Below are 142,337 nucleotides of genomic sequence, written 5' to 3' on the forward strand. Positions count from 1 at the left end.
AAGCTGGAAGGACAAGGAGGACTTCCATGCTTTTACTCCTATGATTAGTTCTGGGGACTGGCTCGAGCTGTTGCTAGGTGACGTTGAGGATACTGATATGGTGGTCACTGGTTGCTTAGAAACACCCCCAATCCACTGCAATGGTGATGTCACCAGATGCCACAGTTGCGTAAGCAGGCTGTTTCAGCCTCAGGAATGGGGTGTATAAGATATTATGGCATACACACACACACACACACACACACACACACTAACAATTCCCTTTAGGGTTCTAGATCTGACTCAGGCCTGACCCAGGATGCCTGGGTTCCAGAGGTTGTTAAAACTGAAAGGGACCTTTGAGGTTCATCCAATCACCTCATTTTACAGAAAGAAACACTGAAGATCAGAGAGGTGGTGTCATTTACCCAGGATCACAGAGCTAGTGAGTGACAGAGCTGATCCTTGAACCCAGGTCTTCAGATATCCTGTCTGATTTGTTTTTCCCATTAGATACCCTTCAGGGCTTTCCCTGAGACTTCTGGCCTTTTCTGGGGATTAAGACCCAAAGGATTCTCTACCATGTCCACCTTGTCCTAGACTTCCTAGGCAGAGGATATCTTCCAAGGACCAGGCTGAATCAAAGATGTTCCCCAGGAAACATGTGGTAGTAGTGGAAGGGTAGGGTGGACACTGCCATGAACATAGGACCATGCAGAAGAGATGTAAATCAATAAGCAGACTCATTTAGAAAAAAACAAAAACATGTTTTTAATTTTCAACATGATTTACAGGAGCTCAACATAAGACACTCCAACCCAGGGGCCTGGGCCCCCATCCAAAACCCTTGCCATTTGGCCCAGCTTTGCCTGACAGAGAAACTTCCCAGCAGGTCCTTACCCCCTCAAGGCCAAGGGCACCCCTGCTCCCAGGGAGTGAAGTGGAAACATGGCAAGAGGGTAAAGAACCCCATCGATTGAAAACCTTCCAACTTAGGGACCCAGGCGTCTACAGATTGGCAACAAAGCTTCCTCAGGGTTCCAAGGAAGCGTCTCAGGAGCCAGTGGGCTGCCAGAAAGTAGGGAGGACATGGGGAAGGGTAGCACAGTGTCAGACTCAATAAATAAATGCAGGTGGACCTTGCTTTATGCAACAACTGTGCTTTTATAGAGAGCATGTAAAAGAGCTTTGCAAATAGAATCGCATCCGGAAGACCTCTATTTCAGAGACCTCAGCAGTGAGCTGAACCAGTGAAGACTTCTTCACCTGAGAGGCAGAATGATTCCTTAATTTGTCAGGGGACCTGGGTTTGAGTCCCAGCTCTGCCATGAACTTGAAGGACTATGGGTAAGTCAGCATGACTTATCCTTCTCTGGCCCTTGGTTTCCTCAGCTGTAAGAAAATGGATTTGATGAAAATCTTGAAATCAAGAGATAATTCATTTTTCATCCATTCAGATTATTCATAAGCCTAGATGTTTGTTTAAAGTGAGGGACCTTCTAAGCAGTGCTATGATGGGGAACTCTATAGAATCAAATTGAGCTGAATGGAACCTTTGAAGCCATCTAATCCAACCCATTTTTACAGATGAGAAAACTGAGGCTCAAAGTTGTTAAGTAACTTGATCATGAAGGTCATGAAGGTTAAGAGGCAGAACGGAAAGCAAAATCAGGTGCTGTAGCACTGCACTCTTGATGATCCCGTTGATTCAGGGTTCATTCATTCAGATGCCCACCTCTTTCAGCTCACTTTGAAACATCCTGCTGGCCTTAACCTGCCTGGCTTGGAGAGCCCCCTCCTACCTGAGGGGTCAGCTCCACAGGGCAGGAAGGGTGATCTGGCCCCAGCCCCATGTGGTGAGTGAACCACATCTGATCCCTCAGATGGGGTGAACAGAGCTTCAGTGGGAGCCAGCTAAACCTGGCCCAGCAAGGGGATGATGGAGCCTCCCCATGAGATGCTTCTGGGAAGACACAAGCCTTTTGATCTGGGCTACTTACCCATATGTGTGTGTGCCCCACTCAGGGTGAGTTAGTCTCATCCCACCCAACACCTATTGGTGTTGACTGGATTTTTTTCCACCCTTATTAACTAAAAGACTTCTATTACTATGGGGCCTGTGGGGGCAAAAGGAGCCAGCCAAGCAACTACCCAGCGGCCTTCCAGCCTGGGCGAAATGAAAATGGTCAACATGCCCAAATGCTGGCACCCCCAGGGGATATAAGTGGTGCTGCCACCAGTCCAAAGGACCTGGATGCGATTTCACAGAGCCCTGCACAGTCTTGACTTGGGGAATCATGGGATTTGGAGCTTGAGTCCAACCTGCTAATTTTACAGATGGGGAAACTGAGACCCAAAGAGGTTAAAGCGATTGCTCAAGGTGATATAGGTAATAAGTAACACAGTTGTTGTTCAAACCCAAGTCACACAAGGCCATGAACCTGGAGCTAGGAAGGGTCCTTAGAGGACCTGTAGGTTTTCTGACTAAATCCAAATCACAACAATGAATTGTAACAGCATGGCTTGGTGGGTAGCTGCTTTGACCTGGCCTTTACTACTCAGAAATTCTTATTGCCTATGCTTGGATGCTTCCCCCAGGTTTCCACTCACCAGAGCATCTGCTCAGCATAAGATCGAGTCCATGTCCTGGTGCTGACACTGACTGGCTTATATAACATTGATTTGCTTTAATCTCTCTGGGACTCAGTTTCCCTCTTTGTAAAAATGGAGATAGTTCCTAACATATGGTTAAGGATCACACAAGAATAAATGGGAATCTGCTTTGAAAAGTTTAAAGTGCTGTACAAATGTGAGGAAAGATGAGCATTTCCAGAACCAGCTGAAGGTACCTTCTCCTGTTCTCTGCAGGCTCAGTTAGAGGTAACTCCTGGGCAAGAGAGCTCTCTCCAAAGCTAATTGGTGTTCTCTCTGTAGCCTGAGAAGATTCTCATACCTGATTCCTTCTGGCCAGAGATCCCAGTCTCCACCTGGGGAGAACCCAGCAGCACCCCTAGGAGACAGGATGGAGCAGAAGTAACTCTTGGTCTGGCTTTGTGGGGGCCCCAGCAGATCTACAAATGAAGGAGGGGCAGACCTGGGGCCGTCATCATCCGACCAAGACCATGAGGACTTGGCCTCCTTGCTAAGTTCAGAAGACCGAGGTGTCAGCTCTGCTTTACCGCTTAGTACTGGGTGAACTGGTTTGTCCTGTTATCTCTCTGAGCCACAGTTTCCTCATCTGTAGAACTGGGATCACATGACTTGCACCCTCTACCTCACAGGGTTATATAGATCAGATGAGATAATGGATGTAAAGCGCTTCGTAAATTAGAAAGTGCTATAGAAATGTCAACTCTTATTATTAATGATTATTGTTACTAGTATTATTCTCTTTAATGTAGAGAAGCCACATTCGATTTACTCCCCACTTGGGCCTGGCCCAGACAACGGGGAGAAGTCTGCCTAGCCCTGAGGGGACAGAGTTCATCCCACCCTAGGGGACCAGTCTCTTCTTACTGCCAAGTGTCAGAAGGATAGACAGACAGGACATGACAGGCAGGTGGCAGCCAGAACCTCCTTGGGTTCCAAGGAGGAGCCAAGTTCATACTGAGTCTCTCCCAAAGCTACAGTTTAACAAAAAGTTTACTACCCCACCCCACCCCCACATACACCCCAGCACAGAACACACTCAGGACACACTGACAGGAATGGGGGGGAGGGGACAGGAGATAAGGATACAACTCAAGACCCCACCAGGAGGCCACTTATTTCACAGAAGGAACAAGAAAAGCAGCGGGGGGAGGGGGTCCTGAGGCCATGGCCCCCACCCCACCTCTGGATGGATTATTGCTTCGTACCCAGTCTCTTTCACAAAATAGGCCTTTGTAGGAGACAGGAGGGAGGAGAAATTGGCCAAATCCTCTTCACCAACACCAAGGTCTGGAGGGGAAAATGATGAGACTCTTTACTACCCCCCAGAAATCCCCTCCACATAGGTCTCCTCTGCCCCCTTCTCAGCCTGGGGGTGGGAGGACATCTGGGACTCTAGGGAAGGACTTGGCCCAGGCAGCCTCAGCTCCTACTGGCAGCCCCAAGAGGCTCTTCTCTTCCTTAGAAAAAATGGCCACAGTCTATACATGGAGCACATGGTTCCAGGAGAAATCTCCTGGTTCCACTAGTTGCTATTTCAATGCCTCAGGGGTCCATGCTTATTCTGCTTGCACCAGGAATTCTGGCATACAGCCTCCCTTTACGGCTGTGTCTGAGAATTGCTGTTGTCTGAAACTTTTCCCTATGGCTAGGCCAGGCCTGAGACCACGGATCCATTCTGTTCCCAGATCTTTGATTTGGCCTTAAAGCCCTCCTTGCTAGGGCCAATCACCAGCAAAGCCTTCAAGATCCCAGGGCCACCTCCAGCCCAGGATGAGGGGACATCAGCTATTGACAGTGAGTAATAAACAAATGAGAAAGAAATCTTTTTTCATAAAAATCTCAGATTCCTACTGTACCCAGTCCTCTCCTGACCTTGTCCCCCTCTCCTATGAAATCATCTGCAATGAAACCCCCATCTCAGAAGCTATCCCAGGGGATGTGCTGAAGGCTCCTTCCCCAAGGCCCGAGGCTAGACAGCCCCCTTCAGTCTCTGCCCCCAAAGGCCCAGGACTGGAAAATTTTCTTACTTCTCCCTCCTACCCTATCTGTCTAGAGGGCTGAACAAGGAGAAGCTAGAAACCCTTAGAGCCCTGGGTTTGGAAAGCCCAGATCCACTGACTTTGGTATTAAGAGAATGGGGCTTTAGATTCAAACCTCAGGCTTCATAGCCTAGGTCTGGCTTTCCCTTCCTACTCAGGTGCAGGACTACCCTCAAACCTGACAGACCAGGGAGAGTGCTAGGATCTGAGATTTGGTGGGAGGGAACTTAGAGACCATCTAGCCCAACTCCTGCATTTTACAGAAGAAGAAACTGAGGCTCCATAGGATGTGTTGTCTCCATTGCTTCCCTCTAGTCCAATTTAAAGGATTCCTTGAGTTTTCTATCCAATCCCAAAAAAAACTTGGTTTGGAACCCATGTTCCAATGCTCTGGTCTGTCCTTGGCCAGGCCCCAAGGCCCAAACGCAGCCCAGTGGCCCATAAATGTGTAATCATAAGAAGAATATTAACATGAATAAATAACACTATGTAATTCTGTGCCTCCAGCCAAAGCCTCTTTGGGCTGGGTGGGAGAGAGGGAAGAAGCCAGAAGGGCAAACCCCAACCCCCCAAAAACCCCAAGGGACCAGCCCCAGCAGCTACACCCAGGGCCCATGGGACTAGTTGAATTTTCTCAGCAGCTCCCCAGACCCCTTTCACTCCTCAAAGTTCTGGAGGAAAAGACAGGCCGGCTGCCTCTGGGGCCCTCAGGGAGAAAAGAAGTCAGACCCATTTGGCCCATCATTCCCCACTCTCCAAGAATACACATACCTGGGATAGATTTTATATTTCCTCTCCTTGGACTTTATAAATATGAGAGGTTTAGGAAAAGTCCTGCTCTAGACTACTCTCTCCATGCCAGAGATGGGAGAGGTGAAGAGGGACCAGCCTCAGCACTGAGGTGGTGCTGGGAAGAAAAGGGAAGAGGAGGGGTCCCTCCCTGCAGAAGGAGGCAGGAATGTGCTTCATTAAAGAGAGTTCCTACCCAGCATGTAACAGTTTGCCTGAAATTACCCCATGACTAGGGTCAGGGATCAGGCCAGTGGGCCAGACCTGGAGCTGGGAGCCCCAGGGCACAGAGCCAAACCAACATGCAGCTGGAGATAGGGGGAAGAAGGGAACAGGGAAAGGGAGAGAGAGAAGGAAAACACTCACTAGTCTCACCTTTTCTCTTCTTCTCCCATCCATTCTATTTGCTTACCTAGAGTCCACATAAAATGACTATTTTGCATTCAGTTCACCTATTTCAAGATGTTGCTTTGTGTTTTTTAAAAAGTAAAATCGAGGTTCTCTGGCCCTAGAGACCCCGAAGAAGAGGGTAGATTACTATCTGCCCAGAGGCAACAGGCTGGACTAGATGACCCATGGAGTCCAAAGGTTCTCCTAAGACTATCCCAGGTCCCTGACTGGCATGGAATGCCCTGGCCACACTTCAACTCCTCACTTCTCCCAATCCTGCCTTCCTTGACATCCTGGCTTAGCCCACTCAGGTCCACCTGGGAACTGACAAAGCTGAGAGACCTTAGGAGATCTAGCAAGTTCAGCCCAGCTCTACCTGTCCCCTGCCAGGGGCAGGGTGAGGAGATAGAAGTCCCTTAGAGTCTCAGTTGCTTCCAATTGCCTCTGAGCTGCTGAGACACGCATCTCCAGGATGTGGGGGTGAGGGGCCAGGCAGCAGCAGCCCCTTTTGGGCACTAAATAAAGGCATCCTCAATTCCTACAAATGGAATGTCTTGAGATCATCTAGTCTAAACCCCTCATTTTTAAAGTAGGAGACAGATCCAAAGAAGGGAGGTGATTTGTTAGGGTCACACAGAGCTAACGAGTGACTAAGTCAGGACTGAGACCCTTGCCTCCTAGTTCCCAGGTGAGAGATCTTTTCCTTGTGGAAAGGAGGCACCATCTGCATCCTGAGTCATCATGGGTCAGGTCTGACATCCAAAGAGCTGTGCAAATAACCTGTGGTGGCCGAGAAGGACACATGCCTAGAAGGAGGTACTTAGTCGAGAGGAGGTGAAGCCCCTGATGACGGATGGGCAGACTCTCCAGGCTGCCTTGATGTTCTGGGGCCTCTCCTGGGTGCAGATGGCCTTGACTAATGGCTGGCTCCACCATCCTCCTTGGAAACTCCCCAGGCTCCTCTCAAACTGGCTGCAGGCAGAGTATACAGCCACTGGAGCCAAGTGCCACAAGAAAGACACTTGCTGGTAGGTTGGCACTATAGGGAAGGCAGGCCCCTGGCCTAGGATAGTGGAGACAGCTCCAAGCAACCAGCTCCCAGGAGGGCACAAAAAGGGGAGAGGTTGAACAGTAGGCCCACTCCCAAATCTGGGGGGCCCAGAAGTGACCGAGTCAAAGGTAAAACCAATTGCTCTAGGAGAGGGAAGGCCTCAGGGTGGGGAAGGGGGCCGAACAAGGGATGGGGAGGAGCCCACAGAGTAGGTCTCCCCTCCTTGGGAGGGAGCCCTGTCTGCTTCCATCTGAAGTGCCAGGAGTTTCAGATCCAGGCATTGTCCCTGGGCAACCCCTCCCCAAGTTCAGCCACTATGAGCGCTCCCCACAGGGCCCCACGGTGCTCTCCAGAGACAGCTGAGAGGACTGGCGGAGGAGCGGGCCAGTGGCAGGGTCCACCATGGATGATGTGGGGAAGAGCTTGTACCAACCCACGGCCAGGGTGGTCAAGTCCAGCTCCTCCAGAAGCACCCTTGCCACGCCCATGAAATGCTTGCGTTCCATCCTCCCGTAGTTGCCCCACACGATCACCTGCAGAACAGATACACAGCAGGGTTGAGCATGGATTCCCCTCTTCCCCCATACCCTCAGAGTGATCACTCTCTGCATCCCCCTATCTTAAAAAATAAGCCCCAGGTACAACCCTTCCAGACATTCCTGGTTTACTCCACCAGAGATCTGCCACATAAGCCAGACTGAACCTGAAAGACCATCCAACCCCTTCATTTGATAGAGGGGGAAATGAGGTGAAGTGATTTGTCTAAGGTCACACAGCTAATACGTGGCAGAGCTAAGACTCCAACTCACATCTTCTGACTCCAAGTCCAATGAGGACTAAACTGAGACCTGGAGAAAGTCAGTGACTTGACCAAGGTCAAACAGGGAGATAAGTAGAACAGAGCTAGAATCTGAGTCCAGGTAATCTGAGTAACTTCTCTGACCTTCAGTTTCCTTCTCTGTAAAATGGGCCTAATATTTGAATTACCTCTCTCTTAAGATTTTTATGAAGGAAGTGCTTTATAAACTATAAGCTGTCTCCTAGTCCTGACATTATAGATTCTGGGATTCTAGATCTGGATATAGAAAGGTGAGTTGTTTTAATTATTTCTGGGCTGGGAGTTGGAAGATGGGTTCCGACTGAGACCTGGCTCAGCCACAAATGTGTACATGACAGTGGGCAGGTTGCTTCTTCTCCCTCAGCCTCAACTTTTTTAACTGTAAAAGGAGAAAAAGAGTCACTAAATATCTCCAAGCCTGGGTTTCCTTATATTTAAAATGCAGATAAAATTCTTGTCCTGCTAAGCTCAAAGGGCTCTTGTGCAGCTTAGCTTGTGTTCTGTAGCATTTTCAGATCTTCAAAATGCTTTACTCAAAACCAGTATTATCACAGAGGAGAAGTAGAGCAGTGTGGTCCAGTAGGAAGGGCCAGATTCAGAGTCAAGGGATCTGAGTTCAAACCTAATTATGACCAGCTTTACTACTTATGTGACCTGAAGCCAGGCACCTTCTCTGGGCCTCAGTTTCCTCATCTGTAAAGTGAGAGGGTTGGTGAGATGACCTGTAAGGTTCCCAGCTCTAGATCTATAATCCACTTTTTTTCTGAAGGGGGAAGAAAGACCAGATCAATGATTTCATTAAGGAAATTCCCTCTACCAATATGAATCTGCAGCTATGTGATTTATAGTCTTAGAGAACTGTCTAAAGCACTGAGACTTCAAGTGATCCATTTTTACAGATGAGAAAACTGAGGTCCAGACAAGAGAAGAGTTTCTCAAGGTCACAGAGCTAGTAAGAACAGGATCCAGATCTGTCCTTTATTTCACCTGACTGCTCCACTCTTCAGTCCTGTTCTTCTTTCTAATATATTTATTTCCTTTCATATTTCAAGATGAAATTCATGCCTCTGAGGCCTATTGAGCACAAAGGAGCATCCCCTCTGCCCAAGGTCACCAATGGCCTTTCCCTGAGAGGCAGTTCATTCTTCAACAGAAAGCCCCAAGAGTCTCAGAACCTGCGTCATCCTGCCACAAGAGGGCGCAGAGCTCATGTAGTCCAATGGACAGAGTATGGGTCAAGGCATCTGGGAGTCCCAGCTCTAGAATCAGAGATTAGAGAATTCTCAGAGGTGGATAGAAGGGACCGTCAAAGCTAGAAAACAGCTTAGAAGAGCAAGGAACCTTAGAGATCATCGGATTCAGCCCTTTCATTTTACCAATGAGGATATTGAGTCTCTAGACTGGGGATGTGGCTTTGCCAAAGTAACCCAGTAGATTAGTTTTGGAATTGAGATTAGAACTTTATTCTTCTATGAGTTCACTGCTCTTTCCAATATAAGGAAACTCAAACTTTACTGTGTGGCATTGAATAAATTATTCAGTCTCTTAGGGGGAGGTCTCAGTTTCTTAACCTATAAAATGAGGGTAATTACATTTTTTTTTTTTACCAATACTACAGGTTTTTGTGAGTGTAGAATAAAATTTAAAAGGCAAACAGAAATTAAGTAACTTGTCCAGGGTCATATAGCAAGTAAGTGTCTGAGGCTGGATTTGAGTTCATGTCTTCCAGACTCCAGGTCCAGCTCTCTATCTTCTGTGGCACCTAGTTGCCCCTAAAATGTCATTCACACATGTAAAAGCAGAGATAGGGACTGGACCTGTGATTTCGTTGGCATAGGGCACTCTGGTAGTAAGGAAATTGTGATTATTTATGTAAGTCAGCACTTTTTCTGCCATTGACAACCTTAAAGAATTACCTAGGCAGAGCCAAGATGGTGGAGTAGAAAGAGGCACATACGCTAGTTCTTCCCCCACAGCCCATAAAATACCTATAAAGAAAGACTCTCAACAAATTCTAAAGCAGCAGAAGCCACAGAACAACAGAGTGAAGGAGATTTCCAGCCCTGGGTGACTTGAAAGGTCAACAGGAAAGGTCTGTCACACTGGAAGTGGAGCAGAGCCCTGCCCAGCCCAACCCAGGCTTGGCCTTGAGGCTCAAGCCAAGGAGGACTTGAGTAGGCCTGGGGGGGCAGGGATCCCCAGCAGCAGTAGCAGAGGTTTGCAGATCCCTCAACCCACAGGGACCAAAAGTCAGTATGAGGATTTTTTCAGCTGGCTGAGAAGGGAGCAATGTCTTCCCATAGCTCTGGCCTCAGCCAGCAGTGACAGAGGCCACATTGGTTGGCAGCAACTCTCATAGCAGCACAGCCCGCATCTATTGTTGGATCTTAAAATCTCTGGAGGCACTGAGCAGCTGATCCTTACCTCAGCCCTGTGTTGTGGCTCTGCTCCCACCTGATGCTCCTGGAGGAATTGAGCAGCTGATCTTTATCTCACACTGAATGGCAGCCCTGCCCCCACCTAAAGCCCCTGGGGCAATTGAGTAGCTTGTCTGAATCTCAGGCCTCAGTGCAGGCTTGGTGGAACTGGAGGTCAGGTGGTTGTGGAGAGGAAACTAATACTCACAGATTCTGGGCACAAAAGTTTCTTGTTGCTCCCAGACAAGTATACACGCTTGATTGTGCCACCTTGGAAGAACTGAGATCTTACAGATCCCCAGAGTATACCCTACTCTTGACAAAGGACCCAAAAGTCAAGTAACTGGTTGGGAAAATGCCCAAAAAAGGGAAAAAAATAAGACTATAAGAGGTTACTTTCTTGGTGAACAGATATCTTCTCCCATCCTTTCAGATGAGGAAGAACAATGTTTACTATCAGGGAAAGACATAAAAGTCAAGGCTTCTGTATCCCAAATATCTAAAATAAATATTCCATGGTCTCAGGCCATGGAAGAGCTCAAAAAGGATTTTGAAAATCAAATAAGAGAGGTGGAGGAAAAATTGGGAAGAGAAATGAGAGAGATGCAAGAAAAGCATGAAAAGCAAGTCAACAACTTGCTAAAGGAGAACCAAAAAAATGCTGAAGAAAATAACACCTTTAAAAATAGGTTAACTCAATTGGCAAAAGAGGTTCAAAAAGCCAATGAGGAGAAGAATGCTTTAAAAAACAGAATTAGTCAAATGGAAAAGGAGGTTCAAAAGCTCACTGAAGAAAATAGTTCTTTCAAAATTAGAATGGAACAGATAGAGGATAATGACTTTATGAGAAACCAAGAAATCACAAAACAAAACCAAAAGAATGAAAAAATGGAAGATAATGTGAAATATCTCATTGGAAAAACAACTGGTCTGGAAAATAGGTCTAGGAGAAACAATTTAAAAATTATGGGACTACCTGAAAGCCATGATCAAAAAAAGAGCCTAGACATCATCTTCCAAGAAATTATCAAGGAAAACTGCCCTGATATTTTAGAACCAGAGGGCAAAATAAATATTGAAAGAATCCACTGATCACCTCCTGAAAGAGATCCAAAAAGAGAAATTCCTAGGAACATTGTAGCTAAATTCCAGAGTTTCCAGGTCAAGGAGAAAATATTGCAAGCAGCTAGAAAGAAACAATTTGAGTACTGTGAAAATACAATCAGGATAACACAAAATCTAGCAGATTCTACATTTAGGGATTGAAGGAGGAACTAGGGCTAAAACCAAGAATCACCTAGCCAGCAAAACTGAGTATAATACTTCAGGGGAAAAAATGGTCTTTCAATGAAATAGACGACTTTCAAGCATTCTTGATGAAAAGAACAGAGCTGAAAATAAAATCTGACTTTCAAACACAAGAATCAACAGAAGCATGGAAAGGTAAACAGGAAAGAGAAATCATAAGGGATTTACTAAAGTTGAACTGTTTACATTCCTACATGGAAAGACAATATTTGTAACTCTTGAAACTTTTTTCAGTATCTGGGTAGTTGGTGGAATTATACACACACATACACACACACACACACAAACACACACACATACATAGGGAGAGAGAGAGAAAGACAGAGAGCACAGGGCAAGCTGAATAGGAAGGGATCCTATCTAAAAAAAATAAATTAAGGGGTGAGAGAAGAATATATTGGAAGGAGAAAGGGAGAAATTGAATGGGGCAAATTATCTCTCATAAAAGAGTCAAGAAAAAGACTTTTCAATGGATGGAAAAGGTGGGGAGATAAGAGGGAAAATGTGAAGCTTACTCTCATCACATTTGACTCAAAGAAGGAATAAAATGCACATTCATTTTGGTATGAAAACCTATCTTATAATACAGGAAAGTGGGGGAGAGGGGGATAAGCAGGATGGGGGGATGATGGAAGGGAGGGCAGTGGGAGAAGGGAGCAATTAGAAGTCAACATTCTTGGGGAGGGACAAGGTCAAAAGAGAGAATAGAAGAAATGGGGGGCAGGATAGGATGGAGGGAAATACAATTAGTCTTACACAACATGACTATTATGGAAGTCATTTGCAAAACCACACATATATAGCCTATATTGAATTGCTTGCATTCCCAATGGGGATGGGTGGGGAGGGAGGAAGGAAGAGAAGTTGGAACTCAAAGTTTTAGGAACAACTGTTGAGTATTGTTCTTACATACAACTGGGAAATAAGAAATACAGGTAATGGGATATAGAAATTTATCTTGTCCTACAGGACAAAAGAGAAGATGGGGATAAGGGAAGGGAGGGATGTTAGAAGGGAGGGCAGATTGGTGATAGGGGTAATTAGAATGCTGGGCTTTTTGGGGTGGGGGAAGGGGAGAGATGGGGAGAAAATTTGGAACTCAAAATTTTGTGGAAATGAATGTTGAAAACTTAAATAAATAGAAGAAAAAAAAGAATTACCTAGAACACTAATGAGAGGTTCGATGACTTGCTGGTGGGTCACATAGCCCATATGTGTGAGGGGCAAGACTTGCACCCAGATTTTCCTGGTTTCAAGACTAACTCTCTATCCACTGCCCCACACTGTTCTTGACTTCTTAACCAATGTTACTTCCTAAGCAGATGAAAGCTAGTCTGAGAAATATGGAAATGGCTGAGGGGGTGGGGTGGAGACTTGGTCCTGAAGCTAGACATTAGGTTTAGCTGCTGACCTTGAATGCTCACTCAAAATACTTTGGGGACAAATTTCCTGCAATATCCTGGGAGTTCCATGACAGGCTATTGGGAAAATAAAAATTAGCCTAACAATCTACGGGAGATGCCCCAAAAGGGCTGGGGCATTCTTAACAACAGAATTTACAAGACATACACACAAAGAAAAACAATTCTAATGAGGATTTTTAAAGTGGGGAGAGAAGTTACCTAAAGAGACCCATTTAAATGTATAGATCAGCAACAGACTTAGATTTTTAAAGAGCATTAAGAGAAGGTGGAAGCAAGGGTAGGTAAATAGAGGGCAAATGCAAAAGTGTGAAGTTCTGTAAAAATAATGCCTAATCTAAAGCACAGAATTAACTGAAGCAGCTTTAAAAAGAGAGAGGATTTCTTTAATATGATTCTATAAAAAATCACAGGATCACTGAACAGGGAGGATGAAATGTTGATTATGGATAATTGAGAAAATGCTGGGCTAGCTTCTTTTAATTTGCTTCTGGTTTCTCTGCTAAAGACAGGGATCTTTAGACAGGAAAGGACAGGAAAAAATGTGACTAATGGGGAGATAATACCTCAAATAAGTCAGGAGATAGCAAAGAGAGCACCTTGCTTCTCCTGACAAGTTCAAGTCATCTGACCAGACTAAGTATTAAGACCAGAGTCAATTGCTGAGTCACTCAGTGAACTGAAAGTTTATGGAGAACTGAAGAGACACTTGAGGATTGGAAAAGGGCAAATATCCTCAAAATTTCCCCCCAAATGGCAAAATGTAGGAACTGCAAACTATAGATTAATGACTTCAACTTTATTTAATTAGATTAATGACAAAATTTTAGAAGATGTGATTAGTAAACATAGAAAAGGAAGCCATGATCACAAAAAGCTAGCACAACTTCAAGAATAGGTCACATCAAACTAACCTCATTTTTTTTTAACAGTTTACTCCACTGTTGGAGTGAGGGAATGCTGTAGACATAGTTGGCCTAGATTTTAGTAAAAACTTGTACTTTTCTTGCAGACAAGATGTGGTCTAGTTCATTAGATTCAGAACTGACTGAATGGCAGGAGTCAAACAGTAGTCATTAATGGTTCAATGACAACTTGGGAAGGTGATTTCTAGATAAGTGCTATAGGGGCCTATACTTGCTGCTTAATATTTTTATTAATAAAAAAGTTACAGATGCAAGGGTATGCTGGTAAACGTTTGACAGCTAGCTCTCCAGATGGGGGAAATAAATGTAGTACACACTTTAAAGTTTAATTTGCATTATTCATGTTTTTCCCATCACTTACTTAAGTCTAAACAGTCAGCAAAACAATAAATCAAACTCTGATTTGCCAATTTCTGGGGTATAAATGTTCACAATGAAAATTTAACAATCAGCTCTCAACAGTCAGCTAAAGCATTTTGTAGATGATTTATAGCTAGGAGGAAGAGCTAATAAATTCGGTGACATAGTTCCCCCCCAAAATGTCTATGGAGATTTGAACAATAGATGAAAGTTAATAAGATGAAATGTAACAGAGATGAATACAGTATTACATTTGAGTTTAAAATGTGAGATAGTTGGGTGGTGTAGTAAATAGAACACTGGACCTGGAGTTAGGAAAATCTGAGTTCAAATTCTACCTGAGACATTTACCAGCTGTGTTACCCTGGGCAGGTTGCTTAATCTCTGCCTGCCTCAGTTTACTCTTCTGTAAAATGGGAATAATAACAGCACCCATCTCCCGGGGTATTTTTTTTTTGAGGATAAAATCAGTTAAGATTTATAAAGTGTTTTTCAAGCCTTGAAGTGCTATATAAATGTTAGCTATTATTATTGTTATTAAAAAATCAATGTCATAAGTACAACTTTGAGGAGGTACAGCTAGAAAATAGTTTTTCTATAAAAGATTTGATGGTCTCAGTGGACTGCAAGCTTAAGATGAGTCAATAGGGTGTTATGGTGACCAAGAGTTAATTTGTTCTTAGTTGTCATTAAAAAAAGTATAGTGACCAGGATAAGGGAGGTCATTGCTGTGTTCTGGCCTGGTGAACTCCCACCTAGAGTATTGTTCATCCATTCTGGGTACTCCATTTTAGGATAGACTTTGATTAGTTGAAGAGTAGCCAGAGGAACAAAATGGTAGATGGCCTTGAGTTAATGCCTTTGAGGATGTGTTGAAGGAATTAGGGAGTTTAGTATGGAAAAGAGACTTCAGGAGCTAACAAGTTATGTGGAGGACTGTCACATAGAGGGGCCTGAGATTGTCCTACTGGGACAGAACGAGGTGCAATGGGAAACAGCAAAGAGGAGGACTTCTGTGTGATGTAGGTTAGAGCTTCCTAACAATCAGATCCATCTCAAAGTTGTCCTGGCTCTCCCTCACTTACCAAACATGTCGATTAGGGCATTTTTGGTTGTGTGTGAGGTGGACTAGAGGGCCTCTGACCATCTGAGATTTCCAAGGACTGGCTTTGAAGAACCATGGTCCATGGGCCAAATAAAATTTGCTTCCAATTTTTGTAGAATGGTTTTTACATGTTGAGATTGGTCCTTAGGTCCTTAGTTTGCCAAATCTTGGTCTAGATAGTGGGTAGAACAAGCCCTTCCCAGAAGCCTGAGCAGCCTGGGGAGACCTTTTCCTTTCTGTCATGGACTCCCTTTGAAGGCAAATGCCCATTCTGAGCATTTCTAGTATTCTCAGTCAACTGCACTGGGTCAAATTTAGACTCTTCTGTATGGCATTCAAGGCCTTCCTAGCACTACCCTACTATACCTGAAGTTGTCTTCTTCCATGTAACTCGAGATTCCTGCCAACTTTAGCCCAGGACTTGGAACAACATGGAAAATTCACCACAAATCTAAACTTTTCTTTCCCCTGGGTAAACTTGAGGGCAAGGACTATCTAACATATAAACTAAGTATTTCTTCTAGTGCTAAGCATAGGACTTGACACACAGTAGTCATTTAGTAAATGTTTGTTACTGTTGGCCACTACAAGTTATCCTTGTTAACAATCATAAGCAGTGGTGCAGTGAAAAGACCTGGAGTCAGGATGGAAGCTGGAATGAAATCTCTACCCTGTGTTGCTGTATGATCCCAGGTTGGTCTTATTTAACTCTCAGAGCCTTGTTTTCCTCATCATTAAAATGGGACCAATAGTATTTCTGGTACCTGTGCGTTCGTCCTTCGCTGCCAAAGAAGACCATGCCATCAGAGAAATAATGACATGACTTGCACTTGACTTTGTTTTGAGTGAGGGAGGACTGTGCAGGTCACCAGCCTCACTTCTCCTCCAGAGCCATCTGAATCCAGTGACCAGATATTCATCAGGATGACTGGAGATGACCCAGGATGAGGCCATTGAGGTTAAGTGACTTGCCCAAGGTCATATAGCTAGTGAGTGTCAAGTGTCTGAGGTGAGATTTGAACTCAGGTCCTCCTGACTCCTGCACTGGTGCTCTATCTACTGCACCACCTAGCTGCTCTGTCTCTGGTACCTACCCTCCCCCAACCCCCAGCTATGGTGGAGATCAAAGGTCATTCATATAAAGCACTCTGTAACCCTCAAAAGTGGCCCAGAAATGTCGGTTGCTTTTTTAGTATAAGCAATGGCCTCAGGCTAGGGATGATGTCAGAGTGGGAGGAAAATGGTCACCTTACCAACAGAAGTGTTGTGTAATGGGGGCCAGGGAGACTGGAGACTGGTATTCCTCTACAAGGGTGAGATTTCACCTCCTCTGTGAAACTTTCCTCTATTATTCCCACCCAGATCCAGGGATTTCACCTTTCCTAGATTCAGAAATTAAGTGTTTTGTTAAGGCCCTTTCAACCCTGTTACCTCAAAGACCAGAGCCTCAGTTCTTCCAGCTGGGTCATCTTCCCATCCCTCCAAAGACCAGAGTCCAATCTTCCCCAAAGTTCAGATTCTCAGGTTACCAAAGGCCCAGTACTCACATTCCAAAGACCAGGCCTCCAATTCTTCCACAGTTCCCTTTCATTCAAAGACCAGGTATTCACTTCTCCCATAGTCCAGGTTATCATCTTGCCCCAAAATCCAGGCCCCCAGGCCTGTTTATAGGCCAGATGCCCCTTCCCCAAAGGCTGTGACTCAATGCTCCCCAAGCCCAGATTCTCCATCCCTCCCCTACCCAAGCCCAGGTCCTTACACTCCAGAAGCTGAGTCCCCAGCCTTGAGCTGTTCTCACCTGCAACACTTTGCCCTGAGGACTCTCAGGGAACAGGAGCACCTGGTTGTACAAGGGATCCAGAGACTTTCGCGCCACTTTGGTCTTCTTCTTGGCAATGCACACACCATTTTCCAGCAGGTACGCTTTGATGTAGGCCGCTGGAGAAGAGCAGAAGAGCAGGAGGTATTGTTGGGTGCTTCCTGCTCCCTGGCTCTCCCTGGTTGGGCAAAGGCCCTGACAGAACAGGATGCCAAGGCCTCCTTGTATATCTCAATGCTCTGTCTGGATGGAGGAGGTGGACACCAGGGATGGATTCTAAAGTGGGATAAGGGCTAAGCTCCCTACTTCTTACTCATATAACCTTGAGAAAGTCCTTTTATACCCCTTGGCCTCAGTTTTCTCCTCTGTAAAATGGCAGTAAGGGAGGGGTATTGACAAATGAGTCTCTAAGGTCTTTTGTAGCTCTAACATGCTATGTCCTAAGGTACTTTTGAGCTCTAAATCCTATGATCCTGGGTGTGAGTGTCTCTAAAGATGAGTAGTAAGAAGACAGAGAAAATAACCTTGGGTAGACCCATCTGGGCAGGGTAAGAGAGCAGCTACCCGGTACACTTCATTACTATTCTCTGTACTACTCTTCTTCTTTGTTCCCAGTATTTCCCATCATTCCTCACTCTCACTAGCCCAGTATATGTCAAGCATGGTTTAAGTGATACTGGGGAAAATAAGAGGAATGAGCTGGGAGGGAGGGGGGACCCTGATGGAGTTGTCCCTAGGAAGAAGATGCTGACAAGAAGCTTTGGCTTTGTCTAGGATAGTCCTATGTCCAAGGAGAGACCAGTCCTTCCAGTCCTCCTCTCTTCCTCAGGATTTTCCAGGCTCCACCCTCCTCCCATTTAGTCCTCAGAGTCTAGAGTGGTAGAGGGTTAGGGGCTGTGAATGTGGTCAGATTTTTTGGAGAAGACCAACGAAGGAATTGTCTTATTTTTCTTTTTTATTCAATGGGGGAGAAGAGGAAGAAAAATATTTGGTAACTGAAAAAATGTTTTTAAAAAAAAAGTAAAATGGTCAGGTCAGGGGGCCTGATCACCTGGGGAAGGGCATGATCAGAGCAGCAATGAGTCCAGGATTGGAACCAAGGCTGTTTCAGGTGTGATTTGTAGGTGGTAGAATTGGAAAGGTCATACAGTCCAACCCTTTCATGAGAAAACAGAGGCCTAGAGAGTTTAATTAACCAAGGTCACTGGGGTAGTTACAGAGTTGAGAGTCAAACCCTGGTTTTCTAACTCTACATCAAGTGTTTTTCCCATTTATATAGCAGCTCCCTTCTTTTATGGTCTGAATTGGCTTTGGTTGAGGTCAGGGTTATGGGCTGAGGTCAGGCCTGGATGAGATCAAGGTTTAGGTTCAGGTCAGTGTTGAAAGGTATCCTAGGGGCAGGGGGGAGGGTGCTATGGTCTAGTGTTCTAGGTTAATTCACTGGGCTGGAGACTGTTAAAGTTTAAGGACTTAATTATGGTACAGAACAGTACTGGTAGGAGCTATACTTCAGGCACGTGATCAAGGTGGGAGAGATGTAGTCAGAACTAGGGGTATTAACTAGGGAGCTGGAATTAGTAATGACTAAGTTCACCATCAGGTTGATGACATGGCTGGGGCTAAGGACTTAGCCCAGGCTGAGGGCATGGCCAGGGTCAGATGTTAGAGGCAGGCCTAGGGTTGAGGTATGAGAGTTTCTTAAAGGCTAGAGGCATGACTCAGGATAGGAAATGATCAGGGTTGTGGTCAAGATTCAAAGGTAAGTCTGGACTAGAGGTTGAGTTGGAAGGGTACAGCAAACACTTGAGTCCAGCTTGGATACAAGAATTAGAAATATGGTTAAGGTAGGGCTAAGGTCAAGGTCAGGCCTACAGTTTGGGCTGCAGATGTGACACAGGGAGATGATAAGGACCTAACAGGGGTTGGGAACTTGTGGCCTCAAGGCCACATGTGGTCCTCTAGGTCTTCAAATGCAGCTCTTTGAATCTAAACTTAAACCATTCAGTCATTTGAGAGCCATACTTGAGGACCTAGAGGACTACATGTGGCCTCAAAGCCTCAGGTTCCCCACCCCTGACCAGTATCTTAACTGGGTGTTGGTTAGAATCCAAAAAGATGAGGATAAGGCTACACCAAGTCCTAGTGGGTCCTAAGTGAGAGGTTCAGTAATTCTCGTGAACTCCCTGGTTACCTGGTAAGGTCTTGGAGCCTGGCTTGGCTGTTAGACCTCGAGCTTGGATGATGTCCACTTCAAGTTGTCCATTCCTCTCCTGCAATCCAATCTCCACATCTCCTACAAGGCCCCCAAAGCAGAGAAAACAGATAGGTTTAGGAGCTCCCTTGGCCAAGGACAGGCTTCACTGTTCAGGCAGGTATCCTTGAAGACAATGCCATCACTGTCCTAGACTTAGACCAAGGTCCTGCAGAGGGTAAGACAGGTATGTACTCTATCTTAGTTCAGAACTTCTAGTGGGAGTACTTTAGGCAAGACAAAGTAACTGCTTCCAGTGGTGTTAAGGGAAGGTTGAGAGGGCTAAATAATCCAGTTTCAGGCCACAGGAGCTGCTACATCTGAACTCGGGGCTGGAAGAGGGAGATCAGGGTACTGGCTAGCCTAGTCTGGCAAATTAGTCAGAGGATTCTCTTATTTCCTGGGGTCTGAAGGTCACTCACCCATTGATGTGGTGGCTAAGGTCTGTCGTCCCACAAACTGCGCAGGCCCCATACTGCCCAGGAAGTCACTGAACTGAGCATCAGATGCGAGACACACACCTCCATACGTAAGACTGGAAGAGGAAAGAGCAAGGTTGAGAAGGGTCCCTAAGGCAACCAAAGAGGCCTGCTATCCCCAAGAACTACACCCAGGTGTTTCAGAACCTGTTTCTGTCTGCATTTTTATTAGTCCTTGCTGCCTCTCTAATTAGATTTTGCTTTCCTAATAATCTGTTTCTGCCTCTTTATTCCTCCTCATGCCTGTCTGTGTATCTATTACTGTCTGTCTGTCTATTGCTGTTGTTCTATTGCGGCTTCTGCCTCCCTGCTGGTCTCAGCCTATTTTTCTCTTTCTATCAGCCTCTGATGGTCTCTGTCTCTCAGCTTTTCTTTTCATCAGTGTCCGTCTCTCTGCCATCTTCCTCTGTCCATCCACTTCAGTTCATTTCTACAAATACTTACCAGCTCTCCACTATGCACAAGGCATTAAGGTACTTGGCTAGGGGCTGAGGATACTGGGAAAAAAATGAAACACAGGATCTGCCTCCCACCTCAGTTCTACTAGGGGTGGGTATATATGATATACACATATAAGTAAATATAAGATAAACTGAGGAGGGGAAAGAAAATGTTAACCAGAGGAATCCAGAAAGATATCTCGGAGGTGACACATGAGCCAAGCCTTGAAGAAAGTGAAGGAGTCTAAGGGGCAGAGCTGAGGAGGGAGGCATGAGAGAAAGGTGAACTTGGACACTAGATGACAAGTTTGGGAAATAGCTAGCAGTTCAGTCTAATTGAAACATAGGGTCAATGAAGGGGAATAGGATGAAATATGGCTGGAGATGTGAATGGCAGCCAGGTCATGGAGAGCCTTCAATGCCAAGCTGAGCATGTATTTTAGCCTCTATGCAATAGGGATCCACTGAAAGATTTTGAGGAGAGTGCAAAGGTCCACCATGCTTTGGGAATATTATTTTGACAGCTGTATGGAGCTAATCCACAAACTCATTGGGGGCAGGGACTACATTATCTTTTGCCTTCTTTTTTATCCCTAGCACTTAGCATAGTGCCTGGCACTTAGTAGGTGAATACTAAATGTTTATTGACTGTATAACGAGTATAGATTGGAGGGAAGAGCTTGGAGGCAGGGAAACCATTAGGAGGATGCTACAATAGTCTAGACAAGGGCTGATAGGTGTCTGAACTAGGGTAGTGACCATGTAAGTGGCAAAAAGACAAATTCAACCGATGTGGTGAAGGCAGAATCAATCAGCAAGTCTTGGCAACTGATTGACTATTTGGGGGAAAGGGAGAGGGAAGAGTTAGGAATGACGCAGAGTTTTCGAACCTGGGTGACTGGAAGGATGATGGAGCCCTCTCCAGAAATAGGAATGTTTGGAGGAAGGGTTGGTTTAGGGAGGGAGATCATTAGTTCTGGTTCTGGACATACTGCATTTGAGATTCTGATGGGATGTACAGATAGGATTGTCCATCAGGCAGTTGACAATGTTGGCCTTGAGTTCAGGAAAGTGATTAGGGCTGCATATATAGATTTGTGCATCTATATATAGATTATAATTGAATCAAGCCTATGTCTCTGCCTGTCTCTCCACCAGCCCCTTTTCTGCCCATTTGTCATTCTCTCCACCAACCTCTATTCCTATCTCCATAGGAACCATTAAGGTCTCTTTCAATTGGCTTCTTTTAAGACTCTGGACAGTCCTAAAATCTTGGCACTCTCTCCTTTAAGAGACTTGTATAACTTTGAGAGACTTGTATACCTGTTACCCCGTCCCATCCTCAGACACCAGGAGTTCCTGCAGGGGGATAGAAATTGAGAGTCCCACTGAGTCCTTATACCACTCAAAAGGGACAGCCCTAACCACAGGGTTCCAGTCTCCTTACTACTACCTTATTGCAATTCTGTACAAGTCCCCAAAAGGGAAAAAAGCAGGATTGGAACTCAGTTCTGGGGTTGTGGGTTACTCTCTGAGCACACCATTTCTGAGTCCTAGAATATCAGACCTGGAAGGGTCTTCATTGATCAGAGAGTCTGACCCCATCATATGATTAAGATCTCACATGCTTTGGTGGCAGAGTCCAAACTAGAACCCAGGTTTCCTGACTCATAGATTACCACTTTTTCTTCAAAAGACAGCAAAAAAAGTGATATAGTTTTTTCTTAAAGTAAAGAAAGAAATCTAGATTAGAAGCCAAAAGACTTGAGTCTAAATCCTGGTTCTGCTATTAATTCCCTTTGTGACAAGTTATTTCCCTTCTCTGAGCCTTCATGAGTTTCTTCATCTGTAAAATGAGGATTTTGGACTACATGAACTTTAAGATCACTTCCAACTCTAAATTTAAAGTTCTATGATTTGGGGGGAAAAAATTGTAAATAAAATAATAATTTGGTATTAGAAGAGGTGAGAGGATGGAGGGATCTTTAGGGACTCTTCTGGTTAAAGAAGCCTTCCTGAAGAAGGAAGGAAATGGTACCAAACACTGTGCTAAGCACTTCATAAATCTCATCTCATCTAATCCACATCACAACCCTGGAAGTTAGGTGCTACTATGATCTCTACTTTGTAGTTGAATAAACTGAGGAAGAAGAAGTTAAGTGACTTGCACAGGGTCACACAGCTAGCATGTGTCTGAAATTGGATCTGAATTCGGGTCTCCTAGCTGTCTTCTAGGTGAGATGGGACTTGTGCTAGTTATGTGTTGAAAGTAGTGTGGTATACTTCTAAGTCTATATCCCAAAGAGATCATAAAAATGGGGACAGGGCCTATGCATACAAACGTATTTATAGCAGCTCTTTTCATGGTGGCCAAGAACCAGAAATTGAGGAGATGCTCTCAATTGGGGAATGGCTGAACAAGTTGTTATAAATGAATGAAATGGAATACTATTGTTCTATAAGAAATGATGAACAGGAAGACTCCAGAAAAACCTGGAAAGATTTATATGAACTGATGCTGAGTGGAGTGAGCAGAGCCAGGAGAACATTATACCCAGTAACAGCCACAGTGTACGATGACTGACTTTGATAGACTTAGCCCTTCTCAGCAATGCAAGGACCTAAAGCAGTTCCAAAGGACTCATGATGGAAAATGCTGTCCACATCCAGAGAAAGAGCTATGGAGTCTGAATACAGAGCGAAACAGACTATTTTCTTTTTTGTTTGTTTTGTTTTTTCTTTCTATGGTTCCTCCCATTCATTCAAATTCTTCTATACAACATGACAAATGTGAAAATATGTTTAATAGGAATGCATATAGAGAGCCTATATCGGATTGCATGCTGTCTTGGGGAGGGAGGAGGGAGGAGGGAAGCAGGGGGAGAAAATTTAAAATTCACACAAATGAATGTTGAAAAATAAATCAATTAACTTTTTAAAAAAGTAGTATGGTATTAGATTAGTAGCATTAGATTTGGAGTTAGAGGCACTGAATTTGAATCTCAGTTCTGCTATTTATTTCTTCTGTGACATTTGGCAAGTCCCTTCCCCTCCAGGACCTGTTTCCTTATTTGTAAAACCTGGAAGGTTGAACTAGATACTTTCTAAGATCTCTTCCAGCCCCAGATACTATGACTATACACTGCCCAGCTTATTGCCACTGAAGTGGCTCCACATGGAATTCCATCTGTTCCTCTCCCCTTGCTGGGAGTTTGCCTATTGCTAAGCAGTAGCCACCGGATGGCCCAGGGATGCAACCAGAGTCCCAGAGATGTCCATTACTTGACATTCCTGGCTGCATAGATAATCATTATCATCAGAATAGCTAACAGTTATGTAGCTCCTTAAGTTTTGCAAAGCACTTTACTTATTTCAGCGCATTTGATCCTCACAACAGCCCTGTGTGGTAATTTTCAAAATCTCCATTTTACCAATGTGGAAACTGAGGTTAAGAAATTAAGGTGACTTGCCCAGGGTTACACAGCTAGTGTCTTGGGTAGAACTGGGACTCAGGTCTTCCTGACTCCAATCTTAGCATCTTATCCATTATGAAACTTTACTGCCGCATAATCATCTTCTCTCATTCACCCATCCAGGGACACATTATAGCCAGCTTGAATGGGTTTATGAGAGACAAGTGTTAAATTTTCACCGTGAGCATTTACACTTAGAAAATTGACAAACTCTACAAATCAGGGCTTGATTTCTTGTTTTGCTGATTGTCTAGACTTAAGAAAGTGATGAGGAAAATGTTAATAATGCAGATTACACTTTAAAATGTGTCATCCATACATTTTTGTAGAGTTAGTTGTTAAACATTTACCAACACACCCCTGCATACATCTATCCATCTGTTCATCCATCCATCCATTCAACAACTTTTATTAACAAATGCTCGTTGAATGAATGAAGCCCTTAGTTGGCTCAGGTTGATGTTTGATTGCCTTTTCTATGCTTCTAAATCCAGGAACCATAAAAAATTCACTTCATAACTTGGATATTTACACCTGAGATTTGAATGTACAGGAGATATGGTTATCTGTTCCTTCTACCCTACTACAGCATAGAGCTTCCCTCCATCAGGACACTATGGACTTAAAAAAAAATTTTGGTCAGCTACTAGAAAAGGGCATGTCAGGGCAGCTGAGTGGTGCAGTGGATAGGGCACCAGCCTTGGAGCTAGGAGGACCTGAATTCAAATCTGGTCTCAGAAACTTACTAGCTATGTGACCTTGGGCAAGTCACTTAATCCCAGTTACCTCAAGGAAAAAGAAAAGGTCATGTCTATTATTAAGAAGAGGAGAGCAGGCAGTGGTCTCCAAAGGTTATCATTCCCCTACCTTTTGGAAGAACAGCTCATCTTTCAAGGTACAACTCAAATGCTCCTTCCTCCAGGAAACTTTCTTCCACTAGAAATGATTTGTCTTTCCTCAGATCTCACTCAGTACTTTGTACCTCTCTTAAGCACAAAATCATTCCATTTTATTTCATAGTTAACTGCACCCATATCATGTATCCTGGATGAGGGCTTTTAAAAAAATCTTTATATCTCTAGTGCCAAGGAATATGGGTAGATGCTTAGAAATCATCTTCTGGATTGAATTAGATTGAACAGTCTCCAAAGAAGGCGAGTTTGATTTGTTGGGGTCTAGAAGTCCTTCCTAATGCCCAAGCCAAATATTTTCTGCTATACAATTTAAATTCCTACTTCAATTTCACTAAATTAGTGTCTACTGAGCACTAAGTTTTTTGTGCAACTCTATGCTAAGGGCTCGTGAGGAGGGACTTGAGGCAGGCCCCTCCCTTCTTTCTGGACCTCAGAATCAGAATCAGAAAAATGAGAAGGTTGGACCAGGTGATCCAAAAGCACCCTTCTTGTATCAACCTTCTATGAATTTGTGCCACAACACAGCTCAGTAACCCAAACCCATGCCCGCCCTTCTTGGGGACCCAAGAGAGGCTTTCAACATCCTGAAATTAAAAGTTTCCTCCAACATCCCTATTGTCTTTTTGCCAGCTCCCTACAGGATCCTGAGGAGACAATAGTGAGACTGACAGTGAGGTAATTATCTGTAATTGTTTGTGATGCCTAGGCTGCTGCCTTATTTCCTATCGTACAGCTGGCTCTTGGGGCCTTTCCTGCTGAGAAGGTCTCCTGGGTTGCAGCTCCAGAAAGTCATGTACTAAGGGACCTCAGGGCAGAGAACAGAGAATGTTATATCTTAAAGAAACCTGCCTCCAGAAGTCATAGTTTCCTTTCATTGAAGGTCTTCAAGCAGGATGCTGATTACCACTGGTCAGCTATGTGGCAGTCTATTAGTCAATAAGGTATGTACCCCACGCTGTGCTAAAGCATGAGAGACAAAGAGGCCAAAATTCCCTGTTTGGGACTTGAAGGAGCTCCTCCTCTAATGGGGGAGACATATAACTGAGAACATCAAGGTAATTTGAAAGAAGAAGGCATTAGCAGATGGAAACAAGGATGGGGAACCTTTGGCCTCTAGGCCACATGTGGCCCTCTAGGTCCTTGGGTGTGACCTTTTGACTGAGTTCAAGTTTTACAGCACAAATCCTTTTATTAAGGAGAATTTGTTCTGTGAAGATTGGATTCAGTCAAAGGGATGCACTTGAGGACCTAGAAGTCCACATGTGGCCTTGAAACTGCAGGTTCCCCACCCCTGTACTAGCAATATCTTTTGTGGAGGATAGGACTTGAGCTGAGGCTTGAAATAAGCCAGAGAAATTAAGAGGCTGACATGAGAGGAAGTCTTTTCAAGGTAGTGGTTGGATTAGATGGCATGGATTAATTCTAGAACTGAATCTAGCTATAATAAATAACATTAGAGTTGGGAAGGAGCTTAGAACACAGAACATAGAATCTCAGAGCTAGAAGAAACCTTAGGACATATATCAAAGAATGCCAGTCTTGGAAAGAACCTTAGAAAATAAGAAGCAAAACTTGAAAGGAACTTTAGACAAGAGAACACAAAGTGCTAGACCTGAAAAGCACCTTAAAACATAGAATATAAGATTAAGAAGTGATCTTAGAAGCCATTTAATCTAATCCTCTCAAAGTACAATTAGGGAAACTGAGAACCAGAGAGAGGAAGTATCTTGCCTGTGGTCACCCAGGGGGTTAATGACACTGCTATATTTGTTCCCTCCTAATAAAGAAATAGAGCACGTGTAGTTGGTTGCTTCCTGCACCAAATATGAATCTGAGATGGAGGTAGAAGTCGAGGCTTGGACACAAATCCTTGTTTTCTTCTAAAAAGCAACTGTAAAATAAAATTTCCTGCATTTCAAATCTTATGAATTCTGCTCGTTCATTTGAAACTCCCGGATGTTTTATTGATTAGCTTTTGGGATTGGGCTACCTCTTGGATACACAGTGTCCTTAATCATTAAAACTTCCATTCTATTTCCAAAATGTATTAACTTCCTCAGTTTTATCCAGAACCTGGAAAACAATGTAGTGTAGTGAGAATACTGGCTTGTGAGGCAGAAGACCTGGAAGCTAGTCCTAGCTTTGCCACTGGCTAGTAACCTTCTGCAAGTTACCTTTTCCCCTTTGTGTCTACTTTCTCAGCCTCTGTTTTCTCCTCTCCAGAATGAAGGAGAGGACCTGGACAACTTGGTCCTACAAGTCAATTCCAGTTTCAGATCCTATAATTCTAATATGCTCGAAAGAGCCCTGGTCTTAATAGTAACCAATTCTAGTTCTGACAAACTTTGATTTGAACATCAGTCAGCCAATCAGTAAACAATTATTATGTGCAAAGATGTATTGTAAATCAAAACCCCAAGCAGTTTTGACCCCTTGATGTCCACACAGGCACACAGCCATGTATGCATTCATACATACATGAGGCAGAGGCAGTACATGTGAGGTTAAGGGGAAAGAAAATAGTCACACTCATTTGAAGTAATAGAATATAGAATGGCAGAGCTATAATGGAGTCTACAACATAGTATATGAGAGCTGAAGGGGCCTTAGAATGTAGAAAGTCAGAGCTGGAAGGGACTGTAACAATGATCAGGTCTAATTTGTTTGTTTTCACGTATAAGGAAATTGAGGAGGAGGAAAAGAAAACGGAACTGACTCACTGAGTATATATGTACACCAAGTTAGCCACTGAGCTGGGGCTTAAACCTGCATTTCCGTGCTCTCACACCAGCGATCTCCCCTTTTTGCTTTGTTGCCCCCTGAGTCTGCCCAGAGGGGGCCCCAAGGCACAGAACTCCTTGCCACACTTGCTCTTCCAGACCTATTCCTGCCTTTCCAGTATGTCTGTTTCCCCAGACAGCAGATGGTCTTGGAGAGGAGGGGGCCAGCCTGACACCTGCAGTCCTCAAGAGCTTAGTAGCCAGGCAGCAGGCTGTGCCAAGAAAGCCTGGTCCTGGCCAGTCTGGGACCAAGATGGTTGTTTGCTGCCAGTTCAGACCCTGCTGTTTTCCAAGGTAGAGAACACAAGAACTCAGATGCCCAAGGCTGAGAAAGGAGTAGAATGAAGTAGGAAAGGGAGGAAGGAACCAGAGCTTGGTTCTTTCACCTCTAGAGTGATGGCACTATTGGCCATGGACTTTGAGTCAAGGAAGAGACTTTGGGGAGAGAAGAGTGAAAGAATGTTTGAGCCAGACCTCAGATCACACACCAGTGTGCAGAGTGTCAGCACTGGGCTAGCCAGGGACAACAGGCCACTGCAGAGAAGGGAGTCTCTTTTTTCAAGGGACAGAAGTGACTGTCTGAACATCCTCTGTATCAAAGCCATGTGCCCTGATACTCTGCTGAATGGAAAGCAGGGAGGAACATACCGCATCCTGTATACAGGTATCCTATATACACATACTGCTAGGTGGTGCCGTAAATAAAATGCTAGGAATGGAATCAGGAAGACCTGAGTTCCAATCTAGCCTCAGAAACTTGCTGGCAAGTGACCTTGGGCAAGTCACTTAACCACTGTTTGCCTCAGTTTCCTATATGTAAAATTGCGATAATAATTATACCTACCTCTTAGGTTGTTGTAAAAATAAATGAGACAAGATATGTAAAGTGCTTTGCAAACATTAGAGTTACATGGAAACGTTAACTCTAGCTATTATCAGGTATGTATCCAATTCCACAGGTCAAGTGTAAACATATACAAACATATGCACAAATATGGCACTCACTCATTAGCACACAATTAATTCACATACAATTAATCAATCTACCAATCTATCAATGGTTACTATGTGCCCAACACAACACAAAGTGCTGGCAATACAAAGGTAATGAATGCAGAAAAATTTCCTATTCTTAAGGAGTTTACATTCTCAGAATATTAACTCCCCTTCCACCCAACCACCTCTGCCCCCTCCCTGCCCTATGTTGCCAGTTAAATAATGCATATTCACAATAGAGATTCACATGTGTAGAGATATACACATATTGCTACACTCATACACACACACAGACACACAGAAATAAATCTATGTGGAGACATGTATATGTTAGAAGATGGATGATACCAACTGCACTTCAGGTTGCTGAAGAAAGAACAAGACCATAGGAAGAAGCCAGGATGAGAAGAGTCTGACAGTCCTCAATATGTCCCTATCCCTAGCTTGCTACCTTAGACACTTTAGCTGAGTTCTGGGACTGTCTTAGTTGAGTTGTTACCTCCTCCCACTGGAAGAGCTCCTTCACTCTGTATTGTCTGTTATATGTTCTCCTATGTAGACTTTCTCTGATTGCTTTTTGCTATAAGTTTGGATAAAATGTTTCTTGGCTAAGGGTTATATGTGTTCATTGTGGAACTGGTATTTGGTAAGAAGGAAGTCAAGCTTTGAAAACTTGAGGTGTTCCTTTCCCCATTAATGAACAGAGATCAGAAGTTTTTAGATTGAATCTGAAAACTATATCCTCTGGATTAATAATATTATAGGAAGACAAACAGACATCATTCTAGCCCAGCACTCTCTCTCTCTAAGGAGAGCAGAGTGACCAAGATCCTGGCCCTAAGCTCCTTCTTCCCTCCTACCAGGAAATCATCTCCTTTGGGGAAGGATGGGGGTGGGGGAAGCAGAGGCTAGAGATGGCTATTCTGCCTCCCTTTGAGCCACACAGCAATACCCCCATGCTATATGGAGGAAGAGCCACAAGAGACCTCAAGACACTGAAAAGACTCTCCTTTTTCTTCTCTCCAATTCCTCCCTGGCCCTCATCTAGGCTTGGGGTATTGATCTCCACCAATGAAGAGAGAGTCCTCTGAACTTTGGGGCCCAGGGTAGATTTAGACATATACATACATGTGTGTATATGTACACATAACCCACATGTGTGTACATACATATGTGTGTATTTGTGTGTATAGGCATGAGTATATGAATGAGTATAAATATATCACATATATACATACATACATATGTAGGTGTATATATATATACATATAGGTATATGTATGTGCATATGCACATACTCAATCACATACTTAGGCCTGTACAGACATACATGTTCATACTTATGAAGATGTATACACACTGGTAATGCACTCACACAGGCAAACACATATGTGCACACACAGATGCACATAAACACATATTTACCTGCATACTCACTCAGGTAACATGTACACTCATACATACATGTAAATGAGCACACACACATGCTCTCACTAGAAATAATTCGGTCAGGTGCCCCTCTGACATATGGGCTATCTAATGGGAAGGCTGGCACAGCTGTCTTCTGGGGCTGTTGGCTGCCCTGGGAAGTTCTGGCCCTCAGCCCAGGGGAGGGGCCTGGATGGTTCATTTCCGTCCTTCCCATCCCACAGAACCACATGGGCCTCTGTGGGTCTATTTTTAAGCCAAAGCTGAGCAATTTTCAGCCTGGTGCCATAGCTCCTAGAGCTTGGAGAGGAGGTGGGAGAGAAGGGAGGAGCGGCTCCTTCCTCTCTGGGAGCTCTGACATCAGTCTGGGATCTGCAGGAGGTCAGCCCTCCACCAGAATACCTGCTAATAACAAGGAGGAGGTGACCAGTAAAAGCGGCAGCCTGTTAACACATCCTCGCACCACACCTGCATCTACCTCCCCCAGTTACGGGAGTAAGTCTGTCTCTTCGATCCACACTGATCATAGGCTCCTAGCTGTAGAGCTGGAGGTGGAGCTGGACATTTTCCAGTCCAACAACCCCATTTTTACCTAGTGACCTTGAAGGTTCTATTCTATTCCAAGTCTATGATCCTGAGGAAATGTGAGTTTCTAACACTCCACTTCACAGATGACGAAGCTGAGGCCAAAGAAGGACAATGACTTGTCCAAGACCATACAGGTAGAAAGTCACAGAACTGGGATTGAAACCTGGGATTTCTAATTGTAGATTCATTATTCTTTCCACTGTGATATACTGTTCTGTTCAGTATCTCTAGAAGTTCTTAACCTGGTACTCCCAGACCCTCAAAGGAACCAGGGATAGATCTCAGGGAATCCATAAACATGGATGAGGGGAACCCACATCTTTATTTCTCCTAACCTCTAACCTAAATTTAGCCTTTTCTTTGCTTGAGAGTTTTGTTTTTCTAAACTAGGAGTGAGGAAGAGGAAAGGAGAAAAAATAAATGCTTGTTAATAGAAAATGGAAAAAAAAGTCTTCAGAGGGATAAAAAACATGCCAGGAATCCTCAGGAAGAAGGTAGATTCATTTCAAACATTCCTTGGAGTCTGGTAAAATAGGAAACAATATTGGATTTGAAGACAGAGTGTTTGGTTTCAGTCCTAGACTATTACAGGTCATCGAATGTAAGCCCCTCCCTTTGTAGGTAAGGAAACTGAGTCTCCAGAGATGTTAAGGGACTTGCCTGAGGCCATAGAAGTAGGGTCTAGCAGAGTCAGCATGATGCCTTAAGTAAATGGTAGAGCTGGGAATGAACCCAGGTTCTCTGGCTCCCAGTCCAGTGTTCTCTCATTCCGAAATCATTCCAAGCCCCATGAGGCCAGCTTTCACAGGGATGGTGAGTGAAATTCAATTAAACAATTTTTAAAAAGTTTCAATCAGAAAAATAAGTGTTTATTAAGCACTTTCTTTAGGCACTGAGCCAAGTGCTAGGAAGAAAAGACAACAATCAAACAATTCTTGCCCTCAGTGACTTATAGTCTACTAAGATGAAACTATGTGCATGGATAAGTAAATGCTAAACATATACAAAGCAAATTTTAGGAGGGGACACCCAAATAAGTGGGGGTTCAGGAAAAGCCTCTTCTAGGGGTGGTGCTTGAACTGAACTTGAAAGTGATATTGAGATTCCAAGAGGAAGAGGAGGGAAAGGGTGCATTACAGGAGTAGTACAAAGGCACAAACGTGGGAGATGTACACACAACGCAGGCAGACCAATTGGGTTGAAGTGCACAATGCTTGATGTGAAAACAGTGTGGTAAGATAGGTCAGAGGCAGAGTGTGAAGGACTTTAATTGAAAATGATTTGTATTTTACTGTAGAGGAAAGAGGGAAGCCCTGAATCGACATGGTCAGACCTGGGCTTTGGTAGCTGTGGGGAAAATGTATTGGAGAAGAAAGGGACTGGAGGCAGAGAGAGCCAATTAGAAAGCTACCCCGGTAAGCTAGATGAGAGGTTCTGAGTTAGGCTAGCAGTAGAACAACTAGCAAGAAGTGGATGGGTGTGAGAGATGTTGAGACAAAACAAGGATGTTCAGAAAAAGGGTGAGTTTGGGGGCAAAGATAATAAGTTTTGTGTTGGATTAACTGACTGAGATGCCTATGGAAACTCTAAGAGGAGGGATCCAACAGATGATGTGAGACTAGAGTTCAGGATAAAGATATGAACTATCTATGTAGATTTGGGGGCCATCTGCATAGACATGATATTTTAACCCAAAGGAGCTGGTGAAATGGGGATGAGAAATAGAATGGAGGGAGGGGGAAGAGAAGAGAAGAAAGAGAAAGGAGAGAGAAAGAGAGAGAAAGAGGGGAGGAGGGAAGAGGGATGAGAAGAGAGGAAAGAAGAGGAAAAGAGAGAAGAGGAGAGGAGAGAAAAGGAGAGAAGAGAGAAGAAGAGAGGAGAAAGTAGGAGAGGAGAGAAGAGGAGAGATAATCTACAGAAAGAAAAGACAAGAGCCTGGAAAGAACTTTTCTGAGGTGACCAATTCCTTGAAGACCGGGCCTCTGGTCTTTCAGACTCCCTGTCACTTACTTGCCCTCAGAACCATAACTGTTCATGCTGTCCTCAATGGATTCATGGCTGGCTTGGCGCAAGGTTCGGCTGGGCATCTCCACAGCCAGCCCTGTCTCTGTGCTTCGTTGAATGGCTCCTTTTAGTCTCCGACCATCTCCATCTAAGAAAGCAAATGAAAGATAGAAAAAAAAAAGGTAGAGAGACATAAATACAAATACGGAGAAGAAAACTATGGGAAGTTCTCATTATTCTCTCACCCACACATTGTAAAGGACCCTAAGACTATACCTTCATGGAATATTGAGCAAGAAGGGATTTTAGAGACCCACTAGCCTGATTCTTTCATGGGGTGAGCCAGACAGCTTAGAGTGTAAAGTACTGAACTTGGAGTCAGAAAGACCCGAGTTCAAATCCTGCCACAGACACTATCAATGTGACCCTGGGCAAATCGCTTAACCTCTCTGTGACTCAGTTTTCAAATGTGTAAAATGAGGATAATATTAGCACCTACCTCATGGAGTTGTTGTGAGGGTCAAAATAACATATGTATGCCTCTTTGCCCACTTAACGTTCTGTAGAAATTCCAACTTTCAAGAAGCAGCTAGGTGTGCTTCAGATAGAGCATTAGACTCAAGTCAGGAAGACCTAAGTTCAAGTCCTGTCTCAGGCACTTACAAGCTATGTCACTTATCCTCTATCAGTATCAGTTTCCCCATCTGTAAAACGGGGATAATATTACTTATCTCATAGTGTTGTAAGAATCAACTGAGATATGTATGTGCATATTTTACAAATATGTAAAGCACTTTGCAAACCTAAGTGTTATATAAATTTTGGCTATTATCATTTTATGAAGGAAAAACCCAAGGCCCAAAGAGGTTAAACTTGCTCCAGAGCACAGAAAGAATAAGCAGAAAAAGTGGGATTTGAACTCAAGTCATCTGACTCACTCTGCCAGACTTTACTGTCCTTAAGAATCCACCTGGATTGAGTCTTCCACTCATCACTTACTAGCCATGGGACACTGACCAAATCATGGATCTTCCTTGTCCTCAGTTTCCTTCTGCATCAAGTGGTATGATAATACTTGTACTATCCAACTCAAAGCATTGGGTGAAGCAAGTTAGATCATATCACCCTCAAGTGGGTGACACTTCATCAATTCCACTGACTCCTTCTGGTCTAGAATCAGATATAAAATCATCTATGTGATTTTTAAAGCTTTCCATAAAAGATTTACATGAACTGATGCAAAGTGAAATGAACAAAACCAGGAGAATATTGTGCACAGTAACAGCAACATTGTGTGATAATCAACTGTGAATGACTTAGCTCTTCTCAGCAATGCAAAGATTCCAGATAATCCTGAAGGACACATGATGGAAAATACTATCCACCTCCAGGGAAAGAACTGAGGGAGTCTGAATGCAAATAGAATCATACTTTTTCTTTACTTTAAAATTTTTTTCTCAAGTTTTTTTGTCTGTGTTTTCTTTTACAACATGACTAACAAGGAAATAGGTTTTGCATAACTGTACATGTATAGCCTATGTCAAATTGTTTGCCTCCTCAATGGGGGGGGGGGGTGGAGGAGGGAGGGGGAGAATTTGGAATTCAAGATTTAAAAAAAATCAAATGTTAAAAATTGTTTTCATAAGTAATTGGGGGAAAATATTAAATATAAAGCTTTCCATATCTTAGCCCCTTCTTCTTATCTTTACAGTCTTCTTATTCCTTACACCCCACTCCATCCCTCACATACTGTGTGCAATCCAATGACAGAGGCTTCCTGGATGGTCCTTAGGGAACACTCCATTTCCGCTGAGTGTCTCCTCTGCCTGGAATCCGTTCTCTCCTTGTCTCCTTGTCTGCTTGGATTCCCTGGCCTCCTTCAAGTCCCAGCTACAATCCTACCTTCTCCAGGAAGCCTTTCCACATTCCCCCTTAATTCTAGTTGCTCTAGTTCATTGTCTCCATTTGATCTGGTAAGCATCTCGTTTGTATGTTGTCTTGTTCATTAGACCATGAATTCTTTGAGAACAGAGACTGTTTTTTTTTTACCTTTGTGTCTCCAATGTTTAGCACAGTCCCGGCACATAGTAGGTGCTTAATAAGTGTTTGTTGACTGAAACTATAAAATAGCACATAAATCTAAGCAGTTTATTGCCCCATTTGAAGCAGACCCTGCATTGACATCCTGGAGAAAGACAGGTAGACTTTTTTTTTCTGGTATTTCCCTACCCTTTACCAATTCTTCCTTTCCCCAGGTCCTTATAGTACCTCATTCTTCAGATAGCTCCCCTTCAAATAAAAAGGTTAGTGTCTTGTCTCTTAAGGACCCTATCTCCTAGGTAAGCACTAACTAATCAAAGAGACTAGCAGAGACTAGTTGGTCCAGGAGATACATCATGGTCTTCAGGTAATGGAAGAGCTATCACATCTGTCCTGTGATAGAACAGAAGGAACAGACTTCTTCTGACTGGTTGCCACAGGTAGAATTAGGAACAAAGGAGAAAAGTTACCAGAAGGTGAGTTTTGGTCCACCATAAAGGAAAACTTTCTAACAATTGGAGCTGTCCAACAATGTCAGGGAGTGTCAGGCAGCGAGTGTCTAGAAGTTCAGCACACACAGGCACATTCACAGACTTACTCTCACACAAAGACACATAACTCACACACACACACACACACACAGAAAGAGGGAGGAGGGAGAGAGAGAGAGAGAGAGAGAGAGAGAGAGAGAGAGAGAGAGAGAGAGAGAGAGAGAGAGAGAGAGATACATACACCTAGAAATAGACAAGTGGCAAAAAGACAAACCCAGGCACATAAAGATGCACAGATAAACACACAGACAGAAAAATCATTGTTACAAAGATGCAAGTACACAGATATATTATCACAGAGACAGATAAACACAAACTGACAGGCACACAAAAGTATACATAGGTGGAAAGACATATAGATAGATAGATAGATAGATAGATAGATAGATAGATAGATAGATAGATAGATAGATATATTTATACATATATATACACACAGAGACAGATGTACCCATGTGTGGATAGACAGTCACACACAGGCAGACAGAAAAATAGACACACAGATATACATAGACATACATAAAGTCAGAGACATATAAAGGGGGAGCTAGGTGGCACAGTGATAGTGTGCCAGGCCTGGAGTCAGGAAGACCTAAACTCAAATCTGGCCTTAAACACTTACAATCAGTGGCAAATGACTTAACTGTATTTGCCTCAATTTTCTCAACTGTAAAATGAGCTGGGGAAGGAAATGGCCAACCATTCCAGTATCTTTTCTAAAAAAACCTCAAATGCAGTCATGAAGAGTCAGACACAACTGAAAAATGACTGAACAATGACAGCAAAAAAAAAAACATACTAGATAAAATGATACAGAGATAGTCCTGACCACGTATACAGATATACACTGATGGACAGGTGCCCAGAGACAAAGGCACACAGAGGCACACACAATTACTGACCTAAACAAAGAAAAATAGACAAAAACAATTATAGAGACAGACAAACAGACAGGAAGACCTCCTCCCTGTCTCCCCCCCCCCCCCCCCACCGAAGCACAATAGAAAGCTATACACAGACTCAGACAGAGACAGATGTCCACGGGAATAGAATCACACACAAAAAAAGAGACCCACATAAGCACATATAGAAATGACACAGAAAAATGAACAGAAATAGATCCAGAGACCCATATAATAGACACAAACACAGAGATGCAGTAACACAAAGGTAGCTCCATGCAGATGTGCAACCAGGAAGATGTACACAAAAAGATACCTGCACACACACAGAACTACAGATGCCACCACAGCCACTGAGATAACAACAAAAATAGACATTTATGTAATGCCTACTACGTGCCAGATTCTTTACAATTATTTCTCCTTTCGTCCTCCCAACAACCCTGGGGAGTAGGTACTACTATTATCTCCATTTTGCCGATAAGAGAACCGAGGCAAACAGAGGTTAAGTGACTTGTTCAGGCTCACACACCTAGCCAGTGTCTGAAGCTGGATTTCAACTCAGATCTTCCTGATTCTGGTGCCAGTACTATATTCACTGCATCACCTAGCTATACCTTATAGATACAAACAACCAGAAGCAAACACAAAAATACACATGGAGGCAGATACAATGGCTATATCAGACAGTCCCAAACCCCACCCCCTCTCTCTGTCTCCCTCTCTCTCTGTCTCTGTCTATCTGTCTTTCTGTCTCTCTCCCTCCTCCCCCTCTACTGGTTTTCATGAGGGGCAAACACTTGCTTTGAAAACTCACCTCCCTCCACTCCCTCCCACCCCACCATTTTGCAGAGCTAAGCAAAATTTCTTTCTCTCTCTTTCTTCCTGCCAGGGCCTGACACATTTTTCCAGGAAGAAGAAAACTGGAATAATGACAAATAACTCTTGAAGCTGGAGCTGAGAAGGCACTTCTGTAGCTGCCCTGGGTTGGGGTGGAGGGTAGGCCTCTTGTATTTGATGGTATGAGCCAGGGAATTGACTCCCCATGAAGACAAGATCCAGAAGGAGCCTCAGAGATGGCTAGAATTGAAAGGGACTTCAGAATTTAATCATCTAGTACAATCTCATCATTTTACAGAAGAGGAAACTGAGATAAACAGGCAGTGAGTGGCAGAGTCACTTCTGACCCCAAGTCCAGTGCCTACATTCACTGTCCCTCACCACCTGGCCACCATACGCTACAGAGACTTAGAATAAACTAAAATTCTTTCTTCTCCCCTAACAACGTCTGTACCATGCTGTGGCAAACAAAAGGGACAATAGGTGAGGAACCAGGCACAGGTTCCTCTAGAGGATGGAGTAGAATTGACTTATGGGAGCAGCCGAATCAAGCCTTCTACATTAAAGACAGCACAAGTGGAACAAGTGGTCATTTGGGGGGCAATAGAAAGATTCTTGCCTTGAAACACCCATCCCCACCTCTCTAATTTATGGCTGAAATTTCCCTATTAATTCTTTGTTCTTTTGACCCAAGATTCTGTTCTTTGTTATAATGCAAATCCCTCTAAAAGGGGGTTACATGTCCAGTCCTCATCAGTCATATACACTTGAGTATAAGTTTATCAGGGGGTTTTCTGAAAGAAGGTTCTGATAAGGCAGCAAAAGCTGGATGGTACCAGGGGATCTTGGGTGGGGAATGGTTTTGGAAAACACCGATTTCACAATTTTGCCTGACAGATAAGGAAATTGGAGCTGCCAATGCTCAAGTTAGAGTCATAGAACTTTAGAGCCTACCTAATCTAAACCTCTCATTTTACAGAGAAGGAAACTGAAAAGGTCATCTCATTTCCCATCCAGCTTCACTTCTCTGAACTTCAAGATCCAGGGTCCCTAGGTTCAGTATTGTCATCTGGATAGACAGATGGCCCATCCCCCTACTCCCTAGCCCAGATCCCAGTGTATGAGATAATAATAGTTAGCATTTACGCAGCACCCTGTGAGGTAGACAGTCAAAGCATTTTTATCCCCATTTTATAGCAGTGGAAACTGAGTCTCAGTGGAATAAAGTGACTTCCCTAAGGTCACATACATAATTAGGAAGAGGAAGATTTGGGACTCCAACACACACCTTCTAACTCAAAACCCAGGATTCTTTCCAGTACATCATGCTGCCTTGTGTCCATGTTAAACTAAATCTTTTTGTTTGGCTGTCACTAGGGCTGGGTCCAGGCTTGAAGAGTAAGGGAAATGACCAACCTCCTGCTGTCTCTTTTCTGTCGTCGATATGCTTCTTGGCACCTCAAAGACAAAACCTTCTAAGGCGGCTGCCTCTCTTCTCCTCCCCACCCAGCTCATCACTCCCAGTCCTTGCTATTTCCAGCCGCTCCCGCCCTCACATGCCTCCCCCAGGCTCCTGCCAGCACTGGCTCTGACCCAGCCCTGTATGCTTTGGCCTGGGTGGAAGCAGCCCTCCCCCATCCCAGTGGCCTCCCCCTTGTGAGAGTCACTGTTTGACTCCCCAATTTTAGATTCCTCATGGTCTTAAAATCATAAAAACTTAAAATTTCCATGGGTTGATACAGAATATTAGAGAGGGCAGGGTCTTATCTCCTATCTAGGATAATTCCTTCAATGGCAGAGGAAACTGAGGCCTAAAGAGGTTTGCTGGCCCAACGTCTCACACACACAGAGCAAATCAGGACTAGGAACTGACGTCCTGAGTCCCACTATATTGTTGTCTCCACCATACCCACCTTTTAGCATCTTGAGTAAAATGTAGCCTGCTCCCTGGTTCTCTTTGCCTTGTTGCTTTGGGCCTTTCCCCTTGGGAATGGCAAGAATCAAATCTGGGTCTGGCTACAGCTGTTGCTTCCAGTGAAATTAATTGATATTGACAAAATTGGGGCTGGTGATTAACTGAGGGGCTGAGCAGACAGCTAAGCATTGAAGTTAATGTAATGGGGTAGAGGGAGTACAAGCTACTTTTCTGGGTCCAGATCAATTCAACCTGTCTGGCTGAGGCATACAGCCCCCTTTGCCCTCACACCTTCCCCTACTTCCAGACTGCCTTGGAAGAAGACATGGGGGTAGGGGCCTGGATATCTGAGGAAGCAAAGCTGCTTTGGGTTGTTCCAATATTTCTCCCTGCTCTTGAAGCTATAAACCATTAGATGCATGAAGCATGGGTTGTGAATTCATCCCTCCCCCCAAGAAGACTTTCTTTCAAAGCAGATTTTTGTAAGGAGAGAGCATAGTGGAAAGCACCCTGGTTTTGGAGTCAGAGGATTTAGGTTCAAATACCAGTTCTACTTGTGTTATCTTGGGCAAATCACTGCCTATACCATCCCCATCCTCCATCCTTAGTACCCTCCTCCTCTGTTAGACAAGGTGGTAGTTAGCATTTACAAAGTATTTCAAAATGTGCAAAGTGTTTTACAAATATCTCATTGGATTCTCTCAACAAACGTTGGAGCAGCTACTATTATTATCCTCATTTTACAGGTAAAGAAACTAAGGCAGGTTAAGTGACTTGTTCAGGGTCTGAGTCAAATCTGAGGCCATATTTGAACTCTGGCCTGTCCTGACTTCAGGTCCAGCATTCTCTCCACTGCACCAACTATGAGCAACTTCCATTTGCATAGCAACTTACAGTTTTAAAAAGCACTTTCCTCCCAATAACCCCATGAAGTAGCTGGTACAAGTGCTATTATCCTGTTTTTCAGAGGAGGAAACTGATACTGAGAGAAGATGTGTCTTGTTAAAGGTCAGTATCTCAGAGCTGGAAGACAGTTCAAAGTCAACCAGTGCATACCTGAAACAGAACACTCTCTACAATGTATGTCATGTCTCACAGATGATCATGCATCCTTTGCTTGAAGACCTTCAGCGGCAGGGAGCTCACTACCTCCTGAGGTTGCCCATCCCATTTTTAGATGGCTCTAATTGTTCAGAATTTTTTCCTTACAAGAAAAACAAATCTTTGCAACTTACAAACATTTATTCTAGTTCTGCCCTCTGGGACCTGGCAAAATGAGTGCAATCTCTCTTCCAAATTACAGCCTTCCTAATACTTAAGGTAAGACAGTTTTCACCACCTCCCAATTTTCTCTTGGATGAAGTCCTTTCCCTGATTCTTTGCCTAAAAAACAAGCTTGAGGCCCTCAACCATCCTGCTTATCTCCTCTGGATATTTTCCAGCACCAATTTCCTTCCTAAAATATGTATCTAGATAGGGACATGGACTAGATTTGGGATTTCATTGGTACAAGGAATTCCTGGGTGAGGAAACCTTTTCTGTCAATGCTGACCAGAACCTTCTCTGCAATTTGGAGAGCTGCCTAGAGTACCAAGACACACACACACACACACACACACACACAACACACACACAACACACACACACACACACAGTCAATAGGATTAATTTGGCATGATCAGTCATTGACGGAGTCATATTGTCTCTTTCTGATCATTGCTTTTTTAGACATTCACTAGTCAGCTGTTAAAATAATACATTTTAACATTTTGCCAGAAATTAAAATGAAGCTCCCTGGCTTCTAGCTTGCAGAATGCATCCTCCTCCCTTTTTTGAAGCATCTGTTTAGAGAATCTTAGAGAGCTGCCCAGAGCACTGAGAGGTAAATGACTTGTTCAGGGTCACACAACTTGTATCTCCAAGAGATTTCAAACGAACTCTTGGCCTCAAGGCCAGCCCTGTCTACTTCACAATTCTACCCCTAAAACTGAGGATGATATTTGAGAACTGCCCAGAGTAGGGGACAACATAATTACATCTTTCCTGTCTTATTTTAACGTACTCTAAGATCACACCAGCTTCTGTTGGCTGCCACATCAGACTTTTGCCTCATTTTGAATTTGTGGTCTACAAAATTTATTTTCTAAACAAACCCCTATATAGCCAACCTCCTTGCCTTGTTCTATGGATTTGTCTTTTGAGCTCAGGTGTAGGACATTACTTTTAACTTAACTTTGATGTTGTTGAGTTGTTTCCACTGTGTCTGACTCTTCAGTGACCCCATTTGGGGTTTTCTTGGCAAAGATACTAGAGTGGTTTGTCATTTTCTCCTCCAGCTCATTTTACAAATGAGGAAACTGAGGCAAACAGGGTTAAATGACTTGCCCAGGATCACCCAGCTAGTGTCTGAGGCCAGATTTGAACTCAGGAAGATGAGTCTTCCTGACTCAAGGCCTGGTGCTCTATTCACCATGCCCCCAGCTGCCCTTTGGCTTACCTCAACTTTGCATTTGACTTGTACTATTAAGTTCCATCTGACTCAATTCAGACCATGTTCTAATCTGTCAAGATCCTTTTAGATCCTCCTCTGACATTAAGCGCATTAGCAAAAACTCCTACAAATTTGAGTTTTTAAATGTCATATATCCCTTTACCCACATCATTGATAAAATATTAACTTGCACAAGGCCAACCGCAGATGCCAGGGGCAGGTCACTAGAGACTTTGTTCCAAGTTGACATCAAACCATGAATGGCTTTCCTTTGTGTGCAGCAATCCAACAAATTCTAAGTCTACCTGAAGCCCACTTATCTCTGTCTTACCCACAAAAAGAGCAAAAGACACTTCCTCACGTACTTTGAGGTGAACTATACCTTGATCTGTCAGTCTAATGACCCTGTCCAAAAGAAAAAATGGGTGAATAGGATTAACCTGAAATGACTAATTCTTGATGAAGTCATATGGGCCCTTGGTGATCACCACTTTTTTAGACATTCATTAGCTAGCCTTTAATAATATATTCTAATATTCTGTCAGAAATGAAAATGAAGCTTCCTGGCTTCTAGTTTATAGAATCCATCTTTACCCCCTTTTTTTTGGAGCATCACACAGCAAGCACATGTCAGAACTGTGACTGAAATCTATTTCCTCTAATCATAGGACTTTTTCCACTCCATTATGCAGCTTCTACTTACTTATGTCCTGTGTCATTTTGAGCAAGTCAAGCAAGCAGCACGTTTCTGCTCTGACCCTGAGTTTCTTGATTTCTAAAATTAGGACATTGGGTTGGATAGTACATAAGAATAACATAAAATGCAATAGGACAGATGATGGAAGGATCAGTCTAGGCAATTGTTACTTGTTTATGAGTCTGTGCACCCACTGTGTGCACAGTCCTAAGTGGGAGGAGGGGGGAGTCCTATGGGTGGGATGATGGATCAGTAGGAGATTTAGTCTCTAAACCTTGTGGAAAGTAGCTTGGAACAGTGGAAAGAAGATAGGATTTGCAGTAAGAAGATCTAGATTAGAATCCTGATTCTATTTCATATGTGACTTTAGGCAGTTTCCTTATCTGTAAAATGAAGAGGGAGGGGAGATGTAGACTAAATAATGTCTACGCTGGATTCCAGCTTAGATATTTTACGTCCTAATGTCCCTTCAAGTTCAAGATCTTTAAGTAGGTTGGAGTCTATTGCAAACAATTGGGAGGTGCTTGCCCCTGTCCTCAGTGCTGAATAGAACCAAAAGGGAACCCCATCTTACCCTGTAGTGAGGATGAGGAAGGTCAAGAGGGCATATCATAGGACCAGGACCAAACGTGTCTTTTGGTTGGCAGGAATATGGTTTCAGAGAACCTGAGATAGAAACCTGATGAGTCAGATGACCTGTTCAAAGGGACAATGAGACTATAATGCCTCCGGGGTGATGACTTTGAGGGGTTTTGGAGCCTTCAGAAAATCGCTTCATTTCTCTGACTCTGTTTACTTATCTATAAAATGGGAATGATAATCCTTGCATTACATATATATTATATATATATATATATATATATATATATATATATATACACATATACATATTACATACACCCACATTCACGGTTGTTGTGAGTGGAAAAAATTGTAAATTGCTATAGAAATGAGTTTGGCAGGGGGCTGCTTTGGCTCCTGCCAGCCAAAACATCTTCCTGAAGTCCGGAAGGAAAAAGACTAGAAGTGAATGTTGTAAAAGAATCACCTGTTTGGGCTAAAGAAACCATGTGGATTCAGTACCAGATGTGGAAAGTTCTCAAGGCCCAAACTGTCAAGGCTTACAAGAAAATAAGAAATAGAAAGAGCCCTGGGCTGGGAATCAGGACACTTGAATTCTATTGCCCAACTCAAAGGTTTATAAATATAGAACTGGAAGAGGATTTAGAAGTCATGAAGTCAAAGCCCTCCCATTCTACAGATGAGGAAACTGAGGCCTTGAACAATATATTCTCTGGGCTTCAGCTTTCCCATTTGCAAAATTAAGGAACTAAATATTTAAGGGTCCTTCTAGTTCTGTAATTCTGTGATTTGGTGAGGGAATTGCTTGTTCATGAGTACACATATGTGTATAAACTGAGGCAGCTAAGTGGCATAGTGGATAGAATGTTAGACTTAGAGTCAAGAAGACCCAAGTTCAAATCTTGCTTCAGTTACTTACTAGTCATGTGACCCAGGGCAAGTCACTTATTGCCTCTCATCTTCAGCTTCCTCATCTGAAAAATGGAGATGATAATAGCACCAACCTTGTAAGTTTTGGGGGACAATCAAATGAAGTAATTTGTTAAGTGCGTTGCAAACCTTAAAGTACTATGTGAAACATGTACAAAGTAATAGCATGGCATCATGGAGAAAGCATTGCACTGGGAATCAAGAGAGATCTGGGTTTGAATCCTAGCTCTATCACTTACTAGCTGTATGCCTCTCTGAGCCTCAGTTTTCTCATCTATAAAATGGGGAAAAGAAAAATCTTAGATTGCTTCCTTCATCGGATTGTTTTGAGAAAAGTGCTCTTAAAATTGGATGCATTTGAGGAACATGAACTACACATGTGTAGATTGTGTGTCCACGTGTTCTGAGGTCTTCTGCCACAGCCTCAAGCCCTTCCCACCCTGAAAGCTTCCAATTCTTTGCTTTGCTCCCACTGAGCATCTTGGCCTGAACAGAAGAAGGCTCTTGTCAGCTCCCTCCCAGGACAGCTTGGAGCCAAGAGGAACCAGCTGGAACCAGCTGGCCTCACAGTCACAGAGCTTATCGGGAGCCAACATTGCATTGCCTCAAATGAGCTGCCCTTGGATGGGGAGGCTGGGAGAGAATCTGCCTTGGAATGGCAGATTTCTACCCCTTCCACTGGGCTCTCTGAATGAACTCCACACTCCACAGAGGGAAGACCTCCTCATGCTCCTCAGACACTTTGTTTGCTGAGTTTCAGTGGGGGCTTGCTCACCATGTTGTGTGTGTCTCCTGGTAGCATGTTGTCACTAGCCTAACTAGTACTACCAAGAGAGGCCCTGTGGGTCTTATAGAGTACCCTGGTGAGGAGGAGAAGGATGAAGATGAAGATAAGGAAGAAACTCTACCATTGTCAAAGAAATCAAAACTTGAGTCATAACAATGGCAACTGCCAAAGATCAGTTCCTGTTGAAAAAACTGGCTCTTTACTAAATGCCCTCTCCTCCTCTCCCCAAAAGATCCACAACAAAGCAACAACCTCTTGTGAATGACTGACATGGATCAGCCTTATACACTTGACTTTCTGCTAATCAAGTGCCAATTCAGTGGAGCAGAAGGAGGGGGATATTATACATTTAGGGGAGATGAGCTTTCCAGCTTAGATCACACATTACCCTTTCCTCAGGGAAGGAAATGGAAACAAACAAACAAAAAAAGCCAATGAGTTGGTATTATTATTCCTGCCGTTGCTGTTGTTATTTATCATGAGTGTATATGTGGCAAAATCGTGTCCCTCCTCCATCCACTGGGCAAAAGGTCAATAACCTTTTCTTCCACTCCCAACAAATTCATAAAGAGTTTTTCAGGAAAGAGACACCCACACAACAACATTCTCCCCTGACCTATTCCACAGTCTCTGCCCGTAGACTGGAAGAACTAATGTATCTAACCTGATTCTGTCTTCATGAAATAGAAACTTACACTTCCTTCTGGTCTTACTTAGCAGAGAGAGAAAACAGCAGGCTGGTCACCGTCCTCAATACCTCCTCTCTTGGCAGCATGATGGAGTGGAATGTGCTTTGGGGGTGGGGATGGGCAAGTCAGGAGAGACGCAGGTTCCAGATTTGCCACAAATTCACCCTCGTGATCTTGAGCAAGTCATTTCCCGTCCTCTGAACTTCAGATTCTGCTCATGTTATTACATTATTAATATAGATGATCTCTAAGAGCCATTTCTCCTCTAATATTCTGAACCCCCTTCCAGGTTCATTCTATGACACTTTGGGAACTCTAATAAAGAAATGCTTCCTCTTTGTCAACTAACAACAACAAAGGCTGACATTTTTACAAACTGTATATTTTAACTTACATGACACAACAGTCTCATGAGGTAGGTGCTTCATTTTGCAGTTGGGGAAACTGAGGCCTGGATAGCTTAAATGACTTGGTAAAAAACTACACAACTAGTATATGATGAATGTGGTATTTGAATGCAGGTCAGCCATTCAATGCCCTATCCACCATTCTACCTTTTATAAGCTTATCCTTCACAGATGCTCAAACCAATCCTTTCGCTGGTTTCTTCTTAGTGGATCACATGAACTAACTCTGATGAAAGGGATGCATTCAGAAGTGAGCTGAGTTGGGTTTGGGGAAAGGTGCGCTCTCCTCATGGGGTTAGGAAGGGAGAATTCTTTGAACCATCAGCTTCGCAGCCTTCCTCTCCTCTTCCCCTACCCCCTCAGTAGCCTCCTCACCCCACCCCAGCTCAGTGATGGAGGGGCAGGGCAATGTGCCCTTGTCCTTTTCTCCAGGGTTATTTTTAACTCCAAGGACATGAATCAAATATGAAGAGAGGGACTGTAGCAGGGACAGCTATCTTCGGAGGAAAAGGAAGGAGAAAAAACATCATTCTTGGGAAGCAAGATGAAGCTAAAACTAACCGATTTTCTCCATCTCTGCCCCTCTTCTTATTGGTCCTCCTAGCTTCAGGGTTTTGTTCACAACAGCTTTCATACTTGGAATAGACTTCTCGTTCCCCGATCTCCATCTATTGAAATTTCTCCCTTCCGTCAAGGGACAATGCGGCTGCCTCATGAAGGCTTTCCTGATGACATCCTATCCCTCTAGGTAAAAGAGACTTCTCATATTTCCCATAAATCTAGACCTCTCCATTGCACATACTTCCCTCTCCTTTGTGTCTTTAGCTTGTTATAGGTTAGTGCTTTCCTACATTGGTACCATTTATTAGGTTTTAAAAAATTAATTTCTTTCATTAAGCATTTTTTCTTCCTCCTATCTCCTATCCCACAACCCCTCACTGAAAAAAAAAAAGAAAAAAAACCCTTGCAACCAATAAACATAATCAAGCAAAACAAATCTCCGCATTGGCCCTGTCTAAAAATGTGTGTCTCATTCTACTGGTACCATTAAGTAAAAAGTCTGATGCTATTGCATATTCCAATAAACTTATTATTTTCTATGCCTCAAAGGAAGGTGCGCCTTGACATGTTCCTTATCCATATTCCTCCCCTCCAGCCCTTCCCATCTGGGATGGAAGGAGAGGAAGAAGAAGGAAGCGGGAGAATGACAAATTGGGCTGCAGGGGTTGGCAATAAATAGACTTTAGACCATGGAGATAGTAATGACCTACTCTACGCTTTTTGTTGTTACTTTTCTCCTTAATTACTTAAATAAAATTGTTCTCTAACTCAGCTCCCTTCCAAACAAAATAAAATTAAGAAGTTGAATTAAATAATCTTGAAGATCCCTTGTAGCCCAAAAATCCCAGGGCCCTGCTCATCAACACCCACCCTAAGATCCATACAAAGGAATGACTCAGTATCCCTGAAGGAATTACAAATGAGGAGATTGGACCAAATCATCTCCAAGGTCTCCTTCAGCTCAATATGCCAACAATTCCGTGAATGCCTCACTCTGTGCACTTATGCTCCTGACTCGCCCTGGTCTAGAATGACTAGAATCCCTTCCTATCCACCCCAGCCTGATGAAGTCATCTGTATCCTCTGAGACCCATCTCACATGCCAGTTCCTCCAGGAATCCTTCCCTTGATCCTCCCAGCCAGAGGTACCATGGAAAGAGGAATTGTTTCCAGAATCAGTGAACCTATATTCAAATATTCCCTCAGACATTTGCTATCTGCGTGACCTTGGGCAAGTCATTTAACTCCATGTGCCTTACTTTATCTATAAAGTGAAGGAGTTGGACTGAATGGCCTGTAGGGTTTCTTCCAACTCTAAATCGTCTGACCTCATGTAACACTTAGTTTGTATTCCTCTTCAGCGTAATATTACAGGGACTTAGGAATGTATCATGTGATGCTATGAGACTATTAGCTCCATGAGGGCAGGATTCCTGTCTTAGTTTCTTTTCCCAGTGCCCTGCACACAGGATCATAAGATATAGAGCTAGAAGAAATCTTATAGATCATCTGATCCAGTACTCTCATTTTGTAATTGGGATAATGCCACTCAGAAAGGGTAAGTGTAAGATTCTAAGTGTGAGTCAGAATTTGAATTCAGGTTTTTTGACTTCAAATCACTAGATGGAATATGCTTAGAGACTGTTTATTGAATTCAAGGATGTATAGATTTGGAGGGTGAGGATGGGGAAGAGGGGATTCAGAGTATGATTTGCTCTATCCCTCCCCTCCTCATCCCTCAGATAATGCCTTATGTGTAGTCCTCAAGTCCTAAGGACTTTGGATGTTAAGTCAATTCTGTTCAACAGATCTTTACTAAGTAACTTCTGTGTACTAGGTCCTGACCTGAATGGTGATGGCTTCAGAGATGAAGACCTAGTTCCTGTTCTCAGAAAGTTTAGCACAGAGAAAATTAGACCAGTCTACTCCATGTACCCCAGAAGTGTTGTGTGGAATCATATAATTTCACATTCCTGCCCTCTTTCAGTTCATTCATGCATTCATTCAATCAATCAGTCTGTAATGAGGAGATCATGAGCCCAGCCCTATTCATAGGACTTAGGAGATAACTGTTCCACTCAGTATAGTCAGGGAGACATGATGAATTTCATTTGAAGGTCACATACCTTCACCAGGCAGCCTATTACATTCACTGTCCTATGATTGGTGCAAATAGAGCTGTAGGAGCTCAGGAGAGTGGGGGCTGGGGGCTGGATCTCTTCAGGCTGAGGTGGTCAAGGAAGGCTTCCCAGAGAAAGAAGGACCTAGGCTGTGCCTTTAAGGTTGGGGAGGGTTTAGTTCCACAGAAACGAAAGAAGAAGGCATCAGATGCAAGGATTAATCCAGGTCACCAGGTTGGGAAGAGAGACAACTTGCAAATTCGCACTGATGCTGCCTTAGAAGCTGCTTGGGATATAAATAGCTCCTATAGACACCCTCCTTGTGATGGGAGGCCTTCTGCTTCTCGTATTTAAATTAAGGGCCAGGCTGGGAATGAATCCTGGGGAGCTTTGAATCTTTGAAGGCTGTGGCTAGCAGGAAAAAACGTGAATTGCACTCTAATAGTGTTGAATCTCCTTGTGTCAGGTTGCTGGGCAAACTTGGGCTAAGATAATGGTCTCTGGATTTACACCTGCATCCAACCAAGCCATTTGAGGCTGAGAGGACCGCTGCAAGGAAAAAGAGCATTGGGTTTGGACCTGGGTGAGAATCCAGACTTTTGGTTACTGTTGGCTAGTCACTGCCTCCCCCTGCACCTCAGTCTCTTCCTCTGGGAAGGTGGAAGAGTTGGCCTAGTTCATCACAAAAGTCCCTCTCAGTTTGAAATCACACAAGAAAATGTGAGATGCCAGATTAGGACCTGGGGCCACAGGCTCTTCATGGGACACTTGAGGTTCAAGGACACACCAAGGTCAGAGGAGACATAGACCCAGGCAGATCCCTTAGGGTGGTTCAGAAACAAACATGAACCCCATTGAGGGGGCAAGGGAGGAGAAGGATCTAGAAGCACCTCTCTAAGGGAAGGAGAGGTCCAAAGAGCCAGATTCTAGTCCTAACTTTGCTACAAACCATGAGTGACCTTAGGTGAGACATTTCCCATCTATGGGACTCAGTTTCCTCCTCTCTAAAATGGAGATAATAATAGGCATCTTTTCAAGACTTACTAAACCAATGTGTGGAAGCATAAGTCACCATGATCATTGCCACCATCATTCTCTCAGGGTCCACACAATCTTTGCATTTTCCTAATGTTATCTCATCCGGCTCTTTCAAGGAACTTTCAGCAACTGCTCTCCATGTTGCTTCCCCTCTCCAAGCCTCAGTTTTCTCATCTGTAAAATGGAAGTAACAACATTTGCTCTACCTTCCTCACAGGGTTGCTGTGAGGATTAAATGAGATAATGTTTGTGAAAGCATTTTACGAATGCTGAATGTTTGTAGCATCTACAAAAATATAAGTAGTTACTATTGTTATAATTATGATTAACATCATCTTTATCATTATTAATGTGCCCAATGCAAAATATAACAATTAATAAGGACACCCATAAAAATAGAGAAAGGTTGATGTGAATCGCTTTCATTTAAGCCTCAAGCCTTGTTTCTTGGGGACCCAGTGGCTGGTTGTTCTGAGATTGAGGCACATGTCCATTTACAAATTACTGAAGGGCAGACGGCTTGTGGCTCCCTGTCATAGAGAAGAGGCTGCCAACCTTCTCTCTTTCCCAACAGATCCCAGATTTGGGGCTTTTGGTTTCCATGGCAACCTATAGGGACGTTCTCCTATTCCTCAGCTCTCCTTAGGATGTGGTCTGGGTTTAGGGAAGGAATAGGACATCTCGATTCCAGATGTGGCCAAGAGCAGGAAGAATGTTCCATTTTGTCATGAGATAGGTTCTGCCCTTTCAGAGCCAACTTTAACCCAAGAAAGGTTTCTCCATTTATTTTATTTTATTTTATTTTATTTTTAAAAGAGAGATTTAGAAATCCACCTCTAGAAAGAAATTAGAAGTTTCAAGAGACCTTGACAAAGAGCTTCATTCCCTCAATGTAAAGCTCCCATTTTAAATTTGCTTCTTATTCAGTGCTGGAAAGCATTAGAATGAAGATTACGAATTTAATAATGTAACAGCTGGAATTGGCCCAGCCTTGACTCTAGGAGAGTAATTTGTTTCTGCCTCCCAACCAGTTCTCTCCAGTCTCACGGCCACCGCTCAGGTCTAATGACAAATTCTCTGCTTTCTCTGCCTGCAGCAACTTAGAACCAAGCAGCCATTCTGGGTGCTGAAATAGACTCACTCCCTACAAAGGAGCAAAACCTGACCTGAATGGAAGCACTCAGGACAAAGGGGCAGCAGGGTGTGTTCCCTGCAAAGTGTGTTGCATGAAGAAAGCCCTTAATAAATGCTTTATTCTTCCATCCATTCATTTATTTAAATGTACTGCCTAGGAGTCAGGGGCCCTGGGTTCTAGTAACCGATTTATCAATCACTGGGGTACCTGAGCCTCACATCACTCCTTTATGAGATAAGGGAGTGGACCTAGATGATTTTAAAGGTCTCCCAGCTCAGACCTTCTAAGGTCTGTGTTATAAAATTCCTTCCACCTCGGATAGTCTCTGTTCTAAGCCCCTTTTCAGCTTTCACAGTCTGTATTCTAAAGCCCTCTATTCTAAAGTCTTTAGCCTTGACTTTCTGTGTTCTATTTCCTCAAGTCATTTCAGTTCTAACAGCAAGGAAAGTCCAGAGCAAGAGTTCTCCACCTCTTTTGTGACATAACTCCCTTTGACAGTCTGGTGAAGCCTGTGCACCACTCCTCAGAAGATTTCATTTTAATACATAGAGTAAAATACATAAGCTACAAAGGAATAATAAGCATAATTTTCCCCATCCAAGTTCACAGCCTTCCCTGAAATTTATCTATGAACCCTTTGGGGGCTCACAAACGACCCTTGGTCTAGGGCTCTCCTAAATCAAAGGACTAAGCAAAAGGAAAGAGGTCCATGCTGATGTGAAAGAGGTTTTCCTCCTGGGATGGAGAAAGTCTGTCTCACAATGACAGAAAAGGATAGATTATTTGCCCCATCAACTAACATTGTTGCATGTCCAATCCCCCTCCCTTCTCAACACCAGCCCTCTAACATCCCCCAGCCAGAGCCATTCAGACCGTAGCCTATCCTTGTCTCCTAGATATGGATTAGGCTGCTTTTGCTCATGAATGTACACCTTACAGCCTAACCAGACAAGTTTCCCCCTTGCACCCTACCTTTCCTGCACCCTGAACATACTCAGGACATTTTCATTAATTCCTCTGAACCCTTGCTCATGCTTTTTCCCAGTCACGTGTAACTGGTTCCAACAAATCTTACACTTACCTCTCTTTTAAGGCGTACAATTCCTAGAACAGTATATGATATACCCATTTTATAGAAGAGGGCACTGAGACTCAGAGAGATTATAAAATCATAGGCAGGCACTTTAGAAGTCATCTAGAGACAGGATTAGCACAGGGAGGCCTCCTAGAGGTCATCTTGTTCAATTCCTTCTTTTTAGTGAAGAGAGAGACCCACAGAGATTAAATGACTTGCCCAAGGTTGCATAGATAAGTTAAAGAGGTTGAATTTGAACTCAGGTCCTCTGACTCCAAGTTCCATGCCCTTTAAGCTGCATGGTGATTCCTCTGAATCCTTCATCTAATGTATGAGGAAACTGAGTTTGAAAGAGTTGTGATTGGCCCCCAGGTCACTCAGGCAGTAAACAGTAGAGCTGAGAATGGAACCCATGTCCTTTGACTCCAAATTCATTGCTTTTTCAATTAACTATTAACCTGTGATCAAAGGATTACAAGATCCTTTGATTTCTAAGACCCTTTTCATCTCTAACTCCTAGCACTCTAAAACAAGTTCAATCTATCATCAGCTATAAACAACTTAGCAAACAGATACATGAATCATTGTCACCACTTTGGAGAACGGATGGCAAACTGTTAAAAGGATGGGCCACAGGACAAGTGACTCTTCACGGAGAGGGCAGAGTATGAAAGATTCCTAGAAGGGGCCTTCCGTGAAGAACCTGAACATTCAGGAGCTCCTTTAAAACCTTTCTACCTCAGTTTTATTCACTTTGCTTGGATGCTATATTTTTTAATGTGTTTGTTGTCTCTCTCATTAGAACATAAGCTCCCGGAGAGGAGGGATGATTTCATTCTTGATACTTGTATCCCCAGCACCTAGCCCAGTGCCTGGCACATAGGAGACACTTGAAGAATATTTGCGGATTGATATTTTTGTTGCCAAGCCCTGAGGTTCTTTCATTCCAAGGGCTATGAACAGTTCAAAAAATATTTTGTTTTTAAAAATTCCTAGCAAATAATCAATGAGTTCATCACCTATCCACACATCCCCATAAGTATTTATTAAATGTCTACTGTTTCCAAATCACTGTACTAGGAACCGAGGAATTAGCAACGTTTAGCTTACATGGGATCCTTACCCTCCCTGTCTAGGACGGGGAGAAGACACAGACCTAAGAAACTATACAGGTTCTTCAGAGCAGCAGAGGAGTGGTGCATTAGCATGGTACAAAACATTGCACTATCTAAGGTCTGTGGGAGCAGATCACTACTATTTGGGGCAGGGGAGTGGAATCAGGGCATTAGAGGAGGCACCCTGAAGGAGGAAGCATTGGATTAATAGGAATTCTACAGGTCAAGAGGGGGAAAATCACAAATTCCCAATAACTTCTAATCCTTCACACACACACACACACACACACACACACACACACACACACACACACACACACACACACACACACACACCCTTTACCCTGAAGCTTCTCCACCTTCAGGAGCTTTCTGACTAGTCCTGGGGATTGTCTGGAGGGGACCCTTGCCCCAAATAGTGAATCCCCTTCCAAGGGCCAGATGGTTTGGGGGAAGGTGGCCTGGGAGGCAACCAGCCCAAGCTGTGCTCTAGGCTCCATCAGAGACATTTGCGTTGTGAACTAATTAATTTCCCATTACAAGCCCCAATTAGTGACATCCTCCCACATGCTCCTAGGGTAATGCCAGGCGGAAGCTAGCAATCTCTGGGAGACACCACGAAGAGCAAGAGCTCCCAGGGTGGGGATCAGAGAGAATGTTCAAAGATTCAACTGAGGACAGGGTTTTTGTCTTTGTTTTTTTTTCCCCATGGGGCTAAGGCACACTGTAGATATTCCCCAAATGACGGATAATTGATTGGGGTCTCTGAAAGTGTGGAAAGAGTCTCAATTACTGGGGGCCTCAGTTTCCCTGCATGTAAAATGAAGGAGTAGATGATTTCTATGTTCCTTACCAACTATGAATAGCTATATATCCTAAGGGTGCTTTCAGCTCTGATGTTTTGATATATATCTATATCTATCTATCTATCTATCTATCTATCTATCTATCTATCTATCTAATCTATCTATCTGTGTGTGTGTGTGTGTGTGTGTGTGTGTTGTCTCCCTTGATAGAATATAATAAGCTCCTTGAGGGCAGGGACTGTTCCTTTTTTGTCTTTGTATCCCCAGCACATAGTAGGTGCTTAATAAATGCTTGTTGATTGATTCTTTGTTTTAAGGTCCCATCCACCTCTGACATTCTGTTTTCTATGAACCCTCTCAGTTCTGACAACCTAAATCTCCTTTAGAAAGTTTTATCTAAATCTCTCACTCCTGTGATGGATGGCACCCTTTCCCCAGGAATTCACATGCTAAGCCTCTCTTCTTCCCCTCTAGCCACAGAGAATACATCAGGAGCCAGTCTCCTGCTGGATGGACTGAAGAGAAGGTGAAAGACATGCAAAGATGTCCTATAATTTGCTAGAACACCAGGAGTCCCTCCCTTTGGCTAGCTCCAAAATAAATTCTCTTACTGCTAATAACTGTGGAAGGGAAAAAGTAGAAATGGAACCTCCTTACAAGAATGTACAGCCATGGTGAAGGAATGAGGGCTCCAAAATGTGTTTCTCAGGCCAGAGGCACTGGAACAGATGTGAGACAAAGGTTATGATCCCAGGATGCTACCAAAGTAAGAAGGAATATCTGTAATTGTGCATTCTTTTTGTGATTCATTTATTAAGTCAATGATTAACAAGTAATTTTGGAATGCCCACTAGAAGCAATATGGCCCAGGGCAAAGAGCATTGCACTTACAGTCAGAAGATATGGGTTCAAGTCTCCCTTGGACAGATCACTTCTCTAGAAACCTCAGTTTTTCCATCTATAAAATGGAGTCAACATTACCAGCACTAACAGAGCTGTTGTGAGGAATACATGAGATAATGGATATACAAAAGTACTTTTTACTTCAGAGTCCTATATAAATGGAAGCCATATTTGTTAGCTTTCAAACACTTTATTGGTGATCTATCATGGAGCTGGCTCATGTAATTCCAAAGAATTTGAATTTCCCTCAGAGAAAGCAAGGTATGGCCTCTGTGGGGATAGTCACAATGAATTATGTCTCAAATGGTAAGCAAAGAATTGTGGGAATTGTTTATGCCAACATGTAAAATGCTAGATGAATGAATCTATGAAATGAATCATGGATCCCTAAGTTGTCAGAGTCAGAAAAGACCTTCAAAACCACCTCATTGAATCTTCCCATGTTATAGCTGAGGACTCTGAAGCACCAAGAGTGGAAGGAACAACCTGAAAGTCACATAGGGAGTTTGTGGCTGAGCTAGGACCAGAATCTTGGTCTTCAGCTTATTAATTTAATGTTCTTTCCACAATGAGAGAAGTTATTGAGCCCTTTTCCCTAAAGAGGACTCTGGAGTAGGAAAACCAAAGTTCTGTTGTTCATTAGCTGTATGACCTCGGACAAGTTCCTTACATATTTTGGGCCTCAGTTCCCTGATCTGTAGTATAACTGCACTTGATCAGATATTCTCTAAGACTATTCCACTTCAAAGTTCAGTGAAAAGAGTCCTGGCTCTGAAGTCAGAAGACCTGAATTCAAATCTCACCTTTGATGCTTACCACCTGTATGACCTTGGAGAGATTATTTAACCACCCTGAACTTCAGGATTCTCATGTATAAAATAATGGAGCTGGACTATATGGTCACTGAGGTCTTTTCCAGCTCTGGCTGGAATGATTCTATCATTTTAATATACTGAGGGTGTGAATCTAAACATCAGCATTGACGCTTATTAACCACAGATATCACTGTACCTCAATTTCTCCAGCTATAAAATGAGATAATATTTGTAGTATTCACTTTTCTGTGTTGTTGCCCCAAAAAAGCATTTATTTAAAAGTGCTATAGAAAGATAAATTTCTGAATAATTTCTAAGAAAGTGGTAGTAAGTGTTATTATTTAGAGATTCCAGGATCATATAGGGAGGGCTCAAAGACCTTCCAAATTCAGGTTTCTGATATCAAGGACCATTTTCAGAATAGGTCTGACTAACACTGTCTAACACATCCCAGCACAAAGGGAATGTCTTCATCTCAAAGAGTTCCTTTCATGAAGGCACCTAGTGCTTTAGTAAGAAGACTAGATCAGGATTTAAGGACCTGGGTTCTAGCCTTGACTGCCACTAATCAATGTGTGACTTTGCTCAAGTCACTTCCATCTTTTAGTTTGTTTCCTTATCTGTTAAATGAGGGATTTAGATATGTCTTTGCCCCACCCTCTCTATTCCTTCACCTCTTTCCTTCCCTCTGAGGGACCCAGCACAAGGACTCTAGGGACATCTCACTCTTGTGCTGTTTCCAAAACTGTTAATGAAGTGCACTGCTAAATGCAGTTACAGTCCTGGGGGCTAAGAATATAGCTGACATCAGCCTTGTCAGTTTCCGAATGAATCAGAGCCCAGCTTGGGGGGGAAGAGGGAGGTGATAGGGAGGGGGGACTGGAGAGAGAATGTTCCCTAGTTGTCAAATCAAAGCCTTAAATATAATCCAAACCTGACCTGCATGGGTCCAGGGAGGTAGAGAGATGGAGGTACATTCCCTGGAGAGTCAAAAGAAAGGAGACCAGAGAGGGGACAACAGGGGCTTAGTCAGTGACTGGATAGGACTGCAGCTATCTAAGACACTCAAAGGAGAGGATTTGGGAAAGAAATCTGACTACACAGGTGTTGAGTGGAGGGCAGCTGCTAGCAAAAGTGAGGTCAAATATGGTCACGCATGGAGTAGCCATGGGGTTCTAGAAAGAGCTCTGGACTGAGAGTCAGAAAGCCAAGATTTCTGACCTTGGCTTTGCCACGAATTTCCTGTGTGACTTCAGGTATCTCATCTCCCCTCTCTTGGCCTTAATAAAATGAGACAGATTGGACTAGATGGTCTTTAAGTTTCCTTTCAGATTCTATTTGTGCAGGTGATCTCAGAAGATGCCCTTTTCTCTAGTGTTTTCCCTATCTTAGACAAAGACTTGTCTCTCTCCTCAACATTTTCTCCTACACATTTAATTCACCACATTTATCATCTACCTAACATTCATTAAGTACCTGGTGTTCATAGAGCACCATGCTAGCCATTGGGAGTGTGGGTAGGGAAGGGAAAGCAGAGGAAACAAAACAAAATTTGAATGCCTTGCTCCTCCCCTCATGGAACTTACAATCTGTGGATCATGGCTCTATCTGCCTCTGCCTCCAAAGAGAAGATCAGGGATGGTAATTATGGCTATCAAAGGGACCAGGGATCAAGCTCAGATCAAAAAGCTGAAAAAGAAGAAACACTCAGCAAGTCTTTTCAACACAAAGGCAGCTGAGCTAGACAAAATTTTTGGATTTTGGAGGACTGGAATGGAGGTGGGGAAGGGTGGGGGAAGGGCACTTTTGTCTATATTATCCCAGTAATATAATCAGACTCGGAAATTCCTTCAGGATAATTTAAGTGAAGCTTTTTTTATTCTTTATTGAATTAACTGGATAATTGGTCCAATTCCCTGCTTCATTTTGGCTACAGGAGTCCCAAAGGGATTCTTGGTTTTTCCCAGGCAATAGCCAAAAAAGGGTTATATTGTGAAATCCTTCATTAATACTTCATAAATTTGCCTTACACCAGCCCTGTGAAGTGTTCCAAATATTATTGACATGATTTACCCCATTTTACAGTTAAGAAAAGAAAGGCCTAGAGAAATTGTGACTTTCCCAGGTTTAGTAAGTAAAGGAGCAAAAAATAGAACCCAAATCTTCTGACTCCGGGTTCTTTTTCCATTACTCTGTTGCAATCTTCATTGTACAGATGAGGAAATTAGGACAGAGAGAGAAAGTGTCACAGGCTCACACAGTTAATAAATTGACTTCTTAGATCCAGGACTGGAAAACAGATCTCCTTACACTAAGTCCAATGGCCTTCCTACCATATTATGCTATCATGAAGACAGAGTTTTAGAAGAGGCAACAGGGGCTCAATCAACCTTAGGGAGAGAATGCGATGGGAGAAACTGCCTCCCCCAGATTAACAGGAATCGGGACCAGTCATACACTTAGAGCATGGGTTTTGCAAGGACAGGGTACTTTTTCACCTCCAGGGGGGTTGTAGATAGTTTGTTTTCCATCAAAAGTCTCAGGTCATATTTCAAGGACAGAAGGGAACACTAGTTCTGGGAAAAAAAATTCTGGCAAGACAGGAAGAAAAAGGTCAAAGAAGCAGGGGCAGAGGTGGGGAACAGAGAGATTCAGAAGGCATTCCCAGGGGTGTCTGGAACCATGGCAGTAAAGAGAAGAGGATCCAGAGTGGATCTGACTTTGATCCCTACCATAGCCCCGATTAGAGCCCCGGAGAACCCATTTGTTCAGGGAGTGTAGTACAGCGGAAACATCACTGGGGTAGACCAGGGTTTGAATTCTTCCTCTGCTGCTCCCTAGCTATATGACCTCAGGCAAGTGACGATTTCTCTGGTCCTCACCTCTCTCCTTTGTAAAATAAAGATCCAGGGAGACAATCAATATATCTAAAGTGCTTATAGAAATGTAAATGTGACTATTAGTGATAACTAAGTTTCCCTTGATCTTACACAAACCTACACACTAATCAGGAGACTAGAGCAGTAGCTGCAACACTGGCCTTCTATTCAGCAGACCTGCAATGGAACCTTGGCTCTGCCACCTGCTCACTGAGACATTAGGAAAGATGCTCTCTGAGGCAGCATTCCAGCCTCTGTTAGAACAGGGATGATAACTCCTGTGCTACATCTCTTCAGGACTAAGGGTTTTTAAGAGATTGAACCTGGGATGTCATTGTTACAAAGATGCTTCGGGGTGGATCAGTGCAGATCAACATCTTTCCTCCAGCTTATAGTCTTATCAGAGGTGGGGAACCTCTAGCCTTGAGGCCTCATGTGCTCCTCTAGGTCCTAAAGTTTGGCTGCTGCAGAACCTAGAGAACCTACAGGGCCACATGTGGCCTCGAGGTCCCACATTCCTCCCTTCCCCCACCTTAGAGAGTTGTCTCTAAGGCACTGAAGAGTGAAATGACTACCTGGTCAGATAATCAGTATTTATCAGACATGGATTTGAACCTGGATTTTCCTGACTTAGAAGTCTTATTGCTTATTGGTCTATCTCTGGCTCTGCTTGTCTTTGTCACTGTCTCAGTTTGTCTCTGTCTGTCTCTCTGTCTTTGTCTCTCTGTCAGTCTTTCTCCGCTCCCCATATGTTTTGGGGTTTTTTTAGTTCAAGAATTATATGCAACACTGTGAGGAAAATAGTACAAGGACACATAGATACAGATGGAAGAACTAGAGCACCATGTACATTTTACACATACTGAAAATTGTGACCTTAAAGTGTTACAGAAATGTGAAGTATGGTGATAAGAATAAATCTGCCCACAGATTTTGAAAACCTGACTCCCCAAGTCTGTGAGAACTCCTGACCTGGGCTGTATCTTCCTAGGCTCTGGGACCCAGGTGAGGACTGAAGGAGGTGCCTCGTGTGTTTTACAGAACTGGAGCCTAAACCCCGGATCCAGCGCAAACTCATCCTTTAGGCTGAAGGAAAGGGGAGGAGTGGGAAGGAGGAGAAAGGAGCTGGTCTGGTCTGTGGGCGCCTGAGGAAACTTCTATCCCGAAGACACTGGCCCAGCTCCTCCGGGAGAGGACCGCTGCTGACGGGCTGTTGCCATGGAAACCTCTTTCCTTCCCTCTCGACGCTCACAGCATCCTGGCGCCGCTCCTGCAGCTGCGGGGGCCAGAGCCGAATGGAGAGACGGCGGCCAGGCTAGGCTCTAATTCCTCGCTACGTCCTCTGTCACCGCCCAGGTCCACCCCGTAGCCTCGGGAGGACCGAATTGAAAAGTACCTGCTGTCCCTCCTCGCTCCCTCCTCCCATCTTTCCCTTCCGCCAGTCGCATTCCAGAATTCCCATGGGCTGCCAATCTGCTACCCAAGCTTAAGGGCTCGACCACCTGGAACTGGGTTCCTAGATCCACCTCCCTAAATGCAGCGAAAATTGATAAGGAAACAGAAGAGGGTTTAAGCTGAGACAATCACCACTTGGATTTTCTGCCCATCCTCCACCCCCAGGATACACTGCTTCCAGGAGTGCCGTGGGCAGCAGCGATGAAATCCTAGCAAACGATCAGATTTAACAGATGAAAGGGACCTCAGAAGAAACATAGATCCCCTTCCTCATTTTATGAGTGAGGCCAGTGAGGCCCATAAAAGATAAGTGACTTATCCAAGGTCACAACAAAGTTGTAGTCCCGCAACTGTTGGCAGAGGGAGATGAGTGGCTCAAAAGGCAGGTTTAGAGGTATACTTCAATCCAAATCATAAGCTATTGAAAGGAGCCGTGGCATAATAGAAAAGTTATTGAATTGGGAGTCAGGGGACCTGGGCTCGAGTCCTGACTGTCATTTGTGACCTTGGACAAGTCATTTCACCTTGTGGAGTTTTTTTCTCCTAGCTTTGCTGGATCCTGGATGTGTGACCATGGGCAAGACACTTCCTCTTTCTGGGATTTAACTTCGCCTTCCACACAATGAAAGACGAGCTCTTGGATCACTCCTGGAGGAAAAGCTGTATTCTTCCTTTTGGGGGTTAGTGGTGGCGGTGTAGGGTGTATCAGAGTTTTTAAAAATTATATTAATGACTTTTTTACACCCCAGTCATGTTTCAATAACCTCTCCAGTACCCACCTCCTAATAACGGTATACCCGAACAACAGTTTAGCAAGTTAAAAAAACCAATAACACTACAATTTCATGAATTTTGAGCCTCAGATCATCTGATACGTCTCCTGGGAAACATTTCCATTCGGCTGGATTCTCAGTATTCTAGGCCGGATGCGGGCTTCTTAAGTAGGGGCTTGCTTCTCTTATGCAAAGGTACTGAAAAGGCTTTAAAAGACCTTGCTTAGAGACGGGAATGGGAAGCCAGGCCGAAGAGGAATGAGGGCAATAACCAGAACGCAAGGACACCTCCAAGTTCCCTTTACCTTTTTCGGGTTCTAACAGGATGGAGTTCGAACTTTAGCGATAAGACAGTGACAATAAACTCCTGCTCCAAGTATTTGTTCTAATGCTGACAGCTACTGAAAGAGACTTCCCCCTCCCCCCGCACGGCCACAACCACGGCCACAACCAGAGCCACACATGCATCTTGCGCTCCCGAGCGCACACACACACACACCCAGCTGGCCGGCCCGGCCTCCCTGCCCAGCCCCTCCAGGCTGAAGGGAAGCTTTTTCACCCTGGAAACGATTTCCAGTTTGATCCATTCAGTGGAGCCGCTCCTTGCGCCATGACTCAGAAGAGGCGCTCATAGGGCAGAGGAGGGGGCTCGCCTCACCGGAAGCGCGGTCAGGGACACAGTCTTCTTTCTCAGGAAGGGGGAACGGCGGAGGAAGGAAGGCGATGTAGAGGATTTCAGAGGGGAGGAGGGAGAGGCGAGATAGCGTTAAGCCATTTCTGAAAGCTTCAGAAGCAGCGTGAGAAAGATCCCTGACAGAGAGCCAGGAGGCTTGGGGTCGAGTTCGGGCTCCGCACTCGCTAACCGTGTGACCATCCCTTCTCCGGGCCTCAGTTGCCTAGAATCGAATGGGAGTAATAACCACTGCTTTGCTTCTCCCACCAGGGAGAATTTGAGGTAGATACGGTAAAAAAAAAAAAACAACAAAAAAAACCAAAAAAAAAACAAGTACTATTCATAGGTGAGGTATTAAAACTGATGGACGGCCCGGATGTTACAATTGCGCCTTGGAAACCTTTGAAAGGACCAGAGAAAAGACGCCCGCCCACTGGCTTTATGGACGAGCGGTGGAAAGACATGGACGAGAATGACACAGGATAAGAAGGCATGAGTAGTCTGAGAGGCGTTGTGATCTGTATAGGTGGAGGGGTCGAAAACCCATGAGATCACGGATCCACTGAGGGTATTTTGCCCTTTTCCCGAGATAAAGCAGCTCCTTTTAGAAACTAGCTGAGCAAAATGCAACTGGTTATCATTGTCAGCAGAAGTGAGAAGTAAAATATGTGGTTTTTCAAAAAATTTCTCTCCAGAAGAGAAATGAACCATACATACAGCATTCTGCTTCTGATGTTCTAGTGAAAATCTTTGGAGGTGAATATGAAGCTTTAATCTCATTCTCCTATGGAGTCCAAACTGTGCCCCACGCCCATCACCACTGCAGCCCAGGCACTAAGCAGTAAGACGCTGAGCAAAGGCTTTTGTGAACTGCTACTTCACCCCCAAACTTTTCTAGACCCCAGGTCATTTTTCCACAGTCAGATTTCTTGCTGTCATAGTCCTGACCTGAAAAGGAACAAGTCAGAGAAACATGTGGTTGACCCTGACCCCCCCCCCCCCATAACATCAAACTGTGAGGTTTCCCATTCCTAGTTGGAGAAGAGGCACAAAGTCCTTCCCCTAGGATGCCTGGTATTGTCCTCTAAGAGCTGACCTCTTTGTTTAAGAAGGGGAATGTTGAGGTGAGATTGGGGTGGGTGTAGGAGTGGAGAGAAAAAGGAAGGGATTTGCTTCACCTCTCTAGTCCTCAACAGATGGGCCCTAGAAATTCAGTTCTGACATTCAGTTATCTTTCTTCTTAGAACAATGAATGTCAATGTTCCCTTCTAATCCTGAAGTTCAGCTATATCTTCTTAGGAGGCATTCTTTCCCTCTTCCCTGTCTGGGGATGGGGATGGGGGGTGGCAGAGAGAGACAGAGAGAGATCATTCAAAATGGCCATGTTGGCATCTGAGCACATCTGCATGGGGAAGGGTGAGGAAGGGAATGGGGGTCTTTGCCCCTTAGTCTGACTTCAGGAAATTGTTCTTTCCCTCCCTCTCCCCCAAGCCTCCAAATCAGCTTTTCCAATCAGTTAGTCTGGGGAGTCTGGTTCCACACAGAATCCTTGAAATTCTTTCAGACTTAAATAGGATCATAGATCCAGAGCCAGAAGGGACTTCAGAAACCATCTAGTCCAACCCCCTCTTTTCACAGATAAGGAAACTAAAGGGCCCAAGAAGGATAAATGACTTGTCCAACATCAAACAGACAGTATTCAGCAGATGAGAGATTTAAATCCAGGTGCTCTGACTCCACTGCTCTGACTATTCTCTGGTTATTCTGCTTCTCTCCAGTTATACCAGGAGGGCAAACAAAATAAGTCTCTTCTCCATTCCAGAGCATGTAGGGATCAACCTCTTTGTTATTTCACTATTCTCTCCACAAGTGCCCATTGCTAACCAGGTCTTAGCAGAGAAGGCTTTCAGAGAATAGTTCAAAATCTCCCCTCCTAGCCTTGAGAGGTAGCACATAGAGCACTGGACTTGTCCTGTCACAGATATTTCCGTGTGACTTTGGAGAAGTCACTTAATGTCTCTGTGCTTCATGTTCCTCATCTGTAAAACGGAAAAGGGCAGAAGTCTTTCAGGTCCCTTTCAGCTCTGAATCTATGATCCTATAATCCTTACATTTGGTTCACTTTCTGGCCCAGCCAGCAACTACAGTTGCAATGGAGTCAAAGCTGATATTACTAGATAGTTTTCACACACACACACACATACACACACACACACACACACACACACACACACTCAATCCAGAATAGCTCCCTAGAAGCCATCTTTTACTTAAATGAAATAAAGTACCAAAAGAAAGTTCATCCCATTCCTCACACAACCCCATCAGACTTGCCTGTTTTGTTTGGTCCCCAACTGGATATTCCTTAATATCTCCCAGACCCTATACCCTCCCTTCTTACTCTTTCTCTGGGTAAGGGTTAACAAACCTATGGCTCCAGCACCCCAAATGTCTTTTTGGCCTGCTAGATGATGCCAAGTCCAACCTATTCCCCAACTAGCTATCTAAAGGCTTGTCCTCTGGGACACTGCCCCAGAGAAAGCCACCATTGGTCAAAAAAGCCCAAAGTCAGGATCCCTGTTTAAATCACAGGTCTTCCCCAGGTGGAATTGATAAAGAGATTAAAGGAAGGAGCTTTATCTGCACTGTTCTTCCTTTCCTATTCTGCCCCAATGTCTGTTGGACCACAAGCTCTGATGAGGAAGGCGTGCGGGAGGGGGGGGGGGGGACGTGGGGGGGGGGGGGGTCCGTGGGGCCTTGAGCAAGCTCCCGCTCTAGAAATTGGAGGGGTGGTGGTGGTGCAGGGCGCCGAAGATACGCTAAGGGTACAAACAGGAGGTCTCAACCCAGGATTCTGCTCCTAGACCTCCCCAGGGACTGCCTTAAAAAAAACCAGACTACGCCCCGGGGGCCATCTCGTGGGGAAGGGCATGTATCCTATCCCAGAGCCCTCAGTAGAGGGCCACTTCGACTGGCGAGGCCAACGGTGCTGTTTCTGTTGTCCCTCATCTCCCCCTCAGTCCCTATCTCTCAACACTTCCAGCCCCATCCCTGGGGGCCATCCTTTATCACTTCGTCCGCTCTCCTCCACTGAGGCCTCTCCAGAATTCCAGCTCTTGCCTCCTCCTGCTCCCACCCCTCTACCCCAGCCTCTGGAACCCCCCACCCAGTCTCCTTCACTCTGCGGGTTTCCCTCCCCCACCATCCCCCTATCCTCTTCCCGACTCTCACCAGTGTCTTCTTCGTCGAAGGAGTTCATGCAGGGGAAGTAGATGGCGAGCGCCTCGAAGGAGGCGGACAGACTGAGGCGGCTCTGAGAGCGCTCCATGTAGAGCCCAGGAGGACCGGCCCCGGGCGCCTCGGCCGCCGGCGGCTTGGCCAGCTTAGCCGCCCCATTTTTGACCCGGAGCACCGCGCGCGGCGTCTTGGCGGCTTGGCTGGGGCTCCTAAGGAAGAAGGGAAGGAGCCGCTGGGGCTCGGGCTCGGGCTACTGGTCTGCGGAGCCCACACCCAGGGCGCTGCGATGGGCTCTGGGCTTAAGCAGCTGCGCCTGAACCGCTGGAAGTGGATGGGATAGGATGGGACGAAGTGGGGCAGGGCCGGGCCGGGCCGGGCCGGGCCGCGCCAAGGTGAGGCGCGCGGAGCCTGGGGACAGGCTGCTTTCCAGTCTGCGGCGCAGACCTGACTGGCGCTTCATTCCCCCAGCCCAGGGCGGGCTCTAGAGTGAAGTCATCTGCTCAGCCAATCGGCGCAGCCCGCGGAGGGAGGGGGCTCCCGGGGAGCCGGGGAATTGGGGGGCTCGACGTTAAAGGGGAAGTGGGCTTGAGGCGGGCGGGGCCCTAAACTGGGGTCACCATCCTCCAGGGACGCTGGACAGCGCTCGACTAGCTTCCGAGTCAGACAAGCGCAAAGCCAAGGAGCAGGTGTCACTGACAGCGGTGAGAATGCAGAGCGACAAGTGGGGTGGTGCTGGTTAGAGAAGCAGAGGTCTTAGAACTAGAAGGGGCCTTCAACATGGTCTAATTATAGATGCAGAATATTTAGAATCTGAGGATCTTGTAATTTAAATCCAGCCCTCGAATTTTATAGAGGCCAAAATTGAGGTCCACGGAGGTATTGGAACTTGCCCAAGGTTATACAGAGAGTTAAGCAGAAGAGCCAGGATTTGAGCTCAGGTTTTCTGACTCCAAATGCTTCAGGTCTTCTCTCTTTCCCCACACATTATGCTTCCCAAAGTGCTATGATATCCCTTTCTTTCCTTTCTCCTTTATCTCAGTGTGCCTACCTTTATTCGTTCCCTGGTTGGGCATATAGGGAAGGGAATCAGTCAAATTGGATCACATGATCTCCACTCTCTTTAATCTCCCCCTCTTTTGAATTTGCAACCCACTTTTAAAATGTTATCCCTTTGGGGAGAAGAATGTCCTGGATAGATTTTGCCCTTTTCCCACAAGAGGAACCTTATGCAAAGGGAGGATCTGGGAATGTGAATGAAAGGGAGGGTTACTCTGACTCCCTTGGGTGGGGTGAAGTGGGGAGGGCAAGGAAGGCCGGATTCAAACTCAGATATTGGAAGTCTCTGGTTCCATGTGTATGAAGTTTTTACACAGTCAACTTCCTACAACAGTCCAATGAAATAAGTAAGTTTTGCATGTGACCAGAGTGGGTAGGTTGGATACTGCCAAAGAGAATGACACAAACTTGTCTTCCCTGGGAAGAATTAGGTTGATCAATGCTTGGTTTGGAAGAGTCAATCAGAAGGCCTGAGTTACAGTTCAGTACAGCCGCTAACTCACTGTGTGGCCTCATTCCAGATAGTTAAAATGCTGGGCTTGGAATCCACAACACCTGGGTCCAAATCTTGCCTCAGACTCTTACTAATGATGACTTTAGGCAAATCATCTAACCTCTCAGAGCCTCAGTTTCTTCTTTTATAAAATGGGGCTAAGATTAGCACTCACCTCATGGGATTATTGTGAGACTCAGATGAAATATCTTCTTAGAATGCTATATAAATTTTTACCATCATCATTATTACAAGTTATTTTCCATAGCTTGGTCTCAATTTTTTCATCTGCAAAATGAGATTGAGCTAGATGATCCCCAACTTCTCTTCCACAGTTGACATTCTAGGTCCTAAAGTCTCTTCCATTTCTATTCTGCAGTAGTGATATCTTGTTTACCTCCTAGGGCTGTCATAAAGATAAAATATGTTTGTCAATGGAAAACTTTTTTGAAAATTTCCAAGCTCTGTATGAATGGGGGGTGGAGGGGGGGAGATTTGATTATTATGGCTCGGGGAACCATGGGTTAGGGTAGGGCAGAATCCCATTAACTGGAATGGGGTCTGAGCCCTAGTCTCTCAGTGCCCCTGATTTTCCATTCATAGTAAAATAAAGGACTTTCTCAAACATGCAAAGACTAGAGGGAATTACCAAAACTATTCAACAGATTTGCTTAGGGTAGAGGTAGCCTTCAGGTGCTCAACTCTTTCCTAAGAATCTGTGGGGAGGAGTGTTTCAGAACTATCCAAGCCACAGAGTCTTGATAAATCATTCCCTTGGACATCCCTGGAATCCACAAGATCAGATCCCCAGGCTCAAACTACAAGTACCAGAGAGAAAAGAAGGATTAGAATTGCCCCCCCCCCCCCAGCCCTAGAAAGCAAAACTAACAATGAGAGTGGAAAGAATTATAGGAAGGCGAGTTTTAGATAGGTATAAGGAAGGAATTCTTCATAATCAGAGCTGTCCTGATCAAATGGGCTGCCTTGAAAGGTAAGTTCTCTATCACTGAAGGTGTTTAAGCAGAGGTTGGACCACCATTTATTTGGAAGTTGTAGAGGGTATTCCTGTTCTAGGTAGGGCTTGGGCTAGATAAATCAATAAACTTTTATTAAACACCCACTACTGCTAAGCACCCATGATATACTTCCTGGAGAAGTACATAGAAATTATCTGTGGTGCTTTACCTGAATGTCCCAAAAGGGGATTCAATGGACAATGCCATTCTTGAACTCATATGCTAGGTGCTAAGGATACAAAGATGCAAAACAGTCATCCCCTCAGTGTTTACATTCTGTCAGAGAAAATAATAAAACATGAACAAGAATACCTCAGAGACTTTGTGGGTTCAGTTCCAGATTACTGCAATATAGTTAATATAGTAATAGAGCAAGTCACATGAATTTTTTGGCTTCTCAGTGCATATAAAAGTTATGTTTACACTACAATGTAGCTTATTAAGTATCCAATAGCAGAAGGTCTAAAAAATGGGCAAATCTTAATTAAAAATACTTTATTGCTAAAAAAAATATGCTAACCATCATCTTAGCTTTCAATAAGTCATAATCTTTTTGTTGATAGGAAGTCTTGCCTAGATGGTGGTGGCTGTTGACTGATCAGTGGTTGTTGTAGGTTGGGGTGGCTGTGGCAGTTTCTTAAAGTAAGATAACAATGAATTTTGCCTCATCAATTGACTATTCCTTTTACCTGAACACTTAAAAGCCATTGTGGACTTATTAATTGGCTTAATTTCAAAATATTTTAAAAACTACCAAAACATGACACACAGACACTACATGGGCACGTGGTGTTGGAAAAATGGCACCAACAGACTTGTTCGACAGAAGGTTTCCACAAACCTTTAACATGTAAAAAAAAGTAATATCTGCAAAGCACAATAAACCAAAGTACAAAAACAATATAAGTAAATAAAAATATATAAAGTAATTTTTTGATCAGGGGCAAGGAAGGGGTAATAGCAGCTGAAGGGATCAGGAAAAACTTCAAGACAGGAATAGCCCTTGAGCAAAGATTTTAAATTAAGAAAGATAGGGGTTCAAAGACACATAGGTGAGGAATGCACTACAGACATCAGAGTACAACTCATGCAAAGGCACAGATATGAGAAATGGATTATTGCATAGAAAGTACAGTAAGTGTGTAAATCCAGTCTGGCTGGTCTACAGCTTCAACTGCATGGAAGGGACCAGTTTACAATGTTTAGAAAGCTGAGTTGAAGCCAGATTGTGAAGGTCTTCAAATGCCAAACAGAGGAGTTTGTATTTTTAACCCAGAGGCGGTTGGGAACCACTAGAGCTTCTTGAGTTGGGGGAAAGACATGGTCAGAATTCTCTTTTCATAATATCACTTTTGCAGCTGTGTGGAGGAAGGATTAGAGATAGGAGATAATGGGGTCAGGGAGACTAACTATGAGATCATTGTAATAATCCAGGTCAAAGGTAAGGAGGGCCTAAATTAAGGTGATAGCTGTGTGACTGAAGATAAGGGGACAGATGTAAAGGACTCTGTGGAGGTAGAGTCAACAAGATTTGGCAACTGATCAGATGCATTGAGAATGACTCCTAGGTGGGATGATTGAAGGAAAAACTGAGTTACCCCAGAATTAGGGAAGGATAGGTTTCTGGTGGGAAAGGTAACGAGTTCTGTTCTGAACTACTTCCACCTTTGGGAACATGAGAAGTGGCCAGAAAAGTAGAAGAATCATGAGAGAGGAATGTCATAAGAAGAGAAATTATCATAGAGGAAAGCATGATCGATATATAAAATGCTACAGAGAAGTCAAGAAAGCTGAGGACTAAGAAAAATTATTGAACTGGGCAATTAAGAGATAACTGGTAACTCTGGAGACAGTAGTTTGAACAATGATGCTGGAAGACAGATTATGAAGAACTGAGAAATTAATTTGAGGAGAGGACACTAAGGTCATGAGTGTAGGTAGCGTTTTTTTCTAGGAATTTGGGAAAGAGAAGAGAGATATAACTTTATCAAGATATTAGGAGACACCCTGTTTTCCTGAGCTGAGGCGAAAGAAGCAGGTTGTGCCTTGAGCTTGGTGTAACAGTCCTTTGCACTCACTCTCTAGATGATCTCACCTTCTGGCAAAATCACATAATTATTGTATTGCTTTGACGAGCACCGGACATTCTCTGAGCTTAGACAAGCACCTGACAAGTTTGGTAAGTTCTGGTCATGAAATCTTGCTATGAATCAAAGTTGTCACATTGTCCTGTTACCCCTCATTACCAGGGCAGTCATTGCTGTAAGTACTGAGATTTGGCCACACTGCCTTGGGTTCCTGAACTAGGGGCAGGGCCCCAGCACGGGTGTATAATCCCCCTCCTTGCTTGCAGGTCACTTCCCTCACTTTGAAATTAAGCTTCTATTCAATCCCTGACTCTCCTGCCTCTAGCCTGTTCTGCTGTCCACAGGTTAGAGGTCAGTTCAGTCCAGTTGAGAACTTGAAAAAAATGGGAAAGTCAAGTGGGCATTTTTAAGGATGGCAGTGACCTGGGCACACTTTGAATCCTTTCAAGTTTTCTGATTCTGACATTCTATGACTAAGACAGAGTTCCCAAGGCAATTTTAAGAAGCTCTAACATCGTACAACGTGTTCGGGAACAGTGGTTCTGCTATTTACTCAAATCATTGAAACTCTCTGGACCCTGTTTCCTCACCCTGAAAGTAAAGGCATTGAATTAAACTTCTTTAAGGCTCCTCTTTAAGGCTTCTTCCACAGTCATACTGGAAGAGGAAGCTATTACAAAAATATATGAAAAAAAAGTCTGGGGAAGTGGTAGATGGTGAACATGGGTTCATAGCATGTGTGAGATCCTCAGTTCTTTGTTCATAGCATCATAGATGTCCAAGTGGAGAGATTTTAGAGATCACCCAGTCCAACCCCCTCATTTTACAGGTGAGGAAACTGAGGTCCAGATAAGTGAAATGACTTGCCACATGAAATGGAATGTTTATGTGACAGAAGGGAGGATTTGAACTCAGTTCTTCTGACTGGAAACTAGCACTCTTTCCTCTTACCCACCCTTCTTTGCCCTTTCCTAATATTAGTTATGCTAGAGCTTCTTCCTCGAGTAACTAAGAGGCAAGGGAGAAGGGAGCCAGTATTTATTAAGTACACATCAGGAACTGTGCTAATCAATTTACAAATATTATCTCATTTGACCTGTAGACACATTTTGCTTACTTTGTGAACTCCAAGTAGGTGCACAGGAATTTCATGTAAATGGAGTAGCTTGAGTTGGTATAGTAGCCTCCAGAGGGTCAAGGATCTGATTATTCTAGTATCCAACTGTCTCAGACATGACTGATGTTTTTTGACTTGCCTGGCTTTAATAGGGCACTAGACTTAAAGTTCGGAAGATCTGGGTCCAAATCTAGCCATAAATACTAACTGTGCAGCTCTGGGCAAGTCACTTAAACTTTTAGTCTCAGTTTCCTCATATTTAAACTGAAAGGGTTAGACAAGATTGCCTCTAAGGTTCCTTACAGCTCTAAGTCTAAGATCCTATGATGCCAGGTCTTTGATGTTAAGGCTGGAACCTTTCATGCTAGAATATTCTATGTTCTATGGTATGGTCCTGGTATATCCTTGTCTGGATATCAGAGGGGGAAAACCAAGCTGACTCACTGGGTGAGATCTCTTCCCTGTAAGAGCTGAAGCCTGGGCTGCTCTGATACACTGAGTGACAATGATAGGTTCAGTCCTGGAGTCAGCCTCTACATGCATCATCATGGGCTTCTTCCTCTTCCTGCCAAGGGTAGAAGACTGCCATCCCTGAAACTCTGGCAGCATCCATGATTGTTTCTCCAACTCCCCCCTTCCCATCTCCATTTTGAAGGTGTTACCTTCTATTGCTTCATGGCGGAGGGTGAAGGGGGAAGTGGAGAATGGAGTGTTGTTCCTTCCTTGCTCTTCTGTGCTTCTATGCTCTTGTTGTTTAGTCCTTTTGAGTTGTGGCTGACTCCTTTTGATCTCATTTAGGCTTTTCTTGACAGATACTGGAGTGGTTTGCCATTTTCTTCTCTGGTTCATTTTACAGATGAGGAAACTGAGGCAAATAATGTTAAATGACTTACCCAGGGTCACATAATTAGTAAGTATCTGAGGCCAGATTTGAACTCAGGTTTCCCTGATTCCAGATCTGGCACTCTATCCATTGCACCACCTAGCCACCCCATGCTCCTAGCCTTTGATATCTCCAGTTAAGTAAGTTACATAGTCTCTCTCTCTCTCTCTCTCTCTCTCTCTCTCTCTCTCTCTCCATTTCCACCCACTTTTTTAAAAAAGAGAACCTGTGATTTCACTACTGTAAAGAGCTTTTTGAAACAAATAATTTTAGAGGACTGCCTAGGGAAGTGAGAGATTAAATGATTTGCCCAGGGTCACACTGCTAGCATATGGCACAGGAGGGTCTTGAACTCAGGTTTTCCTGATTCCCACCAAGGGATAGCTCTATCCAGGAGACCATCAGCCTTCCCTTAAACACCCTAAACATGGGCCTATTGCTTTAAGCCATATATTTCTTCCACAAAACCCTTTCTGAGTTTCAGAATTATTGCAATTCACTGACAGTAGCCGAGGCAGCAGCCAGGCAGTGGTGGAGTATCCTGGAAAAGTAGATAGAACAAAGTGCGCGTGCTTGTCCATGTGTGACCCAAGAGGAGACTCTAAGGACAATGTCATTCCTTAATTCCTGCCTCCTAGTAAGGAAGGGAATTTCTTAGGCAGCATGATCATAGAATATATAGCTTTCTAGCTAGAAACAGGTGATTTCTGAGCAGCATCAAACTTGGAAGTTTCCATAACAGTACCACAAATTCAAGAGTTCAGAGATTTGTCCTTCTAGAGAGAGAAGCACTGTCCCTCCCAACAACCTGGGAGGCAGGTGCTATTATTACCCCCACTTTACAGTTGAGGAAACTGAGGAAACCAGAGATTAAGTGACTTGCCTGGGGTCCTATAGCTAGTGCCTGAGTCCAGATTTGAACTCAGATCTTCCTGACTTCAGATCCAGAGCTCTCTATCCACCTAGAGACTATAAGAAACTAAGGTACAGTGTGAGGAAGCAGAAGATCTATACTTTGCTCACCTTATTTCCATGAGTTATTCACATAATTCAGATTTGAAAGGAAGGCATTTGCCTACTTAGTAGATCCAGAATATGATTCCATTCCAAGAGGAGTTCAAACCACAGGGTGATGACTCTATGATCCTGGAAGTGGGGTGAACTTTTCCATTGAGAGAAGAGGGATTTACAAGAATGTTGGGTATTACCCCCAATGAAAATCTGAAACTCATTTCCCTTTCAAGGGAAATCTAACACACAGGGTGGCACTGAGTCGAAAACTTTGGGACCATGATTGGGAGGCAAGAACCTCAGAAAAGGGAAAAGAAATATGTTGATTGTTTGCAAGCTATTGTGAATCCCTTTATTTATTTTCTGCATTTGTTTATGGGCTCCTGTGATTCCTTTGGGTTTCATACATTCTCTCTGTATAGTGAAATAAAGGCTATTCTGTATACATTACCATTGTTACCTCAAATTCCTGTACAGAAACAGATATAGGTACTCACACTTACAGTGGCCTAGAATCAGTCTCATGGCCTATTCTCAGGGGCAGCCTAGGAGGATTAGAGATGCTGGTGGGTTTATATCTTTCCAGAATGGGCTCAGATTCTTAAATGGCAGTGTTGAAAGAAAATAGCACTAAGAAAGAAGAGATAACCCAGCAGTTCTCATCCATTTGTATTTATACAAATACGTTCATTTACATAAAGCAATCATTAGCATACAAAAGCACTTATAAATCCAAAGAATATGTAACATATTAGCATATGCTAATACTTCCATTTACGTAGTAGGCACTACATTATATACAAACATTTCCATTTATCTAGAATGCAAATCATCACTTGAAGCATTTTTATTTTCATAGGAAAGACAAGAACAAGAATATCATTTATACAGAAAAAAGCATGTAAGTTTCTCACGTGTGTGTACACACACTATGTTGGTACACATCACCACTAATGCATGGAACACAATAGATATGGTCATTGTCACTTACATAAAGTATATGGGCATGTGCTACCACTGGCATTTGAGAACCCAGTACAGACAGTCACAATTACATGAAAGCCAAAACATACAATCACAATTTATATATTCACAAAGAGCCCAAGAAATTCCTCCAATTTATATGGAATACATCAGTTATATGATCATTGTTATTGACATGGAACATATCAGAGCATGCAGTCACTAACTTTTACACAGAATACATTAGTGTCTATGATCCTTGCTACTTATAAGGACCATACAAGCACATACAACCTTTGACACATACATAGAATTCATAAGTATCACTATCTGGGCCATAACGAAGCACTGTTTTGCAAATCATCCCCAAGTTGTGAGACATTTCCCCTCCTTCCCACAAACCAAGGGAGCCTAATCCATCAAGGCTGAGGGGGAAGAAGAGAAAAATGCTCAGAGGTAGGGGAAGAAGACATAGAAGGAATCAACAGTAGTTGACATCAGTTAGCTCATAGACCTGTAGACAGGAGGGATAATATTGGCACACAGATACCTGTGTGGAAGACATATCAAAGAGATAGAAAGTGCTATTCAGAGGCTAGGAAGAGCACTAGTGGCTGAGGAAATCAGCAAAAGCTTTATGGCAGAGGAGAGTTTTGAGCTAGTTCTTAAGATGTTGGAGAGGCATGGTTTCTAGGCACATATTTTAGTTGACACAGTGGATAGAGTACCACACCTAGAATCAGGAAGACTCATTTTCCTGAGTTCAAATCCAGTCTCAGACACTTAGTAGCTGTGTAACCCTGAACAAGTCACTTAACCCAATTTGCCTCAGTTTCTTCATCTGTAAAATGATTTGGAGAAGACATGGAAGACCACTCCAGTATCTTTGCCAAGAAAACCCCAAAAGGGGCCACAAAGAGTAGATACAACTGAAACAACTGAACAATTTTAATTTGACTGCACCATTAAATACATGTCAGGGAACCATGGGAAATCAGGCAGGTTGGAATTAGATGGTGAAGTGCTATATATACCCAGCTGGGGAGTTTGTAGGGTAGCATGGCAGTAGTAATAGTGGTCTGGACATAGAATCTAAGGATTCAGTCTGAGGCTCTGCTTGCCATTAATTAACTATGTGACTTTGTTCTTCTCTGAACTCCAATTTACCCCTCTGCAAAGTTGGGGTGGGAGGGAGATTGAACTAATTTATCTCCAAATTTCCTTCTATCTCTGCCAGCCATAATATTCTAAGTTCTACTGGAAATACGGTAGATGCTCATCAATTGGGAAATTGCTAAATAAATTGGAGTAATATGTGAATGTAATGGAATTGTGCTATAAGAAGTGATGACTACAGTGAATTCAGAGAAGTTTAGGGAGACTTGGATGAATTGATGCAAAGTGGAATAAGTAAAACCAGGAGAACATTACACACAATAACTACAACTAAATAGAAAAAACAATAATCATAATATAATTGAAAATTAATGTGGCAAAATTACAAAGAGAAAGCATAGTCCCAAAACAGAGATATAAAAATATATTTCCCCCACTCCTTTGCATAGATGAGGGGTACAATGGATAAGGAACATCACATCTATTGTCAGATTTTTTTCAATGTATTGATAGATTTTGCTGAATTTTTTTCTCTTCTTTTTTTCTTTTCTCTTTGTTTTAGGGGGTGCCTTTTAGGAAGGGGGAGAGGGAAAGAATAAAAGGAGAAAATCAGATGGTATAAAAACAAAAGATATTAATTTTATTTTTGACTAGTACAAAACCTGCATGTATATCCTGGATGTGATGTAAGGGCCAGTGGCACACTGCCTTTATAGAGAGCTCAGAACTTTCTAGGTAATTCTCCATCTTCTATCAGCAACTCTACTAGGTTTCTATTCTAGGGAATGTCATACTTCCTGTCCCTTCCCAGCCCCCAACTCTCTGCTTCCTTTTGCATGTCACCTTCTGTCATTAAGTTATAAACTCCTTGAATTCAGGGACTGTTTTTTTTTTTAATTTGTAACCCCAATGCTTAGCACAGTGCCTGGCACATAGTAGGTGCTTAATTAATGTTCATCCAATTGAATTGGGCAGGAGTTATTTAGAACTAGGCTAGGTGACATTAGGGAGGATATCTATGTAGAGATCTGGTTCTGGGGACACAATTATTCCTGACTCCCCTGGTGTTGGGAACACTCTATTGTTTGATTCCACAATACCCCTTCCTGCCCCCAAAATTGGAATGGGTAGTAGGATGGGAAGAGAACAAGCATTTATTGAGGACCCACTCTGTGCCAAATGCTGTGTTAAATTTTACAAATATTAATATCATTATTAATGTTGCTGGCAAATGTACGTAATAAAAGCAGGAATGTGAGTCAAGGGGATGGAGGGCAATGACCTTGCCTTCGTCACTTATTTTTTTTGTTATTGCTCAATTTCATTTGCATGATAATCAAAAAGGACTTCGGAAGAAAAGTGAACTCTGTAGTTGCCATTGGCACGTAAACCTGAGGAGTGCACACGAACACACTCATGGACCCCTGCACCGAGAATCCCCAGTTTTTATGGGGGTACAGAATCTTCATCAGGAATGAAATGGATATTATAAAGAATTTTCTAGCCCTAAGTTAGATGTTGTCCAAGATCATTGACCTTAAGTTAGCACCTGATATAGGTGGTAAAAATAATAGATTTAATTGGAGACAGAAAAGTGGCGTAGTGGATGTGTTAGACTTGGAAGCAGAAAAACCTGAGTTCAAATCTAGCCTCTGACACAATAACTAAGTGTTCCTGGGTAAGTCACTTATCCTACATTTGCCTCAGTTTCTTCAACTGTAAAATGGGTGTAGTAAAAATACCTGCCTCCCATGGTTATTGTGAAGATGAAATGTGATAATGTTTGCAAAGTGCTGTATAAACTTTAAAGTACTGTATAAATATTAGCTTTTGTTATTATTAGCCTGGGGCACTCAATCTGATTTTCTTGGCTGCCTGATTAGGTGTGGTGGCTCACAGTTCTGCTGGTTATATACTTAGAAAGTTCAGCCTACCTTTATAATGGAGAGGATTTCTGGTTTCTACAATTTAAGAAACAGAAACAGAGAGCTGGTTAGATTATTCTTAAGCAATGAAACTTAGTACATGATAGCAGAGACTGGCTAAGGGATGCCCACTGGTTATGTGACACCCAGCAGACTTGCTCTGTGGAGAACAGAGGTGGTGACACGCATCAAGAAGTAAAGTAATAACAGAATAAGGGGACAGCCATGCCTGCAGCATCATAGATGAGTATCACTCTAGTCACATGTATCCCTTGGCTATCCATATCTCCAATTTGTGTGCTCCCCATATGTATTCCTTGGTTTTATGTGTGATTTCAGCATGTGTGTTGTCCTCTACTGCCTGTGGGACAGTGTGTATCATTTGTGCATGGATGAAATTTGGGGAGGCACTTTATTGACTGTGCTATTTGATTAAATATCTTTTGCTCTGAACTGATGTGTCTTATGCCTCACTGGTAATAAAGAAGACACTGGTGGGGGCTTGTGAACTATGGTTTTTGAGTGATTTAAGGGATCTGAGGGATTTAAATTTGGCCAGGCTTTTTGGAAGGTCCCACTTGTGTCCGTTGTGCCTGAGGTGTAACATATGGAAGAGTACCTCCTATAGTTCATAATAGAATCATAAAATCTAGAGTTGGAAAAAAACTTAGGAATTATCCAGTCCAACTTCTTTTCTAACAAAAGATGAAAGTGAAGCCTAAAGAAGCAAAGTAATTCCCCAAAATTACAGGACCAGTTTTTAGCAGAGCTAAGACTATAAACAAGATCACCTGACTTTCAGTCCAGTGCTCTTGCTATGATACCTCATGACTTTTTAGCATCCCATGTGAATGACAGCCTTCTTCCTGGTCCAATCTAGTTTAGCTGGTTTGAGTCTTCCCCTTCAGATCCTGAAATTTTTTTCCTTTTGTTAACATCTTTTGTTTTCATATCATTTCATTTTCATTTCTCAGTATAATACCTCTCCTCTCCCAACCAGTAATTCATCTCTTGTCACAAAGAATAGGAAAAGAAAGAGAAAAAATATCAGTTCAGCTACATCAACCAACACATCAGCCATATGGTTCTGATATTATATGCCACATTCCACATTCATAGATCATTCTACTTCTTCAAAAAAAAAAAAAGAGAGAGGAAGGTGCATTTTCCTAAGTTATCTCCAGGACCAAGCTTGGTGACCATGACTACTCAGGATTCCATCTCTTTTGCTCTTTACTTTTATACTGTTGCAGTCATGGTGGATATTGTTTCTCCTGGTTCTACTTAATTTACTCTGTATCAGCTCACTCAAATCTTCCCATGCTATTGGCTCTAGAATTGATTCTGGGTCTTTAGCTGCAGCTGCTGCCTTCTCTGCAATTAGTTGGTATTGCCAAAGTTGGAGTGGCTGATCAGCTAAAGGGCTGAGCACACAGTCAAGCAGTGAAAAATAATGTAATGGAGATGGTGTGCAGCACATTCCTGGGCTTTACAACCAAGAACAATGAAATTTTCTTAGTCCAGGTCTCTTTCTTCCCCACCCTCCTCTTCAGCTTCACCTCACCACCAGGAGAGGATATCAGAGTGGAGGCTTGAGTCCCACTGAGTAAACAGTACTGTTTTGAGGAGTTTCAGTAGAGGCCTCTGCCTGCAAACTACAGACAAGATACAAAGGCTAGCTTCCTTCTCTCTTCCCCCTAGATTGTTCTGTGAAGCATGTTTTGAAATGAGTCATCATGGTATCTCTGGAATCAGAGATCTCGAGTTCAAATCCTGATTTTGTTTCTTAATAGCTGTGTTACTTTGAGTAAGTCAATGTCCTCTGAGTCTTGTTTCTTTCTTGGTGAGTAAATGAGTTTTAAGCACCTACTTTATGCCAAGAACTGTACTAAGTAATGGCAATACAAGAAACGGCAAAACACAGTCCCAGTTCTCTAGCTCCCAATCTAATGGGGGAGATAACATGCAAACTGCTATGCACTAACAAGGCATAGACAGGGTAAATTGAAGATAATGTCCAAGGGAAGGCACTGGTCATATGGGGAGCTGGGAGAAGCCTCCTGTAGTAGGTAGGATTTTAGCTGGGACTTGAAGGAAGCCAGGGAAGCCAGAAGAGCTGAGATGTGGGGGAGAATTCCAGGCATGAGGGGTAGCCAGGGGAAATGCCCAGAGTCAGGAGGAGGCCAGTGTCTGGATTGCAGAGTACTTGTTGGGGGGGAGGGGGAAGGAGGTAGAGGAAGTAGGGAATAAGGTTTAAGGAAAATGGAAAGGGAGGAGTGGGCTAAGTTGTGAAGGTTCTGAATGGCAGAGGATCTTATATTTGATCCTGGAGGTGATAGTCACTGGAGTTTATTGAAGAGGTAAGGTGACGTGATCAGATCTGTACTTTAGGAAAATTAATTTACCAGCTGAGTGGAGGATTGGAGTGGGGAGAGACTTGAAGCAGCAAGACTACCCAGGAGGTTATTGCAACAGTGTATGGTGAGATCTTGCTACAGTGTCAAGGGAGAGAAGGGGCTCATGTACAAGAGATGTTAAGAATATAAAATCAAGAGGAATCAGCAACAGATTGGATATAAAGGGTAAGAGAGAGTAAGGAGTTGAAGATTACTCCTAGGTTTCAAGATAAAAATAGATCATCTTTCCACCTCAAAGGCCTATAAAAATCACTTTGATGATACTATTAATAGATTTCTACAGTAATTCATGGCTTAGAAATCACTTTTCTTGAAATTACTCTATAAGATAGATGAAGGAATAATAGCTAAGAGCTAGAAAGGTTTAAAGATTTGCAAGGCATTGCACATATGATCTCAGTGGATTCTCTTAATAACCCTGGGAGATAGGTGCTATTTTTATCTCCATTTTACAGATGGGGAAACTGAGGTTGAGAGAGAAATTAAAGGGCTTGTCCAGCATCATGCAGCTAGTTTGTCTGAGGTGGAATTAGAACTCAATTCTTCCTGACTTGAAGTCAACATTTTTACCCAGTGATACTCATTTTTTTTCCAGAGGAAACTGAAGCTAAGAGAGAAAGTAGTTTGCTTGGGGTCAGAGTCTTAGAATCTCTGAGTTGGAAGAAACTTCAGAGGCCATCTGGTCCAATATGTACCTAAACAAAAATTCTTTCTGTCATATTCCTGTGACAAGTAGTCACACCTCCCTTCCCTTATACAGTTGGTTGTCAGGTAAGGTTGAATCTACAAATATATCCCTACCTCCAATGACCCTGTAACCATCCTGGTACAAGCCATCATTATCTTTAACCTGGACCTTTATAATAAGCTCCTTTTAATATATATATTATATAAATATATTGTATATAAGCATATATAAATATGCATAATTACATATTGTACATTATATATCCACACATAAATTATGCTTATATACACAGATTTCATTAACTATTTCCCAATTACACACAAAAATTTTTATTTTTTTTAATTTGAGTTTCAAATTCTTTCCCACCCCTCCGTCCTTTCCCCCTCCTTAAGAAGCTGATATCAGCTATACATTGAAGTCATGCAAAACATATTTCCATATTAGCCAAGTTGCAAAAGAAGACACAAACAAAAAATAAAACCCTAACCCCCTGTCTTGATCAGAGTAGCTAAGTCTTTCACAGCTATTACTGAATACAGTATTCTCAGGTTCTGCTCACTTCACTTTGTTCGTGTAGGTCTTTCTGCCTGCCATTTCTTAAATCACAGTATTCTGTCACAATCATATACCACAATTTATTCAGCCATTCCTCAGTTGATAGGCATCCCTTCAATTTCCAACTCTTTGCCACCACAAAAAGAATTCCTATAAGTGCTTTTGGTACATGTGGGTCCTTTTCTCTTTTCTTTGATATCTTTGGGATACAGACCTAGTGGTGTTATTGTTGGGTCAAAGGGTATGTACAGTTTTATGACTCTTTGAGTGTAGTTCCAAATTGTTCTCTGGAATGGTTGGACTAGTTTACAAGTCCACCAACAGTGTATTAATGCCCCAAGTTTTCTATATCTTCTCCAGCTTATGATTATTTTCCTGTCATGTTAGCCAGTCTGATAGATGTAAGGTATGATCTCAGAGTTGTTTTAACTTGCATTTCTCTAATCAGTAGTGATTTAGAAAATTTTTTATGTGATTATTGATAGCTTTGATTTTTTTCTTCTAAAACCTACCTGTTCATATCCTCTGACAGTTTATCAACTGAGAAACGATCTTTTTTAAAATAACGTTGGCTCAATTCCCTACATATTTGAGAAATAAGGCTTTTATCAGAGAAACATGTTGTAAATTACTCCTCCCTCTGTTTCCTACTTTCCCTCTAATTTTGGCTGTATTAGTTTTGTTTGTGCAAAAGCTTTTTAATTTCATGTAATCAAAATTATCTATTTTACTTCCCATGATCCTTTCTATTTTTCATTTGGTCATAAACTCTTACCTTATCCATAGATCTAACAGGTCCATTTTCCCTTGCTCCCCTAATTTACTTTTGATATCACCCTTCATGTCTAAATCACATACTCATTTTTATCTTATCTTGCTTTATGGTGTGAGATGTTGGTCTATACAAAGTTTCTACCAAACTGTTTTCCAATTTTCCCAGTAATTTTTGTCAAATGATGAGTTCTTGCCTCAAAAGCTTGGTTCTTATCAAACACTAGATTGCTATGGTCATTTTCTATTGCATATCATGTACCTAATCTATTCCACTGATCCACCCCTTTATTTCTTTGTTGCTGTTGTTGAGTTGGGGTTTTTTTTTTGGCAAAAAGACTGGAGTGGTTTGCCATTTCCTTCTCCAGCTCAGTTTATAGATAAGGAAATTGAGGTAAACAGGGTAAAGGCACTTCCCCAGGGTCACACAACAAGCAAGTATCTGAGGCTGGATTTGAGCTCAGGTCTTTCTGATTCCAAGTCCAGCACTCTACCCTTGCTGCCCATCAAGGATTTTTTAAAGCACCTATTATGTGTAGTCTGTGCGTATGCCAGGCACTGTGCTAAGTGCTTTACAAATATCTCATTTGATGTTCACAACCCCGGGAGAGAGATGACATTATTATCCTTATTTTACAGATGAGGAAACTGAGGCAGACAGTGATTAAGTAATTTGCCCAGGGTTACACAGCTAGTCAGTGTCAGAGGCCAAATCTGAACTCAAGCCTTTCTGTCTTTAATCTGGTCCCCTAGTCACAGCACCATCTAGCTGCTTCTGAACCAGGAAGATCTGGATTTAAATCCCACTTTTGATATATATTGGCTGTGTGATATGGGCAAGTTACTCAATGTCTTGGTGTTCTAGGCAATACTCCATGCTCTGACCTCCATAAGTAGGGGAAGTTTGTCACCTGAGGGTTCCCACTATAAATGAAGACAAAGGTCCAGCACCTATCCGCTTAGTGCTTAAGTCAGTGCCTGTCACATGGTAGGCGTGTTGATCGACCCTTGTTAAATTTCATATTATTTACTTTAGCCCATTATTCTGGCCTGTGAAGATCTTTTTGGGTCTCAGAATCTATCATCCAAACTGTTAGCCTAGGGAATATGGCATAATATGTAGAGTAGGGGACCAACAGTAAGAACAGTCTGGGTTCAAATCTCTCTTCAGATATTTGCCAATGGGGTGACTCATTTAGCCTGTTGGCTGCAGTTTTCTCATTTGCAAAAGGGTGAGAGCACCTACTTCACAGAGTTGTTTTGAGGATCAAATCAGATCAAATGTGTATAGCACTATATAAATGCTAGCTATTCAATACCGCTACTAGGTCTATACCCCAAGGAGATCAAAGAAAAAGGAAAAGGATTCATATGTCCAAAAATATTTATAGTGTCTCTTTTTGTGATGGCAAAAAATTGGAAATGAGGAAATGCTCTTCAGTTGGGAATGGCTGAACAAGTTGTGTGTATGATTTTGATGGGATATTATTGTGCAATAAAAATGAAGGGGATGATTTCAGAAAATCTAGGAAAATTTATATGAACTGATATAAAGCGAAGTGAACGCAACTAGAAGAACAAACTACATACTAACAACAATATTGTTAATGATAATCAACGATAAACAGTTAATAACTTGTCAATACAATAATCCACCATAACTCCAAAGGACTCATTATGTCAAATGCTGGTACCTCAAATAGGGGCAACTAGGTGCCACAGTAGATAGAACTCTGGGCCTGGAATCAGGAAGACTTGAGTTCAAATGCAGCCTCAGACGCTTACTAATTTTGTGACCCTGCGCTAATCACTTAACCATGTTTGCCTCAGGTTCCTCATCTGTAAAATGAACTGGAGAAGGAAATGGCAAACCACTCCAAGTATCTTTGCCATGAAAACTCCAAATTGGATCACAGAGAGTAGGACGTGATTAAAATGAGTGAATGACAACATCACCTCCAGATAGAGAACTGATGGACTCAGTGCATATTAAAGCATATTTTTCCCTTTCTTTATTTCCCTTGCTTTTTTTTGAACATGGCTAATGGAGAAATATGTTTTGTATGACTCCATATATATAATATATAATGAATGTATAATTCTGCCTTCTCAATTAGGGGGGAGAGCTGGAGGGACAGAAATTAGAACTGAAAAAATAAATAAAAATCTTGAAAAAGTTAATTTATTGTTAACTATGCCTTCCATATTTGTATCAACTGTAAATTTGATAAGCATACCATCTATATACTTTTTTTATTTTTATTTATTTTTTATTTTTTAATGTTTAACAATCACTGCCATACAATTGAGATTTTATCCCCCCCACACCTACCCCCCACTACCTCCCTCCCTCCCCACGACTGCATACAATTCTGTATAGGTTCTACATATACTTTCCTATTGAGTATATTTTCACTATAGTCATGCTATGTAGTCAGACTAAAATAAATGAAAGAAATCATATAACAAATCAAAACATGATACACAAAAACATACACATACACAAACATGATCTGCTACATTCTGCGAATGACTTCCATATTTCTTTCTCTGAGTGTGGAAGGCATTTTGCCTTGAGAACCACCATTGGGATTTTTTTTTTTTAAGAAGTTCTTGCGTTATTACGAAATTCCAAGTCTACCAGAAAAAACTCTCTCACACTGTGGTCATTGCTGTGCACAAAGTTCTCCTGGTTCTGCTCCTTTCACTCAGCATCAGGTCATATAAGTCCTTCCAGGCCTCTCTGAAGTCTTCTTGTTCATCATTTCTTATGGCACAGTAGTACTCCATTACATTCATATACCATAATTTATTCAGCCATTCCCCAATTGATGGACATCCCCTTGACTTCCAGTTTTTGGCAACTACAAAAAGTGCTGCTATAAATATTTTTGTACATGTGGGACCCTTTCCCATTTTTATGATCTCTTGGGGATACAGTCCTAGTAGCGATATTGCTGGGTCAAAGGGTATGCACATTTTTGTAGCCCTTTGGGCATAGTTCCAAATTGCTCTCCAGAATGGTTGGATGCACTCGCAGCTCCACCAGCAATGAATTAGTGTTCCAACTCTCCCACATCCTCTCCAGCATTTATCATTTTCTTGTTCTGTCATGTTTGCCAATCTTATAGGTGTGATGTGGTACCTCAGAGTTGTTTTGATTTGCATCTCTCTAATCAATAGTGATTTAGAGCATTTTTTCATATGATTATAGATATCTTTAATTTCTTCTTCTGAAAATTGCCTGTTCATATCCTTTGACCATTTATCAATTGGGGCCATCTATATACTTTTATCCAAACCACTGAAGTATACAGACGACAGAGTACAGCTCCTTGGGGCACTTCACTAGGGAATCTCCTTCCAAAGTGATATCAAAACCCTTTTCCAGTCTAGACATTCAATTGTGAATCCACCTAACTATACTTATATATGGAGTCTTGTTTTGTTTTTCAACAAAAAAATGTGGGAGGGAGGCAATCGGGGTTAAGTGCCCAGGATCATATAGCTATTAAGTGTCAAGCACCTGAGACTGGATCTGAACTCCAATCCTCCTGACTTCAGGGCCAGTGCTCTATCCACTGTGTCACCTAGCTGTTCCCTCCCTGTTTTCTTTTTTTTCTTTTTTTTTAAAATTTATTTATTTAACTTTTAACATTCATTTTCACAAAATTTTGGGTTCCAAATTTTCTCCCCATTTGTCCCCTCCCCCCACCCCAAAACACTGAGCATTCTAATTGCCCCTATCACCAATCTGCCCTCTCTCCTATCATCCCTCCCTTCCTTTGTCCCCATCTTCTCTTTTGTCCTGTAGTGCCAGATAACTTTCTATACCCCTTTACCTGTATTTCTTATTTCCTAGTAGCAAGAACAGTACTCGACAGTTGTTCCTAAAACTTTGAGTTTCAACCTCTCTTCATCCCTCCCTCCCCACCCATTCCCTTTGGAAGGCAAGCAATTCCATATAGGCCATATCTGTGTAGTTTTGCAAATGACTTCCATAATAGTCGTGTTGTATAAGACTAACTATATTTCCCTCCATCCTATCCTGCCCCCCATTGCTTCTATTCTCTCTTTTGATCCTGTCCCTCCCCAAGAGTGTTGACTTCTAATTGCTCCCTCCTCCCATTGCCCTCCCTTTCATCATCCCCCCACCTACCCTGCTTATCCCCTTCTCCCCCACTTTCCTGTATTGTAAGATAGGTTTTCATACCAAAATGAGTGTGCATTTTATTCCTTCCTTTAGTGGAATGTGATGAGAGTAAACTTCATGTTTTTCTCTTACCTCCCCTCTTTTTCCCTCCACTAAAAAGTCTTTTGCTTGCCTCTTTTATGAGAGATAATTTGCCCCTTTCCATTTCTCCCTTTCTCCTCCCAATATATTTCTCTCTCACTGCTTAATTTCATTTTTTAAAGATATAATCCCATTCTATTCCATTCACTCTGTGCTCTCTGTCTGTGTGTGTGTGTGTGTGTGCGTGTGCATGTGTAATCCCACCCAGTACCCAGATACTGAAAAGTTTCAAGAGTTACAAATATTGTCTTTCCATGTAGGAATGTAAACAGTTCAACTTTAGTAAGTCCCTTATGACTTCGCTTTGCTGTTTACCTTTTCATGCTTCTCTTCATTCTTGTGTTTGAAAGTCAAATTTTCTTTTCAGCTCTGGTCTTTTCATCAAGAATGCTTGAAAGTCCCCAATTTCATTGAAAGACCATTTTTTCCCCTGAAGTATTATACTCAGTTTTGCTGGGTAGGTGATTCTTGGTTTTAGTCCTAGTTCCTTTGACTTCTGGAATATCATATTCCACACCCTTCAATCCCTTAATGTAGAAGCTGCTAGATCTTGTGTTATCCTGATTGTATTTCCACAATACTTGAATTGTTTCTTTCTAGCTGCTTGCAATATTTTCTCCTTGACCAGGGAACTCTGGAATTTGGCCACAATGTTCCTAGGAGTTTCTCTTTTTGGATCTCTTTCAGGTGGTGATCGGTAGATTCCTTGAATACTTATTTTGCCCTCTGGTTCTAGGGCAGTTTTCCTTGATAATTTCCTGAAAGATGATGTCTAGGCTCTTTTTTTGATCATGACTTTCAGGTAGTTCCCTAATTTTTAAATTGTCTCTCCTGGATCTATTTTCCAGGTCAGTTGTTTTTCCAATGAGATATTTCACATTATCTTCCATTTTTTCATTCTTTTGGTTTTTGTTTTGTGATTTCTTGGTTTCTCATAAAGTCATTAGCCTCCATCTGTTCCATTCTAATTTTGAAAGAACTATTTTCTTCAGTGAGCTTTTGAACCTCCTTTTCCATTTGACTAATTCTGCTTTTGAAAGCATTCTACTCCTCATTGGCTTTTTGAACCTCTTTTGCCAATTGAGTTAGCCTATTTTTAAAGGTGTTATTTTCTTCAGCATTTTTTTGGGTCTCCTTTACCAAGGTGTTGACCTGCTTTTCATGCTTTTCTTGCATCTCTCTCATTTCTCTTCTGAGTTTTTCCTCCACCTCTCTTACTTGATTTTCAAAATCCTTTTTGAGCTCTTCCATGGCCTGAGCCCATTGGATGGGCTGGGATACAGAAGCCTTGATTTCTATGTCTTTCCCTGATGGTAAGCATTGTTCTTCCTCATCAGAAAGGATGGGAGGAAATATCTGTTCACCAAGAAAGTAACCTTCTATAGTCTTATTTTTTTCCCCCCTTTTCTGGGCATTTTCCTAGCTAGTGACTTGACTTCTGAGTGTCCTCTCCACACCCACCTCGCCTCCAGATCCATCCATCCAGCGCTTGGGGTCTGAGATTCAAATGCTGCTTCCCAGCCTTGGGGCTTTGGTGGGGCGGGGCTGCTATTCAGTGTGAGATGAAGTTCAGATGCTCAGGTGGGGGCAGGGCCGCCACACGGGGCTCAGTTCCCTCAGGGGGTTTATGCAGAGACCTTCAACAATGGATCCAAGCTCCTGCCTGCTTTGGGAGCCCCTGTCTGCTGCCACCTCTGCTGCTGCCGCCTCCACTGCTGCCTCCTGAGGTGGCCTGAGTTATGGAGACACCCCGCTCCCCTCTCAGTGAGCGAAAAAGACTCTCTCACTGACCTTTGGGGCCTGCAGGTGGAGGGACCTGCTCAGCCACTGGAGATCCCATCCCTGAAGCCTGCTTGGATGTGCTCCTCTCAGTGTTGCGCGGCCAAGGCAGGGCTGGGCTCTGCTCCAGGTCTGGTGCCTGACAGACCTTTCGTGTTGGTTTTTCAGGTCTTTCTGGAACAGAAATCTCGTCAGCTCTGTTGTTCTGTGGCTTCTGCTGCTCCAGAATTTGTTGGGAGTTCTTCTTTACAGGTAATTTATGGGCTGTGGGCTTGGAGCTAGCATATGTGTGTCTTTCTACTCCGCCATCTTAACTCCTCCACTAGACTTCTTTCAGCCAAAGAAAAACAAAGTTTAGTAGATCAGTCATATTGGGTTGACTCACCATTTGTGACACTTGTCTACAGGCTGGCCAGATAGAATCTCTCCCTGTTTTCTATAAGAATAACATTCCTCAAATATTTTTGCTAGTACTGGGGAGATTTTGCTGTAGCATTCTCTTCAACTATCATTCTAGTAATCCTGTCAAAAAAGGAAATAAGGTTAGCCTGGCATGGACTCTCTGAAGTCATGCTGCTTCTTTGTGATCACTGCTTTCTTTTTGATACATTCACTAGCCACAGATACATTCACTTTACCAAACATTCTAGAATTATTCTAGGAATCAGTTAGGTTTACTGGGCTTTAGTTTGCAGGCATCATTTTCTTTTCTCCCTTTTTCCCTGAGGGAACCTATAGTTCATTAGTGCCAGGGCTGAGAATGAAACCCACTTATTCAAAATACAGCACTTAGAAATAGGAAATGACTTGCCCATGGTCACCCAGATGACACAGCTAGGATTTCAACCCAAGTCCTATGAAGAGGAGGGTAGATAGTATTTTTATGACTCCTACTATGTGTAAAGAGCTTTACAAATATTTTCTTATTTGATCCTTACAACAACCCAGGGAGGTAGATATTTTTTATTATCCCCATTTTTATAGATAGGTAAACTGAGGCAAACAGCAGCAGAGTGACTTGTCCAAGATCACACAGATGCTAACTGTCTAAGGCCAGTTCTGGATTCAGGCCTTCCTGACTCCAGACCCAGTGCTCTGTGCACCATGGTGCCACCTAGTGGTCTCCAGTGCTTTTGCCCACTATATTGCAAGAAGTGTGTTCATCCTTCATTGCCAAAGAAGACCATGCCTTCACTATGTTACACTGCCAGGGAAGATGCCATGACTCGGTGCTCTTATGAGACATCCACCATGTCAGAGGGACCTTCTTTCCATGTGAGTGGGACTTTTTATGCCCTTGGGTGACCAGGAAGCTGTCAAAAGAATCAGGGGCCAATCAGGTGGGAGGGGGCAGCTTTGTCTCTTTTTTAGGGAAAGCTAATCCCTGTTGTGGGGGGAAGGAGAACCTGGTAGATGTTGGTCCTATCACAGATGTGGATTTGGAGCCAGGAAACTGGGGTTCAAATCTAGCTCTACCATTTATTACTAGGGGTTATATTTGGTTTTGTTTAGACCTGGGACTTCATTTATATAAAGAACAACTCAGTGAGGAAACTCCTTCTCCCAAGGAAAGGGACAACTTCTCTGCAATTAGACATCTCAGATCAATTTAGACAATCTCTGTGCCTGGGGCACTGAAAAATTAAGTGACTTGCGCAATGTTGTGTAGCCAGTGCAAAGGAACTGGATTTGAACCCAGGTCCTTTGGGTCTAAGCCTGGTTCTCTATGTGTTGTTATCCAGTTGTTTCAGTCATATCCGACTCTTCATGACCCCATCTGGTAATAATACTGGAGTGGTTTGCCATTTCCTTCTCCAGCTCATTTTACAGATGAGGAAATTGAGGCAAGCAGTGTTGAGTGACTTGTTCAGGATCACATAAGTAAGTGTCTGAAGTCAGATTTGAACTCAGGAAGATGAGTCTTCCTGACTCCAGGTAAAGTACTCTATCCACTTCGCCACCTATCTGCCCAGTCTCTATGATAATAATGATATTTGCACTAGCTTCCACTGGGCTCGACCTTGAAGAACTTTTTCCTCACAATTCTGTTGTGATTTGACCAAGAAAAAAATGAACAGTTGACTATAAAGGAGACGGTTTGTTGATGTAGTGGAAGAACCTTGCTTTGTTTTTTAATACCATGTGAAGCCTGGGTTCAAATCCTACCCTTTTCACTTACTAGATATGTGTCTGAGCCTTAGTTTTTTGTCTACAAAATGCTGATTATTGTACTACTGGACTTACAGGAATGTTGTAAGTATGAAATGGAATGAATGGACGGAATGGATGGATGGTTGGAATGGATGGATAGATGGGATAGATGAATAGATGGATGAATGGATGCATTTTGAATCATGCACTTTGAACTTGGAGGCTATCTCCTCATTCTGTAGAGGAAGAAACTGAGGCCCAGGGAGAGAAAGTTGCTCGCTCAAGATTATGTAAGTAATTAGTAGGAGCACCAGCATTCAAACCTGGGTCCTCTGCTTACCAGCCCAATAAAGAATTCTGTGACTGTAAAATGCTCTGGAAATGGGAGCACTTATCATTATTATCATAATCTGTGGTCCCTTGAATTTTCATAGACATCAGAGTTTGGTTAGCATCTAGGCCTCTACAGAAAAGGCAGAAGGCTTTTACCTGACAGTCAAGCATTCATGTTAGGAAATACTAAAGAACAGGCTTTATTATTCACTTGATGAAAAAGGACAAAGGATTCAAGTCCACAAGGAAGCAGCACAACTCTCCTTCCCTCTCCAGTGGACCTTCCCTTCCCCCATACAGTATTACTCTGAACCTGGGAGTTCTCCATAAGAGGACAAGACTTCGGGTTCCTAGAAAGTCACGAAATTCTCCCCTTCCTCACCCCCACATTGCACTTCCCCATTAATCTTATCCTCTTCCTCTAGTGGTAGTACCTATAGCAAACCCCTCTGGACTCTGCCTAAGAAGTAGGGGTGTCCAGGAGAGATTTCTCAGCTCAGGAATCAAAAATTTGGGGATTCCTTGTGGTTGTTCTAACCTCATCTGGACTTAGGGATGCATTGGAGACCAGAGTCGGAGCTGAGAGCCTGCTCAAGGCCACAATGTTACCATATATCATGGCTTTAGTGGAAGAAGGAATCGCAGAGGTCATCTAGTGTAACCCACCCCCCTTCCTTTACAGATGAGGAAAATGAGGTCCAGAGAGCTTCAATCCATCAAGCAGTCAGGCATTCCACAAGCAGTTGTTTTCTGATACAAAATAATATTAGAGACCATGGTAGATGCTGGGTATGCAAACACAAAAAGGAAAATCCCTCTTCCCAAGGACCTCACCTTCCATTGGAGTGAGACAACACATACATATATAAATATATACAGAACAAACACCAGGTTGTTGGGTAGGGAGGGCACTAGTATTTGGTGGGGGAAGGGGACCAAGGAGGGCTTTTTGCAGAAGGTGGTACCTAAGCTGCCAACTGATGAGTCAGAAACACTCCTGAGGACAGCCCCCAGGCTCAGCCCTAACTGGCTACAACCAAAGCAGGGCTCATTTCACTCTCCCTCACCCCATCTCTATCTCTGTCACTTTGTTTCTGTCTGTCTCATCCAATCTCACTGCATCAAAGTCTTTTGTCTGACTCTTTCTCTCTTTGGCCACAGTTTCTGGGCTGGGAGGCCTTACTCATCTCCCTGAAGAGCGATGCCTCCCTGCTCTGGGTCAGGATGACTCAGTCTTTCCTTGAACAGGGGCTGCATCCTCCCCTCCCTTACCTGCCAGGCTCTTGCCTTTGTCTTTAAAGTAATAGAATCACAGTTTTTAGAATCGAGAAGAATATTAGCTATCATTTAGCTTACCTTTCATTTGACAGAAAAGGAAACTAAGAAGGGAAAAGGCAGTGACTACTGTGTTCTGGGCACTGTGCTAAGCACTTTACAGATATTATCTTTCTACTTCCTAACAACTTTCTGAGGCAAGTACTATTATTATCACAGTTTTTTTAGTTGAGGAAACTGAGGCAGACTGGGCTTAAATGAGTTGCCCAGGGTTACACAGCTAGCAAGTATCTGAATGCTCTCCCTGAGCTATGTAACTGCTTCTAAGGAGAGAGGATGTGGCTTGCCCATGGTCACACAGCTGGTGTTCTTGGGGACAATCTCTTGTAGGTTCTTCTTTCCCTCTCTAAGTCCAACTTTCTGGTCCAGAAAGAGGTATAGGAGCTCAGTCAGGCCCTATCTGAAACATTAATTTTCTTTCTTCAGGGACAGACAAACCAGGGATTTGCACACACCCCTGAAGATCCTATCCCACATATGAATGAAAAGTGTGACCTATGCCAAAGTGACCCATAGGGGCTAGGAAATTGAAAAATGTCATTATGATAGTAGTCTCAAGTGTAGGAGGAGCCTTGAGTAGATTATGCAGTAAGGGGAGGAGATCCTGGCCATAGAGAAGGTAGGGCAGGTTGAAAAGGAGGTTAGGGGGCCAGAGAAATAGGGACAGAGCACCAGGGGAAGCCTCTAGGGTTAGGAAAATTGAAAGAGGAAAGGAAAGAATTGTCTCAGGGAAATGAGCTAGTCCCAAAGGTTTCAGCCTGAAACTCCTTGGGAGCAAGAGGGGAACCCAGCAGCTTGGGAGGTGGGGCAGACCCTCTGGGCTCCCTCAGCTTCTCAAACTTCCTTCATCAACTTCAGCAAAGTCAGGAAAGTAGCTGCCCTTTGAAGCCAGTATAACACGACAGATTTCCCTACTTCTAAGCCAATGTGAAAAGGATCTACAGAGCTAGGCATTTCCTTCCCCTTTCCAAATACGATAGGGGCATATTAGGAAGGTCTGCATCTCTCACACCCCACCATTCACTTGTTCTTCCTGTTCAGAATTCCTACCTTTCCATCCCCATCGATTCCACCCAAAGTAGCCTTGACCTTCCTCCACCTCTGGCAAAAACCTCTGCCCATAACTCCAGTTTCTCTTTCACGGGGTCCCTGTTCCAAGCAAAGTCAAGAACACTTGACCTATTTCAAGGATTCTGCCCCATGTGAGGATATCCTCCCCTCAATTAATTATACAATATCAAGGAAGGCAATTTTCATTGAAATGGAAAGAATACAGAATTTTGAGTCACATGTCCTGGATTTGAATCCCAGCTTAGTTTCTTATTACCAGAAAGCCTCAGCTTTCTCAGTTATAGAGTGAGGGGGTAAGACTAGAGGATTTCAAAGGTCTTTTCCAGCTCAGACTCCTCTGAAACACATGAAACACCAAGCATCCTTCTAAAGATTGCCTAGAGTACAACTTTTTTTTTTTTTTTGAGCAGTGGTACCCACTGACTTCTGCCTGGACCTTTCTCTTGTATTAAATCACTTGGCATGCCTTTGTCCCCTCTGACTGGCTAGATGAAGTGTCAATCAGTAGATATGGTCTTACTTGATTAAACCCTCATTGCTTATTGACAACTAAGTCATCCAATGACATTGATAACCAGACAAAGAGGGTGGGGAGAGTTTCTTTCCCTACAGTTCTGCATCGTAATGAGGGTACTGATGCAATCTTCTATGTTAAAGAGGCTGAAGATCCGGTTTCTAATAAAACAAGATGGTGTTTAATGGAAGTACATTGGAAAGATTCGGAGCAGACATTCTGCAATTTGTCCTGGTTAGCTAGCCATGTGGTAAAGAGGAGTCTCCTTGATTGCCTGTGGTGCTAGAACTAGGGCACATTCAAAAGATTTCAGTCTCCTAGGGTCAGTCCTTTCCCCCAAATCAGTCTTTTTCCTAACTAACTACATTCAGGTGAAATCATGGTAGAAGGGGAACAAAGCACCAGGAGATCTGGGAGTGGATTTTTCAGCCAACCAGTCAGGAACCAAAGCCTTGAAGAACTTCTTTCAGGATCCAACCCAGATCCCCAATTGCAATCAGGACCCATGGCTATCATTTGAATGTGAACTTGGTAGGATCAATGCTACACAGAAACTTCATTTAGTCTTAGCTGACCTCCACATCTTTGTTTTTGCTGGAGATATCCCATAGTCCCACTTCACTCTGACCTTTAAATCTACTACCTTTTGAGTAAGGGACCATCTGCCCCACTATTTCTCTTACCCAAGTGTTACCTGGCCTTTCTATCACTCAGAAACTGAAAGTTAACACTGAAAGTTAACATGACCCTCCCTTATTTATTGTTTCCCCCAATTAGAGTATGAGATGCTTGAGAACAGAGACTGTCCCAATTTTCTATTTATATCTCCAGGGCTCAGAACAGCATTATAGTAAGTGATTAATAATGCTTTTTTCATTCTATTCCTCAACATCTCTGATTTCTGTGGTTCATGGATTCCAATCTAAAGGGGTCAGGGAGGTATTCAAAGACTGGCCCATCCCTAGGAGGCCAAGTGACAGTAGAGGGTCATAGGACTCAAGTCCCTGTTGTTCCCTTGGAGGAGAGGTCATCTGTAGTATAGGGACAAGAGCCCTGAATTTGGAGCTAGAGGACCTGAGTTCAGATCCCAGCTTTACCATTTACTATGTGTATGACCTTGGGCAAGTTATTTACCCTCTCTGAATCTCAGTTTCCTCATCTAAAAATAGTACATGGTATATCCTCCCCCAATGAATGGAGTCCCCAGAAAAATCACTGATTCCCATAATGGAATTAAGCAAGAGGAGGTAATGACCAGGAATTAGACTTGTTCTGCTTGGACCTGGTGCAGCTGGGTGGCAAAATGGATAGAGTGTTCAGTCGGGAGTCAGGAAGACTCATCTTTTTGAGTTCAAATCCAGCCTCAGACACTTACTAACTGTGGGACCCTGGGTAAGTCACTTAACTCTGTTTGCCTCAGTTTCCTCATCCTTAAAATGAGCTAGAGAAGAAAATGGCAAACTGCTCCAGTATTTCTGCTAAGAAAAGTTCAAATGAGGTCATGAAGAGTAGGACATAACTGAACAACAACTTGCCGCTAGAGAGAAGAACCAGGAGTGATGGGTAGAAGTTGTTGCTAAGAGGTCAAGTTAGCTCCAATGTCAGTGACAAGGGAGGGGTGGGGGGACTTGCAACTTCCATTAGTGCTATCCCGAGGTCAAATGAACTGCCTGGACAAATGTTCACAGAATGGATAATCACTTGTCTGTATGTTATGGAGAGAGGTCCCTTTCAGGTATGGGTCAGACTAGATGACAACTGAGATATCTTCCATCTCTTAGACTCTGTGATTCTATGATTCCCTTCTCCTGGACACTCCAATGGGCAGGGCAGAGAGGAAGTGGGTCCCGTATCCTCCCAATATCTTTCATTTTTCTTCATTCTCTAGTCAAACCCTCAGGGGGAGTCACACACTCTAGGTGTTTAATAAAAAGGATATTGAATGAATAAGTGAATGAATGGGATGCCAGGATAAGTTAGTCACTGAGCTCTGACAGCCCCCCACCTCCCAGGGTTGAGGGACCTTCACTGACTCCACAGTGACCTTGGTCAGATATCAAAGATGTCAAGATCACCCTCTGTATCCTGGGCCATTGCCAGTCATCTTGACTTTTGCTTTGCTGGTGGGCTTCTATGACTCTGGAAAATAAAGTAACTCTGACAACTTTGTATAATTCTGCCTCACTTAAATCCAGTTCATATGCAAGTCAAGTGTAAGTCAAGACATCACCCCATGACGGCATTGATCCTCATAAAAAAAAAAAAAAAAAGGAACACCACCAACAACAACCCACCCAACTCTCCTATCCCAGCTATCTCTACCTCCGCACTTTATAGGATGACAGATTTATAGAATTTAAAGCTGAAAGATACCTTCAAGGTCATCTAGTCTAACCCACTTTTTAAAAGATAAGGAAACTAAGGTGCAAAGAGATGCCATAGGGTATAATGGAAAGAAGAAAGGGTTTAGACTTCCAGAATCTGAATGCAAATCATGACTGGACTAATCAGCACTTGTATGACCTTAATCAAGTCATTTAACTCCTTTGGTCCTGTTTTTTTCAACTGTATGACTCTGGGCAAGTCAAATAGGGATAATCATGGAAACTATCCCATGGAGTTGTTGTGAGGATCAAGTGAGATCATATATATAAAGCACTTTGCAAACCTTAAAGCACTACATAGAACCTAAGCCTCAAAGTCCATGTGTATGGAACTCTTCTTATTCACTGGTGGAGGCTGATGACTCAGTGCTCCACACCTGGGTGAGGGACAGAGTTACGGAGGGCTAGAGAGAAGAGAAATCCTGTCTTTGGGGTTCCAACAGAAGGGTCTAGAATCCAGATCTGATTCTGAGAAAGTGCTTTCTACTACATACAACTTACAAGGCTTATAACAGTCACAGAACATGGAGCTTAGCAAATCAGGGATTGAAACTCAGAAAAGGGAATGGATTTGTGACAGGTCATATGGTCAAGTAATTGACCATGGTGGGAACCCATGAACACTTATGCTGGAAAAATAGGGAGAAGGGTGACTGACAGAGAAAGAATCAAGTTTCCATAGGTCAAAGAGGCTTCTGAGTTCATGGAGTGATTTCTGGGGCCCCAGGTAGGCTTTAATTCTCCTTCTCCAACCTCTTTACCTCTCCATCTGCTGGCTACAATCTAAGATTTTATTATAGCTTACTTATTCTTTTTAGTTCAAGGTTTTGATCATTGTTTAAACATAAAACCCCATAAAAATTTAAGGTGGTTTTCAGCTACTGACACCTAAGTATGAATGAAGGATAGAAAAATTCAATTCAATGTTCAATTCAAAAAAACATTTATTAAGCACCTATTATGTGCCAGGCACTGTGCTAAGCACTGGGGGGTACAAACAGTGGCAAAAAATACTCCCTGCCCTCTAGGAGCTTACAATCTAATGAGGGAAGCAATATGAAAATGGAAAGTAACTAACAAAGGAAAGAAATTGAAGAAATTGGAATTAAAGGGTTGGGGAAAGATTCCTGTAGGAGGTGAGATTTTAGTTGGGACATAAAGGAAGCCAGGAAGGTCATTAGTTAGACAGAAGGAGGGAAGAACATTCTAGGCATGGGGCATAGCCAGAAAGAACGCTCCAAGCCAAGAGCTTCCCTTTTCCAAGGCCCCAGTCATAAGTCACTGGGACAAAAAGAGCTACAACCACCACCACAACAACAACAATGCGGTTCAAAATCACTTTTTCTCCTCAGCTCTCCCCAGTTGCCCTCCTCTTCTTCATATGCAGTGACCAAATTTGGCTTTCTTTGTTTCCCAAGGGATCAGCATAGCACCTGATACATGATGAACACATCATAAATGCTTGTAGAATGACTTGACCAACTGCATAAATTAATCAAGAAGTGGTTAACCTCCTTTATCAAAATTGCCAGTTTTTAGATAAAGAAAGATTTTTTTTTAATAGCTTTTAAGTGTAACCTGGGCTTTCAACCTGTTACATTTGCATAAGACTCCTCATTACCTGGGATAATGATCACTGGATGCTCTGTGCTTGAATGAGGGGAACAGGGGACTTTTGTCTTTTAGCTTCCAGTTTCAAGAGAACATACTACATTCTACATGGGTTTCACCAAAGTAGAATCAGCAGAGACATGACACGGGTGACCTGATCCAGAAGTCTGCCTCTCACTTTTACGTCAATTGCTTTACTGTTTCCTTCTAACAGCTCAATGGGCATTCTTTCTCCATCTTCTCTCTACCCCTTTCCAGAATGTTCCTTCTCAATATTATTGTCTTACTTCTCCCCAATTCTTTTATTAGTCAGTCCACTAGATCAGTTAATCCCATGGACAGGATAGACTTCCAGGGAGATCTACAAGGGGAGGTTGGGGTCATTTCTGCCTGGAATCAATAAGCATCCATCTCCAGGGTCCTGATTTTCTTAGATACACTATTTAGGATTTGGAGTCAGAAGAACCAGGTCAACTCATGCCACTTATGAGCTCCATGACTTTGGCCATGTCACTTAGTCTCTGACCTTTAATTTCCTTCCTTGTAGGAGAAAGATAATAACATTTGTTCTCTTCACCTTGAAGGGATAATGTAAAATGAGAAAACTGATAGAAAGTGCCCTATAATTGTAAAACACTGTAGAAACATTAGCTATCATTATTAGATGTGATGGGTAATAAGGAATCAACAGAAGATTCTTAAGAAGTAGAACAGTATGATAAAACTGAAGCTTGAGAAAGATGTGAGCAGTATGTGCAGGATGGGCTAGAAAGAACTGGGGACTGGGAAGCTGATGGATTGAATTAATTGAGAATCATAGGATGTTATAACTAGAAGGGACATTGGAAATGATCAAATTCAAGGGAAGGAGGACCAAAAAAATAGCTGTAGGGAAGGTAAGAAAGAGTGGTGTGAGAAATATTTATCTGAGGTATAGTAAGACTTGGTGTGGTGGGAAGAAGAAAAAATGAGCATTTATTAAGCACCAACTATATGCCAGGCACTGTATTAAAGCACATTTTTCAAATATCTTATTTGATCCTCATCACATTCCTGCAAAGAAGGTACTATTATTAACTCAGTATTACAGATGAGACAGACAGAAGTTAACTTGGACTTAACTTAACTTGGACTTAACAAGTCACAAGTAAGTGACTTGTCCAGGGGTCATGGAGCTAATTAGTATCTGAGTGTGGATTTGAACTCAGGACTTCCTGGCTTCAGGCCTAGCACTCAATCCATTGCACCACCAGCTGCCAAGCACCCTTAACTGGGAGCCAGGAAATTCAGATTATAAATCTTAGCTCTGTCATTAAGTGGTTGTATGACCTTAGGAAAATCACTTATCCTTTCTGAGTCTCAGTTTCTCAATCTGTAAAACAAGGAAATTAGAGTATTCTCTAACATCTCTTGCAGCTCTGGCATTTTGTGTTCAAGAATCTATTCTAGCTCTGTCATTCAATATTCTCTTGGTTTTACTTATTTCACTCTTCCTTATTTCATGCAAGTCTTTCCCATTTCTTATAGCACAGTGGTATTGTGTCACAATCATATACCATAACTTGTTCAGCCATTCCTCAATTGATGGGTATCCCCACAGTTTCCAGTTCTTTTTCACTACAAAGAGAGCTGCTATAAACATTTTAGAACATACATCCCTAATCATCTTTGGAAATAGATCTAATAGTGGTATTTCTGGGTCAAAGAGTTTAAGCAATTTAATAACTCTTTGGGCATAATTCCAGATTGTTCTCCAAAATGGTTGAATCAGTTCACAATTCTACCAACAATGAATCAGCCTCCCAATTTTTCCATATCTCCTCCAACATTTGTTGTTTTCCCTTTTAATCATTTTAGCTAATCTGATAGGTATAAAATGCTCGAGGCTATTTTAATTTTCATTTCTCTAATCAATAATAACTTAGAGCATTTTTATATGACTATTAACTGTTTTGATTTCTTCATTGGAAAACTGCCTATTCATATCCTTTGACCATGTGCAATCATTTTTTATTATAATATGTTATGGATATGTTTGTTTTATCCCATAAATTAAAACTTAAATAAATAATTTTTTAAAGAAATTGTCCCAGTTCTGCAATTCTATATCCTCTCCTCTTAAAAAGGAGTCCCCAACCTTTTTTGGTACCCATATCTAGGAAAGTCTCTCCACACCTCCTCTTCAATATGAAAAGTAAATTCTATAGTTTGCAATGCATATGCACTTCAGAGATAAAGTAGATTAGTTTTTCATAAAGAAAATCTTATTTAACACTTTAATATCACTGTTATTTAATATTTCTCAATTTATCCAATCCCCAATTTTTTTCACTAACACTCTTGGGAATTGGAATATTCCAAAAAGATATTATTATTGTTATTATGTGCCCAATATTCCCTTTGTCTTCTTGGCAAACTTCTCTTACTCCCTAGAGTATGAATATCCCATGTTGAGTGTCCTTCTTTTAAGATCTCTTCCACCTGGACATTTCTATGTTCTTTGTTCAAAAGTCCCCATTACCTCTAACAATCTACGAGACTATGCTGCCTGATTGCATGAGGGAGAGAGCTGAATCTGAGCTATTTCAACAATTGTGTGATTGTGGGTCTCTTCCCCAAGCCACAACCGTAGTAGTGGGACACACAAAAAAATTTAAGCGAAATCTCCAAGTGGTCCAATGCTCCCAAATGACACATTTATTTTTATCCTGGGAGGAGTCAAAGATAAAAAAATGTTTCAAGGATCAAATTCAACCAACAAATAGTGCTTGAATCCTTATTGCATGCAAGACAGCTTTGTGCTACTAACCTCTCAAGCAAAGCCTCAGCATTAGAGAGTGAGACATCCAAGGCTGATGCTAATGTTTGACAGTGTCTGTGTGTAAAGGCTGGCAAAATGGAACAAAACCAGAAAGAAGCAGCTGTCAACCCAGAGGCTCCTCCTATATGGGAAGATGAAACCAGGGTGGAAAATATCTGCTAAACAATACTGATAATCCCTGTTTTGCTGTTCTGGGGTGTGTGTGTGTGTGTGTGTGTGTGTGTGTGTGTGTGTGTGTGTGTGTGTGTGTGTGTGTGTGTGTGTGTACGTGAAAGACAGACAGACAGAGACAGAGAGACAGACATAGACAGAGAAAGAAAAGAGAGAAGAGGGAGTGAAGGGAGAGAATGAGAGAGGGAGGGGAAAAGAAAGAGAGGAGGTAAGGAGGGAGAGACAGAGAGTGGGAAGAAGGAAGAGAATAAGAAGGAGGAGGAGGTCTTTGTGTGCCCTGTCTTCATAGAATGAAATCAGCTGGAAAAGAGGTTCGAGATTCAGAGGGGGTTTCAGAGGGGACTTGAGATGGAAGAATTGTGGTTCAGAGAGAAAAAGAGACTTGCCCAAGGTCTCATAGATAGTAAGTAGCATATTTACTCATTGAATGTCAGAACTGGAAGGGACCTTAGAAGATCATCTAACTGTCTCATGGCATAGATAAGGAAAGAGAAATTCAAGGAGGGAAAGAGGTTGACTCAGTATTTCATAGATGACTGGTGTCATAGAGGTCTAGAACCGTGGTTGTCTGACTCCCAGCCTAGAGTCCTTTCATTACACTATCTCCTCCCTAGTCTCTCAACTCTGTTTATGTGAACAAGGCTTCAGTATAAGATAGAACTGGAGGGTGTCTTAGAATATAAAATTTTAAGGCAGGTAAAGATCTCAGCGATGATCCCATTGTGCAGAATGGAAACTGAGCCCTAGAGAGGACAAGTGACCTGCCCAAGGTTCCACATCCAGTCATCGAAGAACTGGGACCAGAACCCAGCTTGCCTGATTTCCAGTCCACTGCTTACTCACTCCACTACCACAGACTGCCTCCCTCTTCTTCATCTGTACCCTGGAGTGTCAGTGAATGAGCACTCAGTGAATTGGCTGGGACATAACATAATATTAGAACTGCCTTCTTCCCCTTGTTCCATGAATAGCTGCCTCTTGTTTGTAAATAAGAATTGCGGGGTTGGGGGGGGGGAGGGAGGAGGTGAAGGGAAAAGTGGGTTCCTGTTCGCTGTTTCTTTTTTGTCCTGTCCTCCCACCACTTCCCTAAAAGTCAGAGAGGGGAGGGGTAGTCAGGGGAAAGGAGGAGAAACAGAAAGAAAGAGGAAATAGCAGGCGGAGACCAAGAACAATGGGAAGACAGAGAGGGAGAGAAGAGCAAGAGAGAGGGAAAAGGAGGGAGACACAAAGAGAAGGGAATAAAGAGAGAAGGTCAGAGAAAAAAGAAAGGGGAAGAGAAAGAGACAGAAAAGAGAGGTGAGAGACAGAAAGAAAATGTGCCTTTTGCTCATGTTAGGGATGGGGACTGGAGTAGAAGCCTCTAGGCAGCTGATGCCTGCAAAGGAGCACACAGCACACACACACACACAGCACATACATACATACAGCACGCACACACAGCACACACACACAATACACACACACAGAACACATGCACACAGCACACACCTACATACACACAGCACACACACACACAGTACACACAGACAGTACACACACACACAGCATACACACACACACACACACACACACACGCACACCACTCTCACCCATCTTACTACAGTCAGGCCCCTGACAATCTGACTGTCATATTGCAAAGATCTGACTCAGCTTCTTTGGACTCTAGATTCCTGTTAGGACCAGTTGATAAGGGGGAGTAACTGCCCCCTCAGTGCACAGGAAGTGTGGGAAGATATAGTGAGTTGTAGCCTTGTGTACTGGTGTCAAAAGACCTGGATTCTAGTCCTGGCTGGGCTGGACTATTAACTTTTGGTATGTCCATTGACAAGACACACACACACACACACACACACTTTCTCTCCCTCTCTCTCTTTCTCTCCCTCCCTGTTTCTCCCTCCACCTACTCTTTCTCTCTGTTTCCTCCTCTCTTCTGTTTCTCTTTCTCTCCTCCTCCCTCCTCCTCTCCTTTCTCTTTTTCTTGCTTCCTCTCACCCTTCACTCTCCCTCTTTTTCTCTCTTCCCCTCCCCCTTCCCCTTCTTTTCCTCTCCCCTTCCACCTTCTTTCTCTCTCCCCTCCTCCTCCTCCTCTCTCTCCCCCTCCCTCCTCTTTTTTCTCTGTCTCCCTCCTTCTCCCTCTCCCTGCCACTTTCTCTTTGCCTCAATTCCCCCCACTCTGTAAAATGGGGATAAAAGCACCTACCTTACCTAGCACACAGGGAGAGGGATGTTGTTGTATGGGTATAATAAAGTTATGGATAGTATGAAGACTGAGGCCTGCTAACTAGCTATGTGACTGGGCAAGGGAATTGTCCTTTTGAGCCTATAAAACAGGGGCAACTTCTGTGTGGGATAGTGCTTTGTAAATTGTAAAGTACCAAAGGAATGTCATCTTTTATATCTTCTATAGCACAGTGCTGGGCACAGAGGGTTGTTAATAAAAACCTGGTACTTGCTCAGAAGAGTTAGAAGGGGCCTCTGGGCCATGGTTATTGCAGTAAGAAACTGAGACATTGGGATGAAGTGGCCAGAACCCACCTGGCAGGGCCCTCCTGGGATCTGGGAAGTAGGTCATGTTGCCAAAAATAATCTCCTGCCATCCTTAGAGCTACCACCTGCATTCCAGAGCCAAGGGAGGCACTGGGGAAGAGGGGTAGGGTGGGAAAGTGGGATTCATTGCCAAGGATTCTCATACTTTTTCCCAGGCAACACCCCATCCCCAGCACCCCTTGTGGTCTCAATCTTCTGAACCACTGGTGGTCCTGGTCAACCCAGACCAAGTGGTGAACTAAGAAGGAGCATTATAAGAAAGCAGTCAGAAACTGGAGGCCTGAGTACAAGGTCTGGCTCTGCCACTAACCTCAACTGTGACCTTGATCAAGGTCATTTCCCTTTCTTAGAGCTCAGTTTTCCTATCTATGAAATCATAGGATTAAACTACTAGATCTGCCTGTGTGACTTTGGGTAAGTTAGTTTCCCTGGGCCACAGGTTTCTAATCTGTAAGATGAGGGGGTTGAATTAGTTGGCTATGGAGGTCCCTCATGGTTCTAGATCAATGATCCCATGCTTATGTGATGGATGTCTAAGTACCCCTCCAGCTTTGACATTTTGTATTCCAAACTCCTCCCTTCCCTAGCTCTAACATTTTTTATTTTCTGTTCTAAGCTCCCATCCAGTCTTGACATCCTATGTTCTAGGGCCCCATCCAGTCCTGACATTCTATGTTCTGAGGTCTCATCCAGTTCTAACATTCCATGTTTTAAGGTCCTATCCAGCTCTGATCTTCTATGATCCATGATCAAAGGCCCCTCCCAGCTCTGAGATTCAAGGTGTCACAGGGCAAAGTCCTTGGAAGGGTCCATCTGGCGAGAAGTCCTGGAACTGGGTGACTTGGTGGAAGAGGAGGCTGAGAACAACATCCAGAAAACCACCTCCTCTAACTTTTTTGTCAAGGTTCAGCACTGTCTAGATACAGTGCCATTGTTCAGCCATCAGTCAAACACCAGATTATTCATGGAATGACATCACATCTAGGATGAACAAACACTCTTGTCAATCTACAACTGTTTCAGGCAGTAGTGAAGGATGCAGCTCTCCCTTCCTCCACCTCCTTTCCCTTTTAAACTGACAGGTTCTGCTGATTAGCTGCTGTTCAAGAGAAGGAGGCTCAGGGCCAGGGGCTGCAGAGACCCTTAGTTTTCCCGTCAAATCTGAAGGGTCAAAAATCTCTGAATCAGTTGTGTAAGTGAGAAGGTACAAGGCAGTACCAAGCTTAGGTTCAGCTCAGACCACTGACTTTGGAGTCAGGAGACCTGAGCTTTGATCCCCACATAGTCCAGTCACTTCTCTTGTCCTGATTTTAAACTGCTATTTAGTTAAAGGAGAGGATTGGACTATACAATTCCTGAAGTCTCTTCTAAAATCCCTTCCAACTCTAACATTCTATTTTCTATAGTCTAAATGCCTTCCCGATTATGACACATCAGTCTCCTGTCATTTCCAATGGAATTTTTTAAAGGTTTCTCTAGATTTAGGGGGGAGGCAGAATGAAGGGATGTTCAAATCTATGAATTCACTGGTGTGGGACAACTTCTAGTGTGGAAATTCCCTCCACTCAGGTACATCGGCAAGGCATTTATAATTTCTGGTTTTAGAGATTATTCAAAGGCCCTGCAACAGAGAGTTTAAGAGGCTTAGACCATAGTCACATAGCAAGTATGTGCCAGAAGCAGAACTCAAACCCAAATTTTTTCTGACTGCAAGGTCAGACCAGTAACCACTACACTGATGCCTCTCAGAGATAGACACATGCAATTTCCACCAAAAATAAGGGAAAAAGCACTTTTCCTCCCACAGGGCTCTATTCAGGCCTCCTTAGTATATCATTTCTCTTTAGTCCTCAGCATGAATCCCAGGATTTTCTGAGTGGTATGATACATGGTGGTAGTACAGTGAGGCTTAATCCCTAATCTTAACTGGGCTTCAACCTTTGATCTTCAATGAACTGAAATAAGCAAAGCGGAAATCTTGTTCTGTGGGAAGCAGAGAGTTAGGTCATGGCCTTAAGAGAAAGGCAATGGATTTCCAAGGATAAAGTCAGCTTCCAAGAGTCCAATTCCTCAATATTCTCTTTCTTTCCTTTCAAATGAAATTTCAAGAAGGAGCCATATGGATAGGGCATTTGGCTTGTGAATCCCATCACTCCTTAGCTAAGCACATCCTAGTTAATAGATTACTCTAGTTCTGTATCTGAAATTGGGTCTGACAGAGACACTGGGCAGCCAAGATTTCCATTCCCATTGTCACCTCTACCCACTTACTACTGCCTAGGGGCAGAGCAGCCAGGCACAGGCCTATCTCTCTGAATTTTTTTTCTCCCACTTGAGGGCTATTCAGTTGCGTTCCCAAGAAATCCACAATTCTTCCCTAGTACAGCTGCAATGGGAAATAGGGGGAACATGCAGAGGTGGTCTAATGCATAGGCAAACTTAAAGCAGTAGGAAGTCTTTTATGTCAGAATCCTTTAGCTTCTGGCCCCGGTAGTCCTATAATATCTGAAATAAGAGTTTAAGATAGTACTCAGAAGTGGTTGTAAAAGACAAAGTCATCAGTGACCCTCAGACACACTATCATCAATGCCCATACCCTCTGGTGTAAAACATGCCTGGATAAACAAAGAAAAACCCAAACATTTACTAAGTGCTTAATATATGCCAAGTACTGTGTTATGCTCTGGGGATTCTAACAGAAAAATTGACATAGTCCCTGCCCTTGAGGAGTTCACATTTAAAAGAAAATTCAGCTTTAGAGCAGATGAAAAGACCCTAAAGATCTAAGAGTACACCAAAAGGGCAAGTGACAATGTCTGGAGGTCCTTAGGTTACATCTGAAGCCAGATGACAGAGCTGGGAGACTGAAGGACACACAGACATAGCAGGTGTAAGGTATGAAGGTCCTTAGGGCAATGCAGGGCAGATGGTAAAGCCTGGTGGGACTCCATCTCCTGGGAGGAAACAGAGTTGCTGATTTCCATTTCTTCCAAATTCTGTGAGTAGCCAAGCTGCACAGGTAAAGGGAAAAAGGCAAAGAGGGAGCTTGCCTTGGGTAATGGTGGGTCTTTTGGCAGTCCAGTCATCCTACATGGTTACAGGGATGGTCATGGGGAAATGGAGTTGTTGATGGGGAAAAGGAAAATGGAAAGGGGGTAGGGTCCCTACTAGTTACTTCTAACTTCCTAAAATATATCCTACTGTAGTTGCACTCAACACAAGAAAGCACAAACAGGCACACAAGGAAAGCCATCCAAGTCCCCAAACTTCCCAGAGCTGAATCTCTTTGCCACAACGAAAGTCTCACCTGATTCTCCTTCTTCCTACTAACACAAGCAGTTAGCTCTGCCCTGTGAGAGCCAGTTTAGAAACACCCTTAGAGCCCTAGATTACCTCTGATGTTACAGGGTTTCTATAGGCAACTTCAAAGGAAAAGAGAGGCTGGTTTCTTCTTCAGGATAGTTGGCCACATTCATTGTCTTCTTGTTCTGAAGAATAATTATGTTACCTTCTTGATCACGGCAACATTTTGTCACCAAAGCATCTTATCCAACATTCTATGACTGTTGCTTGAAATATCACCATTAGTCATTCATTCTATTAGTTTAACTCTTGCCTCCTAGGCTTCCTTTAAAGTGCACATATACTATGGCCCAACTTTTTCAGTGTTTTGACTGGTTTTTACTAATATTTGTCTCTTCTTCCTCTTTTTCTCCTTAAAAATATTATTTGTTATATGGGATGATTTTCTGGGAGGGGAGAGAAGAGATTAAAAATGCATATATGCTTAGGAGAGGTACATTCAAACCCCATAATGACAGTATGTATGGTCATACAACAACAACAGCTTAAGGATAAGGGTCAATAAGAAATAAAAGGAAGAAGGATTAGAAGTAGGGGAAAGGGTGAAGACTGAGGACAATGAGAAGTCTCAAATGTATTCATAGGTTTACAATGTGTTAGACCTGGAGGGGACTTCAGAGTTCATCATTCCCAGTTACTTTATTTGACAGCTGTGGAAAACCAGGTCTACAGAGCTAAAACAGACTCACACAGTTAGCTTGTTATTGACAGGGACTGGAACCTAAGTCACCCAATTCTCAGTCCCAGCTCAAGAAGGAGGGCACCAGGTGATGCCAATAGCCCTAACAAGAAAGGATCAGTCTTCCTTTGAGATGACTTGTGGACAAATCATCCAAGTCCAAGGCCCTTATCCCATGACTGCAGAGCTGGTCAATAGAGGGAAGGAGAGCAGTGGCAGTGATGCTGCATCTCTGGGGAGCATGCTTCCCTGGATGGGTATCCTGTGTGTCTATTCTTGGGTTTATAGAATCACAGTCACAGGATTAGAGGGGTCTCAGGACCTGCCTACTTTAAGCCTTGTCTGACAATGTCCTTAACAATATTCCTAACTGATGCTTATGCAGCCTTTGTTTAAAGACTCCTAGCCTAGTGAGTAGAAAACCTCTGTCCAAGGTAACCTATTTCACTCTGGGCCAATGCTCATTGTTTTCCCTTGCATCAAGCCTGAATCTTTACTTCTAGTTACTGCCCTCCAAGGTTTAGCAGAATAAGTCTAATACTCCTTACAAAGGATAGACCTTCAAATCTTTGAAGAAAGCTTTATCTTCTCCCTAAGGCATAGGAGAATAGATTTAGATTGTAGAGACAATCTAATATAACCTCATTTTAAAGATGAGGAAAAGGAGGTACAAAGAGATTGACCAACTTGCCCATGATCACACAGGTAGTGTGAGACAGCTAGGTGCACCGTGGATAGAGAGCAAGGTCTGGACTAAAGAAAACTTACTTACTTACTTACAGACACTTACTAGCTGTGTAACCCTGAGCAAGTCACTTAACCTCTGTTTAAATCAATTCTTCATCTGTAAAATGGAGGTAATAATAGCCTACCTCCCAGGGTTATTGTGAGAATGAAATGAGAAAATAATTGTGCTTAGCTCAGTGCCTGGCACATAGTGAGTGTTATATCAATGTTAGCTATTTTATTAGTATTGTTTTCTTCTCCAGACTGAACATTAATAGATTCTTCAAATGATCTTCATGTGGCGCAATATCAAGATCCTTCACCATTTTGGTTGTCTCCCTCTAGACACTTACCAGTGTTCTTCCTAAACTGTAGCACCCCAAAGTGAGCACAGTACTCCTCCCATGGGATCACTAAGGAAAGAGGATAGCAGACTATCACCTCTTGAGTTCTGGACACTATTCTTCCCCTGATATAGACTGAGATGGCATTAACTCTTTTGGCTGCCATATTCTACAGGTGATTCATACCGAACTTTCATTTCACTGAAGCCTACAGATCTCTTCCAGACAAACTGCAATTAGGTCATGCCTCCCTCGTCTTAGGAAGCTGACTTTTTTAAACCCAAGTATTGGACTTTACATTTATCTCTATCACATTTAATCTCACTAACTTTGGCCCAATGTTCTCGCCTTTTGAAATATTTTTGGATCCTGACTCCGTCATTTAATGTGTTAATTATTTATTCCTCCTGTCTTTGTGTCATCTAAGGATTTGCTAATGAATGAGAAAGTATTGATTTAATGCTTAATATTGAGTTGCAGGCCTTGTTTGAAGCTCTGGATATACAAAAACAAAAGACAATGTCTACCCCTGAGGAGTTTACATTCTAATAGGGGAATGGTGGCCAGAGAAGGATATTGTGGTTTGGAAAGTTACAGAATTGGTGAGTGGGGTCACAGGAGAGTAGAGTGACATACTGTTTCCAGAGATAGGGACAGTCATAATTTTATTATAGTTCTAGAATTGGAAAGTGTAGATCAGGGCTAGGAGGTAGCACTTACTCCTTTTGGGGTCTGTCCACTCAATTACTTTTGAATCAGTCTATCTCTATTATTATCACTATTACTTCCCTGTTTTCTACAAAAATAGAATGAAAGCCTTTGTCAAAAACTTTGCCAAGATCCAGAGAAGCTATCATCTAAAGCATCCTCTTACTCTATCCATCTAATAATCCTGTCAAAGTAGGAAATGACTTGTTCTTAATAAAGTCATGCTAGTTCTTTATGATCACCTCTTCCTATTTCAAACGTTGACCATTGAGAACAATTCCCTTTAATAATGTGCCTTAGAATTTTGCCATGAATCAAAGTCAAGCTCAGTGGTCTGTAATCTACAACCTTCTCTCTCTCTCTGTCTCTCTCTCTTTGTCTCTCTCTCTCTCTCTGTCTCTCTCTGTCTCTCTCTCTGTCTCTCTGTCTCTGTCTCTCTCTGTCTCTCTGTCTCTGTCTCTGTCTCTGTCTCTCTCTCTCTCTCTCTCTTTCTCTCTCTCTCTCTCCCCCTCCCTCCCCTCCCTCTCTCTCAAATCAGGACAACATTTGCTTTCCTGAAGTCCTATAGTACCTTTTCCATTCTCCAAGATCTTTCAAAGACCACTGCCAATAGCTCAAATAGTCCTGTTTGCTACTTGTCTCCGTGTCCTGGTATGCCATTCATTTGGGCTTGATGACTTGAATTCATCAAGCCCAAGGAATCTCTTGTGATTTTCCCTGTCTTAGATTTCAACTCTATTAGGCAGTTTCATTCTCTCCTTTCTATCCAAAGATCAATCCCCTTGGCAGGGAAAATAGGATCAAAATAAGGCAGCTCAGTATTCTCTCTGTTCTCTATTGTCATGGTCCTGTCTACTTCAAGTAGTGGTTTAATCCTAATGTTGATCCTCTTACTGCCCCCTCCCAAGTATAGCTAACCCTCTCCCTCCTTCCCCCTTCAAAAAAATCTTTCCAAAGCTTTTGTTTTAGTGTTGTTTTTCCTCACAAAATGAGTTCATTTCCTCAGCTCATTCTGAGCTTTACCATTCATGACACTTCTTACAGGGCTTGCCATACACTGTATCCTTTCACACTTAACTGCCTTTGCTTCCATTTTCTATCTGGGTCTTTTAAAAATCTAAGTTGATTGATGAGTTCCCAATGCCACAAGATTGGTCTTTTTAGACAATTACCACATTGTTTTCCTCATCAGAATTATTTCTCTTTGTGTTTATTCTTGAGAGTTTGCCATACTTCTTGGATTAAACGCTCCTGTAGACTTTAATGCCATAAGACTCTACCAACCCTTCCTCTGAAGCATTTGAAATCTATTTTATCAAAATTCAGGTAGCATTTCAGACTATATTCAACTTTTCTTCTTCTTTATCACAAATTCTAGGATGATCAAATTTGTCTCTTGGCATTAGGTTCTCTAGTTTGTCTTGTTTATTGTTCATGCTATATGAATTGGTATATAAACATTTGAGGTTCCTTTCTTTAATTTTTGTCTTATGTGAATTTCTGGGCAACTCTACCACTATTCTTTCCATAATGTAGCTCCTCTCAGTGGTATGTAGCTTAGTGGATCCATATAAACCAGGATCACTGGATCATAGATCTAGAACTGGGAGGAGCATTGGAGGCCATATGGTTCAACCCCCTCATTTTATAGATGAAGAAACTGAGGCCCAAAGAAGTTGTAACTTGCCCATTATACAAATGCTAGTAAGTGGCAGAGTTGGGATTTGGACTCATGTCCTATGACTCTGAATCCATCACTTTTTTTCCAGCTGCACCATACATTTTTCTTCCTCCATTTCTTTCTTTTTTTTTAAATTTCAAGTCCTTTGATTATACGTTTGTGGTTATTCAGTCATTTCAGTCATGTCCAGCTCTTTGTGATTCCACTTGGGTTTTCTTGGCAGAGGTACTAGAATGGTTGGCCATTTCCTTTTCCAGATCATTTTACAGATGAGGAAACAGAAGCAAACAGGGTGAAATGACTAGCCCAGGGTAACACAGCTAGTAAGTGTCTGAGGCCAGATTGGAACTCAGGTTTTCCTGACTCCAGGCCTGGTACTCTATCTACTTTACTAGCTTCCCAATTAGATTTATGACCCTAAGTTAAATATAGTTTTGCCAGTCTTTATTAGACTATCACTGACAAAGAATGCAACATTCCAGTATTTTGAAATATGATTCACAAATTGCATTCTCCTTCTCTAACACCATTTTCTTCATCTACTGATCTGCATTGCATTCAATGCTGGGTGTTACCAGTTGTGGGGGAGGGGATGTCTTGGGTTGTGCTAAACATTTTCTTGTGTTTTGTACAAAGAAAATACCATAAGTTGATGAAGGATGATTCTATGTCATGAGATGAATGACCGGTGTATCTTTTGAATCTTTTCCCATTCTAGTCAATCCAGTGGTCAGAGTGGACAACAAGCAGTAGTGTATAGTAAGGAGAGCACTGGATTTGTCAGACAGAGGACCTGGATTCAAATTCCACCTTTGCTAATGACTATGTAACTGAAGGCAAGTCATTTCATAGAGACATATGATTTAGAGATCACCTTGTCCAACTTCGTTTTGCAGAGAAGAAAACTGAGACTGAGATTAGGTGAACTTGCCAAGATTACATAGGTATCTAGGAGCAGATCGGGGATTGAACTCAGGTTCTCTAACTCCATCTGGAAAACCAGGGAGTTGAACTAGAAGATCTCATTTCTAAGATCCTTTCCAGCTTTAGATATCATGGTTCTGTGTCCCTTTGATATAACAAGAGGCTTTCTCAGAGAAGGTGGCATTTGATTTGAGCACTGAAAAACAGGGAGTATGTTAACAACTAGGGGCCTGTGTGAGGAGTTTGCATCGTAGGCAGAGAATCTGACATGGGCAAAGCCATGGTTGGAGGTGAAGAAACATGAGTACCTGAGACATTGACTAAAAGAAAATCTTACTGAACCTAGAAAGCTTGGCAAACAGGGAACTTCTGATCTCCCTTGTGTTCCACAACTCTTGCCCCTCTTCTAAGTACCAGGATCCTAGAAATAGTTTCTACCATTCAGCAATGGGGCTCTGGCTGCAATTGTAGCAGATTCAGCAAAATCTGTCCCACCCCACCCCCAGCTCTATTTAAAGCGAGACTCCCAGATAGTGTTGTTACAGACTCTCATGCCCTGCACCCGAGGAGAGCAATAATTAACAGCGCCTTTGTTCAGAGCAAATGCGGAGCATGTGATGGCTCAGCTAATTCTAAATCACAACTGAGTTTCCATCTGGCCCCCAAGTCTATTTATACTTTGGCTGGTTCTAATTAACTTTTAGAAGCTGGGGGCCACAAGTGATGGGGAAACACTCTTCTGGGGAATATGATCTTTAAAAAATATTATTTGATACTATAAGAAATCTCTAAAGAGAGAGGCCAGATTCCTCTTTGGGATGTGGGAGATGGTTCAAGGCTTAGAGGTAGAATATGAAAAGGGGGAAACATTGGCAGGTGGGAAACATTGGCAGGTCAGATAGAGAGTAGAGGGCAAAGGGATTGTTTTAGCCCTTTTGTAAGGAGGCAATAGTTTTAGGCTAAGTATTCGCAGCAAGTGTTCCCACTATTTCTCTATCCTCATGCAAGAATAAGCTATGCAGAAAGTCACAAAGCAGTGCTACCTACTGCTGCATATTCAGCTGTGGAGCAACAAAAAAATCCTGCATTTGGAGCCAAAAGACTTGAGTTCAAATCTCATTTCTACCATTAACTTTCTCTGTAATCTTGAGTGAGTCATTCTTCTCTGAGCCTTCATTTTGCTCACCTGGAAAATGTAAGGATTATAACCCTTGTGCTTTCTCAATCATGGGGTTATTGTATTGAATAAGGTAAAATGTTTTGTAATCGGTAAAATGCTATAGAAGAGCCAGTGATTTTTGTCATTACTCTATCAAAAGCCTCCTCTGATGCCTTGGCATGGCCTGGAGGTGACTATGGCTTCTCAAAAGCTATGCCAGTGAAATATGAACCAATAGGCCTTATCAAGCTGGACAGACTGAGTACAAATTTAGTGATGGACTATTTCTATCATCTAAGGACCAGGTTAACTGTCTGGAGAAGTTCATCCCTGAAAGGATGACTGCTTGGTGATTTTTTTTCAGCCTTAGAAAATCAAGCATAGGGGGCAGAGCCAAGATGGCAGAGTAAAAGGATGAATCTGTTCTAGCTCTACCCCCATAGCCCACAAAATACCTGTAAAAATGACTCTAAACAAATTCTAGAGCAGCAGAAGCCACAAAATGATAGAGTGAAAGAGATTTCCAGCCCAAGATAGCCTGGAAGGCTGACAGGAAAGATCTATAGCACTGGGCTCAGAGCAGAGGCACTGACTGGACTGGAGCAGGCTTCAGGGTATGGAATCACAGGTAGCAGCTGTGGTTCCCAGATTTCTCAACCCACAAATGCCAAAGACAGCTTCAAAGGGCAGTGAGAAAGCTCTTTCACCTGGGTGAGAAAGGAGTGGGGGGTCTGGCCCTGGCTCCAGGGCTATGGCAGCCACTGTGGCAGCCGCATCTATTTTTGGAGCCCTCTGCCTAAAGACCCTGGGGTAACTGAGCAGCTGATCTGGGTCTCAGTTCTGAGTAGTAGTCCTGGCATGAGGAGAAGTCCTGGCATGGAGAAGTTGATGGTGGCTTTGGAGAGGATCCTGGGCAGAAAAGCTTGTGGTTGCTCCCAGACCAGAGTATAGGCCAGGAGAGGAGTAAACTGTTTGCCTCAGTTATTCCATCTGTAAAATAAGATTGCGTCCCAGGATTATTGTAAGGATAAAATAAGATATTTATGAAGCATTTTGCAAATCTTAACGAGCTATATTAGCTATTATACCATTATTATAATCTGCATGGTGATGTACAGCACTTAATTATAGATTCAGGACTTGATTTCAGGAGAAATAGTAGAACTGGATATATAAATTTGGGAATTGTCTTCAAAGAGTTAGCAATTGAACTAAAGGAAAAGGTTGAGAATGCTAAGGAAGACAATATTTGAGCAGGAGAAAATGGTATCCTGGACAATACCTTGGAGGCACACACATTTAGGAGGCAGAAGAAGGTTAATGAACCTTATAGAAACAAAGTTAATGAAACAAAGAGGATATAGTGTAATGAAAGTATACAGAACAAACTACATCAAAGTCTGCAAAAAAGTCAAGGAGGATGAGAATGCAAAAAAAAGACTTAAATTTAGCAATTAAGGGATCATTGATAAGCAGAGAGAAGATTCAGTTGAGTGGTGGGATAGGGAGCCAAGTTTCAAAGGATTAATGGGTGAGTGGGTTGTTTAGGAAATGGAAACAGTGAAGCACATTCTTTCTAGGAAATTTAGTGATGAAAAGGAAGGGAAAGATAGGCTGAAAACTTGAAGGGATGGAAGTGTCAAGGGAGAATTTTGGAAGGATAAAGGAGAGATCTAAGTAAGAATATAGACAATGGGAAAGGAATTAGTTGACAGAGATTGGATAGGAAAGAATGAAAACTCATTGATGGGATAAGTTTCTGGAGAAGGAAAGAAATGGGATCCAAGAGCACAAAAGTAGATGTTTGACTTGGAAAGAAGGGTCACCTCATCTCCTGAGACAGGACTAAAGAAGGAAAAGATGAAGTAAATCAATTTTGAAGTGTGGAACAAAGGAGACTAGGAGTTCAAAAGGGATAACATCATTTTCTCAGCAAAGTAGAAGGTGGGCTTATCTGCCAAGGAAGTGAGGTACAGGTGGATAGAGGGACTTGAAGATACAGGATCAGAGGAACCATGACTTGAGCTATAAAGTTCAGTACCTTAGCAGGAGGAAGAAAGAAATCAGGTGAGTTGGTGAGGATGATTCAAGGTTGAACCTTTAAAAGGAATAAACAATGAAAGGACAAAGGGGTAAGTGATTCAGTGATAGAATACAATGCTTTGTTGAGCTGATCAACTAGTCAACAAGATTTTGAATGAAAGAAAATGAGACCAGAATAGAAGTGAGAGACTGGAGAAATAGGGTGACTATTGAGAGACTTGGAGTAATGATGAGGATGGAAGAATGGGCTTAGAATGAGTGAGGCAATGTAAGAGGTGAAGGAGAAGAGTTTGTGATCAGAGAGGGCTATTTCAGAGTTTATGATTTGGAGGAAGAAGAGTTTGAAGTGATAGTCTAAGTACCTGATAGATGTTTGAGATAGGGTGGAAACTGAGTTCATGAGAGCTCAGAACCAACTTCTGTCAAATCATTAACCTTCTATTAAGTACCTACTTTGTGCCAGGCATTTGTGCTAAGAGATGAGGAAATAAAGAAGGAAAAACATTCCCTGCGCTCAAGAAGCTCATATTCTAATGCAGTTGATGAATTGAGAGGTATGGTTCTAATGTGACCTAGAAAGGTCATCATTTTGAATACTGAAGTTCCCAAAGATGAGAGAAGAGACTGGCTACTTATAGAATCAAAGGATCTTAGAGATGAAAGGGTCAGAAGGTATGTGCTCTAATATTTGAATGGTAATCATCTGAATGGTTAAAATCTGAATAAAAATACCCAGAAAAAAAGATGAGAATAGAGATAAAACCAACTAACACATTTTTTACAAAATAAATATTTTATTTATATAATTTTATGTAAATGTTGTATATAAATAATAGAATAAAATAGAATAATATATAAAAATAATATTAAAAAACAAAATATTTTTACAAAATAAAAAATTATTACTACTATCCTTTCAAATTTATGGCTATATATAAGATATCTTTTTTATCACAATGTTTGATTTTGTTGATGGCAGCAAAATTTATCATAAAACAACAACTTTCAAACAGGAAGAAGGAAAACAGAAGAAGAAACTATGTAAATGCTGCCCTGGGCAAGTCCTAGGGAGTTTGTCAGCAAGGTGGAGTATCCAGCTGCTCCTTTCATGTTTATGGAACATCACAGAAATATGGAGCATGCAACTGTAGAATTAGAACATCAGACTCCTAGAATCGCAGATTGAAGAGACCACAGAGATCATAAAGTTCAGTCTCTTTCTGAGACATGAATCCCTTCTACAAAATCCTTGATAAATAGTCATCCAGTTTCCAGTGGGTGCTACCAGTATAGGGAAATCACTTCCACTGAATGCAGTCCATCATGATGTCAGATAGGTCTAACTGGTTAAAAAAAAAAGTTCTGTATGTTGTGCAGAAATCTAGTTTCCTGTAATTTCCCTTATTATTTCTAGTTCTTCCCTCTGGAAAAAAGTGGAATATGCCTAATCCCTTTTCTTCATAACAGGCTTTCAAATACTTGGAGAGAGCTGATATTGTAGTCTCTAAGTGTCCTTCCAGTATGGTTGGAATCCCCTCCACATCAGACTTGACCGAGATTCCTACAAGACTGAGGGGTTGACACACAAGCTTGCCCCACTGTTTCCACCCCTGGTCAGGGGACAGAACTGAGGAGTTGATTATGGCAGCACCACTGCTCTTTGAAAGAGGACATGAGTGAGTCTTAAAGATTAGGCCACTTGATAGTAGAAAGAACTATCAAGTACTATCTACTTGATAGTAGAAAGAATAGGTTCTTACAACCTATGTTACCTTAGACACCTTGCTAAGTTCTAGGAATATAACTATAAGCAAAATAAAAGGACCCTTAAGATACTTAGGGAGTTTACATTTCTATGGAGGAAGATAACACATAAAATGGAGCTGAAATGGGGTGGGGGGTTAGATACCTACAAACAGGGATTGAAAGGAGTCTGGAGCATCCTAAATTGAACCAGATTTGGAGAGTGGCTGCCATAGGGGACCACTTCTGACTTCATTGGAGCCTTGGTCAATTAATTTATCTCCCTGCTTATTCCTGTGAAAGATGCACCAACACTAATTTTTTACCAGAAGTTTTTCTCTCATTCAGCATCATTATGGTGTGGTGGAGCCCTGGAGAGAGAATCAAAGAGAGAGAGAAAAGGGAATAGATGATTGATAGATGGAAAGATATAGATGGAGACAGAGTGATAGAGCATTTATTAAGCACTTACTATGTTCTAGACACCTTGCTAAGTTCTAGGAATATAACTATAAGCAAAATAAAAGGACCCTTAAGATACTTAGGGAGTTTACATTTCTATGGAGGAAGATAACACATAAAATGGAGCTGAAATGGGGTGGGGGGTTAGATACCTACAAACAGGGATTGAAAGGAGTCTGGAGCATCCTAAATTGAACCAGATTTGGAGAGTGGCTGCCATAGGTGCTTTCTCAAATGGAGGTTGAGGGATGAACTGGTTCTTACAACCTATGTTACCTTAGGCAGATCACTTGCCCTCTCTAGGCCTCAGTTTCTCATTATGTAAAATGAGGGGGTTGGAGTAGATAATCTCTAAGATCCCTCCAATTACAACCAGCCCTTCCAGTCTATAGCTCAAGGTCTTCTCAAAACTGATAATCTGTGTTCCAACATTCTTTGTTTTGAGTCCCTTTATAAGACTAGCATTTTATGAGCTTCATTCCTCAAATTCTTTTTGCTCAGGTAAAAAGTAAGAGCTGAGAAATGCCGTAAAAGACCCAAAGATTTTCCTAGGAGAGCTATAAATGCACACTTTGGACACTTGCAAGGCTAGGACCAACATCCTGATGAGCACAGCATTCTTGCCAGGCACCCTTTCTCCCTTCTATCTCCTTCCTGTCTCGCCTCGGGTCACGGGAGTGGAATACTTAGCATACAAAAGTCACCAACCTTTTTCCATCAAGGACATGGACTATAGCTAAAAAATGACCCTGAGACACCTAGTGGTGAATTAATGTACAGCAAGTTTGCCAGGAGAAATTTGTAGCTTTCTATCTTCATTTTCTAGAAGGCCCATGATGCAACTGTTGAAGACCAATTGCAGGAGGAACCTACTTCTTCTCAGGCCTACTCTAGCCACATATTTCTGCTCTCTGGTTCTGAACTAAAGTACAGTCGAAAGCAATACAGCCTGCCTCTGGAGGATCCAGAGTCATCTCAAACCTGGACCAAGCAGCAGCTTGCTTATATTTGATCCAGGGACAAAAGCTACAATGAAAGTAGGGAAATGTAGGATCAGATTTTTAGTACTGGAACAGACTTAAGAAACCATCTAGCTTTCTGGTCTTTGCCACCACATCCCCTCTCCTTCTCACCTTGGAAAGTTCCTCTGTCCCTATGGCCCCCTTTGCTCATTGGTGAGTTTTTCCCAGAACTTCTACTTTGAGAAAGGGCCTCCTTCATTCCTCTCCTATTGATGTTTCTGACTCAGTGGACTCTGTGGTCATGACTCAGCACAAGTATATCTCCCCCTCCCTCTTTTTATCTGTATTGTCATCCTCTATTAGAATATAAACTCTTTGAGACTATCTTTCTTCTTCCTCTTATTTATATTCCCAGGGCTGAGCACTGTGCTTGGCACATGATAAGCTCTAAATAAATGTTTCTCAATTTGATGACTTGACTTACAACTTAGTGTGATGAAGAGCCCTTCGTGAATCTATAGTCAGGAGAGCCTTGAGGTCACAACTGATTCTGGAAGATGGAAGAATGATTGGAAGCAGTGTGGTGACTTCCTGTCCACAAATTCCTCCAAACACAACTAGAAAATGCATCAGACCACAAAACCCGACAATCTATTCTTACAAGAAACACATTTCAAGAAAACATACGCACACAAAACAAAATTGAGGGAATTGGAAAAAAATTACATCAAATGAATCTTAAAAGCAGGAGTTGCAATCATGTTTTCTGACAAAGCAAAAACATTCAAAAAAAACCAAAAATGGGTAAATAAAGGATCTACATTATGTTAAAAGAAATGCTAGATAACAAACCATTATCTGTAATAAACTTATAGGCTACAAACACCTTACCATCCAAATTCACAAAGGAAGCATTAACTTACGTACAAGAAGATATAGACAGTAACACAATAGTAAAAGGAGACTTCATTGTTCCCCTGTAAGTTTTGGATAATTCTAAGAGAAAGATAAAAGGGGAAAATATGGAACCGAACAAATTGTTGGAAAAACAAAGAACGAAAAAACAGTTGCTGCCCTCAAGAAGCTCACAGTTTAATTGGGTTGATGTCTTGAGGGTCATGGGATGTAAGATGACCTAGAAAGTTCAATTTGAATGCAATAAAAATGCCATTGGTTCAAGAACCACAAGTGAAAGACCTAAGCCCAAATGGAGACTTAACAAGGAAAACCTAAATAATGAGTGAGTCACAGAATAACTCATAGAAACAATAATTATATGAAAAGTATATGAAATTATATGCTGATGTTTCAACATTAGGGAAACAATATAACTAATCACATTAAAACCCCAAACATCCAAAACCACATGATCATATCAATAGATGCAGAAAAAGCCTTTGACAAAGTTTGGCACTCTTTACTACAAAAAACCTTACAAAGTATAAGCATAAAGAGACTTTTTTTAATATCATAAAAAGGATCTATCTAAAACCAAAAGCAAGTATCATATGCAATGGTTACACACTAGTACTTTTTCCAGTACATATAAGAGTGAGGCAAGGATACTCACTCTTCCCACTATTTTTTCCATATAGTTCTGGAGATGCTAACAACAGCAATAAGACAGAAAAAAGAAATTAAAGGTATAAGATAGGGAAAAGGGAAATAAAACTATCCCTGTTTGCTGAGGAGATGATAGTATACTTGGAAAGTACTAGGGCATCAGCAAAGATATTAATTAAGCAAGCTCTTCAGCAAAGTTTCAGGCTACAAAATGAAAAAGAAAAACCAATAGTACTTCCACATGATAACAACAAAACTCAAGAAGCAAAAATAGAAAGAGAAACCCCATTCTAAATCATTACAAAATGCATAAAATATCTGGAGATCAACCTATCAAAGTACACAAAAGACTTACATAGTTTTAGTTACAAAATGCTCCTTAAAGAAATAAAGAATAATTTGAATAACTAGAAGAATATTCAGTGCTCATGAGTAGGCCATATCACTATAATAAAAATGCCAACATTGCCAAAGTTAATTTATACTTTTTTAAATATATAATTTATTTCTTTTTCAGTTCTTAACATTCACTTTCACAAGAATTTGAATTCAAACTTTTCTCCCCATCTCTCCCCACCCCCATCCCAGAACAGCATGCACCTTATCCACCCCTTCCTCCAGTCTGTCCTCCTTTCTATTACCCAACCTTCTTCCATCCCCCTTCCCTTCTATTTTCCTGTAGGGCAAAATAGATTTCTATACTCCATTGTCTGTATAGCTTAATTTCCAGTTGCATATTGAAACAATTTTTAGCATTCATTCTTAAAGCTTTGAGTTCCATATTCTCTTCCTCCCTCCCCACCCACCCTCATTGAGAAAACAATCAATTCAATATAGGTCATACATGTATAACAATGCAAAGCACTTTCATAATAGTTATGTTGTAAAAGACTAACCACATTTTCCTCTGTCCTATCCTGCTTTTTGTTTATTCCATTCTCTCCCTTGACTTGTCCTCCCACAATAGTGTGTGCTTCTGATTATCCCTTTCCCCAATTTGCTGTCCCTTCTATTATCTTCCCTTTCCTATCCCCTTCCCCCTTGCTTTCCTGCAGGGTAAAATAGATTTTCATATCCAATGGAGTGTGTGCTATTCCCTCCTTAAGCCAAATCCCATGAGAGTGAGCAATGCTCAATTAATTCCTTTCATCTTGCCCCTCTTCCCCTCCATTATAGAAGCTCTTTCTTCCCTCTTGTATGTAAGATGATTTGCTACATTCCATCTCTCCCTTTCTCTTATTCCTAGTACATTCCATTCAACAGTAAATTCTATTTTTTTAGATATTCTCCCTCCATATTCAACTCACGCTGTGCCCTCTATGTGTATATGTACATATATATGTACATATATATGTACATATACACACACATATACATGTGTACATATACATATATACACATACACACCTATATATATATATATTCCCTCTAACTACCTCATTACTGAAAAAGGTCTCATGAGTCACAAATAACATCTTTCCATATAGGAATATAAACAGTTCAACTTTAATGAGGTGCTTAAGGCTTCTCTTTCCTGTTTACCTTTTCATGTTTCTCTTGATTCTTGTATTTGAAAGTCAAATTTTGTATTCAGCTCTGGTCTTTTCAACAAGAATGCTTAGAAGTCCTCTATTTCATTGAAATTCCATTTTTCCCCCTGAAGTATTATACTCAGTTTTTCTGGGTAGGTGATTCTTGGTTTTAATCCTATCTCCTTTGACCTTTGGAATATCATGTTTCAAACCCTTCAATCCCTTAGTGTAGAAGCTGCTAGATCTTGTGTTATCCTGATTGCATTTCCATAATACTTGAAATGTTTCTTTCTGGCTACTTGCAATATTTTCTCTTTGACCTGGGAACTGTAGAATTTGGCTACAATATTCCTAAAGAGTTTTCCTTTGGGGATCTCTTTCAGGAGGTGATTGGTGAATTCTTTACATTTCTATTTTACCCTCTAGTTCTAGAATATCAGGGCAGTTTTCCTTGATAATTTCTTGGAAGATGATGTCTAGGCTCTTTTTTTTGACCATGGATTTCAGGTAGATCAATAACTTTTGAATTATCTCTCCTGGATCTATTTTCCAGGTCAGTTGTTCTCATAAAGTCATTACCTTCTATCTGCTACATTCTAATTTTTAAAAAATTGTTTCCTTCAGTGAGCTTTTGAACCTCCTTTTCCATCTGACTAATTAAAGCATTCTTCTCCTCATTGGCTTTTTGGACCTCTTTTACCATTTAGGTTAGTCTTTTTAAAGGTGTTATTTTCTTCAGCATTTTGGCAAGTTGTTGACTCACTTTTCATGATTTTCTTGCATTGCTCTCATTTCTCTTCCCAATTTTTTCTCCACCTCTCTTACTTGATTTTCAAAATCCTTTTTGAACTCTTCCATGGCCTGGGATCATTGCATATTTTTTGGGAGGTTTTGGATGCAGAAGCCTTGACTTTGACGTCTTCCTCTGATGGTATGCTTTATTCTTCCTCATCTGAAAGGATGGAAGAAAATACCTTTTCACCAAGAAAGCAACCTTCTTTATTCTTATTTTTTTCCCTTTTGGGGGCATTTTCTCAGTCAGTTACTTGAGTTTTGAGTCTTTTGTCAAAAGGACAACCTGTAAATTCTCGGATCCTCCAAGGTGGCACAATCAAGGGAGAAGAGTTTACTCTTCTCCTGTCCTGCACTCTGGTCTGGGAGCAATCACAAGCACTCTTTTCTGCCCAGGATCTACGAGTAGGATTCCCTCTCCAGAACCTCCACCAGCTCCACAAGCCAGTGCTCCTCCTCACCCCAGGATAGTCACTCAGGACTGAGACTGAGATCTACTGCTTGGTTCCCCCAGGGTCTTTAGGCCCAGGGCTCCAAGAGTAGAAGCTGCTGCCACAGTGGCTTCTACCACCTTGGGGCCAGGGCTGGGGCCAGACCATGCTCCCCTCTCACCCAGGTGAAAGAGCTTCACTGGCCTTTGAAGCTGTCTGGCATTTGTAGGTTGAGAAATGTGGGAACCACAGCTGCTACCTATGATTCCATGCCCTGAAACCTGCTACAGTCCTGTCCTTGCTGCATGGCCCAGGTTGAGCTGTGCTCCACTCCTGGCCCAGTGTGATAGACCTTTCCTGTCAGCCTTCCAGGCTGTCTTGGGCTAGAAATCTCTTTCACTCTGTCATTTTGTGCTTCTGCTGTTCTAGAATTTCTTTAGAGTAATTTTTACAGGTATTTTATGGGCTATGGGGGGAGAGCTAAAGTAGGTCCATCTTTCTACTCTGCTGTCTTGGCTCCACCTCCCCCCTTTGTTGATGTTAATTTATACTTTTAATGCTACAACTATCAAATTACCAAAGGGATACTTTATAGAACTTGAAAAATAATAAGAAAATTCATTTCTAAAAACAAAATATCTAAAATATCAAGGAAAATGATGAAAAGAAATAGAAATGAAGGTTGAGTAGGTCTTCCAGACCTTAATTATATTATAAAACTGCAGCCATCAAAACCATCTTCTATTCATTAAAAATCAAAGAGACAAATCAATGGAACAGACTAGAAAATGGTGAATCAGAAACAATGGAACTGAATAACCCAGTGTTTGATAAAGTAGAAAATATCAATTACTTTGGAAACAAACTCCTTATCTGATAAAAGATTGCTGAGAAAACTGGAAATCAATCAGGCAGAAATTAGGCTTAAATCAGCACCTTACACTACACTCCATTTTGTTTTTGTTCTTTAGTTGTTTCAGTTGTGTCTTAGTCTTTGTGAACCCATTTGGGATTTTCTTAGCAAAGATACTAAAGTTGTTTGCCATTTCCTTTTCCAACTCATTTTACAGATGAGGAAACTGAAGCAACAGTGTTAAGTGACTCACCCAGGGTCACAAAGCCAATAAGTACCTGAGACCAGATTTGGACTGAGGAAGATGAATCCTCCTGACTTCAGTCCTAGCACTCTATACACTCTGCCACCTATCTGCTCAACCACACTCTATAAGACCTTAAATAGACACATAACCTTAATTTTAAAAGTTATACTATGAAAAAATTAGAAGAGAAGCCAATCATATGCCTCTTACCACCTAATGGTAGAAGATATGTCCTTAACCAAACAAGATATAGAAGCAATTACAAAAAATGAAATAGAAAATTTTGATTACATGAAACTGAAAAGCTTCTGCACAGCCAACATGAATGCATCTAGGATAAGAAAGGAAGTAGTTGAATGGGGAAAGAAATCTTTGTATCATATTTCTCTGTTAAGGGTTTTATATTCAAGATGTATAAATAATTTAAATATATGGATGATCATATATAAACAATTTGCATATATAGTCGTATACATACTTGTAGTCATATATGACTAATAACCATTTCCTGATAAGTAAGTGGTCAAAGGATATGAACAAATAATTCTCAAAAGAGAAATTGTAAAGCATTCACAGCCACATAAAAGAATGCCCCAAATCTCTAGTAAGAGAAATGTAAATCAAAACAACCCTGAAATTTTACCTTGTACTCTGCAAATTGACAAAAATAACCAAAAAAAAGGCAATAATCAGTGTTGGAGGGGTTGCAGAAGGATATACACACTAATATATTGTTGGTTGGTATAAATATTTTGGAAAGCAATTTGGAGTTATGCAAATAAAAGTCCCCATATACTCCCAAAATATTTATGGCAGCTCTTTTTGTAATAGCTAAGAATTGGAAACAAAGTGGATGTTCATCAATCAGGGAATGGCCAAACAATTGTGGTACATGAATGTAATGTAATATTAGTGTTCTGTAAGAAATTATGTGCATGATGAATGCAAAGAAGCATGGAAAGATCCAGATGAACTGACCCATAGCCAGGAAAATATATGCAGTAATTAATAATTGCTTTTGGTTTTGTCCTTCATTTTCTAAGAGGACCAGGGTGATGTCTTGACTTACACATGAATTGGATTGAAGTGAGGCAGTTGCACAAATTCAGCCTCACTTTCTCTTTCAGTTATCAAGATTCAGTGGCAAGACAAAGTCAGGACAACTGCTAATGGCCCAGCATGCAGTAGATGACCTTGGAATCTTTGATGTCTGATCAAACTTTAAGCATTCCATAGAACCTGCTCAGCCTCCTTCATGTACCCTGGAACAAATTGTTTTCATCTGCCCATTCCACTAAGAGAAAGCTTCTCATGGTTGGCATAGACATTCCCTTAAGTTACTAATAGGTTTAAGGGCTGTTGGTTGCCCTCAACCTGGTGTAGCCCATCTCCTGAGACAGTTTTACTAGGGTGTAGCCACAAGTGAGAGTTGGATGAAGGTGGACACCAAAAGTGGATGAGCAGCCCTTAAAAGGGCTTAGAAAGCCGTCATATGAGAAGTGCTAGTCCTCCTTGAGTTCTCCATACATTCCACATTTCTCAGATACACTTTTGGTATCACAATTGAAAGATATATATGCATATATATGATCAAAAACCATTCCCCAACAGATAATGGTCAAAGGATATGAACAAACAAGGCTGAAAACAATTACAAACTATTAACAACCATATGAAAAAAATTCTAAATATCTAATAATAAGAGAAATACAAATCAAAACAACTTTGAGGCTTCATCTCAAAACCTGATTGGCAAAAATGACATAAGATGGGAATAGTCTATTCTAGAGGGACTGCAACAAAACATGCCCACTAGTGAATTGTTGGTGGAACTATGAATCAATTCAACCATTTTGAAAATCAACTTGGAATTATATGTGTGACTAAAATGTCCATACCTTTTGACCCAGAGAGTACAGTACTAGGTTTATACACCAAGGAGGTCACTGATAAGAAGAATATTTTCATACATACCAAAATATTTATAGCAGTACTTTTTGTAGATAGCGGAGAATTGGAAGTAAAGTAGATGCCCACTGGGAAATGGAAAAGTAAATTGTGGTAGATGGATGTAATGAAATATTAATGTGCTGTAAAAAATAATGAATGTGATACGTACAAAAATGTATAGAAATATTTACATGATCTGATTCAGAGTAAAGTAAACAAAGCCAAGAAAACAATATATACAAGGACTACAACAATGTAAGTGAAAAGAATAACCACAAACAATCAAAAGAAAAAGTTGTGAAATTACAAAGAACAAGCATAGCCTGAGAGGATAGAAATGGAAACATCCCCACCCACATCCACCCCAAAGCTTTGGAAAGGTGGGAGGTCCAAAGAAGTGGTACATTGCATATCTTTTCAGACTTTTTTGATGTATTGGTGAGCTTTGTTTTTATTTTTCTCTCCTTTTTCTTCTTTTCTTAAAAAATACTATTTCTTACATGAGATGGTTCTCTGGGAGTGGGGAAGAAGAGCTATACTGGGAGAAATTCTTGAGTATAAAAAAATGAAAGATACCAATAAAATTATAAAAAGAAAGAAAACATCAAATGCCTATATCCTTTGATGCACTGTTGAACTTATCTTCCAAGAAGATCAGTGGAAGGTCCTATATACACCAAATATTTATAAGAACACTTTTGTGGTCATAGAAAACTGGACACAAAGTCAATTCTCAACTACTGAGTGAATCATTAAACATGAATGCAATGGAATGATACATGAATGCAAAAGAATTTTACTGTACTATAAGAAACAATTAATATGGTGGTGACAGACATGTGGGAAGACATATGAATTGATGCAAAGTGAAGTGAGCAGAACCAAGAAAACAATATACATACACACATATGGTGATGACAACAATGTAAATGAAAAGAACAAGAATATGACAAGCAAAGCTGAATATTATGGAAGTATAAGTACCAAGCTTGCCCCCAAAGCATAGATATAAAATATGTCTCTTTTCCTACCTTTGTGAGGTGGTAGACTATGGATATCAGACACTGCATATAATATAGGACTTGGTTGATGTGCTAATTAGCTTTGCTGAATTTTTTTTCATTTTTCTATTATAAAGGATAGCTCTCTGAGAAAGGAGAAAGAGGGATATATTGGGAAATTGAGATGGTGTAAAAACAGAACTCAACATTGAGCTCAGGAGCAGCTGGATATATTATATAACATATGCCATGTAATCCTCAGCCTAGTATTTTAGCCTAAAACTAAATATCCCAAAGCCAACCCTTTGTCTTCTCACTTCTCAAAGATAGACTTTCAGTCCATCTTCTGAAATCGGGCCTTTGCCAAAGTGGCCAGGAAAAAAGAGTTGGTACATATCTGAGTGATATATTTTAGTGACTAATATCTGGTCTCCAAATACTTTTAGATTTTCATTTGCTGAAAAGATTTGGCACTAACAACTGAACTGACTAAATTCCAGCTTAAGGTTGTATAGTCAAACCCCCTCATTTGACAGAAAGAGAAACTAGGACTCAAAGAGGAAAAATGAGTCATCTAAGGTCACACAGCAAGTTAGTGATAGAATCAGGAATGAGACCCACATCTCCTGATTCCTAGTTCAATCACAATAAATATTTTTCAAGCATCCATGGTGTGTAAAGAGCAGTGTGAGACCCTAAGTGGGGTACAAAGTTCAAATAATACATGTTCTCGTGGATATTATAATCTAGTAAGATGATAAAACATGATTGCAAAACATAATAGACCACATTATATGATAAGTACATTAAAGAGTTAAGAAACAAAGAGGAATTAGAAGGAAAAGGTTACTACTGACAGGAGGAATCCGGAAAGGCTTCTTTGAAGATGTAGCGTTTGATCTGCATTTTAAAGGATAGGATGGAATTTGATAGGCAAAGAGGAGGTTGGAGGACATCAAAGGCATAGAGAATGTTGGTGAACAGTGGCACAAAGGGAACACAGGTTGTATGTGGCAAACAGAGATTATTCTAGTTTGTCTGGAATACAAAGTATGTGAAGAGAATAAGGCTGAAGGGAGATAAAGGTGAAAAGATGAGACTTTTGAGCAAAGGAGTAGCACAGTTGTTTTGAATCATAAGATCACTCTGGCAGAACACAGTTTCAAAGCTGGACTGATGGCAGAAGAAACTAGAGATGAAATAACCCTATAGAAAATTCTTACAATAGTTCATATGAGTGATAATGAAGGTCTTTACAAGAGTAGTAGCAATGGGGAAAGAGGGTAGGGGCTGAATGTGACAGATATTTTGGAGGTAGAATTGAAAATATTTGATAAGTGATTGAATATGGAAAGTCATGAAGAGGGAAGAAGGAAAGATAACTCAAAAGTTGCGAACCTCAGTGACAGGATGAATGGTGGGGCCACTGACAATAGTAGCTGCCAAGAGGAAGACTGTTTTGAGGAAAGAAAGATCCAGAGCTTTTTCCACTACATAGTCTTGTAGCCGGGGGTCCTTTGTTCTCCAAGAGGACCAATGACTTGAGGAGAATGATGTCTTGACTTACAAGTGAAGTGGATTTAAGTGAGGCAGGGCTGTGCAAAGTGATCAGCCTCACTCTCTTCTCCAGAGCCACTGGGTCCAGTGGCAAGATATAGATCAGGACGACTGGAGTTTTGCCTTAGAAGGAGACTTAAATTTATTGTTTGCTTTGAAAGTCTAGGCTCCAGCTTTCTATTACATTTTGCTGAAAGGAGTTTGGCACTAAGATCTGAACCGGCCAAGTTGTGAAATCTGTGATGCTTCCTTTACCTTGGGGTATCACTGTCTAGACTGGCAGAAGTTTCAGTGTTTTCCTACTTGCCATTGATTTAATCAATTTTTTTCTTCATTTTTGAAATTAAGTAGCAGCTTTAATTTGATACAATGGCTAATTGTACTAACCCCAGGCCTAAGTTATCTGCATTTCCTTAGTAAGAAGTATTTGCCCAAGAAGATGCTACTCAGAAAATTGGAAGGAAGTACTTTCTAATTTCCTCAGACATGGTATATTGGGATGGGCCCTGGACTGGGAGTCATGAGCCTTGGATTCTAGACCCAGTTTTAACAATAACTTGTTCTGTGATCTTGAGGGAAGTGTTGTGAGCCTCATTTTGCCTAATCTGTATGTAACAAGGATAGAGCATGTGCAGAGCCACTCTTCCTTGCTTCCAGCAGACCATGTATTGCTTAACACTGAAATGAGTTGGTGCTTTAGTATGACACAGTAAATCTTAGGTGGTCCCTTGATCCTCTTCCTACTCTGTGACAGATAGATGAACTCTCAAGTGTAGCAATTAGCAACTGTTCTTGGGCCTCAGAGCATTTACTCATTCCTAAGGGATTCTGCTTAGTGTCCAAGGGATATAGTAACTGGATTAAACTTTGGGGGAACCTGACCCCCTAAAAGAAGGATAAGGCTCTTTTGTCCTGCTTCATTGGCTTGTTACAATTCTGGTAGGGGAAGATTATTTGATTATTTGAAGTTTAAGTATAGCTTATATCTAGGGTCTCTTCAAAGAAGGTAGTAGAAAAGTATTCAATACAATATAATACAATATTAATCAGGTATGGGACAGCTATTTAGTTCCTACATATAAATGAAACATACAACACTCTTACAAGTATGCGTTAGAAGGATTTAAAGCAAGCAGTAGTAATAACTATTGTTACACTCTCCCAGGATTTTGAGACTTAAAAATGAGAACATGAGCAGTTTGTGGAACTACTGAAGAGACATTTCATCTCAGCTCTGCATTGTTCAAACAGTTCCCTCCAAGTTCATGTTTTCTAGTAAGCTGTGCCAGAGGGTGAGTTCTTCCCTTTGTTGGTAGTATCCTTTCTAATTCATAAACTCCCACTAGCCACTGGAAAGCTTCAACCAGGCCCAGGTTCATTCAGCTTGTCTACTGAGTGCGTACTTTAGCTGCCATGAGAAGGCAGATGCCATGCTGCCAAGATTGAGAAGCTGTCTCTCTTTTTAAACTGATATAGTACACTCTGACATTTTCATGATTCAAGGGGAGGCCTAAGAGACCACCTCAGGTTTACTAAATCATACCAAAGTACAAAATGCTTTCAGCATAGAGTCACACATGAACTGCTGGAAGCAGGTGGGAACTTCTGTGCAGCCTATATCTCCATTTATGTATAAATAAGAAGGTTGAACTGATGGGGTATGAGCCTAAGCCAAGACCTTTGTCCCTTGAACCGGGAGAGTTTTTGGTCCCAGTTGTCTGCAGGGCCCGGGAAAGCCTGGTCTTCGGGGGCTCCTTGGATTCCCCTTATTTGATTTATCATTTTCTTGAGGTCCATATTGCTCTTATCAAAATCCTATTGCCTGGACTAGGCCACTTCCATCAGGATCCTCCCTGGATTTGATCTATGTTCCAGCCTGACCTCCCCTATCAAGACCATCCCTGGGGCCCCAGACTACTTGGTGACACCTGGATTCTTCTCTCAGTCTTTTTCTGAATAAGTTCCATCTTGCCTCCATGAAGACGCTCAGATTCAATCCAGCTCAGACTGTCTAGTTGAGATTCTATCTGACCTGCTTGTTAATCCAAGCCTTACAAATGCTTAGGCTCCTTAAGAATCAACCCAGTAGGGGGGCGGAGCCAAGATGGCGGAGTAGAAAGACACACATACACATAGCTCCAAACCCACAACCCATAGAACATCTGTAAATAGCAACTCACTGCGAATTCTGCAGCACCAGAGGCCACAGAACATTGGAGCGAAGGAGATTTCTGTTCCAGAGGGACCTGCAAACCTCTCGCAAAAGGTCCTTTGTGCCGCGGACTGGGCGCTGTGGACTGGGAGGCAAGCACAGCCCTGCCGGGGCCGTGGCACCAAGAAAAGATCCAAGCGGGCTTCAGGGACGGGATCTCCAGCGGCCGCGCGGGTCCCTCCACCCACAGGTGACTGGGGTCGGTGAGAGGGTCTCTTTGGTGGGTTGAGAGGGGAGTGGGGTGCCCCCATAACTCAGGTCCCCTCAGGAAGCAGCAGCAGAGGTGGGAGCAGACCGGGGCTCCCCAAGCAGACAGGAGCCTGGATCCATTGTTGAAGGTCTCTGCATAAACCCCCTGAGGGAACTGAGCCTGAGAGGAGGCCCTGCCCTCACCTGAGCATCTGAATTTAATCTCACACTGAATAGCAGCCCTGCCCCCGCCCAAAGCCCTGAGGCTGGGAAGCAGCATTTGAATCTCAGACCCCAAGCGCTGGCTGAGAGGATCTGGAGGCCAAGTGGGTGTGAAGAGAATTCAGAAGTCAAGTCACTGGCTGGGAAAATGCCCAGAAAAGGGAAAAGAAATAAGACTATAGAAGGTTACTTTCTTGGTGAACAGGCATTTCCTCCCTTCCTTTCTGATGAGGAAGAACAATGCTTACCATCAGGCAAAGACACAGAAGTCAAGGCTTCTGTATCCCAGCCCACTCAATGGGCTCAGGCCATGGAAGAGCTCAAAAAGGATTTTAAAAATCAAGTTAGAGAGGTGGAGGAAAAGCTGGGAAGAGAAATGAGAGACATGCAGTCAAAGCATGAACAGCAGGTCAGCACCCTGCTAAAGGAGACCCAAAAAAATGCTGAAGTAAATAACACCTTGAAAAATAGGCTAACTCAACTGGCAAAAGAGGTTCAAAAAGCCAATGAGGAGAAGAATGCTTTCAAAAGCAGAATTAGCCAAATGGAAAAGGAGATTCAAAAGCTCACTGAAGAAAATAGTTCTTTCAAAATTAGAATGGAACAGATGGAGGCTAATGACTTTATGAGAAACCAAGAAATCACAAAACAAAACCAAAAGAATGAAAAAATGGAAGATAATGTGAAATATCTCATTGGAAAAACAACTGACCTGGAAAATAGATCTAGGAGAGACAATTTAAAAATTATGGGCCTACCTGAAAGCCATGATCAAAAAAAGAGCCTAGACATCATCTTTCATGAAATTATCAAGGAAAACTGCCCTGAGATTCTAGAACCAGAGGGCAAAATAAATATTCAAGGAATCCACAGAACACCACACGAAAGAGATCCAAAAAAAGAAACTCCTAGGAACATTGTGGCCAAATTCCAGAGTTCCCAGGTCAAGGAGAAAATATTGCAAGCAGCTAGAAAGAAACAATTCAAGTATTGTGGAAATACAATCAGGATACCACAAGATCTAGCAGCTTCTACATTAAGGGATCGAAGGGCATGGAATAGGATATTCCAGAAGTCAAAGGAACTAGGACTAAAACCAAGAATCACCTACCTAGAAAAACTGAGTATAATACTTCAGGGGAAAAATTGGTCTTTCAATGAAATAGAGGACTTTCAAGCATTCTTGATGAAAAGACCAGAGCTGAAAAGAAAATCTGACTTTCAAACACAAGAATGAAGAGAAGCATGAAAAGGTGAACAGCAAAGAGAAGTCATAAGGGACTTACTAAAGTTGAACTGTTTACATTCCTACATGGAAAGACAATATTTGTAACTCTTGAAACTTTTCAGTATCTGGGTAGTGGGTGGGATTACACACACACACACATGCACACATGCACACACACATAGAGACAGAGTGCACAGAGTGAGTTGAAGAGGATGGGCTTATATCTTAAAAAAATGAAATCAAGCAGTGAGAGAGAAATATATTGGGAGGAGAAAGGGAGAAATGGAAAGGGGCAAATTATCTCTCATAAAAGAGGCAAGCAAAAGACTTATTAGTGGAGGGATAAAGAGAGGAGGTAAGAGAAAAACATAAAGCTTGCTCTCATCACATTCCACTAAAGGAAGGAATAAAATGCACACTCATTTTGGTATGAAAACCTATCTTACAATACAGGAAAGTGGGGGAGAAGGGGATAAGCAGGGTGGGGGGGGATGATGGAAGGGAGGGCATGGGGAGGAGGGAGCAATTTGAGGTCGACACTCATGGGGAGGGATAGGATCAAAAGAGAATAGAAGTAATGGGGGACAGGATAGGATGGAGGGAAATATAGTTAGTCTTATACAACACAACTATTAAATAGGAAGTCATTTGCAAAACTACACAGATTTGGCCTATATTGAATTGCTTGCCCTCCAAAGGGAAGGGGTGGGGAGGGAGGGAGGTAAAGAAGTTGGAACTCAAAGTGTTAGTAACAACTGTCGAGTAATGTTCTTGCCACTAGGAAATAAGAAATACAGGTAAAGGGGTATAGAAAGTTATCTGGCCCCACAGGACAAAAGAGAAGATGGAGACAAGGGCAGAGAGGGATGATAGAAGAGAGAGCAGATTGGTCATAGGGGCAATTAGAATGCTTGGTGTTTTGGGGGGGAGTGGACAAAAGGGGAGAAAATTTGGAACCCAAAATTTTGTGAAAATGAATGTTAAAAGTTAAATTAATTAATTAATTAAAAAAAAGAATCAACCCAGTACTGTGAATCTTTAATAAACTTTGTTTTACTTTGGATTTAAGAAGGCTTATGTTGAATTCATTCAACCAGGACTCAGCATGTTGATATTTTGGGGCCTGGTTGAAGCTTTCCAGTGGCTAGTGGGAGTTTATGAATTAGAAAGGATTCTACCAACAAAGGGAAGAACTCACCCTCTGGCACAGCTTACTAGAAAACATGAACTTGGAGGGAACTGTTTGAACAATGCAGAGCTGAGATGAAATGTCTCTTCAGTAGTTCCACAAACTGCTCATGTTCTTATTTTTAAGTCTCAAAATCCTGGGAGAGTGTAACAATAGTTATTACTACTGCTTGCTTTAAATCCTTCTAACGCATACTTGTGAGAGTGTTGTATGTTTCATTTATATGTAGGAACTAAATAGCTGTCCCATACCTGATTAATATTGTATTATATTACATTCTATTTTTTAACTAGTCGTGTCGAGGCTCGGAGTCCTGGGGACCCCAAACATTCTATTTTTTAAGATTCCTTTCTTCTATCTCTGATATCTTATAATACATGTTCTAAGTTCCCTTCCAACTCTGACATTCTATGGTTCCTAGCTACCCCCCTTCCCCACCCCACCCCCACATCACGTCAGGTTTATCACGAACTATAAAATATGCAAATCGAATTAATCTTCAGTATCCTTCTCATCTCTGTTCTTGAACAACTAGACCTATGGTTTTGTATTGATAATTGTTATCTTTCTCCTGTTTCCCCAACTGAATTATAAGATTTTCATATTCAGGGTCCATGTCTTATGTTACCACAGGCAAGAAACTCATGCTCCACCTTGGACAAATCACTTCATCTCAATTCCTTTGTTAGTTAAGTGGAGATAATATTTACAATATCACTTCACAGAGTTGTCCTAAAAATAAAATGAGATAATAATAATTGCCTTTTATAGAGACTTTAAAATTTGCAAAGCACTTTCCATCTACCATGTCATTTGATCCATACAACTACCCTGTGAGGGAACTATTACAGGTATTATTATCACTATTTTACAAAAGAGAAAATTGAGGCTGTAGTCTCGCAGCTACTAAGTGGAAGAGATAACTTAACTACATAGGATCTGATATTTAGAGCTGCAGCTTAGACATCATCAAGACTTACCACCCTACCCCCATTTTACAGATGTGAAATCTAAGGCCCAAAGAAAGAAATAATATACCCCCAACTAGTAAGAGGCAGAGCTGGTATTTGGATTCCAGATCCAGGGCTCTTTTCACTGCACCACGCTGCTCAAACCCACATCGCCTGACTTCAGAGCCAGTATAGCCTGCTGAGGGAGTCTGCCTGCCTCAAGTCTATCCCCACTCCCATTCATCCTCCATTCAGTCACTAAAGTGATTTCTTAAAGCACAGCTCCTATCATGTTACTATCCTGTTCAATAAACTCCTGTGGCTCCCTCTTACCTCCAGAAACAAATACAAAATGCTCTGTCTGGCATCCAAAGCCCTTCATAACCTAGCCCCTTCCTCCCTTTCCAGTTTTCTAGCACTTTACTCCCCACCCTATACTCTTCCATCCAATGACAATGGTCTCCTGGCTGTTTCAGGAACAAGACACTCATCTCTTAGCTCTAGGCATTTTCTTTGGCTGTCCCTCAAGCCTGTAATGTTCTTCCTCTTCATCTCTACCTATTGATTTCCCTGGATTTCTCTAAGTCTCAAATAACACCCCATCTTCTACTAGAAGCCTTTTCCAACTTCTCTTCATTCTAGTACCTTCCCTCTGTTAATTATTTTCTGTCTTCCTGTATATAGCTTATTTGTACATATTGTTTTCTTGTCATCTCCCCTTATGAGTTCCTTAAGTACAGAGTTTGTCTCTTTTTGTATTTCCAACACTTAGCACAGTGTCTGTCACATGGTAGGCATTTAATATATGTTTATTGACTGAGACTGGAGATTGAATATCATGTACATGCAGAACAGCAAAGTAGGCTAGTATGATTTCATACAGAGTTCACTGGAGAATAATGAAAGAAAGGTGGGAGGGGGCCAAGTTGTTAAAAGCTTTAAACGCTAAACAGTGTCTACAACTGATCGTCAAGATAATCATTGTTCATCCTTCCTTCTCAAAGAGGACCAATGACAGCATGAGAGTGATGACTTGCAAGAGAACTGGACATAAGTGAAACAGAGTTACACAAAGTCATCAACCTCACTCTTTCCTCCAGTCATTGAAGTTCATTGGCAAGACAAAGGTCATGACTGGTGATGGCCCAGCTTGGAAATAATAGGGAGTTATTGGAATTTATTGGGTAGGGTGATATAGTCAGATCAGTTCTATACAAGTTCAATTCAGGAAAAGCATCTATTAAAGGTCTAGTATATGCGAGGCATTGTGGTAGACCTTAAGTGTACAAAAACAAAAATGAAACAACCTCTGCCCTCAAGGAGCTTATATTCTATTAGGGGACACAACATACATATAATACACACACAAATATACAATTTGTAGTAAAACAAGAATTTATTAAGCACTTATTATATAGACACACTATAATAAGCAATGGGTATAGAAAGAAAAGCAAAAACAATGTCCTGCACTCAAGTAGATCCTACTCTACTGGAGGTGACAACATGTAAATAACCATATATGTACAAGACATATACAGAGTACATGGCAGGTAAGTGGAGGGAAGGCTCTGGTAATTTCTGGAGGAGTTCACAAGCAACTTGGGGGACCAGGACAGGCTTTCTGTAGGAGGGAGCACTTGAGCTGACCCCTGAAGGGACCCTGTGAGGCTGAGGAGAAGAAGTACATTCCTGGAATGAGAAATAGCCTATGCAAAGGCATGGAGATGAGAATTGGAATGTTGTACATCAGCAAGTAGGAGAACTGAGATGGAATGTAGAATGTGTGAAGGAAAGTCATGTGCAACAAGCCTGGAATGTGGACTATCACTGTTATTTCATGCAGCCCTTAACATAGTGCTCAATGAGTCAATCCATAGGTGATCAATTGAACAAAGACAATTCTGATAGAGATAGATTAATCTGAACTAGTATTTTATCCACTGGTGCCACCTTCTGGAGAGAACTCCAAACAGCAGTCTTGCTTCCCTTTCCCTAGTTCATTTTTCTCTCTTCTGTAGACTTAGCCCCAGGACTGGTTAGAACTCTGGGACGGGTGTGACCGGAAAAGAGACATCAAGAAAAACAGTGGCAAATGTTGGCCTTGGTAATAAGGCAGCTGGGTGGGTCAGTGAGCTAGACTTACAGTCAAGAAGTCCTGAATTCAAATGCTATCTTACTCACTCTCTAGCTGTGTGACCCTGAGCAATTCATTTAATTTCTCTATGACTCAATTTCCTCATCTATAAAATGAGATTATAACAGCACCTACCTCCAAGTTTTGTTGTGAGAATCAAATAAATTAACATATGTAAAGTGCTTTGCAAATCATTTTGTAAAAAAATTTATTTTTGTTTTCAACATTCACTTTTATAAGATTTTGAGTTCTAAATTCTCCCTCCCCTTCCCCCTCCCACAACAGCATGAAATATGATATAGGCTGTGCATGTACAATCATATTAAACATATTTCCACATTAGCCATGTTGTAAAGAAGAAACAGAACCAAAGGGTAACACTATGAGAAAGAAAACAATAAAAGAGAGAGTGAGAAAATAGTCTGCCTCTACCTGCATTCAGGCACCAGAGTTCTTTCTCTGGATGTGGACAGCATTTTCCATCATGAATCTTTTGGAATTATGTTAGATCATTGCATTACTGAGAAGAGCTAAGTCTATCCAAGTTGGTCATCAGACAATGTTGATGTTACTATGTAAGGATGTTCTTTTGGTTGTGCTCACTTCACTCAGCATCAGATTCATGTAAGTCCAGGTTTTTCTGAAATCTACCTGCTCATCATTTTTTATGGAACAAGAGTATTCCATTATATTCACAGACCACAACTTGTTCAGCCATTCGCCAGTCGATGGGCATCCCCTCGATTTCCAATTCTTTCCCACCACAAAAAGAGCTGCTATAAATATTTTCGTACATGTGGGTCCTTTTCCAATTTTTACAATCTCTTTGGGATACAGACCTAGAAGTGATATTGCTGGATCAAAAGGTGTAGTGTTTTGCACATCTTAAATATGTAAATGCTAGTTATTCTTGTAATATCTTATATTTTTACATTGCTTTAAGGTTAAGAAGCTAACACAAATGTTAGGTGGCATTTTAATAGAGGCATAAAGGCAAGCCCTCAAAAAGATGGGAGTACCAGATCATCTTATTTGTCTCCTGTATGTGAGCCAAGAAGCAACAGTTAGAATTGAACATGGAGCAATTGATTGGTTTAAGGCTGGAAAAGGAGAACAACAAAGCTGTATATTGTCACCTTATTTATTTAGTTTATATGCAGATCACATTATGTGAAATGCCAGGCTAGATGAATCAAAAGCCAGAATTAAGGTTGCTGGGAGAAATATCAATAGCGTCAGATATGCAAACAGCACCACTCTAATGGCAGGAAGTGAAGAAGAATTAAGAAGGCTCTTGATGAGGGGGAAAGAGGAGAGTTGCAAAAGCTGGTTTGAAGCTTAACATACAAATAAAAACTAAAATCTTGGCAATTAATCCCATAAATTCCTGGCAAAAGAGGGTGAAGAAATGGAAACAGTGTCAGATTTTATTTTCTTGGGCTCAAAGATCACTGTAGACAGCAACAGCAGCCATGACATTAATTAATTGGAAGGAAAACTATGACAAATTTGGACAGCATACTAAAAAGCAGAGACATTATCTTGTTGACAAAGGTCTACATAGTAAAAGCTATGGTTTTTCCAATAGCAACGTATGGTTGTGAGAGTTGAGCTATAAGGAAAGCTGAACACCACAGATGCTTTCTAATTGTGGTGCTGTTGAAGACTTTTGAGAGTTCTAGGACAGCAAGGAGATCAAATCAGTCCATACTTAGAGAAATTAATTCAGGTTATTCACTAGGATATCAACTTTGGCCACATAATGAGATGGTGTTCTTTGGAAGAGACCCTGATGTTGGGAAAGATTGACAGCAAAAGGAAAAGATGAGAGGGATAGAGAGTGTTATGGAAGCAATGTACCTGAACTTGGACAGACTTTCAAGAGAGAGTGGAGGGTAGAAGGGCCTGGTGTGTTCTGATCTTTAGGGTCATGAAGAGGTGAACGTGACTGAATGACTGAACAACAACAACAGCGACATCTAAAATGAGGGGATAGTCATATTATCCTCTTCTCTGATTAGACCATGTTTAAAATATCAAGTTCACTTTCAGGGAGGACATTGATAACCTGGAATACTTTCAGAGAATGACAACCAGAATGGTGACTGTGCTATGACAGCATCAACTGAAATAGGTAGGAAGGTGTAGTATTGGAGGGGTAGGAGCTTATCAGGAATGTACTAGGCATCTTTAGGTATCTGAAGGGCTGTCATGTGAAAAGGTACTATACTTGTTCTGCTTGGCCCTGTGAGGAGAATTAGGAACAGTGAGGGGGACAGATTTTAGTTTGATGAAAGGAACAAATTCTTTTTAAAAATATAATATTTTATTTTTCCCCAATTACATATTAAAACAACTTTTAACATTTAAAAAAAATTTGAGTTCCAAGTTCTATCCTTCCCTCCCTCCTCTCCCCTTCCCTGAGATGGTAAGCAATATAATATTGGGCATACATGTGTAACCACTTAAAACATTTCCATATTAGTCATTTTGTACAAAAAGATTCAAACAAAAAAAGAAGAAAAAAGAAAGAGGGAAGAAAGGAAGGAAGGAAGGAAGGAAGAAAGAAAGAAAGAAAAAGAGAAAGAAAGAAAGGAAGAAAAGAAAGAAAGAAAGGAAAGAAAGAAAGAAAGAAAGAAAGAAAGAAAGAAAGAAAGAAAGAAAGAAAGAAAGAAAGAAAGAAAGAAAGGAGGGAAAAATAACATGCTTCAGTCTGTATTCAGACAATATCAGTTCTTTCTCTGGAGGCAGGTAGTACACTTCATTTCTTGGATCATTGTATTGCTGAGAATAGTTGCTAAATCATTCACAATTCTTCATCATACAATATTGCTGTTACTGTGTATAACACTCCATTGATTCTGCTTATTTCATTTTTTTTCCAATTTTTCCTTTTTTTTTTTTTTTGCTTATTTCATTTTGCATCAGTTCATGTAAGTTTTTACAGGTTTTTCTGAAATTATCCTGCTCATCATTTCTTATAGCACAATAATAGTCCATCACAATCATATACCACAGTTTGTTCAACCAATCCCAATTGATGGGCATCCCCTCAATTTCCAATTCTTAGCCACCACAAAAGGAGTTGCTATAAAGATTTTAGTACAAATAGGCCCTTGCTGGGCAGAGAGGGATGATAGAAGAGAGAGCAGATTGGTGATAGGGGCAATTAGAATGCTCGGTGTTTGGGGGGGGGAGGGGACAAAAGGGGAGAAAATTTGGAACCCAAAATTTTGTTAAAATGAATGTCAAACAAATAAATTTAAAAAACAAACAAATAAATAAATAAATCAGAAAAAAAATAATAATACAAATAGGCCCTTGCTGTCTTAATTTGCTTTTGGCGTTACCCTTTATACGTAAATCATGTATTTTGATTTTATCTTGGTATATAGCATGAGATGTTGGTCTATACTTAGTTTCTGCCATATTGTTTCCAGTTTTCCCAGCAGTTTTTGTCAAATAATGAGTATTTGTTCCAAAAGCTTGGATCATTGGATTTATCATATACTAGATTACTATAATCATTTACTATAATGTAATTTGTCCCTAATTTATTCCACTCGTCCACCACTCTATTTCTTAACCAGTACCAGACTGTTTTGATAATTACAGCTTTATAATACAGTTTGAAATCTGGTACTGCTAGACTACCTTCCTTCACATTTTTTTCATTGATTCCCTTGATATCCTTGACCTTTTGTTCTTCCAGATGAATTTTGTCATTATTTTTTCTAGCTCTCTAAAATATTTTTGGTAGTTTGGTTAGTAGGGCATGAATAAATAGATGAATTTAGATAGAATTGTCATTTTATCATACTGACTCAGCCCATCCATGAGCAATTGATATTTTTCAGTTATTTAAATCTGACTTTATTTGTATGAAAAGTGTTTTGTAATTGTGCTCTTATAGTTTCTGGGTTTGCAGGTATTCTCCCAAGTATTTTATATTGTCTACAGTTATTTTAAATGGAATTTCTCTTTCTATCTCTTGCTGCCAGACTTTGTTGGTAAAATATAGAAATGCTGATGATTTGTATGAATTTATTTCATATCCTACAACTTTGCTAAAATTGTCAATTATTTCTACTAGTTTTTTGGTTGATTCTCTTAGTATACCACCATATCATCTGCAAAGAGTGATAGTTTTGTCTCCTCCTTACCTATCCCTTCTATTTCTTTTTCTTCTGTTATTATTATAGCTAGCATTTCCAGTACAATATTGAATAATAGAGGTGATCATGGGCATCCTTGCTTCACCCCTGATTGTCCTGGGAAGGCTTCTAACTTATCTCCATTACAGATAATGCTTGCTGAAGGTTTTAGATAAATATTATTTATCATTTTAAGGTAAGCTCCATTTATTCCTTTGCTCTCTAGAGTTTTCAATTGGAATGGGTGTTGCATTTTGTCAAAAGCTTTTTCTGCATCTATTGAGATAATCATATGATTTCTATGAGTTTTGTTATTGAAATGCAATTATGCTGATAGTTTTCCTAATATTGAACTAGCCCTGCATTCCCAGTATAAATCTTACCTGGTCATAGTGTTTGATCTTTGTGAAATATTGCTGTAAAACTCCCTGCTAGTATTTTATTTAAAATTTTTGCATCAATTTTCATTAGCAAAATTGGTCTATAATTTTCTTTCTCTGTTTTTGCTTTTCTTGGTTTAGATATCAGCACTATATTTGTGTCATAAAAGGAATTTCATAGTATTCCTTCTTTGACTATTTTCCCAAATAGTTTATATTATATTGGGATTAATTGTTCTTTAAACATTTGCTAGAATTTGCTTGTGAATCCATCTTGTCCTAGGGATTTTTTTTTATGAAGTTCATTGATGGTTTGTTCAATTTCTTTCCCTAAGATTGAATACTTTAAATATTCGATTTCTTCTTCTGTTAATCTGGGTAATTTATGGTTTTGTAGATGTTCATCCATTTCATTTAGTCAAATTTATTGGCATATAATTATATGTTCCTAATTGTTCCTAATAATTGTTTTAATTTCCTCTTCGTTGATGGTGAGTCCACCCCTTTCATTTTTGATACTGGTCATTGGTTTTCCTTCTTCCACAAGGAACAAATTCTTGACAATTTTTTTGTTTGCTTAGTCATTTCAATCATGAATTGTCACCCTTTGTGACCCCATCTAGGGTTTTCTTGACAAAGACACTGTAGTGGTTTGCTATTTCCCTCTCCAGCTCATTCTGATGAGGAGGAAACCAAGGTGAACAGGATTAAGTGACTTGCCCAAGGTCACATAGCTAGTAAGTATCTGAGACAGATTTGAACTCAAATCTGGCTGTCTAAAAGTGAAATGCAAATTTGGCACTATGCCCAAAAAGCTAGTAAACTAAGCATATACTTTGATGCAGTCATATCACTTCTAGGTCTATATCCCAAAGAGAACAAACAAAAAGGAAAGACCACATGTTAAAAACAAAAAAGTACATATATACATCAGCTCTTATTGCAGCAGCAAAGACTTGGAAATTGAAAAGATACCCATCAAATAAGGAATAGTTAAACAGGCCATATTAGATGAATGTGATGGAACATTATTGTGTTCAAAGGAATGATAATTCCAGAGAAATCTGGAAAGATTTTCAGATGGTGCAAAGTGAAATGAGTATAACCAGAATAATTAATAGTGTAAGGATAAATGACTTTGAAAGACTTAGGGACTCTGATCAATGCAATGCCCAAACATATTTCCAGAGAACTGATGATGAACCAAACTACCCATTTTTGAGTAAAGAAGTGATGAACTCAGAGGACAAATTGAGACTTTTTTTTCTTTTCCATTTCCTTCTTTCTTTTTCCATAGCCAAAGCAGGAATTTGCTTTGCTTTGTTTTTCTAGATTTCTTAATGAGTGTTTGGGGGAGGGGGGAAAAGACAAGGTTTGTTGAAGGGGAAAAAAAATCAACTAAACAACAAAAACGAATGGCCTACCTGAGTGAGGAGGAGGGATGGTGAGGCATGAAAGGGAAGTAGATTGTAGAGGAGACATACTGGGGAAAAGTAATAAGTTCTTCATCTCTGGATGAAGGAGGAGGTCTTCAAATAGAGGTTGAGTGGCTTCTTAGTAGGGACATTGTAGAGAGGATTTCTGTTTATATAAGTCTTGGACAAAATGACCTGAGATTCCTTTCAACTCTTAGATATTATAATTTTCTTTACAAAGCACTTTTACATCTATGATCTGATTTAACTGTCACAAAAGCCCTGTGATGAAGGAATGGCAGAAGAAGGATTATCATCCCCTTTATACAGACAAAGAAACTGAGCCTCAAAGAAAAGAAGGGATCTGACCAAGGCCAAACACATAAGTAAGTGACAGAAGCAGGATTTTGACTCCTAGTCCAGAGTTCTTTCCACTGTATCACATTACATTTTAATTGTGAGTGTGTGTGTATGTGTGTATACACATGCATACATATGAACCTTGGTTTAAAAAAAATTCACGTCAGCTTTCATTTATAAACTTGCCATTGGATTACTAAAGACTACTTTCTGTGGAAAAAACAGTGTGCTAGAGAAAGGTTCTATGGGCTAGATTACTTCTAATGTTTCTTCCAACTCTAAAATCCTATGAACCTAATGTACTATAATCAATAGATCAGTTCAAATTCTGCCTCAAACACTTATTAGTTATGTAACCCTGGGCAAGTCACTTAACCTCTCTGTGTCTCTGTTTCTTCATTTGGGAGATGAGATGGTTGGACTCAGCAATTTTCATGGTCCCATCTAACTCTAATTCTATGACCTTACTGCTGAGGTATAAATACTAAAATGGATTTGTGATCTTATTGGTGTGAGTGATCCTTCCAACAGTGCTAATTGTGACCCATCCATGCTGTATGCATTGAGTCTGGTTTCTGCCACATTTCTTTCCAGTTTTCCCAGAAGCTTTTGTCAAATATTGAGTTTCTGTTCCAAAAGCTTGAATCTTTAAGTTTATAACATACCAGATAATGATTATTCACTACTGTGTATTGTGTATCCAATACATTATATTGATTTATTATATTAAGTAAGAAATATTCTATTTTTTAACCAGTACCAGATTGTTTATTTTTACTCTGGCTTTATCTGAGATCATGATTGCTACCCTTAATTTTTTTTTTTTACTACAGCTGAAGAATAATAAATTCTTATCTTTATTTTGTGTGTGTGTGTCTCTCTCTGCTAAAAGTGTGTTTCTTGTAAACAATATATTGTCATATTCTGGTTTTTCATCCACCCTATCTGCTGTCTGTTTCCATTTGATGGATGAGTTCATCCCATCCACATTCATAGTTATGATTTTACTGTACATTTTTCTCCATTCTATTCTCCCCCATCCACCCTGATTTATCCTTCTCTCTTTCTTTTAACCCTGTCCTTCCTCAAAAGTTTGTTTTGACTACCAACTTCCCCAGTTGGCCCTCCTTCTATCAGCTCTGCCCCTTATCTTATCCCCCTCCTATCTCATCTCCTTGCAGGATAGAATTCTATACCTAAGTGGGTATGTATGTTAATCCCTCTTGGATGAGAGTAAAGTTCAAGCCACCACCACCCTCTCTCTGTCATCCTCTCCACTATAAAAGTTCTTCCTTTCACACCTCTTTTATGTGAGATAATTTACCCCATTCTACCTCTCCCTTCCCTCTTTTCCCACTGAATTCCTCTTTTTCACCCCTTAATTTTATTTTATTTTCTTACATCATCCCATCATAGTCAGCTTACACCCTTGGTTTTTATGTATACTCCTTCTAACTGTCCTAACAATGAGAAAGCTCTTAGAAGTTAGAAAAATCATCTTCCCATGTATGAATGTAAACAGTTTAGCCTTATTATCTTCCTTATGGTTTCTCTTTCATACTTTTTTATGATTCTTTCAGGTCATATCTGAAGGTTAAATTTTCTATTCAGCTCTGGTCTTTTCATCAGGAATGCTTAAAACTCCTCTATTCCTTTGAATACTCACTTTTTACTCTATAGAATTACACTTAGTTTTGCCAGGTAGGTGATTCATGGTTTAATCCTGTATACTTTGCCCTCTGGAATATCACATTCCAAGCTTTCTGGTCCTTTAATATAGAAGAGTTTAATAGTGACTGTGGTTCCACAATATTTGAATTGCTTCTTTCTTCTTCTTGAAATATTTTCTCCTTGACTAGGAACTCTGGAATTTGGTTGTAATATTCCCAGGAGTTACTTGGGGAGGAATCTCTTTCAGGAGGTGATTGGTGGATTTTCTTTTCAATTTCTATTTTATCCTCTGGTTCTAGGATATGAGTAGTTTTCCTTGATAATTTCTTGAAATAAGATATCTAGGCTCCTTTTTTAGTCACAACTTTCAGGCAATTCAATAATTCTTAAATTATCCCTCCTGGATTTGTTTTCCACATCAGTTGTTTTTCGGATGAGATATTTCACATTTTTTCCCTTTTTTCATTTTTTTGATTTTGTTTGATTGTTTCTTGATGTTTCATGGAGTCATTAGCTTCCATTTGCCCAATTCTACTTT

General features: G+C 41.8%; 1 protein-coding gene across 1 annotated transcript; it reads right to left on the reverse strand.

Moving 5' to 3' along the window:
• Nucleotides 1-725: 725 nt before the first annotated feature.
• Nucleotides 726-64,295, reverse strand: RIMS4 (regulating synaptic membrane exocytosis 4). The gene is made up of 6 exons (XM_072633690.1): nt 63,858-64,295; nt 32,454-32,595; nt 19,768-19,880; nt 19,286-19,387; nt 17,074-17,213; nt 726-7,433 (listed from the first exon to the last, which is right to left on the reverse strand). The coding sequence occupies exons 1-6, from the start codon at nt 63,952-63,954 to the stop codon at nt 7,215-7,217; spliced, it is 813 nt and encodes a 270-aa protein (XP_072489791.1). The 5' UTR covers nt 63,955-64,295; the 3' UTR covers nt 726-7,214.
• Between the last annotated feature and the right edge of the window lie 78,042 nt (nt 64,296-142,337).

The sequence above is a fragment of the Notamacropus eugenii genome, chromosome 1 (genome assembly GCF_028372415.1).
Source record: "Notamacropus eugenii isolate mMacEug1 chromosome 1, mMacEug1.pri_v2, whole genome shotgun sequence".
In the NCBI taxonomy this organism is placed as follows: Eukaryota; Metazoa; Chordata; class Mammalia; order Diprotodontia; family Macropodidae; genus Notamacropus; species Notamacropus eugenii.

Excerpts from the sequence above, each read along its gene's own strand:
- RIMS4 (XM_072633690.1), bottom strand. The coding sequence starts at position 63,954 with ATGGAGCGCTCTCAGAGCCGCCTCAGTCTGTCCGCCTCCTTCGAGGCG. Across the intron at positions 32,596-63,857 it reads CTTCGACGAAGAAGACACTG|ATGGAGATGGTCGGAGACTA; the intron begins GTGAGAGTCGGG and ends TTGCTTTCTTAG. Across the intron at positions 7,434-17,073 it reads CTCAGGGCAAAGTGTTGCAG|GTGATCGTGTGGGGCAACTA; the intron begins GTGAGAACAGCT and ends TCTGTTCTGCAG.